Here is a 144,179-nt window from a genome sequence, read left to right as displayed (position 1 = left end):
CCCAGGGGAGCTGGCTGGGAAATCACATGGTGTCTGCGCCTGATTTCCCTGGGGGTTGTCCCATGACATCCCCCTGGACATGGAATTGAAAACGGAGCCTCCTCACTGCCGCACAAGGAGGGACATTCAGTCTCGGAGACAATAAGGAATTCACAAGGCAGACACATGCCTCTCCCGTGTGCTGCAATGACTGTTTCTGTGTATGTGGCTGACAGCAGGAGCATTCCTGTTGATTCAGGACTTACCTCGCCGAGTTCACATACACCCGGAAGTTTGGATTGGCTGGAACTCCCCGGGCATCTGGGAGGCTGAAAGGAGCTGGTTTGTAAGACACGCTCGGGACTGAATCACAGCCATATCGTGGCACTACAGCTGAATGTTCATTTTACCATGTTATGGATCAAAATCACTGCCAGCTAACACAGTAGGCCAAATCACTCTGAAATCGATGTCTCTGATGCAAGAATGGGCGTTAAAAAGCCAGGAGTTGTTTAACAAGTATGTCAAGGGTTAGCAGGCTTGTTTTCCATTCTCATTCTTTTCTAACTTTCTTCTGCTTGAAAACAAGAGGCAAGTGGAATTGGCCACAGCAAAAGTGGTCTGGAGAACCGTAAAGAATGTCCCCCCGGCTCTCCTGTAGCCCCTCATGTCAGTAGCTCTCAAGGCACTTTACAAAGGAGGGCAGCATCCTTCTCCCCATTTTACACATGAAGAAAACAGAGTCAGGGAGACTTGCCCCTAAGCAGCCAGTGGCACACCCAGGTCTGCAGAGACTAATGAGTCCTGTATCAGTCTGCAGTGAAATGGGGACTGTGAGGGGGAGGGAAAGTGCCCTCCGTTCCAACTGAAGCAGCTTTTGGTGCTTTTCCCCAGTACACTCTTGGTTTTCCAGCTGGCCTGGAGAGGATGGGCCTAGTTCGCTCTTGTGCCACTTGCTGGAGGCTGGTGTCACTTGTGAACTTGACGTAAGCGTGACGAATGTCCTATTGGACCTTCCCGCGGACACGACTTCCTCCCTGAGGTCTGGCTCCCTTGGCCCAAGCTGTGTCAGACCAGCATAGTAGCTGGGAGTATGAGTTGCTTTGCTGGGCTCCTCGATATGCAAGGCACGTGGTCCCAGGATTGTGGGCCTTGCCCACTCTTGTTGCCCAGGGCTGCCTCATGGGGGCACAGCGTGGCCTCACCCACTTCCCCATTCGCAAGAGGCTGACTTTCTCACCAATGTGCACTACGTGACCAATGTTCCCTCTAGTCTTTTCCATCCGTGTGTGGATTTTTTTCCGATCTGCGTGCAGAATAAATTGTGTTCTGTGCACTGAGGCGTATGTGAATGTGCACCACCAACAGAAACACAAACCTAGGTATGGGTGCTCTGCTAATCAGCTGGCCAGTATTTGACTCTCTCCTGAGCAGCTGTACAAGCCCCAAGCTTACAGGGAACTCTGCACGTGACTCCCAAATCCACAGGTGAAGCAGGAAAAAAAACCAGACCTGAATATGCGAGCGGAGCCCATTCAAGAATGGAAGTCAAGGAAAATCAAATCCATGGATGTGCCAGAGAGAGCCCTTCCCACAAAGGACCTACAGGATAGAACAGAGGGAATGACTGGCTGGTTAACACTTACTGAACAAGTACCATTCAAAAATACCTACTGGAAAACTGAGAGCCCCATAAGGTGAAGAACCCTGTTGTGGATCAACTCCATGAAAAGAGGCACTGCCCGGGCCCGGGCACATGCTGTCCATGGGCGGGCGGTGAAGGTAGGGCTAGGGGAGGCAAGCCCCCAGCCCCTCCCCTTCTGCTGAGGCCCAGCCCCCCATGGAAGCCAAGCTGCCTCACCATCACCCCCACCACGGGGAGGCAGAGCAGCGTGCTGTGCACCCAACCACCACCACTGGGAGCGGGGAGAAGGGTGAGTGGGCACACGCCCCAGCCTTCCCGGCACCGGAGCACTAGGCGAGGGGGTGGCCTGTGGCCCCAGCCTCCTCGGCCCCGGAGCATGGGGAGGGCGGGTACTGGGGGCAGCAACACTCCTCCCCGGAACACCCACAGTAGGTGTTGGGGGCGGGGGGTGGAGGAGTGTAGGTGGGGCCAGGCTGGCAGTTTGGGAAGGCTGTGCCTTCCCGCCTTCCCCCACCTAACATGCCAGACGCCCAGGATGCTGCCTAGGGAGTGCTCCGAGCCAAAGAGAAACGACGAGCAAGGGTGGAGCTGGGTTTACCACTGAGGAAAGGAAACGTTGACGCTTCCCAGTATACTGTAGCGTGATCCTGTGGATAACAATGCGTTTGGTATTCGCCGCGCACAGTAAGGAAGAGTAGCATGTGCAAGCTGACAAAGGATAACGTGCTGCTAAGCTGTCGTTTAGTGTAAGTAGTTGGTTAGGTTCTGGGTTTACACTCCTGCTGCAACTTTTGCATTCTCCCTTGTACAGTTCCAAAAACGGTAAAATTATCCCGCTTGTCTTGGTTTGCCTCTACTTCTCCTCCCAGCCATGCTAGCCTCGTTGGGCTGCTGCACTACTGAATGTATACACAGTGTTGTTGCAGCTGGACTGGCACCAGATTAACAGGACCAGGTGGGTGAAGGAATAGCTTTATATTGGACCAACTTCTGGGAAACTAGTTCAACCTTGAAAGCTTGTCTCTCACCAACGGAAGCTGGTCTAATAAAAGGTATTACCTCATACCTTTGGTCTCTCTCACCAGAATCCAATCGCCTCAGCTTTCTTAAGACTCGGGGGGGGGGGGGCATGAAAACCAGCTCTTGTTTTATGTAGGGGCTGTTATACAAGAGAAAGAAGGCAGTGTTAGGTAGATAAACAGCAAGAACAGCATTTTGAGCGACTCCACTCACTGACGTTATGGTGGATGATGTTAATTTCCTAAATCATTTGTCATCAAGCAGAGCGTATACTGCACAAATTTGAAACCATAAAATACATGGTACCAAACGGCCCTGACGGGCAGCCATTGCTTCAGACAAAGGAAAGCAGCCCTGGAGAGAACCCCAGATACAGTTGGTGAGCAGGTGTAGAGCTGAGTGAGTAATTAGTCATTTGTTTTCAGGGGTCGAGACAAAAATGATTGTTTGGATTTGACCGTCACTGCACCTATTTTTTTTTCTCACCCACCATGAGGGGAACAATACCTGTGATGGAACAAACTGTTTCGTTTGACCCAAAATGACTTCTTAAAAAGATAGTTTTCTTGCATTTTTTGGTGTGTTCCTTTTTCTTCTATTTCAACAACCCTACCGAAATTTCAGCCCAATTCGCTGTTTAAAACTCAGAGTCAGAACATTTCATTTAAAAAGTGTCCAGAGTGGTGCAGAAAGCTTCCCTCTCAGGCAGAGCGAGAGAATCGATCCGTTTTCTGCCCACGTACGTGCTTTCTCAAAATCACACCTCAACCTTCGTTAGACAAAGGTACAGCCCGTGTCCTGCCCTGGAGTCATCTGCTTTGCTACTTCATGCTTCGTTGTCCGTGTGCGCGGGGCAGGTCTCTGGAGAACCAGCGCTGTGGGGGTATGCCCTTGTTTTGTGTGCCTTTGCAGACCTGCTCTTAGAAATTGGAGGCACGTTCCCCTGGGAAATTCCTTTAAAATTCCTGATGCATTCCCTAGGCCAAAAATAGCTCCTCTGAGGCATGTGTGTTAGCTCAGGGAATGTCACCTCTGGCTGCATCCACAGGATGGGTGAATTCCACTAGAAGCAGGGAAGAATTCAGGTGAGGCGCTCCCAGGAGTCCATATTACTGGGTATGGCAGATGTGTGAAGCCTGCCTGTGGTTAATGATGGCCTGCTGCTGGCTGGGCGGTGGTGTCTGGTGGACAGAACTGCTCCTCGGGGAACGAGCTGGCTCCTGCGAAGGTGGTAATGGGTCTCTAGCTCTTTTCTCTCCGGTACAGACTCCACTGAGGGCATTTAGACAGGTGTCCTTCCTAGCCACGATGGGGTCATTTGACCCTCCGTTCTTGCAGCTGACCAGAAGTTGCAACCGCTGGCTACTGTGGCTACCTCTCTGTGCCATGATAGACAGGTAAGGACCCAAATAGCTCCCTTCTGCAATATGCGCCAAGTGCTGGTAAGCAGTACGTTCCCTTCCAGGGCTGGATGAACATAAGAATGGCCGTACTGGGTCAGACCAAAGGTCCATTCAGCCCAGTATCCTGTCTGCCCACAGTGGCCAGCACCAGGTGCCCCAGAGAGGGTGGACCGAAGACAATGATCAAGCAATTTGTCTCCTGCCATCCCTCTCCAGCCTCTGACAAACAGAGGCCAGGGGCACCATTCCTTACCCCCTGGCTAATAGCCTATAATGGACCTAACCTCCATGAATTTATCTAGCTCTTTTTAAAGCTCTGTTATAGTCCTAGCCTTCACAGACTCCTCTGGCAAGGAGTTCCACAGGTTGACTGTGCACTGTGTGAAGAAGAACTTTGTTTTATTAGTTTTAAACCTGCTACCTATTAATTTCATTTGGTGTCCTCTAGTTCTTATATTATGGGAACAAGTAAATAACTTTTCTTTATTCACTATCTCCACACCACTGATGTTTTTATAGACCTCTATCATCTCTTCCCCCCCCCCCCCCAGTCTCCTTTTTTCTAAACTGAAAAGTCCCAGTCTCTTTAGCCTCTCCTCATATGGGACCTATTCCAAACCCCTAATCGTTTTATTTGCTCTTTTCTGAACCTTTTCTAATGCCAAAGTGTTATTTTGAGATGAGGCGACTACATCTGTATGCAATATTCAAGATGTGGGCATAGTATAGTTTTATACAGGCGCAGTAAGATATTCTTTGTCTTATTTTCTATCCCTTTTTTAATAATTCCTTTTTAATATTTGCTTTTTTGACCACCGCTGCACAGTGTGTGGAAGTTTCTAGAGAACTATCCACGATAACTCCAAGATCTCTTTCCTGATTAGTTGTAGCTAAATTAGTCCCCAGTACAATATGAGTATGTATACTTGGGGTTATTTTTTCTAATGTGCACTACTTTACATTTATCCACATTACATTTCATTTGCCAGTTTGTTGCCCAATCACTCAGTTTGGTGAGATCTTTTTGAAGTTCTTCACATGATGCTTTGCTCATTCCTGAGCAGTCTGGGTGAGAGATACAGGAGTGCAGCGGCGGATTTAGGGCAGGGCGAGCGGGGCGCTTGCCACAGGCCCCGCACTTCCCGAGGCCCCACGCATGCGCCTTGGCACCACGGCGCATGCGCTGTGTCAAAGGGGGGGCCCCGCGAAATTTTGCTGCCCGGGGCCCTGCGGCGCTGCCCTGGGCCCCGCAGCACTCTCATCCGCCCCTGCAGGAGTGACTGGAGGTCTCTCCCCTACCACCCACACCGTCCTGTTAGGGGATGGAGCTGGGGGAAGGCTCTGTCAGGGCACGGTGATGTGGCAAGGGAATTGATCATAATTCTTTGTGGAGACGTTGCTACAGAGCAGCGATGGTCCCAGGGTTCCCCTGCTCCAAAGCTCTGATTACAGAGCTCTACGACTTTGTACTTACCCACAACTACTTCCGATTCAGAGACAATTTGTATCTTCAAGTCAGAGAAGTGCACAACCATGGCACCCGCATGGCCCCACAATATGCCAACATCTTTATGGCTGACCTTGAACACTATTTCCACAGCTCTCACCCCCTTACTCTGCTTACACTACGTCCAGGACATCTTCATCATATGGACCCACGGGAAAGAGATTCTTGAAGAATTTCACAAGGATTTCAACAACTTCCTCCCCACCATCAGCCACACAGGAAATCCATTTCCTCGATACTACAGTACAATTAAATAATGGACACGTTTCCACCACCCTATATCAGAAACCTACCGACTGCTTCATGCCTCCAGCTTCCATCCCAGACGCATTTCTCAATTTATTGTATACAGCCAAGCCCTAAGAAACAACTGGATTTGTTCCGATCCCACAGACCGAGACAAACACCTACAGGATCTATATAGAGCATTCCTGAAACTGAAATACCCACCTGGAGAAGTGCAAAAACAGATCGTCAGAGCCAAAAAAGTACCCAGACATGAATTACTTCAAGACAGACCCAAAAAAGAAAACAACGGAATTCCACTTGTCATTACCTACAGTCCACAGCTTAAACTCCTCCAACGCATTATCCACAATCTACAACCTATCTTGGAAAATGATCCTTCACTCTCAGGGTGTGTCTAGACTACACCGTTTTTTCAAAAACTTAGCTTTTTTTTAAAAAACTTCACCCGCGTCTACACTACCGCTGCTTTCTTTCAACAGTACATTGAAAGAACACGGCAGTTTTACGAGGAATAACACCTTTTTCGACAGTGTTCTGTCGAAAAAAGGCATGTGTGAATGCGGGATTGTTGGGTTTTTTTCGACAAAACACACCTCCAGGGAAAAGCCCTGGTGGACAGTTCATCTGCAGGGAAAACCTCTAGGCTGTGTCTAGACTGGCAAGTTTTTCCGGAAAAGCTTGCCAACTATCTACACTGGCCGCTTGAATTTCCGCAAGAACACTGACAATCTCATGTAAGAAATCAGTGATTCTTGAGGAAATACTATGCTGCTCCCGTTCGGGCAAAAGTCCTGAGTGTAGACAGCTCAGATTTGTTTTGCGCAAAAAAGCCCCGATCGCGAAAATGGCAATCGGGGCTTTTTTGCGCAAAAGCGCGTCTAGATTGGCACGGACGCTTTTCCGCAAAAAGTGGTTTTGTGAAGAAGCGTCTGTGCCAATCGAGATGCTCTGTTCTGCAAATGCTTTTAACGGAAAACTTTTCCGTTAAAAGCATTTGCGGAAAATCATGCCAGTCTAGACGTAGCCCTATTGTTCCTGTCGGTAGCCATGTTTTAAAGCACAGACACCCTGGGCAGCCATTCTGTCAGGAAGCCAGCCACAGAGCAAGCCTCTGAGCACACGGCTCTCCCTGCTACCCTGCCACGTGGTCATGGCACAACCACAAGACCCCCAAGGACCTGCCAGGGAGCCACCCAGCTGCCTTCCAGGGGCAAGAAGAGATGTCCAGCCCTGTTAGAGCTGTGGGGAGAGGAGGAAGCGCTCCGGGCTCTGCATACCTGTCGCAGGAATGCAGAGATCTACAGCCGCAAGGCTGAGGGGCTGGCTAAGGAGGACACCACCCCAGAACCTTAGACCAAGCAAGGGCTAAGGTCACGGAGCTCAGGCAGGGCTATGCCGAGGCCCATGAGCACAGCTCCACCTCAGGGGCAGCGCCTATTACCAGGAGCTGGATTGAATCCTGGGTGGTGAGGAACCCCTGTCGGCCCCGGTTCTGGTCCAGACGGGGTTGCAGATGCCTGTGCGGCGGTGCCAGGAGGGGGCAGAGGACATCGAAGAGCAGCTGCCAGATGAAGAGGAGGAGAAGGACCCCAACCGAAGTATGGTGACCCTGACCTTCGAGCCGGTCCCCGAGACCCAGGAGGCCTCACAGGGAGGAGAAGGAACATCAGGTGAGTGCAGTCAGGGTCGCACACACAGAAGGGGGAGGTGGGAGCACAGGGGATGTGGGCCAATCTGTACGTCATGCTCTTCCTGGGCAGCTTGCACCTCTCTGTGCATGTGCAAGCATGTCCATTCCCAAGGCGCACATGGGCAGCTTCTCACAGCTCGGGGAGGGCCCCACACATGTCGGACCCCAGGGAGGGCTGTCCTCCCCCTGCCAGGAACTGCTGGGAGCCTGCTGGTCGCAAGGGCGCATGCACGACACCACACAGACCACTGCAATTGTCAGACCTAGCACTTAGGCATGTATGCAAAGTGGCACAACAGTCAGTCCCACAGACAGTGCTGCCACAGGCAGGCGATGGGTATGTGGGTGGGGGCCTGAGAGACCCAAGCTGCTCCAGGCCCCTGTCCTACGTCTTGTGACCCACTGTGGCTGCACACTTCTCTGGGCTGTATGGCCATGGTGGAGGGGGAAGCATTGGGGGGGGACACATTGCCTTAGCCACATCAGGGCCCCTGGCAGGGCCAGACGTGGGCTTGTAGTGACAACGTTCCCATCCCTTGTTGTAAGGACTTATTCACTGAGCACAAGCCGGGACAGTTTGTGAATTCCTAACACTGATCACGTCTCCCTCTTCTCCTCCACAGCCGAACCTGCCGGATCAGAGCGCCGTGCAACGCCCGTGCCACCACCCACCCGGTCCCACGGAAGCCGCAGGCATTGGCGGGTGTATAATGAGCTCCTGCGGAGACATGTGGAGAAGTGCCCTTTCCTGTTGATAAACCGGGCTGCTCGAGGGGGCGGTGCACGGATGGGAATGAGAGCTCCATCGAGCGCTCCTCCACTGTTTGGGAATCCCAGCCCAGCAAAACCAGCCATGACGGTGTCTAGGTCTCTGGAGCGGACAGTCCTGTTCAGCAGCTCCCAGCCCTCACCACCTGCAGAAATAGACACAGACAAACACACAGAACAGGAAGTTAGAGGGGTTGCCCAAGTCCTTGGGAGGTTCTCCCCTCCTCCCCCCGAAGACTCCAGGACTCCCTCCCCCCCCCCCCCCCCGGCGCTCCCAGCAGTAGGGCAGAGAGGGAGGCCAGGAGCCCTCCACTGCCTCCATTCCATTCCGCCCCCCCGCCCTTTCTGTTAGTCCCCCTACCCCTCATGGACTGCCCCCCCCCCCACGCAGAGGGACTTACCTCCATTCACATGGAGCCAGCAGTAGCTCTCCCCATGCCAAACTGGTGTCCCACCGACCAGTAGCTGTCGGGGTGGCCAGCTTCAGAGGGCAATCGCCACCCTCTTCTCCAGTGGGATGGCAGGGCGCAGGTGGGTGTCCTGTCGTTGCAGGGCGGGGGCGAGCCAGGCACACAGCTCCTGGAAGTTTCGGAGCCAAGCCTGGTCATCCCACTGCTCCATGACAAGCCGGTCCCTCCAGTCTTGTTTCCAGCCTCCAAAATGGCCTCTCGTGGAAAACGTTGGGTGGCAAGAACAGTGTTGCTGCAGCCCCGACGAGGGGCTCAAGGCTGGGTTGAGCATCCAGACCTGGCATGAACGCCATGAAGGTCTCATGGAGGTGCAGCAGCACGTGAAGCACGGCAGTGTGGGGCCATCGCCTGCCCGGGGCAGCTCCAGCTCCATGACAAAAAACAATTCAAACCACAAAACAGAAGCAGAAAAACAAAGGTGTGGTGTCCCAGAAAGCAGGGCACTCCAAGCAAGCCCTGCAGCAGCTTTGCCGTCCAGGCAAGCCAGCTGCAGGAGCAGAGCGACGGCTGTTCGGGAGGATCCCTTTAAGCACGCGTCTCTGCAAAGAGCATGCAGCAGGACCCGGAAGTAAAGGCTGCCCCCATGCCCTGGCACAAGTGCTTCCAGGTGGCCTTTTTTGACAGCGCGTCCAGGCAGTCCTCTTTCGAAAAATCGATCTGCTTAGTGCCATGTAGATGTGCTTTTTCTAAAGAGACTTTTTCGAAAGATACTTTTGAAAAAGCCTCTGTTGAAAAAGGCGTGCAGTCTAGAAATACCTCAGGGAAAGGCCTATTCTCGCTCACAGACAACACCCCAACCTGAAACACATTTTTTCCAGTAACCATGCCACACGGCTACATCATAAGCATCCAGGAACCCAGCCCTGCAATCAGCCCCAGTGCCAACTCTGCCCACAAATCTATACAAGCAGATTCATCACTGGTGCCAACCACATAAGCCACCAAATCAGAGGCTCATTTAACTTCACATCCAGTAATGTGATCTGTACCAGGAGTGCCTCACATATTGGACAAACCGGACAGTCCCTCCGGGAAAGAATCAATGGACACAAATCAGATATCTGAACGGGAATTTACAGAAACCTGTTTAGAAACACTTTAATCTGCCTGGTCATTCATGAAGAGATCTTCAAGTTGCTGTTTGGTTACAGCCCAAATCCACGAGCCAAATACACAGGGAAGGGTTGGAACTATAATTCATTCACAAGTTTAATTCGCATGCCAATGGTTTGAATCGAGATACCGGATGGCTGGAACATTATCAACCACCAAACAATGGAGGTGCCAATGGTTCTTTGTCTGCATAGACTCTGGTATTGGTACTCTTCCTCTCTAATGGCTAACTAATGGTCCTTATCTGCTTCTTTTAACTATCCAGTTTTTAGATGCTTATAGACTATCAGTTTTGCCTGTTACATACCAGCTCAGTTTTCCCTTTGATTTGATATACCCACTGCCTCCTGTTGTCCCCCCCCATTCCCCCCTCCCTTCTCCCTTATTTATTTTGGTTCTGGACATCCAGCACTCCGGTCATCTGAAGAAGTAGGCTGTGCCCATGAAAGCTCATGATACCATCGACATGTTTTGTTAGTCTCTACAGTGCTACCAGACGATCTGTTGTTTAAGTTTATCCTGTACAGACTAACGCGGCTACCCCCCTGAAGCTTCTGAGGAGTGAGACAGCTGAGGACTCCATCTGTGACCTAGGGTGGTAAAAGAGGAACTGGGGGGAGGAGGGCTGTGCATGAGGCGGCTGTCAAACAGCCAATGGTGCAAGCCACCTCCTGCACATGCGCGGCCCCACAGTAAACTGCTTGGGAAAACGCTCCGAACTGCGGCTCCAGGGATGACCTGTCACCAACAGTGGAGCACCCACGGGGACATCACTCGAAGAAGAAGGGACAGTGCCTCAGGAGCACTGCCCAACATATTAGAAGAACCACACCTGTGGCCTTGAACGTGGGGATCCCCCACCCAGGTGAGTGGCCCAACAGGCAGGCTACAGACAGTGCCCCACCGACCCTCTCAGGGTTCACCAGGGCGTGACTTGTGCTTGTTGAAGGCGTGAGGCTGGCAATGCTGAAAACATCTCGGCAGCCTTTGTCTGAGCAGCAGCGGCTCAGCAGCCTGCTACGCAAGCGTTGCTCTTGCTCGGAGGAGCCGTCTCTCCGGGTCTTTCCCCGGGGTGCTCCGCCTCGCAGGGCTGTGAGTTCGACTTCTGTGCTGCTCCAGATGCACGGGGCTCAGAAGCTCTTCCCACATGACTGTCAACACGGCTAGTGGACCTTGGGCGACGCGACCACAAGGGCCCCTTCAGCTACAGAATTGCCATCTGCATAAAGTGCGAAGGATGCCAGCTGCCCGTGACAGGGAGGGCTTGGCCAAAGCTCGTCAGGCTATGCCCTGCTCTGGGCCTGTGTCATGGGCTCCAAAGACAATGGACTGTTGGCCACGATGCGTCCCACCTCTGAGAGCACACTGCAGACCCGCTGCCAGATTGGAGGTGTGACAAAGAAAAGCCCTGGGGCTGGGTTTTCAGATCATGTGACATTTCCTACTAGTGAGTCAGGTTTTTTAGATGGCTGCACCTGGATTAATTAAAACCATCAGGGGCCTGTTGTATTCCTACCAGCTTTGAAGGCCCAGTCCGACTCCTGTTAAACACAATCAATGGCTCCATGTTTGTTTCAGTGGCAATGAGCTCTGAAGTGACTGAGAGAATCTAATCCCTCACACGCACCTAACCATCCCTCGGCATTGAGAAAGTGCGGTGCCGGGTCCAAACTTTGCTGCTCCAGCCCGTTTCTAACAACACCGCCTGCATCTGCGTTTAATTAATTAGCCTGGAACCAGAGCTGTGCTGGAACACTCCTATTAAAGAGCTTTTTTGGAGGCTGGTTACACTTCTGTCTTTGCCCCTTGGAAAATGTTTTCTTTGTTAAATAAGAGTTAAGCCTCTTGTTTGGGGAATGCAAAGGGGTGAATTGTGGCTGTGGTCTCCAGGGTTTCATTGCGCTGTTTATAAAAGCAGAGTTGGGAATGCCAGTGTTCTGGCCAGTTTCCAATGGAGGTAATTACTTTTGCCGGGAGACGGCATTAAAGAAGAGTCAAAGTGGCGTCTGGGGCTGCCGCATGAGCTCTGACCAACAGGGCAATATTTAGGTCCCTGTGCAACCTGGCTGCATGCCCCTGGTGCTTGGAACTGCCAAAGAAAAGCACCCAACTCACCATCGAACCCTGCCCTTCTCGAGAGCAACGAGTGCGTAAGCGTTGGGTTACTGTGGTGTCTCTCAATGACAGGTTCAAAAAGCTCTTTTGAAATGTGTATGCCGGTGCCGGAATTTCATGGCTCACACCAGACAACACAGAGCTCCCCTGCTGTTCTCTAAACTGGCAGTAGACTGAGAATTCCAGCCGAGCACCTTGGTTCAACAGTCTGTAACCCTGTAACAGTCTGTGCGTGGAGCCCCCGTTGTCTTTTATGGCTGCAGTCCCTCGACCTATAACTCAACAATTAACCACACAACTAGTTACCTCACGACCCCCCTGTGCAGTCAAGACAGGTTAATGAACAACTAGGGGACTGGTTTTAATGCAAACAATTTGCCCTTGGGGAAAGAATTTGACAAAACTGAGCAAAGACTGAAACAACATGACAAAAAATACCAGGGTCACCTTCTGCTTGCCTTGTACAATTAGCAACCCTGTTAATTTCATCAGGGCTTCTAGCATGAAGAAGGCATTGGATCCTTTAATTTCAGTAGCAGTACAGATCTCACTTACATGAATCAAAACATTGAGGGTTAAGCTTAAGGATCATTCTAGAGCCTCAACCACACGCCCATTCTTCCTTCAGGAAAAGATGGCACGACGCTTTGAGATGTTTCAGGTTTGAAGACACCCCTGTCAAGTTTTCTGTAAAAATTATTTTGGCTTCCGGAAGCCAAGGTCTGTGTTGTTCTTGGAGCGACTGCTCCCTCGGATGTGTTAGCAAAAGGAAAAACCAGGCTTTAGCAGCTGTGATCACATCCGCAGCGAGGCGGAGCCAAGACCGTGGGGCACGGCAGAGGCTTCGGCGGCTCGCGTCTCATGTCTCTCCAACCCCCGAGCCATAAATCGGCTGCTGCACATACTTGCACGGTAAAGCAGGTTAGAGCATGAACATGAAAGCTGTGAAAGCTCCTGCCTGGGACCCAGGCCGCAGCTGTGGGCAGCAAGAGCAACTCGCCAGCTTCATTGGATGGGACACGGAGACTGGTGGAGATCTCACTGGACTCATTTCTTGGCATTTGCTGTGACTCGCGTTCAGATCCTACTGCTGCACACGAGCTTCTTGTAAATGGAGTAAAATAGGTAACCCGGGGGGCACCTCCCATGCAGGACTCTCCCGGCTGCGGGGAATGGGACGCTTTACCCGCCAGCGCCAGTATAAATAGCAGTGCGCGTGGTGAGGGGTGGATTAAGCCGGTGGAGCATGTGAGTGAGTGCCCTCCACATTCTCGACTGGCAGGGCTGAGCCTCCTGTCTGCACTGCCAGAGACGTGTCGTGTCCTGCTACCCCACTACTGCAGCCTTCCCCCACTGCAGAGAAAGACTCCAGCAGTCAGGGAAGGGAGCAGTGGGGGAACCTAGCAGCTCCCCACTGCTGGAGCCCTTAACTGCCTCAGGGGAAGGCTCTGCTAATGGGGGGACCCCAGAGGAAAGGTGGCTCTGTGCTGCCGCATGGGCGTGGTGTGCTTTCTGCTGCAGACAACCCATCCCATCACCAGAGTGTCTACTGCAGACCGAGCCTCAATGAAGTCACAAGTGGGCTTCTGTTATGTTCACCTCAGAGACGTTAGACCTACACTCTGGCTGGAAGGCTGCAATGTAAGCTGATTTTATTTCTTAGTCTTTAGAAAGATGAGACACAAAATCTCAAAAACAGAGAGAAAACAACCTGCTCTCTAAGGCAGAGAGAAAGGCACAACTCACCCCATCTTGCTCTAAGAACAACCTTAACTGGAAAGAGCCAAACTAAAAATAAACACTTTGGCTACGTCTAGACTGGCATGATTTTCCGCAAATGCTTTTAACGGAAAAGTTTTTCCATTAAAAGCATTTGCGGAAAAGAGCGTCTAGATTGGCACGGACGCTTTTCCGTAAAAGCACTTTTTGCAGAAAAGCATCCGTGCCAATCTAGATGTGGTTTTGCGCAAGAAAGCCCCGATTGTGAAAATGGCAATCGGGGCTTTCTTGTGCAAAACAATTCAGTCAGGTACCAGGGAGACAGCGCTAGGAGAATGTTTGGGAAGTGGCCCAAGGAAGAGGCTGCTGTCCTGGAGCTAAAGGAAAACCGAGCAGTTCCTTAGCTGGAACCCAGAGTAGTGGGCAGGCCCCGGTTCCCCCAGTCTCCCCACACCACAGGAAGAACTAGTTCTGGGAAAAGGAGGTCCAGGCTTATGGAGGGATCTGCTCCTCCCTAGTCATTGACTTTGCCAGTGATGAAAATGGCTCAGCAAGCTGTAACCCTGACCTCTAGAAAAACGCAAGAGGCAGCCTAGAGGGTCACAGCGAGCCTCTGAGGTACATAACAACCACCTAAGGAGTGCAGGACCCACGGGGCACAGCCAGAACTCTGCCACACGCCCTCTCCTGACCCCGCTCTGCAGAGATGGAGTTCAGGGGAACACCCTGCCTTCAGCACTCCCCTCTCCCCTCCGTGCTATCCCCTCATCTGCACAGCTAGCAGGAGAATCCTCTCTGCTGCAGGGCAGAGCAAGGCGCAGGGAGACCAGCTGTCATTCTGCACGCTCTGCTAATCAGCTGGGCGGGCCGGAGAGAAATGCTTGGGGAGCCGCATCCGGCCCCCGGGCCTGATTTTGCCCATTCCTTGGCCTAGCACCTCTGTGTCCAAATCACTCCAGGTGCTCCCCAACAGGCCTCCTTCTTGGCAGTCACAGCACAGAGGCCACAGATTAAACAACCCTGAAGCCAGAACTATTGCTCGATGCAGCTGCTGCCGGGCAGGACTGAGACACGTTGGCCTGGCAGCTTGTGATGTTTGCATGGTCAGTGTCCAGGATGCACTGGCCCCATGGATTAGCCTGGTGACTCACCGCGGCCCCAGCTATTAATCTGAATTTTCCTGAGTGCTGCATTCAGCGTGGGACACACAGCCCTGGGCCATGTTCATAAAGTAGCTGCTTTCAGAAGCTTCCAAATGGAGCATTAAAGGAAGAACTTTCCCTTCCCTCCATATATTCCCAATCCCGCACTGCTGCTCATAGTAATGACTTGCACGGTGTGTACTGAAAACACAGTAATGCAGGGAGCTTTCCTCCACTCAGAGGCTCCCCGTTGCCAGATAGAACGGACAGTGTGATCAGCTGCTTCGTCTGCAGCCAAAGAAAGGTCTTAAAAGTTGAGAAACTTGGCAGCAAAGTTGGAAACGGAGATCTGACAACACCACAGTCTGGAAACATTAATGGGGCCTGGGTTGCTGGTTTTTTCCCCCCTGTTCTTCCATATAGTTGCACGGACACCAGTGGCCTCCACAGACGCTAAAAATAATCATGGAAAAATTCTCAGCAGGAACAGGGTCATAGCTGGCACATTTTTTATCAAAAATGCTTTGCGCTTGAAGGTTGACTGGGCAGAAACACCCCCCACACTCCCGAGTGGTGCTGACCCGCACATTCACAGCTGGGATGCTCTCCAGGGTGTTTCTACAGGACCTACCCCCTTAGCAGCAGAGCTTCATGCAAGAATCATCGAAAGCAGGGCTGGAAGGGACCTTGCATGCTGAGGCCAGGCCAAGAGAACCCATCCCATCCCTGGCAGGCGTTTGTCCAACCTGTACTTAGAAATGTCCAGTGATGGGAACTCCAAGCCTCCGTCCTCTTGTAGTGCGAAAGTTTCACCCCGATCTACCCTAAATCTCCTGATGGCTGTGGAGATCCGGTGGGCCTGGAGAACACCCGCTCGCTGTGCTCTTTATAGCAGCCCTTCTCGTAATAGTCTTCGGCTCTCAAGGCCTCCCTCAGTCGTCTTTCCTCCAGAGCAGACATGCCCCATTTTATTTAACCTTTCAACACAGGGCATTTGTCGTTTCTGTTGCTCTCCTCTGGACGCACTCCAGTTTATGTTCCAGTGTGGGGCGGCACCCCGGACCGGACACAGTGCTACAGCTGGGGCCTCCCCAGGGCCGAGTACCGAGGGACAGCTACTGCCCGTGTCCAGCCTGCAGCACTCCTCTTCACACGCCCCAGAACGATATTAGCCTCTGGGCTGCTGCGGCACATTGTCGACTTATTCAGTCTGTGAGCCACTGGGACACCCTGAGCCCACTCTTCCCAGTTTTGGAGCTGTGTATTTGATTTCTCTTGCCTGAGTTAATCAATGTCTGCAGGGGATTATGGGGCTACAGACGGGTACCACTGCTCCCCAGCGAGCAGACCTGAACTTCAAGCCCTCATTGGGACCTTTCCCGGCCAGATCTTCCTGAGCAATTAGCACTCAGCATCTTCCCCTGAGAGCAGCGGGAACTGCCGGGCACTGAGCTCTTGAGAAAATCTTGCCCTGAGCGCGACGGGAACATGCTGCTCATGGTGGCAACCTGACCACAGCTAAGTTCTCTGCTCACTCCCTTCTTTGCCACCAGGTGTCTCCCTCCTCAGGCCCCTACAAGTCGCTCCTCTATTGCCGTATCCTGCCGGGAGTGGAGTGGAGTGGGGCCTATTTGAAACCCAGGAGTGGGTGGGTGTCAGCCCGCCCACTTCTAAAAGCCCCTCCCCCAGCCTTGCAGGAGGGACGACTAGGCCTGAGGATCAACTAATTCCGGGGCACAAATAATGAAAAACACGGTCAGGGGGTGAGGGTCACAGGCTCAAAACAAGGGAACCTGACGGGGACACCGAGCAGAGAACCCCGGACAGCGCCCACTACTGCTTGAAGCTGTCAATGGAGCCCGTGGACACTGCCCAGAGGAACTTTTCCCGGATACGTGAAACCAGGGAGGAACGGCAATAGGCCCCACAATCGCAGAGAACCCCCTCGTCCAACATCCTCCTCCTCGTGTTGGATATGGCGGCTTTCGCCAGGGCCAGGAGGAGGTTGATGAGGAGGTCTCGTGACTTTGTGGGGCCACGGATGGGGTGTGCATAAATGAAAAGGTGTGGGGAGAAGTGCAGCCAGAACCTCAATAAGAGGTTCTGGAGGAGCTGGATATGCACATGCCAGGTTTTCCTTCATGCCGCAGAAGGGGCAGGTGTCCAGGATAGGGGTGAATCATGCCAAGTACACGCCCGTGCTCACGGCTCTGTGCAGGAGCCGCCAACTGATGTCCCCGATGGGCCGCGGAATTAGGGTGGAATACACGCTGGCCCATCGGGGCTCCCCACAGTCTATAGGTCTCAGGTAGTCCCGCCACTTGGTGTCTGGGTGGGACACGAGCATGAGGAAGTGCAGAGTGTGGAGCACGAGCGTTCTCTTGGCGCAGTTTGGAAGCAGACTGACTATAGATCTTGCAGCTGGCTGGAGGTCCAGGGATGGGAAGGCTGGGGGGGGACCCGCGGAACAGCAGCAGTGATGTTGTGATCGGTGTCTGCTAAAGGCCACCAAACCAGATGGATGAGGTAGATGAGGCTTTCTTCGGACAACTGAGAGAAGGTTCCAGATTGCAGGCCCTGGTTCTTGTGGGGGACTTTAATCCCCCTGACATCTGTTGGGAAACCAATACGGCAGTACACAGGCAATCCAGGAAGTTTCTGGAGAATGTTGGGGATAACTTCGTGGTACAAGTGCTGCAGGATCCGACCAGGGGCCGTGCGCAGCTTGACCTGCTGCTCACAAACAGGGAGGCGCTAATAGGGGAAGTAGAGGTGGGTGACAACCTGGGAAGCAGTGATCACGAGATGGTAGATTTCAGGATCCTGACCAAAGGAAGAAAAGAGAGTAGTAAAATACACACCTTGGACTTCAGAAGAGCAGACTTCGACTCCCTCAGAGACCTTCTGCCTCCCAGAGCACCAACCCTGTCAACCTCCTATGGAGGAGACAGAGGAAGGGCTCGATCGCCAGAGCGTACAGCTGGCCCGACAGCAGACACCCCGACGTACTCCCCACCTGAAGCTGACCAGCTCGGTCAGGGTCCAGTTGAGCCTGACCAAACACTCCATGAGGGCGTACAGCACCCAGAGAAAATGCACAAAACGGGGCCCGAAGCCGAAGGCCTGCAGAGTGCCCAGGAGATACCCCTGATCCATCCTGTCGAACGCCTTCTCCTGGTCCAGGGACAGGAGGGCGAATGACAAACCGTCCCTACACCCAAGCTGCAAGAGATCCCGGACCAAATACAAATTATCAAAGATGCTACGGCCCTGGATGGTGTAGGTCTGGTCAGGATAGATCACACCCACCAACACGGACTGCAGTCGCAGCAAGATGGCTTTTGCTACGACCTTGTAGTCTGTGCTGAGGAGCGAGACAGGACGCCAGTTGCCGAGGTCCCCCTTCTTCGGAAGCAAGGTGAGCACGGCTCGCCTGCACGACAGAGGGAGGACCCTGCTCTCCAAGGACTCGGCCCAGACAGTGACGAGGTCTGGGCCGAGGATGTCCCAGAACACGCGGTAGAACTCCACAATCAGCCCGTCCGTGCCCGGGGTTTTATTGTTGGGCATGAGACGGAGGGCTTCCGAGAACTTGGCCAGAGTGAGAGGCATCTCTAGTCGGTCCTGGTCGCCTGTGCGGACCATCAGGAGCTCGGTCCAGAGCGCCTTGCAGGCGTCAGCTTCATTCGGATCTGGGGAGAACAAACTGGCATAGAAGACCCTGACCCTTCCACGCATCTCCTCTGGATCCGTGAGGGGGGTGCCATCCTCTGCCAAAAGGCAGGTGATGTACTTTTTGGCTCCCCTCTTTTTCTCCAGGGCGTAGAAGAAGCAGGAGCCATGATCCATCTCCCGAAGGAGCTGGATGCGGGATCAAACAAAGTCGCCCCGGGCCCGGCGATCCTCCAGGGCTGGAGCTCCTCCCGCTTCTCCCGGTACACCTCGCGGAGGGGCGGATTCTTGGGGTCGGATGCGAGGCACCTCTCAAGCTTCAAGACCTCCCTCTCCAACTGCTCTATCGCCGCATCCCTCCGCCGGCTGGCGCCCCGGGAGTAGTTGTGGCAGAAGAACCGGGCGTGTACCTTCCCCACGTTCCACCATTGTCGCGCTGAGGGAAAGGCGGGCCGCTGCCCCCACCAGGCCAATCAGAACTCCCAGAAGGATGCCATGAAGCCCATGTCCTCCAGCAGGCTATTATTGAAATGCCAATAGGCCGGCCCCAGTCTCTCCGAACTCAGAGGCTTTCATGGCCACCAAATGGTGTTCTGTGAACGGAGCCAGCCGGACGCTGGAGGAGTGGGCTCATGCCGGATAGAAATGGGATAAGTAGAGGCGATCCAACCGGGAGTGGCTCGACCGATTGTCCCCCAACCGGATATAAGTAAAGGTGGTGTTGTCGTCTGGGTGGTGGTCTCGCCAGACGTCCACCAGGGATCGATGGTCCACAATCTCCCTGAAGACACCTGCTGCGGCCTGGCAGTTCACGAGTCCTGCACGGTCCCGGTCATCAAGGGTTGTGTTGAAATCCCCGCCCAGGACCAGACACTCGTGAGGATCCAGGGTGCCGAGGAAGGTGGCCACCTGCTGATAGAAGGTGACCTGGTCCAGGCCTGCGTTTGGGGTGTAGACGTTGACCAAGTTCAACGTCAGCCCCACCACGTGGGCCCGGACATACAACAGGCGGCCTGGGACAACCTCGGCGGTCCCCATCACCTTGGGCCGTAGGGCAGGGGAGAACAGGGTGACCACCCCAGCTGAGCGAGCGCTGAGGTGGCTAAAATGCACCCCGCTCCCCCCACTCCAGCTGCCAGCCAGCCTCAACGGCTGGAGCCGTGTGGGTCTCCTGCAGGAAAATCACCGAGTATCCCCGCTCCCGAAGGAAGAAGAGCACCTGGCTCCTGCGGAGACCCGCCCTACAGCCCCGGGCATTCAATGTTGCAAATGTGGTGTACTTCATAATGAGGGCTGGGGTGGATCCTTGCAGGCCCCGCAGCAGACCGCACTCCGCCCCCAAGGTCAGGAGCACGTCTTGGAATCCGCGGGTCTGGAGGTAGGCCGGGTTGTCCTGCCTATTGGTCCCTCTCCCCTCCTGCAACAGGCTCTAGTGGCTTGGAGGATGGAGTGTAAGTCCCCCCAGCACTGGAGGGCGAGCTGCACCTTCCCCTTAGCCCTGCAGTTATCTGCGAGGAATTGGCGCAGCTCGGTCCTCAGCACTGAGGGGACACCGGGGTTCTCCTCCGTCCGGGCCCCCAGATGGAGCTCACGGGCCATGGAGACGGGCAAGCAGGGATCCGATCCTCGGCGCGGCACCGACAGTGATGGTGCCGCACTGCCTGTCACCAACCCCAGCGAGGGAGGGGGCAGCAGAGGGAACAGGGCAGCCCCTAATGGACTGGGGACCAGGGATACGAATACCACCCCCTGAGGGCCGCCCACAGCTAGCAGGAATGAGATATGTAGTGGGCCGCAGGAGTGGCCACCCACTGACCCAGAGGCGGAGGAACCCCTCTGGGAGCCATTTTGGGCCCAGCCCAGCCCTTCCGTGTCACCTGACCAGAAGCCAGGGCGTGAGGCTAGAGATATAAAAGGGCAGCCTGAGAGCTCACTCTGGGCCCAGCCTCTGGAGGAGCCGGAGGTCTACCCAGAGCTCCCTGACTGGGAGGCAGAGGCCTGGCTGGGACCTCCAACAGGCCTATCCTCTGACCCAGAGGAACCTGCCCAGTGCTCCCTGTTGGCGCAGCTAACCCAGACGACCTGCCTGACCCCCAACACCAGCCTGTACCCTGGGACCCCAAGGACCAGCCTGCTGTGGACGGCCGACCAGCTGAAGCAGCTGGACCTGAAAGCAGCTGAGGACTGGGTAGAACTGCTGGGACCCCCATTGGAGGAAATCACCCTCGGGTCCCTGAGTGACCTTGCTGGAGATCCAGGTACCCACTGAGGGAGAAGGGAAGTGGTCCAGGGCATAGCATGGACTGCTAAAAGGCCCTAGACCGGCGTGTTTCGGGCTGGAGCCCCCGCCAAGCCAGCCGCAGCTGCTGGGCTGCATTTAGGGCCCTGGGGCGGGGCACAAAGGAGTGGGTGGGCCTGCCCCCCCCGCCACCCACCTACCGGGTGGCAGTCTCCCCCTCACCGCTACTGCAGGCAAACTGCCTGCCACCCTCCTGAACAAGGAGACCCCAAACCTGTGTGTCTTTGCAGCCATACCCTGAATCAGAGGCTGACTTTCCCCTCAACCGAACTAAGGGTATGTCTACACTACCCTCCTAATTCGAACTAGGAGGGTAATGTAGACATACCGCACTTGCAAATGAAGCCCGGGATTTGAATTTCCCGGGCTTCATTTGCAGTTCGAACCCCATTCCACGAGGTGTACAGCTAGTTCAGATTAGGAAGCCTAATCCGAACTAGCTACTCCGTGCCACATGTAGCTGCGCGGCACGGGGTTCGAACTGCCGGCATTTAAAAATGGCGGAGCCGGCTTCATGCAAATGAAGCCCGGGAAATTCAAATCCCGGGCTTCATTTGCAAGTGCGGTATGCCTACATTACCCTCCTAGTTCGAATTAGGAGGGTAGTGTAGACAGACCCTAACTGGGTTTGTTTGTTGCCCCGCCCTGCCCTAGGGCCAGGGCTCTCTGCACTGCTAGACTGTCCAGGTGGCTTTGTTGCCCTGCCTGAACCAAGCCCTCTGAACTACTGTTTAAACTGTGACTGCTAAACTGTTACTTGTTGGCCCACCCTGAACCATGGTCAGGGCCCTCTCCATTAAGGGCTTATTGCCCCTGCCTGAGACAGACCCAGGTGGACTGAACTTGGGGTTGTTTGTTTGTTGCCCCGCCCTGACCTAGGGCCCGGGCTCCCTAAACTGTTAAATTGTTTATTTGTTGCCCCGCCTGGAGCAAGGCCTGGGCTGCCCAACGTGGAACTGTGTGTATGTGACCCGCCCTGACTGAGGGCCAGGGCCTCATGACCTGCCTCTGTTTGCTGCCTGCCCCACCCCAGGGCTTGTAATTGGTAAAACTGTATTGAACTCATGACCTCTGGCCCAGACCTGCAGCAGGGCCGGGCACCTGAACATTTGTCTCACCCCGACCTGCAGCAAGGCCGGGAGTTGAACTATTTGCCTCTTGCCCCGTCCTGAGCAAGGCCGGGTCGTGGGACGATTGCCCTGGGGACTCTTTTAAGTGGCTGTGCAATGGGGCTGACTGGCCGCCCACTGACTCGGAGGCGGAGGAACCCCTGCGGGAGGCCTGCCCGGCTTACATAGTGATTCATAGTTTTCAAGGCCAGAAGGGACCATTGTGCTCATCCAGTTGGAACCTCTTGCACAGCACGGGGCAGAGAACTCCACGCAGGGATTTCTGCTTCCTCCGTGTCCGCAGAACAGGCATCTAATCTCAAAACACGTTCTCCACGCTTGCTCGGGCGCCAGCTCTCACCTTCAGCTAAGCACATGCCAAGGGCTTTGCAGAAAGGAAGTGAAAGCCCAGCAAGAGACTTTGCCACCCAGCAGCACCAGAGGTGATCAGGTGGAGTGTGAAGGGCAGGGCTGAGTTGATACAGACAGGAAGCTCTTCCTGTCTTAATCTCAGCTGTCCGGCTAATCGATCATAGGGGAGTGCATTGGTGCAATTGGACTTGACTCATCCTATGGGAATGACTGAGTCAACGAAAGATAAACTAAATATCCAGCCTGTTCTTTGAGCCTGGTAACCAAGAGGCGCTTTATTTAATGCACCAAGACAACAACTGCAGTTTAAACTTCCCTGTTTAGTCCAGGAACAAAAGATACATTACACTTCAGAGTTAAACCCCGGTAGTTGTCCACTTACTATGTTGCAGATTAAGGTAATACAACAATGCCATCAGCTGGAGTCTTGGGAGCTGCGGTTGTGTGGTTGTGCGTATGAGCACTTGGAAACTAAGATCAGAAATAACTCATGGAAAATCCTGGAGCCATAAAGACTCTGGATTTATTTACCGAGCCTGGTGTGCATCAGCTAGTTGCTCTAGCACACAGTCTTAGTGCGAGCTCATCTCTAGCTTCCCAAGATAAGTCTTACGTGTGAATGGTTTCCATATGTGCAGCCAGAAACAAGCAGCTGGCAACTGGAACAGGACTTTCTCTGGGATCCAGCTTTTATAAATGCAAAACCGAAATAATAAACAAACGTCGTCTTGGGGGATGATGGAAGAGTCCGATAAATCAGGGCTCTCAAGAAAAAGACTTGGCCCTTTTTGGAAGGGGGTTTAATGCCATTTATTTATTTATTTATTTATTTACTTGGATGTTCTGGCAGCCAATGTTGTTTCTGTTCAGAAGAGAGATTGATGGAGGAGTCAGGTACCTCCTGCGTAGTTACAAAGAGCACACACGTTCCTGTTTCCTGGAACGCAGTGGGCATCAAACAGGAGAGAGTTTCTTTCCTTGTCTTTCCGAAGCCTCTTTCCAGCCGAAAGCTCTCTGCCTGTAGCTTTGGCTCAAGGTTATGCTATCAGTGCTACTCAGTTTGTCTGTAGGGCTTCCTTGCTGCTTTCTCAGTCCGCTTCAGGGTGTTTTGCTCTTTGCTATTACACCCCCTTCCATCAAACTAGCCTCCTGTTTGTGTTCAGACCCTGGGAAAACCCCAGCTCCTACTCTAGCCTTGCACGTGGCCTGTGTCTTGGATGGCAGCTCTTATTGTTTCAGCTCTTTATTCCAGAAAGGAGCGAAATTCCTTCTGACGTTTGTCCAGAATGTCAGGCAGCTGTCGTGGTCTATGAGGTTCCCTCCAGCCCCGAGGAGAATCTGCATCTCCCACGATCTCATCTAAACTTCCTAATTTGGCCTTCGAGAACTTGACCTTGGTATCTGTGGTACTTCTGTTGTCTGAGTCCTGCAAATATTGAAATCACTATCTCTAGCTCCTCCACACTTTCCCCGCCAGCCAGCACCCACACTGTCCTAGCCAGATGGCATGAAAGCCAGCAGGCTGTCTTCCAAACCCCAATCTGAACCAGACCCCTGCAAGGCCACATGACAGGAGCATCTGGGTCCAATCAAATGGAGCTGAAGAACCGAGTGCAGCATAAGATGGTGGCATTGGATCCCAGCCTGCTTCTCAAGCCTCCCCGACAGTCACCAAGCACACAGCGTTCGAGCTGGCTGGCCAGAACCGGGCAGTTTGCTGCACTAAAGAATCTAAGACAGGACTATATAGCACTTTAAAGACTAACAAGATGGTTTATTAGGCGATGAGCTTTCCTGGGCCAGACCCACTTCCTCAGATCAAATTGTGGAAGAAAATTGGCACAACCACATATACCAAAGGGATACAATCAAAAAAAGTGAACACGTATAAAATTGACAAATCAGATTTTAGAACAGAGGGGGGGATGAGGGAGGTAGGTTAGTGTCTATGAGATAATGATATTAAGGGTGATAATTGGGGAAGCTATCTATGTAATGGGTAAGGTAGTTGGCATCTATGTTAAGGCCCATTCAGAAAGTGTCAAATTTAAGTATGAATGACAGTTCTGAGGTTTCCCTTTGTAGTCTGGTGTTAATAGAGATGCTAACTACCTTACCCATTACAAAGATAGCTTCCCCAATTATCACCCCTAATATCATTATCAGTATCTCATAGGCACTAACCTCCCTCCCTCATCCCCCCCCCCCGTTCTAAACTCTGATTTGTCAATTTTATATGTGTTCACTTTTCTTTGATTGTATCCCTTTGGTATATATGGTCATGCCAATATTCTTCCACAATTTGATCTGAGGAAGTAGGTCTGGCCCAGGAAAGCACATCGCCTAATAAACCATCTTGTTAGTCTTTAAAGTGCTGCATAGTCCTGTCTTTTGTTTCAGCTACACCAGATTAACACGGCTACATCTCTATTACTAAAGAATCTAAGGGCAGATGAGAGACCACCCCAAAGCTACTGCTTGGATCCTCTCTGCGGGAAAAGAACACCCCCACTTCTCTGCAACACAGCAACACCAGGTCAAAGGTCAACGTGGACACCTGTAGCCCAAATCTCTTCTCTGTTACTCTGACTGTAGGGTGGTGTGACTCCACTGTGCAGTCACCCCTGGGAAATCATAGAATCCTAGAATACTAGGACTGGAAGGGACCTCGAGAAGTCATCGAGTCCCGTCCCCTGCCCTCATGGCAGGACCAAATATTGTCTAGACCATCCCTGATAGATATTTATCTAACCTGCTCTTAAATATCTCCAGAGATGGGGGTTCCACAACCTCCCTGGGCAATTTATTCCAGTGTCTGACTACCCTGACAGTTAGGAACTTTTTCCTAATGTCCTACTTAAACCTTCCTTGCTGCAGTTTAAGCCCATTGCTTCTTGTTCTATCTCCAGAGGCCAAGATGAACAAGTTTTCTCCCTCCTCCTTATGACACCCTTTTAGATACCTGAAAACGGCTATCATGTCCCCCCTCAGTCTTCTCTTTTCTAAACTAAACAAACCCAATTTCTTCAGCCTTCCCTCATAGGTCATGTTCCTTAGACCTTTCATCATTCTCGTTGCTCTTCTCTGGACCCTCTCCAATTTCTCCACATCCTTCTTGAGATGCGGTGCCCAGAACTGGACACAATACTCCATTTGAGGCCTAACTAGCGCAGAGTAGAGCAGAAGAATGACTTCTCGTGTCTTGCTCACAACACTCCTGTTAATGCATCCCAGAATCATGTTTGCTTTCTTTGCAACAGCATCATGCTGCTGATTCATATTCAACTTGTGGTCCACTATGACCCCTAGATCCCTTTCTGCCATGCTCCTTCCCAGACAGTTGCTTCCCATCTTGTATGTATGGAACTGATTGTTCCTTTCTAAGTGGAGCACTTTGCATTTGTCTTTATTAAACTTCATCCTATTTACCTCAGACCATTTCTCCAATTTGTCCAGATCATTTTGAATTATGACTCTATCCTCTAGATTAGTCGCAACCCTCCCAGCTTGCTACCATCTGCAAACTTAATAAGCGTACTTTCTACACAAATATCTAAATCATTGATGAAGATATTGAAGAGAGCCAGTCCCAAAACAGACCCCTGTGGTAACCCACTTGTTATGCCTTTCCAGCAGGATTGTGAACCATTAATAACTACTCTCTGAGTATGGTTATCCAGCCAGTTATGTACCCATCTTATAGTAGCCCCATCTAAGTTGTATTTACCTAGTTTATTGATAAGAATATCACGCAGGACCATATCAAACGCCTTACGAAAGTCTAGGTACAGGCAGTCCCCGGGTTACATGGATCCGACTTACATCAGATCCCTACTTACAAACGGGGTAAGGCAACCCCGCACTAGCTGCTTCCCCCCAGCAGACCAGGGAGACGCAAAGCTAGCGGGCCCCCCCAGCAGACTAGGGAGACGCGGAGCGGCTTTTCTCAGAAGACACCTCAGCTTGAGAATAAAGGACTGAGAGAAGTGAGGTGTGGGAGAATAAAACTGAGCTCTGGAAAAATGTTTGGCTAGAGTTTCCCCTACAATATGTACCAGTTCCGACTTACATACAAATTCAACTTAAGAACAAACCTACAGTCCCTATCTTGTACGTAACCCGGGGACTGCATGTATACCACATCTACCGCTTCTCCCTTATCCACAAGACTCGTTATCCTATTAAAGAAAGCTATCAGATTGGTTTGACATGATTTGTTCTTTACAAATCCATGCTGGCTGTTTCCTATCACCTTGCCACTTTCCAAGTGTTTACAGATGATTGCCTTAATTACTTGCTCCATTATCTTCCCTGACACAGAAGTTAAACTGACTGGTCTGTAGTTTCCTGGGTTGTTCTTATTTCCCTTTTTATAGATGGGCACTATATTTGCCCTTTTCCAGTCCTCTGAAATCTCTCCTGTCTCCCATGATTTTCCAAAGATGATATCTAGAGGCTCAGATACTTCCTCTATCAGCTCCTTGAGTATTCTAGGATGCATTTCGTCATGCCCTGGTGACTTGCAGGCATCTAAGTTTTCTAGGTGATTTTTAACTTGTTCTTTTTTTATTTTACCTTTTAAAACTACCCCCTTCCCACTAGCATTCCCTATGTTAGGCATTCCTTCAGACTTCTCGGTGAAGACTGAAACAAAGAAGTCATTAAGCATTTCTGCCATTTCCAAGTTTCCTGTTACTGCTTCTCCCTCCTCACTGACCAGTGGGCCTACCCTGTCCTTGGTCTTCCTCTTGCTTCTAATGTATTTATAAAAAGTCTTCGTTTCTCTTTATTCCCATAGCTAGTTTGAGCTCATTCTGTGCCTTTGCCTTTCTAATCTTGCCCCTGCATTCCTGTTTTTGCCTATATTAATCCTTTGTAATTTGTCCTACTTTCCATTTTTTATATGACTCCTTTTTTATTTTTAGATCAGGCAAGAACCGTACCTATCAGCTCTCTGAGCTTACCAAAATCCGCCTTCCCAAAATCCATTGTCTCTATTTTGCTGTTCTCCCTTCTACCCTTCCTTAGAATTGTGAACTCTATGATTTCATGATCACTTTCATGCAAGCTGCCTTCAACTTTCAAATTCTCAACCAGTTCCTCCCTATTTGTTAGGATCAAATCTAGAACAGCTTCCCCCCGGTAGCTTTTTCAACCTACTGAAATAAAAAGTTGTCTCCAATGCAGTCCAAGAACTTATGGAGGAGACAACTCCATCTTTGGCACATGTGTATCCCCAGGAACACTGGTCAGTGTGATACAGTCTGTGCAGTGGCTTTGGCTTACCATAGACAGAAAAGGGTCCATGGAAGCTCCTCCACACAGCTCTCGCGGGAAGGACTAGTTAAAGAGAGGCCAACAATGGGTCGTGAGTGTCAGGAGATGGGAGGCCACAGTCTCAGCTAGTGAGACAGAGCACAGCTCCCTCAATGTCAGTGGAGTTGCTCCCCTTCACATCTGCTGCCAGCCTGGCCTTGGCTTCTTGAGCAAGGGCAATCAGTTGCTTGACAGGGCTATTTACCCTTGTCCATCCTCTCTTCACAGCCCCTTCCCTCTCCCCTAGTCATCATTTCCTTCTTTCTCTTGTCCTCCAGCTCCGTTCTCCAGCATAGCCTCAGTGAGGCCTCTCTCCTCCTTTCCCTGCTGCCTGCTACAACACTTCCACATCAAGCTCTGCCCTTGACTCTCTGTTACCAGCTCCATTCCTCTTGTTCCCGTTTTAGGTAGTTACCACCCCTCTCTCCCTCCATAGCCAGGACATTAACTCATCTGCTCTCCTCTGCAATCCTGATGCCTTCATCCCTCCTTCTGCAATAGATAGCAGAAAGAAAGGAAATGCACAAACATCTGTGTGTCCCTTCCACATGGCTAGAATGCCGCAGGGCTAGCAGTGAGAGTGTACATGATGGGGCAGCACAAGACTCTGTTGAGTAGCCCTGTTGAGTAGCCCTTTGGGTCCCCATATGAAGAATGTGACTGAAGCAGGCATGTTCTTCCAGCAGGGAGAGCTCCATCTCTGTCTTGCTTACTTGTGTAAAAAAACTGGGTTAAAATGGCAGCTTGAATAGAGCACCAGCCACGTGAAGCCTTCCCAGCTCTCCTAAAGAGATGACATGCTGCTAATGAAAACCTCATTACCACTTCCTCTCCCACCAGTGCAGTGGCCCCAGATCTCCGGCACCACTTTGTGTTATCAGAGCGAGTTTAGCCGTTGCAATCCAGGAGGCTGAAGACGTCAGGAGTCTAAAAACTCAGACGAAAGGGGAGTATCCAACTTGTGTCAAACTCCTGTGTCCACCTGAGAGAGAAGGCCATAGCCTTGTGCAGCCCTTGGGACAGCCCCCAGCTGCTGCAGCTATGTGGTTTGGCAACAAGAAAGTGCAAGACAGCGCTCTTTGGGGGCATATTGTGTGCATGGAGGCCGTGCTTTGATGTCAGCCTGTCTGGAATCCCTGCAGCCACAGGAAGTTGTTCCCACTTTTTCAGGGGAGTCAGCGTCACAGCTGTGCAGAGGCAGTCTGCTGTTTCTTTGGAGCACTGAACATGTGAACTACTCTATAAATATTCGGCATGATGTTGATTTTTCCTGGAGGGAATAAAGAGAAAAGCTGCCCGAAGACAGAAGGAAGCAACTCAGACTAGAGCTGTTCTGAGTCCAGGTGTTTGCTGAGAAAGTAGGACAGCCCTTCGTGGGACAGACGAGACAGACCATGGTGAAAGAAACCAAGGACAGCAGGCATGAGAGGGTTAAATGGCTGAGACTCCGGAGAAAGGGACAGGGGATGCACTTGGGGTTCAGATTAATGCAAGGAAAAGACAAACGCTTTAGGCCAGGACCTCTCAGCAATGCAGCACCATTGCCAGATCCCTACACAAGCCAGCAGATCCAATGGATGATTCGTGGGCCTTAGGGGATGCTCCGGAGGAATGTAAAGCTCCTGTAGTGACTCCATTCCTGCCCTACACTTTCCCAGCCTGGTGCATCTTCCCCCCTCTTTGCTCTGGAGACCCAAAACGCACAGAGTAGCTATGGCTCATTCAAGGCCCCTTTGTGCCCCTAGGGCATTGCAAAGGGCCCTTCACCAGAGCCCAGGATCTGGTTCTTTTTATTGACTCTGGGCCAGTGAGTTTTCTTTCATTCATCTTAGAAATGTGAAAGGGCAGAGAGGCCGCCCCAGGCCCCTCCCTTCCACACTGCCTGTTAAGTAAACCCAACACATTTCAGAGGGCAACCATGAGCCAAGCAAAACAGATTTTAAAAATTCCACAGGACACCAGGCAGGAAGAGAGTTTATAGAGCAGCACATTTCCCCGAAGGACTCATAATGAGACTAGTAAATGACATGATTTTATTGACCTGGGTCTTTCTAGGTGGTGCATTAACATGTCAGCAGTAGCCACTCTGGAATGTGTCCATTTTAACCTCATTTTTACACAAGTAAGCAAGTGCAGAGTAAAAGGCAGGATTCCTATAACAGAATCAGAGACTCTTGAGATAGGAAGGGACCTTGAAAGGTCTTCTAGGCCAGTCGCCTGCACCCGAGGGATAGAAATAGTCTGGCTAGCAGTTTGAAATGCTCCTGCAAAATACTGATTATGGTATTTTAAACAGAATAAAGAGCCATGATTGATGGAGGAAGTTCCTTTGCCTGGAAATCTGGACACCTCTTCCCCCCCTGCCCACCGCAAGCCTCATATATGCAAAACTTCCTGAACTCAATGGAAATTCCACATGCTGAAGTCATGCAAAACTGGGCCACCAGTGATTATTAATGATGGATCTGCTAACTGTCCACAGACCACGGAGCTTGCCGTGCTTCCAAACATTTGTCTTATAGAAGTGGAGAACAGCAAATCGAAATCAACACAACAGACAGAGACCAGAATCTGCCCCTTAAAATCATAGAATACTAGGACTGGAAGGGACCTCGAGAGGTCATCGAGTCCAGCCCCCTGCCCTCACGGCAGGACCAAATACTGTCTAGACCATCCCTGATAGACATTTATCTAACCTACTCTTAAATATCTCCACAGATGGGGATTCCACAACCTCCCTGGGCAATTTATTCCAGTGTTTGACTACCTGACAGGTAGGAACTTTTTCCTAATGTCCAACCTAAACCTCCCTTGCTGCAGTTTAAGCCCATTGCTTCTTGTTCTGTCCTCAAAGGCCAAGATGAACAAGTTTTCTCCCTCCTCCTTATGACACCCTTTTAGATACCTGAAAACTGCTCTCATGTCCCCCCTCAATTTTTTCTTTTCTGAACTATACAAACCCAGTTCTTTCAGCCTTCCTTCATAGGTCATGTTCCTTAGACATTTAATCATTCTCATTGCTCTTCTCTGGACCCTCTCCAATTTCTCCACATCCTTCTTGAGATGCGGTGCCCAGAACTGGACACAATACTCCATTTGAGGCCTAACTAGCGCAGAGTAGAGCAGAAGAATGACTTCTCGTGTCTTGCTCATAACACACCTGTTAATGCAGCCCAGAATCATGTTTGCTTTTTTTGCAACAGCATCACACTGCTGACTCATATTCAGCTTGTGGTCCACTATAACCCCTAGATCCCTTTCTGCCGTACTCCTTCCCAGACAGTTGTTTCCCATCTTGTATGTATGAAACTGATTGTTCCTTCTTAAGTGGAGCACTTTGCATTTGTCTTTATTAAACTTCATCCTGTTTACCTCTGACCATTTCTCCAATTTGTCCAGATCATTTTGAATTATGACCCTCTCCTCCAGATTAGTCGCAACCCCTCCCAGATTGGTATCATCTGCAAACTTACTAAGCGTAGTTTCTATGCCAATATCTAAATCGTTGATGAAGATATTGAAGAGAGCTGGTCTCAAAACAGACCCATGCGGAACCCCACTTGTTATACCTTTCCAGCAGGATTATGAACCATTAATAACTACTCTCTGAGTATGGTTATCCAGCCAGTTATGCATCCACCTTATAGTAGCCCCATCTAAGTTGTATTTGCCTAGTTTATTGATAAGAATATCATGCGAGACCATATCAAAAGCCTTACTAAAGTCTAGGTATACCACATCCACCGCTTTTCTCTTATCCACAAGACTAGTTATCCTATCAAAGAAAGCTATCAGATTTACATGATTTATTCTTTACAAATCCATGCTGGCTGTTTCCTATCCCCTTGCCACCTTTCCTTAATTACCTGCTCCATTATCTTCGCTGGCACAGAAGTTAAACTAACTGGTCTATAGTTTCCTGGGTTGTTCTTATTTCCCTTTTTATAAATGGGCACTATATTAGCCTCTTTCCAGTCTTCTGGAATCTCTCCTGTCTCCCATGATTTTCCATAGATGATATCTAGAGGCTCAGATACTTCCTCTATCAGCTCCTTGAGTATTCTAGGCTGCATTTCATCAGGCCCTGGTGACTTGCAGGCATCTAACTTTTCTAGGTGATTTTTAACTTGTTCTTTTTTTATTTTATCTTCCAAACCTACCCCCTTTCCACTAGCATTCCCTATGTTAGGCATTCCTTCAGACTTCTCAGTGAAGACCGAAACAAAAGAAGTCATTAAGCATCTCTGCCATTTCCAGGTTTCCTGTTACTGTTTCTGCCTCCTCACTGACCAGTGGGCCTACCCTGTCCTTGGTCTTCCTCTTGCTTCTAATGTATTCATAAAAAGTCTTCTTGTTTCCCTTTATTCCTGTAGCTAGTTTGAGCTCATTTTGTGCCTTTGCCTTTCTAATCTAGCCCCTGCATTCCTGTGTTTGCCTATATTCTTCTTTCGTAATTTGTTCTAGTTTCCATTTTTTATAGGACTCCTTTTTTATTTTTAGATCAGGCAAGATCTCGTGGTTAAGCCAAGGCGGTCTTTTGCCTTATTTTCTATCTTTCCGACACAGAGGAATAGCTTGCTTTGGGGCCCTTAACAATATCCCTTTGAAAAACTGCCATCTCTCCTCAGCTGTTTTTCCCGTAAGTCTTGATTCCCATGGATCCTTACCTATCAGCTCTCTGAGCTTACCAAAATCCACCTTCTCGAAATCCATTGTCTCTATTTTGCTGTTCTCCCTTCTACCCTTCCTTAGAATTGTGAACTCTATGATTTCATGATCACTTTTACCCAAGCTGCCTTCCACTTTCAAATTCTCAACCAGTTCCTCCCTATTTGTTAGGATCAAATCTAGAACAGCTTCCCCCCGGTAGCTTTTTCAACCTTCTGAAATAAAAAGTTGTCTCCAATGCAGTCCAATAACTTATTTGATAGTCTGTGCCCCACTGTGTTATTTTCCCAACATATAGCTGGATAGCTGAAGTCCCCCATCACCACCAAATCTTGGGCTTTGGACGATGTTGTTAGTTGCTTAAAAAAAGCTTCATCCACTTCTTCCACCTGGGTAGGTGGCCTGTAGTAGCCTCCTAGCATGACATCACCCTTGTTTCTAATCCCTTTTAGCCTAACCCAGAGACTCTCAACACTTCTGTCTCCTATGTCCATCTCCACCTCACTCCAAGTGTTCATTTTTTATATATAAGGCAACACCTCCTCCCTTTTCCCCCTGTCTATCCTTCCTGAGCAAGCTGTACCCTTCCATACAAACATTCCAATCACATGTATTATCCCACCAAGTTTCTGTGATGCCAACAGTGTCATAATTGTACTTATTTATTAGCACTTCCAGTTCTTCCTGCTTATTACCCATGCTTCCCGCATTTGTATATAGGCATCTAAGATACTGATTTGACCTTGCCTCCCTGTTTTGCCCTGATCCTCCTTTCTCTCTGCCATTATAGCCCACGCTCCCTCCCGTTTCTGACCTATCTCTCTGGTCTCCATGTTTTCCACTTACCTGTGGGCTTTGCTCACCTGTCTCCTTAATCTTTTCAGTCTTCTGCATTCTGTTTCTAGTTTGCAATGCCTACTGATGCTGGGATAAATGAAAAGAAACCCAAGAAACAAACAACGGTGTTTCCTTGGATGAACATTTTTGCACTGAACATCTAAGACCAAGGAGAGGAAGAGAAGTCCATGAGAATATAATTGCAATTGATCAAGGAAATTCTGTTTATTTGTCAGATGCAATGACACACTCTGGCAGATACGTCCCCAGCGCAATAGCACTGAAGTCAATGGAACGACACCAGAGAAGAATCTGTCCACCTATTTTTATGGTCTGTCCTTGACAGCTCCGATTGAGATGGGAACTTACATGGATGCAGGACCTGATCACAGAGGAATCTGAAACCTTCTTCCTCTAGAAAGAGCATATTTCCTGTTAACAGATGATTTTTAACCAGACACACAAATGTCTCAGAGGGGCAGCCGTGTGAGTCTGTAACTTTAAAAACAATGAGCAGTCCTGTGGCACCTTAAAGACTAACAAAAATACATGTAGTATCACAAGATTTCGTGGGCACATAAATGAAAGCAAGACTTATGCACCTGTGAAAATATCACATTCAAATAGCCCACAGATGCGGAATCATGTTTAAAAATAACCAACTGGTTTGACACAAACCTCGGGCTCATGGGGTTTGAGTATTTTAGGAGACAGAGATTTAAGAAACATGCATGTTTAATGTATCTCATTTCCTGCTCAACTTCGCCTTTACACAGCCCCATAATTGCTCCTGTGGCCTTAGAACCTTTGTGTCATGATAACAGGGTACTCCTATTTCCCACAAGTCCTTACTGCTCTGGGCTCAGTAAGGACTTTCCCTGTGAACAGTTCCCAGCTTCTCCCTTTCCACCAAACATAGCAGTCTAGGAACCGCTCTGCTTTTCCTCTGTGCAGGCCAATGTGATACCATTTTCCTATGTACTGCTACTGCAGCTAGATAAAAGGTCTCTGTCGAAGCAGGGTTTTGCCCACAAAAGCTTATGCTGAAATAAATCTGTTAGTCTTTAAGGTGCCACTGGACTTCTCATTGCTTCAGTCTAATGTGGAGGTCCCTCTGATATGTGGATGTAGATAGTGTCACATGGCCTTTGGTTTGCTTTCTTACACCATCACCTTGAAATGTAGATTCTGCCTGTTCTGACCTTCTGGCAGACCTGGTGCTGAAAAGGCAAGAGCTGAAGAGAAAGACGTCTTGCCCCTACAAGCTGTCTTCCTCTGCTGGACAAGGTGAATGTTTTCTTTGCCTCGGGGAAGGGCATTGGGCCAAACACCACCAGGTCTCACTTGATCAGAGAGCTAAGAGTGCCAGGGAGAACTGCTGAGATAGGGCATTTTTGTTCTTCCATGAGAGCTGAAAGCTGCAGTGTGAAAGGGGTTGGTCTCTCTCCTATCCTTGCAATGTGTTTTCCAACCGCTTCCCAGCCCGAGCTGAGTAGCACCGGGCAGAGAGACAGGCCAGCCATTAGCTCCTTTCGGATGTTGGTAGAAGAGGTTTTTCCGCAAATGTTAGACGCTAGCCAAACTTTAATGGCCCTGGATGAGTCACATTTGGCTTCAGAGGTTTGGCTGAGCAGGACTCTGTGGCTAGCAAGCTAAGCCCTTTGGATTGTGGTTCCTTCGGGGGAACACACAGCCAAAGCAGAGGCATCATTTCTACAATGGCAGAATCGTTTCCATCTGATGCCTTCATTGGCCAAGAAAAGTTAAAAGGTTGGGATTTGAAGGGACGTTTCCTTCCCAGCACAGTCCTAGTTCCTGGGATGCACGGAGCAGTTTGGGCAACATTCCTGCTCTGCCAAGTTCCCAACTTCTCCGGTCAGAATGAAGTGACTCTCTCAGTCTGGTGGGGACAAGACACCCAGCACTTAGGCTTCCCCCTAGCTGCTGCTGAGTGCCCTGAGAGAGCCAGAACCCATTTACAGCTTTCCAGTACCCTTACACTACTCCTAAGGAACCTCGTAAGCAAAGGATGCCCCTCAGTCCAGTTTAGTGGCAGCAAATCCAGAATCAGGGTTCAGCTTCAGAAGCACAGAGAGGCCAGGTAATTGATGGAACCGGCCCAAAGAAGAATCCAATCTCCTCTCCTAGCTTGGGGTTGTTATGGATTTCCTGTCGGCTCAGACAGTGTTTACAGTTACCTCTCCAGCAGGAGAACCTCTGGTCTAGGAGAGAAGGTTAAAATAGCCCAGGTAAAAGCAGCTCCACAGTCTAACATCCCTCCCTCAGCCTAGCATGTGGAGCTAGGGACATCTCTGGAGGCTGGAAATATCCCAGACAACCACATTTGAAAACCAAGGCACTAGTTAGAGGTGGGACTGTATCTGCCACGCTTGCTCACCTTGATTGCAAGCAGCCCCGCTGATTTTATTTGGACTGTTGGAGGTGTCACCGAAAGGGCCAAATCCTCTGCCGGTGTGATTCAGCACAGCTCCCTTGACCTCGATGGAGTCACTTTGAACATCCAACTTCTGAGAATCTGGCCCACTGTGGGCAGGAGTGGCAGAATCAGGGCAATGAGCATGGGCGAACACCACAGCTTTCAAGTGGTGTTGCCCTGAAGATAGGACAGGTGTAGGAGATGCTGCTCTGATCCCTTAGCTAAGTGTGAGTGGCGGATGGCCATGTCTTCCAGTGGGGAGGCCCTAGGTAGGGAGGGGAATAGGACCGGTCTCTCCCTAGGAGGTGGAGATAGCATTCTCAGAGTTGGCTCGGGTCTTAGTCTGTCACATGTTAGGAGCAGGAAACTCCTGGGGCACCTGCCATTAAAAACCCTTGCTTCTCTTTTCTGGACGCTAGTTTGTGCCTGCTCCCCACTTTCTAATGAATGCTGAGAAAATACATGGCAATTGGACTGGCAGGAGCTAATTAACGCTTGTGTTCCCTGATGCCCCCATCAGTCCCAACCACTATGCAAAACGTTTATTAACAGGGTCAGTCCCACAGACCCCTCCTCTCCTTCTTCCCTCCAAACCTACACATGCAATTCGCGTGACCTGAGCTGCTTGGAGATTTCAGACCAGAGACTTCCAAGCTGGAGGTGAGTATGGGTTGCCGATGGACCACTTACAGCGTTGGCTAGTCTGTGAGGCTTCAGAGCTGGAGTTAAGAAAGCATCACACCATACTATGTATTCTGCAAAGGGCAGAAGTTTCACAGGTCCCCCCAAACTAAGACATACAGTATCCCTAAGGGGCCATATGTTGTGTGTTCACGGGACATCAGACCTCTTGTATAGCCAGTATTTTTCAAGGGCTCCTTTCCAGTGCTCTGACTTGAGTAACAACTTCTCTGCCAGGATGGGGGCCCAGTGCCCCACAGAACCTGAGGAGAAGCAGCTTAAGAAAAGAAACAGTCCTTGCAAATCTTACCAGGAGCAATAGAATTCGATGCAGTTGGAACCAGCTGCAAATGCTCCCAGGATCTTGCTCTGCTGAGCTAGGCTGGGTTGGTAACAACCGGGGTGTGAATCTGCTACTGACACATAGCCTGTTATCACACATACAGGGTGACCATTCCACTAACAGTGGTGATTTCTGTTCCATTTGGCACTGCAGCTGTCACCAGGGTAGTTGAACACTTGCAGAAGAGCACTTAGCGGTGGGGTTAACATCCGCAAGGCATGGCTCACACCTTTGCCCTTCCTCTTACCAGGGAAAGAATTATTTATAGGGCCCTGCCAAATTCACAGCTATGACAAATGGATCATGGATGTGAAATCTAGTCTAGTGTGTGTTTTACCCTATATTGTACGGATTTCACAGGGGAGACTAGTGTTTCTCAGACTGTGGCAGGACTGATACCGCAGTGATATGTGTCTTTTTAGCTACATTTGTCTGTCCTTAAGTTTCGTTTGGGGAAACTGGCCACCTCTATTCACTCTTGACATGGCACCCAGAGCCCGGTGCTTGTTTAGCAGTTCTTGCTCACCTAAAACTCCTCAGCTCACTGCCCAGGGTGGATTGTTCACTAAACTCCCACAAAGGGGGACTATACAGAGGCAGCTCAAAGATTAAATAGATTTACCTGTTCCCAGAGTTCTCTGACATAAGCATCTGCCCCATTTCTTCTAGAGGCTCAGGCTGGGAATTCTTAAATTAATGGAAGGAACGGCCAGGTGGTAGAGGCCTTGCCCCCTTTAATGCCCTTGAAACCCTTCAGGATGAGAGGAGGCAGGAGAAACAAGGGGCCCAAATGGATACTGCTCTCTAGAAAGCTCCAGAAACTCGCAGTGCAAGTGCGCGGCTCCCACGAGTATGACTATGCTGAGGCCACCCAAAGAACTCCAGTTGCTGATAAGTTGCCTTCATTTCTAAGCAAATCACAGGTTAATGCGATATTCATCAGCTAATTACTTAGCCAGAATGAAACATATTTCTATGAAGCCAGCTAAAAGCATTTATCTTACCCCAAGACTATTCCCCTAAGAAATTTCAAAGTCATGATGCAAGCTGTGCAGGTCTCAGGCTGCTTCCAAAAAAAGGGGGGGGCATCGCAAAAACCATTTGTACTAGATTGTTGGGCATTCTTAATGAGGGATCACTGCCTCCTTCCACCTGCCCCCAATAATATAAAACTCCAACATCATTTGTTGCATAATACATAAATAAAAGCTTAGACTAAGCATGGCTGGATTGCATAAGCAAGAGAACAGTAGTGCCTTTGTATAGTAACAAATACAGTTACCTGATTGAAGGAGAAACAATTAACTATGTAAGTAAAATTTAGCAAATAAATTAATCTTCAAATGCTCACTAATTACATGTTGTTAATTTAATAAAGAAGCTGGCATCCTTTTTAAAATTAATTGTTCTCTAAACATAGTACATGGATTAATTTTATGTTGTCTTCTCACTTTAAATACATTTATATCATGATTAAAGATGTTTACTAGATCCAGTAAGCAAGAACACATTCCAAAACACTTATTAATTCTGTTTGAGGTTTTAATGAAACATGGAATCATAATATTTTTATTTGTTGTGGTTGCTAGGTATGTTGCTAAGTTATATGCATCATACAAGTATATTTGTGATATTTGAGAACATATACTGAGGGATTTGTTTAGCTGATTTTTTCCAAATTTAGTTATACTTTGAAAACTATGAAAGAAGAACCATTTATAAACTTCCCATGAATATATCCTTTTTTCCTTGACAACACAAACACATGCAAGTGTGTTTAAACAAACAATTTAACAGCACATGTTCTTAACACATTTTTCTGCTACTTTAGAATTAGTTTTGTAATTGAAGGAAAAAAATTATTATGCACGTGGATTTGCACAATAAACTAACATGGTACTAAAGTCATCCTTCTGATGCAGTAACTGTGCTTAGTGCTTTGATAATATAAACAAAGACATCTTGGAAGCAGAACTCATAAGGACCATGAACCCCCAGGTATCAGTACTCAATCCCATGCTTTGAAGAGCAGAATAAATGGTCCACACACATACAATTAAGCTCTATAGTGGAAAAGATGTGATTGAACATGTAAAGAAAGTCGGAACATAGCCCCTTCCAGGTTGATATGTACTTCACTGTGTTTACCTTCTGAGTCATTTGGTCTGTTGTTATAATGTTACTTCTATTTTAATGTCTTGTTTTACACAGGAGGGATTAAAATAAGATTGACTGATGCTTTCCATATAGGAGCAATATAATTTAATGGAGCTACTATGGATTTATCCCAGTGCAGCTCATCTGAACATGGCCTGTTGTGTCTACTGTAATGTCATCAACTTATGATTAGTGTCCTTAGTTATCCCCCTTTCTGCCCTCATATTCTACCAACACAAGACGAGGCGATCTGCAGGATAGCGTTAGCCCCGAAACTGGTATACCCGGTACTACTGGGCCGGGACTGGCCGGGTTTCAGACGCATCCTTCGTAACTGGGATGAGCAGGGGCAACCGCCACCAGCAGGGACGGAGGCCTCGAAAAGGGGAACATCCCGAGGTCCAGGGGAGGAGCCTGACCCTGAGAAAACCCTCGCTTCGGAGGAAGTAGGAGGGGAACAGGACTTCCAAGAGACCAGCGAGAAGATCCCTCCTTAACCCATGCCTGGGAACAGGCGGCAGGAGAGACCGGGGACCCCAATGTGGGAGTGACTGCCCGACCAACCCTGCGGTTCGAGGTAAGAGCCGACCGATTATATCGGATCACGTGGTCGGCCGAAGGGCAGGCGGAGGTTAGCCAGTTGTTGGTCCCTGCAAGATACTGGAGGTATTAGACCTTGCACATGCTGATCCCTGGACAGGACATTTGGGGTGGGAAAAGACCCTGCAGCGCATAACGCAAAGATTCTTTTGGCCAGGGATTTATAAAGAGGTCCGAGACTTTTGTGAGTCCTGCCCTGAGTGCCAGAGGACAGGTCAGGGAAGGGTGCCAAAAGCCCCCTTAGTCCCTCTCTGTGGTGGAGGTGCCATTTGACCGGGTGGCTTTAGATCTAGTGGGACCCCTGGAGAGGTCCTGAAGAGGACATCAATATATACTTGTTATAATTGACTCTGCCACCCGATACCCTGAGGCCGTCCCCCTCAAGAATACGATGGCGTCAACACTGGCACATGAGTTGGTGCAGGTATTCTCCCGGGTGGGAATCCCGAGGGAGATACTAACGGACCAAGAGACCAATGTGACTTCTAAACTGATGGCAGAACTTTGCCGCCTCTTAAACATTAAGACATTGCGTACCTCAGTTTACCATCCCCAAACAGATGGACTTGTCGAACGCTTTAATAGGACATTAAAGGGGATGTTGCGGAGGTTTGTCGAGCTAGACCCAAAGGACTGGGACCGATTACTACTGGCACTGTTATTTGCGGTGCAAGAGGTGCCCCAGGCCTCAACGGGATTTTCCCCATTTGAATTACTTTATGGCCAACAACCCCGGGGGATACTGGATTTATTGCGGGAGACATGAGAGGAACAGGACTCAAGGGTAAAGGGCACAGTACCGTATATTTTGGACTTACAACAGCAACTCCAGACAGTAGGGGAGCTGGCTAGAGAGAACCTCCTCCAGGCCCAAAACAAGCAGGCCCAATATTATAACCGAGGGGCCAAATCCAGAACTTTCCAACCGGGTGATAGGGTACTCCTGCTGTTACCAGCACCAGACTAAAAATTATTGGCCAAATGGCAAGGGCCCTTCGAGGTCATCTGACAGGTAGGACCCGTTGATTATGAAATCAAATTATCAGGAAAACGGAAAGACAAGCAGATCTATCATGTCAATTTGCTAAAAAAGTGGAATGCACGGGAGGGTATGCTTATCACTTTACAGCCACCGGAACCGGAGCTGGGACCCTGGGGAGGCGATTTGAAGGCAGAAGGGGCAACGCATATAGGGGCAGAGTTGACGGAGGAACAACACAGAGAGATGAGCTCCCTCCTTCGGGAATTTGAACAGGTCCTAACTACACAACCGGGTAAGACCTCCCTGATGAGTCACCATATCACAACAACCCCAGGTAAACGGATCCGGGACCACATACGACCCCTCCCACGGAAAATGTGGGGACCTGTTCAGGAAGAGCTGCAACAGATGTTGCAAATGGGGGTGATCAGGGAATCAAGAAGCGAGTTGCGCAGTCCCATCGTTTTGGTGCTGAAGCCCGATTGCACAATACGGTTTTGCATAGACTTCAGGAAAGTCAATGCAATTTTGCGAAATGACGCATATCCTATGCCCAGAGTAAATGAACTGCTGGAGCGGTTGGGTAAGGCCCACTACATCTCTATGCTCGACCTCACTAAAGGGTATTGGCAGATTCCCCTGACACCAGCCTCGGAGGACAAGACCGCGTTCGCCACACCATTTGGCCTGTTCCAGTTCATCACAATGCCTTTTGGATTGAATGGGGCGGCAGCGACGTTCCAGAGGCTGACGGACAAGGTATTACATGAACATCGTGAGTATGCTGCTGCATATATTGATGACATTGTCATTTATAGTGAAACCTGGCCGGAACATCTGCAACATCTGAAGGCGGTCCTCGGAGCCCTGGCCGATGCCAAGCTCACGGCTAACCCAAGTAAGTGCCACTTTGGACAAAGGGAAGTGTCCTATTTAGGCTACGTGGTGGGACGGGGAAGGATAAAACCACAGGTGAACAAGGTAGAAGCCCTGAGAAAATATAAAGCTCCCACCACAAAAAGGCAAGTCTGCCAGTTCCTGGGCCTAGCTGGTTACTATCGGTGATTCATACCCGATTTCGCCACGATTGCAGCACCCTTGACGGACTTGACCCAAAATACACGACCCCAAAGGGTCCAGTGGACAGCGCAGTGCGAAAAAGCATTCCAAGCATTCAAGCACCAATTGACGCAAACACCGGTTCTTCACCAACCTGACTTTACAAAACCATTTATAGTACAGACGGATGCGTCAGCAGAGGGCTAGGAGCCGTCCTCTTGCAGGAGCAGGAAGGGGAGGAACACCCAATCCTGTATTTAAGCAGGAAATTACTACCACAACTACAACTACTATCAACAGTATGCCACAATTGAGAAAGAGGCCCTGGCCATTAAGTGGGCAATAGAGGTGCTACGCTATTATCTGCTAGGGGGAGCTTTCACACTGATAACAGACCATGCACCATTACGATGGATTCAGACAATGAAGGAGACCAGCCTTCGGATCATGAGGTGGTATTTGGCCTTACAGCCTTATAAATTTGAGGTCTGACACAGGCCGGGGAGAGCCCATAACAACCTGGATTTTTTTCTAGGTCCATAGCTAACAACGAGATGGTGGAGGGGGATGGAGTCCTAGAAAGGGGGGTGAGTGATGGGGCATTGTCAACCACACTGACATCGGTGGGGTGACCCTCTGGGGAGCACGCCTGCCAAACCGCCGACGTTGCGGTGCATGCTCAGAGGCAGCCAGGGCAGACCTGGTGGTAGCTAAGGCCAGGAGGGGAAACCAGATCTCGAGGGAAGGCATAGGAGAGGCCCAGCTGGGGGCCGGCCGAGGAAGGGAAGCTCGATCCGAAGGGGAAGGTGTGTGACAGGGCTCTTGCCCTGCACTGGCCCTTTAAGACCAGGACTCAGGCCCAGAGCCGGGGCTGGAAACAGAGAGGCCAGCTGAAGTTGTCGGGGCTAGGGAGAGCCCAGCTGGCAACTATCTAGGGCAGCACAGTTGGCTTGGAGAGGCCAGCTGAAGCCATTAGGGCGAGTGAGAGCCCAGCTGCCAGCTATATAGAGAAGCACAGTTTGCTTAGGAGAGGGGCCAGTGAAGGGCTGACTGCGGAGGAAGTAGGAGCTCCCAGGAGGGAGACAAGCTGGGGATAGCCAGCTAGGGCTGGGAGAGGGACAGCCAAGGCTCCCCCTGGCTAGGGGCTGGAGACAAGACCCCGGGTTTGGAGGCGGATCATGATGCAGCCTAGGTAAGCAGGGCAGTTGAGATAACCCCTATGCCAATGATGAGCAACCCATACAGACTGTAACTTGCCCTGAGAGGGGCTAGATGAGGACAGTCAGGGGGCACTGAGGCACGGTGGAGCTTGCACCCTGACACTCAGAAATGTAAGATCATTGGCAGTTCAGTTATACAGAAAATATTTGGAAACAAAAAACTTCCAAAAGTCCTTGTATAATGTGCTGTGGTTTCCAGGAGAGCAGAGTTTCCATACTGACTGTCATCAGCCCCGATTCAACAATGCACTCAAGTACATGCTTTACATTAAGGCTGTGTCTAGACTGGCATGATTTTCCGAAAATGCTTTTAACGGAAAAGTTTTCCGTTAAAAGCATTTTCGGAACAGAGCGCCGAGATTGGCATGGACACTTTTCCACAAAAGCACTTTTTGCAGAAAAGCACGGGCTAGACGCGCTTTTCCTCAAAAAAGCCCCAATTGCCATTTTCATGATCGGGGCTTTTTTGCGGAAAACAAATCTGAGCCGTCTACACTGGCCCTTTTGCGCAAAAGCTTTGCGCAAAAGGGACTTTTGCCTGAACAGGAGCTGAATAGTATTTCTGCAAGAAGCACTGATTTCTTGCAGTAGGAAGTCAGTGCTTTTGCAGAAATTCAAGCGTCCAGTGTAGACAGCTGGCAAGTTTTTCCAGAAAAGCGGCTGATTTTCCGGAAAAACTGGCCAGTCTAGACACAGCATAAGTATATAAGAGTAATTCCATCTGTAATCTTTTCGCATTTAAATATGTGCCTAATTTTAAGCTTGAGTGGGGAGTGATGGTCTCAGTAGGACTGTGCTGTGTGTATATCTTGCTGAATCAGGACACGAGTAAGGAGGGTGCGTAACCCAAAAGATACGTTAACTGACTCAGAGCAGATCTCCACTATTGGAGGTGGCCCGATGAATTGTTTCATGGGGAGCAAACGAGTCATGATTTCACGTGCCAGGCTAGTCCCAGTGGCCAATGAGAGGCGCACAAGACAGCCTGGGAATGCAGAATGCTGTGCATTGCTGTCGGACCCACCACACTAAAGGCCATGTCTGGGATTGCCAAACAGAGAATATAGGTGCCCAAACACCAAACTCCCTTAGCTCCAGCTCCAGGCACTGATGGAGCACAGTGTCCATAGGACTCTGGGGCTCCTGAGGCAAATCAACTCCTCCTGAGGTCTGGCCTCCCCTGCTGTCAGGATGCCCAACCCTGACCCCTGTGATATATGGCAGCCAGGGCACGGAGGAGGGAAGGTGATGTCAGGAAAATGGATGAGAATGAATGGGCTAAGAACCTCAAGTAGACAGCACCACTGCAGAAGTGTCACCTAGGAGATACCATGGCTCATCTGGCTTCAAATCAACCACAAGTGTGATATTGAGAGAGACACAGAGGGGCATTTTCCCAACCTGGCTAACGAGGATGAACCCTGATAACTAAGAAAAGGTATATTTTCAACATTTCTCCAGGCCCTTTTTTTCCTGGCAAAGTAAATCCACTTTGGTACTGCTTGGCTTTGTAACTATTCACAGCACTACTGTTTGTATGTCATGGAGAAGTGTGAGAGTTACAAGGATATTTACAGATGCTGTTTCAGAAGCCATCAACACCATCAGGGTATTCCCAACTACTGAAAGACTGCTCAGCATGGATAAAAACGCGTGGTCCACTGGTGCTTACAAAAATATATATGGTATCATGAGCTTTCGTGGGCAAAATCCACTTCTTCAGATGAGCTGGAGTGAGTTTATGGATAGTTCTCAGATGCCACCTGATGGGCACAGAATGAATATCAAGCCTTGAACAAATTATGCCTTGCAGCTGTAGAATGAAAAGAGAGATTTGCAGATACTCTTTTTTATTGGAGTCCCTTAATGGACCACAGTCACAGCCATGTTGTAATGTTGCTTTCCAGGCTGTTGGAAAAGATTTCCAAAATGTTTGCTGTGGATCACAGAAGTTGGGGGGGCAGGTTTTCCCCCCCAAGTTGAACCAAAATTTATCTATTTTCTGCTGGTGTTTGCCAATACCAGAAAACACCTACTTATAGACCCACAATAGCTTTGGAACCACTGTGGACTGCTATACAACAATAGGTTGACCAAATTAATTTGGATTTTCAAATAGCCTTTGATGAAGTCCCTGCACAATGGGTTATTTCAGAAATACAAGTAATGTAGTTACAGGCTCACAGATAAAGTTGTGTCATGGACACAGACTCAAACACAGAAAACCCAGTCAGTTTTTAACATGTAATAGCGTAACAAGTGAGGTATCCCTGGGCTCTGTACTAAGAGCAGTGTGATGGTTAGGAAGATGGATATACATTTTAAAGAAAAGGAGGTGAACGAGACAGCAGCACTGGCAGATGATGCTGAATTATTTTGTTCCATTGTCATGGCTCAATTACCCAACCTGATACATAGAGTGTAGATCAAGGGGTATGTCTACACTAGCTCATTAGTTCGAGCTAGGTAGGCAAATGAGGGCAACTGGAGTTGCAAATGAAGCCCGGGATTTAAATATCCCGGGCTTCATTTGCATGTTCCCAGGTGCCGCCATTTTTAAATCCCCCTTAGTCCAAACTCAGTGCCTGTGGCTATACGTGGCATGGAGTAGGTAGTTCGAATTAGAGATCATAATTCGAACTACCTACTCTATGCCACGTGTAGCATGGTGGCCATTTTCATTTGAATGAAGCGAGGGATATTTAAATCCTCGCTTCATTGACTATATCGGGTAGTCTAAATTACATGCCTCTGTTGGCAGAGGCATGTAGTCTACATACCCTTAGAGACTAATAAATATATCATGAACTTTTGTGGGTAAAACCCACTTATCATTTGTTTGTTTTTAAGGTGCCACAGGACTGCTACTTGTTTTAAAATTACAGACTAACATGGCTATTCCTCTGAGTCTGAAAAGTCTTGTTATCCATATACATGTTCAATCTTGTTACGGTTTTGGACTCAGCAATTTCCTGTAGCAGTAAGGTCCTTTATCAGATTTGAATTTCCCATCTTTTAATTTAATTGACTGACCATCCCCTTGTTCTAGTGTTATGAGACAGAGAACAGATGTTTCTGATCTGCCTTCACTACACCGTTCATTATATTCTAAACTTTTATCATGTCCTCTCTAACTTCTCTTCCTTCTCAGATAACAATATTTTCACTCTCTTCACAAGAGATTTCTCTAGGATGCTCTTTTCTGACAATTTAGTTCTGCAATATCCTGTTTGGGATGGGATGCCCTGTACTGCCCAGAGTATCTGGATGATGCATAACTGTGGACAGCTCTTTCCTTTAATAAAAAAAAAAAAGGTATATAAAGAATGTGTTATAACACAGCATTGTAACGTGTACACACTAGTCTATAAATTGATGCTACATCCTCACCAGAAAGAGGGTCACATCTGGAAAGAGATGTGACAGAAACAGAAGGGGTCCAGAAATATACATAATACTTAGCTTTATATAGATATAGATGTCACACTTTATAGATCTGGCTAAGTTTGCACTCCATTCTTTTATATAAATTACCTTTTTTACAGCTATTTTAGAAGTGGTATGAAATTAGAGCAAACTGATTTATTAAGAAAATAGCAAAACCAAATAATTAGTTTGGTATCGAAATTATCCATTTGAAACATATTTCATATGGAATTTATTTACAGTTGCAAGCTAAGTTCAAAGGATAGGCCTCTTATTGTTAAAGAATTCTCTTTTTCCTTAAAAACTGAACGTGGAAGATTGACTGGCCTATTGTGTCTATAAATGGGAGGCAACGCTTCTAAGAATTGACGTGAGTTGCAAATCTTTTCTTGACCTCTACTTCCATAGATCTGGTTCCATGAGTGATCATTTCCTGGAGATAATATGACAACATGTCCTAAGTGAGGAAGTTAAGGAAACAAATATCATCCTCATCATCAACAACTACTATGGGCTCAATACCCGTTGATGTCCGATGCCTCCCTCGCTATTTCCTTCCATCTTTCCCTGTCCAGTGCGGAGTGGCTTAGTTACTGTAAACTAGCTTTACACCAATCTACTATATCATCTACCCATTCTCTGTGGGGCCTGCCTCTCCTACTCGGACCATCCATTATGCCAAATACCAGGATTTTAATTTTTCGCTTGTCGTTCATTCTGCAGATATGCCCGAATAGCTATAACTTCCCTTGTATAACCTTCTGCAGTAGGTTCTCTTTTGGCTGTATGTTCCTATATAATTCCTGGTTGGTGACCTTCTGTATCTGTCCTATTCTCAGGATCTTTCTATAACAACTCCTCTCGAACGCCAATATCCTGCTCTTCGAATCTTTCGTTATCACCCGTGTCTCACATCCATACAACATGCTGCTAAATACACACATTTTCAAGATGTTCAGCTTCATACCTAAGCTAATTGCTTTACTTTTCCAGATCTTATCCATCGCCTTCAAACTCACTCTTGCTTTTGCTATTCTAGTTGCTATTTCTTTCTTACAGTCTAGATCATACGTCATGTTGCACCCCAAATATGTGAACCACTATAAATTAAAGCTCTATGAGTAAACCAATGGCAGATTTATATTAATATCACAGCTTCTCACTTTTCTCTTGTAATTAGCTTAAGATGCTCAAAGATGGGAAGATCAACAAGATTTTGCTTTCAAATATTTAAATTTGTGTCTATGAAATGTAACATTTAAATCAGATTCCTTCTGTTATAGCAGAACAAGCCTGAGAATTTCATTTTGGCAACTATTTTACCAGAATTCCAAGTATTGTCTAGGGGAAAAAATTAAGAGTAAAATCTATATTGTTATTTTGTAACATCGTGTTCAGGGCACCCACAACTGTGAGCCACTTTGTTATCCTCTGGCTTAGCAATAGTGAGAGTTTTGCTGCTGCTAAACTGTGTCAGTTCCCTATCTGTCTTGCTAACAAACTCCTGGAGAGACTGCCGTCTAAACCTTGCCTTGCAGGGAACAATCAGTGAACCCCATTTCCCGAGTTCTCCAGAGGCAGGTCCCTGCAGTGTGCAGAGATATGGCCTCCAAAGACCCAGAACCCACATCAGCCTGGTTTGGCTGAAGACTCACACTTCCTGTGAATACTGGGATGGTTTTCTAATAAAACAAGAAAAGGTGTGTTTAACTACTAAGACTTCACTAGTGCTAAGCAAGGATAAGAGAGACAGGTGTGGTTACAAATAAAACATGCTTTTTAGTAATTAAAATTAATCGTAGCCAGTTAAAATCTTTGTCTAAGCAGATTTCTTACTTAAAGTAGCAGCATCCCTAACTCTCTAGATGAGGTGAGCCAACTTTCACAGGCTCAGGCTATGTCTCTACTGGGAAGGTCTGGCCACAAAAGTGCTGTCGAGCGAGACCGGTCAAACTGGTTTTTGTGCCTCCCATTGTTGACATTTCATGGCCACATTGTGGACAAATAAGGCAAAGAATTGTGGATAAGCATCCCACAGTGCTGTGTGTTGGAAGGGAGAGCTGATTCCTGTACTTCTTGGGATTCTCTCTGAGTTCTCCCTCAGCATTATTAGCTGTTGGGGGCAGCATCTTGAGTAGCTCTGGGAGTTGTCCATGCTTAGGAATGTAAAAGCAGCACAGCAATCTCTCCCGCCTTCCCCCTGTAGCAGCAGTCTGTCTGCTACTGTGCTTCTAGCAGAACAGGAATATTCCAGTGATTTGCTCTTTTTGTTTGTTCCCCAAATGGAACAGCTCACTCAGCTGTCAGATACTTCCTGGAGCTTTGAAAGGGGAGGTGGGCATGCCTGCAGGGCAGCAGAGATCACAAAATACTGAGTCACCAGGACAGGCACTGGGCGATACTGGCAGAAGCCAGTTCTGGTGACAAAACAACCAACAGAGTCCACACTGGCTCTTTGCTGGCAATAAAAGGAGAGGAAAAGACAAAAGTCTTTGGCAGAGATGGACATTTTTTGTTGCCGAAACTGGGTATGTTTTCTGACAAAAGTTGCATTGTAGAGTGTATGCTCTCAGGGCACATCTACACTGGAAGGCAAAAGCCAAATTAAGATACGTAACTTCAGCTACATCGACTGCGTAGCTGAAGTTGAAATAGCTTAATTTGGCTTTTGGGGCTATCTAAACAACAGGATTCGAAGAAAGAACACTCTTCCTTCAACTTCCCTTACTCCTCTTGAAATGAGGGTCACAAAAGTCAGAGTAAGAAGTCCGCCATCTTGAAATTATTTTGAAATAATGGCTTGCTGTGTAGACATGCACTTTATTTCGAAATAACACCAGTTATTTTGAAATAATGCTGCTGTGTAGACATGCCCTCACTGTTTTGTCAACAAAAGGCAGGTTTGGGCAACAAAACATGCCAGTGTAGACAAGGCCTCAGAGGGAGCTATATAATATATGTCCCCATAAATGAGTAATATAAGGGGAGCAAAAACTCCTCTTAAAGACCATTTTAATCTGCCTCAAGAGCCAGATAGGCTTCCTTAGGATGCAGACTTCATTCCCCAGCATGACAGTTAAATGGTCTTCTCTCTCTTGTTTAGCTTGATGGTTTTGTTTGTTGTATATGTAAATATACTTTCATTGTCCACTTCCTGTAATAAAGCTGGTCAGAGAAATACATTCACATTTCTCTGTTGAGGGGAGGCAGGGTTTATATGCTGCCTTCCAAACACATTTTAAGATTATATATCCAGCACACATCCACAATCCTTTGTACAGAAGCTAGATGTACATCACACAATGATTCTGAGAGCAGTGTCTCACCACTTCTCATATGATACCTTACCTGACACCTTTGGGGTATGACAACACGGTGTTGGCACAGTGAGTATGCCCGACCCCATGTGAATTACAGTATGGGGTGCCCTTAATTGACAATGAGAAGCTCATGGTGTCTCAGTTTTATAGTATGGTCTATCTAGCAGCACTAATTAAATTTAGGACCATTAAGCCCATACACAATCTAGTTCAGTCCAGCTCTTACAGTTCATGAATTTTATCTATTAGAAGAAGTAAAAAAAACAACACATACATACATACATACACAGGAAGGAATTAGCAAGGGAGGAAGAAAGAGGAAAGTCATTACAGTTGGAAGCAAGATCAAAGGAAAACTACTTACAATCCCAAAAGCAAATAAAAAAGGAGGCTACATGGGAAAATATTCATAGAAACCTCCAAATCAGAAGAAGCCAAAACAACAGATAGAAGTTCAAAGAAATAAGGAAACGCTGCAGGACATATTATTCCTTTTTGCTAGGAAAAATTGCAGAACTTGGAAATACTGCCACATTTCTGAATGTTATCAAGGTGACTTGACTACTGTGAGATTCTGCCCGTTCATAAGTATAGATTTCACTCTGACTGGCAGCACCAGCAATATGCATTATACTCAAAACAGCATTATTAGCTGTCAGCTGACAGCAAGGTCTATATCTGTGGCTTAGGTTCTTTCTTATTAATTAAAGGTGCTGTGTTGTGCCTCCATGCATTAGAGGCCTTCCTAGTATTGTTACTTGGAAAGTGCACTAATCCGCCCAAATACTATCTAAAATAAATGTAAGTTATTGCTAAAAGACCAGAGATATGAACCATCATAGATTATTTCAGAATGAATTATCCTGGGAATGCTTTGCAAAAATGTCACATGTCAGAGTTGTGGGCAGCTGGATCTTTTGCTCTGATACCATTTGGATTATACTGCATTTATTTTCAGGAACCAATGTTTTCACAGCCACTCTCCATATTTAGGTCCTCATTAATTCACTATTACAATCAAACTTGCTTCATTTTCCATGCTGAAGCCCCCTCTACATGACAGGGTCATACTCCTCATTGCAGCATTATTCTGTAGAAATCCACTTTTAACTTACTCTGACTTAGTTTTCAAGTTACAGGGAAAAGTAATTTAAAACCCTTCTTTCACTGTCAGCAAATGCCCATTAATCGATTAGGACAAGAAGCAATGGTCTTAAATTGCAGCGAGGGAGGTTTAGGTTGGACATTAGGAAAAACTTCCCAACTGTCAGGGTGGTTAAACACTGGAATAAATTGCCCAGGGGGTTGTGGAGTCTCCATCACTGGAGATATTTAAGATCAGGTTAGACAGACATCTATTAGGGATGATCTATTCCAGTGTTTCTCAACCAGTGGTATGAGTACCCTTAGAGGTACTCAAGAAAAGACTGTGGGGTACATCAACACAACTGAAATTTGAGGAAAATTGTATTTTTGTTTTCAGTCTTACAGCATTTTATTATTTTTGTACTCACCTGGCTACGATTAAGTTGTTTAAACAAATATGTTACAATGGTAGAAAAATTTTTTGCGTATCTGAAAACTGTAGGTACTGGGAGTACTTATAATTTTGTTAAAGGGGTACTTTATAAAAAAAGGTTGAGAAACACTGATCTAGAAGGTGCTTGGTCCTGTCATGAGGGCAAGGGACAAGACTTGATGATCTCTCAAGGTTCCTTCCAGTTCTAGTGTTCTATGATTCTTTACTGTCATATTCTCTCTCTTGTCTGGAAACTCACTTTATATAAAATGTCCCAATACTGTTAGGATAAAAATAGAATTTTTGGTGCAGGATTTGCATCATCAAAGGGCTGGTATCGTCTTTCCGTCTGAGATCTTGTTAGTTCTTTGGGTGTCAGCAAAGGTAGGGTGCCCTCTGGGGTTCACGGCTATTCAACACATGGCCCATGGGCTTCATACAGCCCCGCGGCCCGTTTGTTTGCAGCCTGCGGTGAGGTTTGGATTTATGCAGGTCACAACACGCGGCCCTTGGGTGGGATCCTTTGAACATGGCCTCCACTAAGAACATGTTCCACAATAGCGAGGTGTCTCCCAGACAGGGTGAGCATTGAAAGATGCAAGCGGACGGGCTGGCTGGAGCAGACAGGTACAGCATGTCGGTGTTTCTAGCCCCCAGAGAGCAGGTGCCAGGGCATTGTGGGAAGTGCTGGCTGCTTAACCTTGTGGGCAGAGCCTGAGAGGTGCTGACTGGCTCACACTGGCCAGGTTTGGGTCTGGTGCTGCGGCTTAAGGCTTAATCTTTGTATGCATGCACATCAGTGTGAAAGAAGCTATTTGCATATATTTGCATATATATGCAACTACACTTAAGCTGCGGCCCTTAGCATGTGCCGTGAGTATCATTGTGGCCCCTGGGGCTCCCAATGTTGAATAGTCCTGCTCTAGATGATTAAAAGGGTTGCCTGGAAGTGCCTACCACAAGAAGTCTGGCTGCAGAGGATGTTACGGTAGGAAGAAGCACTCTCTACTGTGGTTCGCATTCACACATAAATCGCTTCCCTTTGTGCAAAGGCTTTTCAAACGAATGATCGTACTTCAGCGCCCAGAGAGAGAAACTCTAGTTCAGACAGTTTGGCATACCATGGACAAGAGCCACTTACATGTTATCTCACTGAAAAACAAAGTTTGCAGAAAAGAAGCAGCTGCTGCTAGTGCATGGTTCATTACTGGGTGACTCAATATTCTCAGGGTGTAGTATCCGTTGCTCCTTGGCCTTCAAGGGAGCTTCCTCAGTTGATAATCTGGGGCAATATCTGTACCTTTCTGAACAAATGACCAGTACCCGACTCTAGTTACCAAACAGTCCCAAATAATTGCATGCCACTGCCAATGACGGCACCTTCTGTTAGTTCGTAAGATGATGCTTCAATTAGTTGTGTTTTAGAAAAGTGAAAGAATCAATGAAGTCAACAAAAATCAACACATGACAATGATCCCATTGAAGTTTTTTTCCTCCTCCTTCTCTGGATCAGGTGTTCTGCAGGTGTGGAGGGAGAGACCTGAAGGCCACAATGGCAGCAGTGGCAGATAAAACATACATCATCACTATGGAAAACAAAAGTAGAGATGCAAAATTTACTCCCCTTGCTCCCGAAAGTTTTAAACCCTACATTCTTACTTCTGCTTGGGGTTCCTTGTGCACACAGTACCCGTCAAGGTGAGTATGGCATGCCAGAGGTGAAGGAAAGGAGGGAATTGATCAGTTGTGTGAGTCTAGTGGTATAGAATATTTGCACTGATACTGGGACTTTTTTTACACAGGCGGTGATTTTAGTTCAGGGGTGGGGAACCTGTGCTCCTGCACCCTCCCTCCCACTCACACCCCTTTATCCCAGATCCCACACCCCTACCTTGCTCCTGTAGAAGTGATTGTTGACTGACATGGGAAAGTGTCCTACCACCAAGGAAGAAATAAGGCTGCCATCTCTAGAGGCTTTTGGCAGAAGACCGAGGAGTACCTCCATTAAAGTTTCTGTAATGGGTGGGGAGGGCGCTCACCTCTCACAAGCACCCCCTCTGGGTGCATATGTCTGCACTCTCTGCTATTTCAAATTACTTTGGTGACTCATCCCTCCGCCCGAGTCACACACCCCTGTGTGCAAATCACAAAAACCCCCTTCTGCGGTGTACATTTAACAGGGGCCCATCTTGGTGCCTTCTGTAGTGCCTGGAGTCTATTCCCCACTTGGTGTCCCCAGGGCTTCCCTTCCTGGAGGCAGGGACCTCGCCTTTATCTCAGAGTCTCCGCATAGTCCAACAGTTTTCAAAAGCTCTCCACACAGAGTTGTCCAGTGCTGCTGCTGCTTTCTCAGCCACCCAGTCTCCTGGGCTACACACCTTGAGGTCTCCAGAGGTACTGGCTACTGTCTGGTCCTGCAGCTTGTTTTATAGGGCCTTCCTGGCTCCTGATTGGCTGGTTTCTCCACTGACACTCAAGCCTGCATGGAGGACTTCTCTATTCCTCTAGGGCAGTGTTTCCCAAATGGTGTTCCGCGGAACCTCGGGGTTCTGCAAAGTGGAACTCAGGGTTCTACAAAAAAATTCTTCTCTCTTGCCCCCTGCAGAACCCATAGGCAGCTTCCATTGGGGCTTTGCCTGCGGGGACGGACTTCTGGGGGTGCACGGCTTTGGCCGCTCCACCACCTACTGTGGCTGCCCCACCCCCATGCATGGCACAGCCCCTTCTCACCATGCAGGACTGCCCTATCCCCGTGCCTTGCAGCTGCCTCCTCCTCGTGTGCAGGCGGCAGCTTTTACAGTGGCAGCGCTGGCTACTGCTGGGAGGTGGAAGGGGAGGAGTGGCCAGAGCTGAGGAGCCACTCTCGGAGCTCAGCATTTTTAAACTGTCGCCTGCGTGGAAACCGGCTCGGGCTCTGCTGCCCCCCTCCGCCACACACACACCTGGGATGCGCTCATGCTCTGCTGCCCCCCCCCCTCGAAGCACTCTCAGGCTCTGCTGCTTCCCTCGGGGTGCACTCGAGGTCTGCTGCCCCCCTTGGGGCATGCTTGGGCTCTGCTGACCCCCCTCAGGGCACACTCAGGCTTGCTGCCCCCCCCCCATATGCTGCTGCTCTCTCTTCCCTGCACATCTCCCCAGCCTGCTGGGGAAGTGGCAGAGTTTGATCTGGCAGGGAAGGGTCAGGGTTTCTATAACCTTCCCCCCAAGCATGACCTGATGCTGCAGCTGCGCTGGGTTCCCCGCTGCATGGGCGGAGGGGATGACTGAGCTCTTCCTCCCCACCCCCCAGGAACAAGAGCAGGCTGCCTGGAGGCTTTCCCTGCTGCAGCAGGGTGCCAGGCCAGGTAAGCGTCCCCCTCATGACCAGACCCCGCACCTATATTCCCGGCACTACCCTCCCCCCCAAAAGCCCACATTCTCAGCTTACTCTGACACCCTGCCCCAAGTCCCCTCTTGTACCCTACCTTCTGGCCAGGCACCCTGCCCCAAGACCCCTCTTGTACCCTCGCTCCTAGCCAGACAACCTGCCCCAAGACTCTCCTGTATCCTCCCTCCTGGCCTGACACCTTGCCCCAAGACTCTCCTGTACCCCCCTCCCCCCCAGCCTGGGGCAGAGTTGTTTGGCCTTCTCCTGTACTCTTCTTCCTGGCCAGGACACTGCAGATCATCTTTCTGATTTATACACAAACATCATGAAGTATTTTCCAACCATAAATGACAACAATAACTGGATTTGAAATCCATTAAGTATAACAGGAAAGCCAGTCAGTTTTTCTATGCAAGATAATTAAAACCTAATTGAAATCACTTCAGATGGCCAATTAATACAAACATTTAAAGAAATTTCTCAGGTTACGTTTTGGGGCGGCTTATTGTCAAGAATATTCAGCTTGATCAAGACGTGCAATTTGTCAGTTGTTAACATTCACCAGCACATACTTGTGTGAAACTGGGTTCTCGAATTATGCAGCAACAAAAACAAAATACAGAAATCAACTGAATGCAGCACCAGATATGCAAATCCAACTTTTTAGTATTAAACAAAATATAAAAAGAATTTGCCAAGAAAAGAAGAAAAACCACTCTTCACATTGAAAACTGCCAATATAATTCATATTAGTTTTTTAGCTTTATTTTTTTGTACACATAAAATGTGATTTTTGTTTTTAAATGTTGATCTCATGACCTTATTTAGCATTTGTTCATTATTATTATCCTTACTTATTTGTGGTCTACCTTTTCAGCTCCATATACCAGACAGTCTTCCTGGGGGCAGTGGTGGGATGGAGAGGGGTGTTGTGGCGTGGTGCTCAGGTCCGATGGTCTTTTTTTTTCTCTTATTGCTTGACAAATTTTCCCTAGGGGTTCTTCGAAATTATTCTGAGTTTAAAGGGTTCTGTGGCCAAATAAAATTGGGAAACACTGCTCTAGGGCATTGCAAAGAATGCAAACTCTTTGGGGCCTATCTTTTCGTTCTGCATTTGTATAGCACCTGTACAATGAGACCCTGGCCCATGCCAGGGGCTCTGAGGCACCACCACAATACATACAGCAATTGCTTTCTCTTGACTAGAGTTTTAGATACTGTCCATTAGATCGTGCTCTCTAGCACAATACCTTTCAGTTTTATTCTAGACAAGGTGCAAGGCCATGGTGCAAACTCCAGCAGGAATTAAGGATTACCTCAAGAGTCACCACTTTCCTTTAAAGTGCAAGACCCATTTATACATCTTACTTTAATTTAAGAAAAGCACAAAAGACATACAAATATTCTCTTAAATCACACACACACTTTCCCCACAAAGGTGAGGAAGAGAAAGGAGAGTCACGTGTGACATGTGCTAATCACATCACTTAATGGCTTCCTGGAAATGCTCAGCACAGTGGTGAGTATAGCATAACTACCTAAACAAAATAAAATAATGGGAGACTGACTGGGCAGTGGGTGCATTTGTGAAGTGTTGTGTGCTCGAATGAGACCCTGGGGACAGAGCATCTGGAGAGTAAGAAGAGATGGATAGCAAAGGAAGACTACTATGAGGGGTAGGAGTTTTTGAAGAAAAAAGAAGTTCAGCATGGGGGCAAATGAATGTAGGGGATGGATAGAGGACTGGAGACTCATGGGCTACATCTAGACTGGCATGATTTTCCACAAATGCTTTTAACGGAAAAGTTTTTCCGTTAAAAGCATTTGCGGAAAAGAGCGTCTAAATTGGCACGGACGCTTTTCTGCAAAAGCACTTTTTGCGGAAAAGCGTCCGTGCCAATCTAGATGAGGTTTTGCGCAAGAAAGCCCCGATCGCCATTTTCGCAATGGGGGCTTTTTTGCACAAAACAATACCGCGTTGTCTACACTGGCCCTCTTGCGCAAAAGCATTTGCGTAAGAGGGCTTTTGCCCGAATGGGAGCAGCATAGTATTTCCGCAAAAACACTGACAATCTTACATGAGATCGTCAGGGTTCTTGCGGAAATTCAAGTGGCCAGCGTAGACAGCTGGCAAGTTTTTCCGCAAAAGCATCTGCTTTTGTGGAAAAACTTGCCAATCTAGACGCAGCCATGAAGAACAAAGAGGAAGAATCAGAGAATGGGAAAAGAATTGAGGCTGTACCCATAAAAAATGTAGGCCTCTAACTTCCACTTTAGGTGCCTGGGTTGTCCCTGTCTCAGAAGTGCAAGCCTCCCCGCCAATACCGGATCTATCTCCGGTAAGGATCTTACTCCCTTTTCTCTAAATGTAGTGTGAAAGGAAAACAAACACATAAGTAAGTCAGTGCATGTACTGAAGAATAATTAACAGTGATTAGGAAATGAGAGGAAAATCATTAAAACACATACCTAAATAGCAATAATAAACAGCCAGCGTCCATAAAGTATACTGTATACTTCAAAATACAGTACAGGAACTATTAATTAGGCATAAAGCCCAGACCCACAATATCCCAGGTGCCAAACAAAGAAAAGAGTGACAGTAGAGACCCCGGACAATAAGGAAATTTACATTACAGTGTCGATGCAAGTGAAGTACAGCGTGAAGCCTGAGACCTCAACCATTGAGCTATTTGAAAGCTCATCCATCAGGAGGAACACCAGGCAGATGCAAGCGGAGAAGCAGGTGACAGCAGTGGATCCTGTAGTGGTAAGTATCTTTTCCTGTTCTTCACTATAGTGCAGATGGAGTTCCTCCGTGCTAAGGGCCTGGGCCGCCTGAGGAGTCGTACTGTATTCACTTGGTCTCAGGTGGAAAGAGAGTGTCCCTGACTGACAGATTCAGGGCCTTTTATTAACGCAGTGGTGTGAAAGTTCATATGATTGACAGCCCTGTGCCATGCAACTCCTGAGGTAAAAGAATGTTTGAGGCGCTAATGGCGGGAAAAACCAGTTATAGCTGGATTGACCCAGCTCTGCCTAATGTTTCCATGCTGATGTGATCAGGCATTTTTCAAAATGGAGTTTATCTCTCAAGATGGAGTCTTAAAATTTAAAGTCCGTTCACTTCCAAATTACCAACACCTAGCTTACAGAAATCATCACATAACATTACAACTACATGTAACCCCCTTTTTCCTCCCCGGGTTACTCGGGAGCGGGTCACACTCACAGGTGTGTCTGGGCACCTGATGGTTTTAACGTAGAAGGAGATCCTAAGTACCCCAGTGGTGGTGATGTTTAGTTGGGGAAACTCTATCCATCCTCTTACCGCTGTCCCTTCCTCATAAAGAGCATACAGTGTCTCCACCTGACTGGCCCTGTACACACTTGCCTTGAGAGCCTCCAGGAATAAAATTATTCCAGCAATAATCTGGATCTAGCTCCAGAACAACAATTACAAATCATAAATAGTCTACATCTGATAGATTACAGTAGAAAGAACAACCTTTACTTAACAACTTAAAGAAACAAAGTTTAACAGATTAACAATGAATATCATTAAAGCACACAGAAATAATAGGAACGTATCTATCTGGCATTTGCACTGCCACCGTTTATCACACCCCAGAGTATGCACTCCTCAGGACTCAGTACCATACTCTTGCTTGCTTGGGCGTACTTGAAGATTTTGCAGCAGGAGTGGATGATTCTAGTCTCCTTCTGTGTGCTGGGTGCAGAGTAGTACTTCTAGCCACAGGTACAGCCAAAGGGCAATCAGAAGCAGCCTGCTAGATCCCAGTTCCAAAGGCTCATTGTCCCAGTCTGTAACTGCAACATAACAGCTCCTCAACTGGCTAAAAACTCCTTCACAGCAGCCCGGCTCCCTTTTGTTCCAAAAAACAAAGGGAAGAGTCCATAGGCTGCTGAGTCTTCCTCCACACACATGGAGAAACTCAGCTCTCCCGAAACAAAAGTCACTTCCTTCCTCTTTTCCTCCAAGGCTCATGGGAATTGTAGTCTGTGGGGCTAGATTGCAGCACACAGGGTCTTCCCAGAAAATAAGCAGAGGCACCTTTAGTAAGGGGACTACATACATAACTTACAAAATCACTCACAACAAACTCCTCTGCTCAGCTGCTGCCCAGGTGGCATTGTAGCCATGTCAGTCCTGGGATATTAGAAATATAAGGTGGGTGAGGTCATATATTTTATTGGACCAAGTTGGTGCCTAAATTTCTGCCACTGGGCATGCCCATAGCTGCCAAAGTCGTGACACCCAGCCCTGAACTTACACTGGTGCTGTGGTGAGAGCCTCGTACTAAGGCATGCATTTCCCCCTGTCTCCCACATCCTGTGTGGGCCCTCTTAACCACTAAGCTATAGTGTGTTGGGGCACAAAAACCTCCACCTTGGCTTTGTTGCACGAAAGAGCTGACGTGATTAGGGTGCCTAATTCCATGGGATGAGGGTTGTGACTGAACGTTCCCCTCTGCATCTCTCCCCTGCTTGGGAGCTTCTTGCACTCCCAGTCTTGGGAAGAGGCAGCATGGGTAAATAAACCCTTGATCTGAACTTACACCTGGAAGAAGGAGAGGGGACCCCATTGCAGCCCACCCTAGGCCTGGGAAAGGGGCTAAAGAGGGCCAGGAAGAGCAGAGCTGGAGAGGCAAAACTGGTATGAGAGGACAGGGGACATAACTAAGCTACTGGTAAGGGGCTGAATTGGTGAAAACCGGGGGCAGGCAGAATCGATATGGAGTAGAACGGATGTAGAGCCTGCATAGTAGCTGGTGTGGGAGGGGGGTGAGATCTGGTATAGGGACTAGAAATACAGGGTCAATTTGAGAATAGAAATGGGTGGGCAGAGGGTGGGCAGACATCAGGTGAGAGCCCCTGCTGCAAGGTCCAAAATCATCTTACCCAGTATCTGTTTGGGTGTGTGGGCCATACTGTCACCCACGGAGATGGCTGTGGGCCAGAGGTATGGTTTAGGAAGCTTCAGGGTTGGCAGCACAGGGCTAAGGGGGGCCAGAGAAGCAGACAGCCTTGAGGGGGGAGGAGACTAGGTGCAGTCCCCTTCTAGCAGCCAGCCCAGGGCTGATATGGCCATGTGCTCTGCCACAGCAAATGGGCAATGGACCTGTGGGAGACACCCATGGGCAGGGGCAGGCAGCTCCCCACGAGGTGAAGTGCCAGCAGGGTTGTTATTTCTCTGTTGGGATTCAGGCTCCACCTAGGACATTAATTATCTTACCCCTTACAAAGATAGCTTCCCCAATTATCACCTCTAATATCATTAGCTCACATTTACCTCCCCCCCCCCCCTTCATCCCCCTTCTGTTCTGAAATTTGATTTGTCCTTTGCATGTGTTCATTTTTTTAATTGTATCCCTGTGGTATATATGGTTGTGACAATTTCCTTCCACAATTTGATGGAGGAAGTGGGTCCAGCCCAGGAAAGCTCATCCCCTAATAAACCATCTTGCTAGTCTTTAAAGTGCTACATAGTCCTGCCTTTTGTTCCAGGCACTGTCAATAGGCGTGTGCACCACCCCTCCAGTCTAGTCCAGGCCCCACTGGCCTGACCCTGGCTCAAACCCCTGTCTCCTCCTGCCTCCCATCTTGACTGAGCCACCCCCTCCCTCTTCCCTTTAGCGCCTGGAGAGACACGTGACTCATGTGACGCACTTTTTTTTCTCCCTCTCCTGTTCTCAGATATCCCTGCGCCGCGGAGGAGGACACTAGCTTTAGTCCTACCTGTCAATCTGACCGGTAAGGCCCGCCTCCCTGCGTCTTGGCGATTGGCAGCGATCTCTCCCAATGGCCGCCCGCCCGCTCCGTGACGCTAGCGGCGCGGCCCAATGGGGAGCGCCAGGGCGGGGCCCGGCGGCGGCAGTGCGACGCCATCGCCCTCCGACTCCTCCTGGCGCGGAAGAAGCTGCCGGGGTTGTTGGCCGAGGCGCTGAGCGCGTTCGGGCCGCGCCGCCGCCGCCATTTTGTGAGAGTGTCTCGGGCGGGCGGGCGCCATGTTTGTAAGGAAGAAATAACCGGGCCACCAGCACTTCCCTACCCCCCGTGTGTCCTTCTCCTCCTGTGCCCCGGGCCTGCCGCCGCGCCGCCGCCCCCCCCGCGGGACTGCCAGAGCGGGCAGCGGGGCGGCCGGGCTCACCCTGTGCAGCCTCCTGCACAGAGTGACCGTTAGTGTCTCACTAAGTAACCGTGAGTGAAACCGTCATCATCTCTCCTCGCTGAGGGACCGACCCTCCTGCTGCCGCGCCGCGCCGCCTCCTCCTCAGCACGGGCGGCCAGCAGTGCCCTGCCCCCCCTCCCTCCCTCGCCATGGCCTTCGAAAGCCTGTTCGCCACCCCCCCAAACCCAGTCCTTGACCCACACATGCCCGACTCTGACAGGCACCATGCGGGGGACGAAAGGTCGAGTAACATTCTTCTCTCTCCGCGTCTCATAACGGTGATGCTGTGGGTTAACTGTGCCGAGCGGGGTAAGGGGTGCGGGGCGGGCGGGGGGCCAGCCCCCCTCCAGGCTGCGAAGTGGGGGGGAGGGGGAGTGGGGGGGGGCGCGGCGGGACTCAAGTGCAGGGGCATTTTCTTGCATGCCTTGGACATCTCATTGTGGGGGGGGGGGTCCATCTCTCTCCGTGCAATGCTCTTGGCAGCGGGTGTCTGTGGACCGTCACCGTGGCTTTTATTCCCCCACCCCGGTGGAGGAGAATGTTTGTATCTATGCAGGGAGCCTCGCACTAGGGCCATATTTAACCTCATTTTCTCGCCAGATGACACCCGCCACGTTTAACTGGATCTTTTTTTATATGCAGATTAAGGTCTGACTGACGTTTTCTTTGCCACCTCTCAATCCCCCATGCGCAGCAAACCAGAGTCCTTTTCCTGGTGGAAGGAGCTCTGTTCCTCCCTCTCTGCAACTGTTGGAAACCCAGATCGTTTCCTCAGTCAGTTCTGGCCTTCCTAGTCAATGCCCAAAAATTCTTTCCTAGCCTCACCACTCCCCGTCATGCAGGGCACGTGGACAGAGAGCGCATGAGTGCTGTTGTAGTGGTGATTTTCAACAGCAGCCCAACCTTCCCGCAGACTTCCGCAACCATTTACAGTGCTCTTTATCAGATCATTGAAAAACATGACACAACCTCTAATGAAACCTCAAAACGCCCCTGTGGGGGAAAGAATTATTAATCCTGTTTTTTTTTAATCGATGGGGAAACTGAGGCCCACATAGGTTAAAAGTCTTGCCTAAAACACACAGTGAATTCCTGATCTGGAATAGCCTTTGGATCTTCTAACGTCTAGTCTCATGATTATCGCTTCTATTTTTAATTTTCAAGTAATGTAAATGCTACTGCATACAAAAGTTAAACAATAATGCAGAAGTCTACCTTTGAATACATTTGAAGGGTTAAAGAGAAGATGATAATCTTTTAATACTAGTCTTTAACTGTGACACTATCATAAATTTCCAAAAAAATTGCTTAAAATACATACTTGCCTACTACTTAAATAGTAATGGAATGTGTACTTTTTACCCTAGAACATTTCAGGTTTTGTAAATATTTGGTTCACCTTTTCATTAAGCAGCAGGGGTGTGGTCGGGGGCCCAAAATTATTCCCCACTGTTTCACTCAAAGCTAGTATTTCTTAATTATTAGTATTATAGTTTAAATTGTTACATGTCAAGTGCCTTTTGAAAATTAGGCTCAATAGTATACTTATTCCTACTCTTGGAAAATCAGTACATTTGTATTTTATAGCTTTGTTTAATATATATGCACCATTTAATAGGTTAATTGCACTGTTACCTTATTAAATTTCTTAACATCTATTTATATTAGTTTTTTTAGTTCTAGAAGAACATAATGCCCTAACAATAAACAAATATGCCTTATAAATAATACATTTGTAGACAGTCCTGACACTGTCTGGGTTATCCTTATTAATAGTTTATAGCAAGGTGAGTTCACTATATACATGCCATAATGAAATGAAAAATAATAGATATTAAAAATATGCCTCATTTTACAATATATATGCAAATTCAACCCAGTCAAAATACAACATTATACTATATGTTTAAAGAAGTTTACAGATTTTCCTTATGCATTGATTACTCTGAAACAGGCACAAACTCATCTAATCAAAAAAAATCTCAGAAAACATGATTAACACTTAAGGGACATGGATTTCAGTTTGAATATCACTAGGTGAAATATTTGTGTTGAACTGTCCCTTGTATTATCTTGTCAAAGAGAAAAATGAAGTGTTTTTAGCTTGCTACTTGGATGAAACCTGAGTAACTGGTAAATGTGGATTCCAAATTTAAAAAGTTAATAGAAGCCATTACTGTAATATCTTAGTAGGATGAAATTAAAGTGTGTGTAGTCTGAGTCAATTCTGCCTTTCATTGAAAGTTGTGCTATATCAGTAGTATGACTTTACCAGTAGTCTCATGGATGTAAGCGTGGCAATGTAATAGGTAACAAGTGCACAAAAGACTGCAGATTTTATACACATCAGTGAGAATTATATTTATCATTTAGCACTCTTACTATTGAGCTAATCTTCAGAATTACGGAAACAAAAGATAAACTTTACAGCTATATATAGTTGCAAATTACCTTTCACAAATACCCATTTGACCTTATTTAAGAGGAAAGTATTCCTGGGGCTGAAACTTTTCATGGCCTTGCTTTAAAGATCAATTTTTTAAAAATGAAGGAAAGTAATTTAACTCTTGACTGAGTGTGGGGAAATACTTTTCTCTTCAAAAAGCTGTGCACAGGTAACTAAATAAAAAAACTCAGCTTTCGCGTGAAGCTGGTTCTCATAAAGGATTACTCGTGTGCATTTTTTAAAAATGAAAACAACTTCTTAGACGAGAAACGAATTGAGACTACATCAAATAAACACCAAACACAGTCTATTTACCTATACAAAGAACAACCACAACATTTGAGGTAAAATAGGTCTCGTAAGAGGATAAGTTAAGAACCGTCTTAGATCTCAAATAAATAAAAATGAGCCCTAATCCTGCAGCACATGGTGTGGACAGATTGTTGCACTTCTCCCAAGAGACCCACTGAAGTCAGTGTGGCTTGGCATGGGTGTGGCAGTCTGCTTGTGCTCCTGTTGATTGCAGGATCAGGCCTTCCTTTCAAAATGTGATCTTCAGGCATGCATATTGTTAAATCACACAGTAGATGACTGTACTAGATATATGCCTGTACATATGGCATAGGAGTTGAATACTTAGCCTTGATAGACACAACAGAATTCGGCACCAGTATAACCTTCTGACTGCTTTGGTCTCCTGAATCTTATTAACTACAGGCATATAGGGGCTTGTTTGCAGTAAGTAGGGCCATATTTGAAGTAGTGCCATGTTTACTGCAGCTGGAGAGTTTAAAAATATACATAATGACATGGGATGAATATTTTTATTTGAAAGTTCAGATCAGGGACTGGTTCAATTTTTGCAGGTGTTTAGGGCCCTGTTTTGTTAAAGAACAAAAGTGACCTAATATGAGTCAGAATGGTTAGAAACTAATTATAGAGGCTTTACTAGTGATTCTTTAGTTAATTTTGGATTGTGATATCAATTTTAAAACAGGACTGAAATATGGTACTTCTGTTTTATATGCTGAAGATTTAATTTAGTCTCCAAATCTGACAACTCTCCAAGGGACAATAGAACTTCCTATATAACTTTTGCAGTAGAATTACACTAATTTTTCCAGAAGAAATATTTGAAAATGTGTCTTTTTGAAAAACTGGCTTTTCTTGTTTTTTATTCCTTTTACTAGCAACCACAAACCCATCATCACATAAGTACATATTCTCATATCCTATACACACTCTAATAGTACTTTTGGGGTAGAACATTTCTGTTTTAAAATTAAACACACAATCTATTTGAGTTTCATTGAGGTGAGCTGATACAGTTTTTCAGCTCATTCTGCTACTACCATTTTCTGATGCTGCTCCACCTGTTTCAACTCACCAGCTGTCATCTGCACATATCCAGGTGAGCCTGGTAGGCTCACTGCTGCTCAGGCTGTCTATTTCACAGGCTTTCTGCATTTCCTGTTCCCTGTAGCTCCCCAAGCTATCCCAGGAATTTCCTGGTTCCTCCTGGCACCCTAGTTTCTTGGCACTTCCTCATCCACAACCTGGCAAGGATAACTTCATGGTCTGCTACTGAAACTGTAATTGTCTGGCAAATTTCCTGTGGTTCACCAGAGTGGTGCTTTGCTCTGGCAAGTCATAAGGCCAGTGGGTTCCAGTTAAAAGGGATTGTGGTGGGAGAAATGGGGCTGGGGTTAGGTAGGCTGAGAAACAGTCGGTTTAAATCAGCATACAGTTATTCTCTGCTCCACTGTAGTTTGCAAGTTCCTCTGCCTCTAACCTATCTGGGTCTCTCTGGCTCCTTAGTTGCATGGAGCACTGTGGGGATTGTAGTTCAGGGGAGTCAGGGAACAAGAACTTGAAAGACCTTGAGCTAGAGAGCCAAAGTGCAGAAAAGCTGAGGAGGTTTAGACCTGCAGCACAAGGTATCCCTGCTATCCAGCATGCTTGTTCTCCTAGTCTCCTTTCTCAGCTTTCCTGCTCCTCTATTAATTCATCCTGGCTCAGTGCTGTGCTGTGCTAACTGTTTCCTTTTCCATGCCTTCTCACCCGTACCTCCTGCAGGCCACTGCCCTGTCTCCATGCCCCTTCTTTTTACTCATAAGTGTCCCAGGTCTGCGCTCTCTCATGAATTTGCAAATATTTGCCACGAACAGTTACTATGACATTTTTACATAAATATTTTTTCACCAGAGGGGAAAAAATTAAGACTTGAGTTAAGTTTGTGGCCATGTAACATTGCCTGTTGGTGATCATATCTTTCCTGGACATGAGTTTAAATGTCCAAGTTCAAACATTAGAAAATCAGAAAATGCAGAGTTAAGTTCCCTCCACGTGTCTCTTACCCTAAGGACATGGCGAATCCTAGAAAACTGGGAAGTGGAGAAGTAAGGTGATGGCATGCAAAATAACTACCCAAAGCAGTGTCATGCAACATTGAAATCTTAACTCCATCTTTGCAAAGTCTTTTTTGCCTGCTGAATTTACATAGTTATTTTAAATAATGATAACATGGAACTTGACAGCAGTGGATCCTGGGATTAGGAGAAGTCCCTAACTTCCTTTCTCCCTGGCAGCTTGCCATTGGTCCTCCTGGCAGAAATCCACTCCTCTCATGACCCCATAGCCTGTTTGGAGCTGGGCTTCCCAGGGACCTACCTAGAAAAGGTAGACTAGAACCAGCCAACTCCATGTGGCAGGACAGCAGCAACCCTTCTGCATATGACTTCTCTGCCAGACCCTTTGATTTGAAAAGCAGTGACCAAAACTAGAGGATATTTGATAATGCTGATAAATTAGTTGCCCTACATCACATAGGAAGTCTTAAACAAAGCTATTTCTCCTGTGTCCTGTCACCTGAACTACAACCATCTATTCTCTTCCTGTAGCTCTCTTCAGTGTTCAGTCAGAAGTTCTATCATGGGCAGCTATTTGCTAGGCAAGTTTGTATGTTGGTTGCAGGACTGGCTGTTTTGTGTGGACAGCTTGGCTAAGCATATAGATTTGATGTGATCTTTCTGAGGTGCAGTCTGGCTTAGTGAATGAAACTTGGCTCCACAATAGGCTTGGCAGAAATTGATTTTTATTTTTTTAATAATCTGTGGATAGCAGTATTTATTTTTAAGTATTTTTCCCCATTTTGATTGATTTTAAACTTTTACAATTGCAAAATTATCAGTGTTAAGAATTTTTTAATTGATTTACATTCTCACATTTTTGAGAAACTGTGAGGAGTTCAGGCACAGAATGATCAAACAATAAGTATTGAATGAGAGTAGACATTGAGATTCCAAAAGCTAAAACTTTATAATCATTAAAACACATCAACATTGCATGTCAAAATATAAAAAGTATATGTCCTTAAACTCTTAAATTCTCAGGAAGCATTCTTCTTATTTTGCCTTTCTGTGCTCTTGATTATTATCAATGGCAACATTTTTCATCAGTTTGTATATGTTATCATTGTTTATCAACATTTATTTATAAACATCTGTTCCTCTAAGCTATGTATGATACTAGAGTGTTCTATTTTTGCCTATTCAAGAAGTGACCTTGTGAAATCTCTGATCCTCAGTCTTCCCATCTGTAAAAGGGAATGAATACTTGTCATCTTTAAATATATATATATATATATATATGTGTGTGTGTGAAGCTTTTCTCAATGTAAATTGTGAAGGGATTTATTAATGCTCATTATTGGAAGAAGGAAGTGTGGAATTACTGGCTTCCAATGCAATGCTCGTGTAGCCTAAAATGATATGTTGATGGGGCCAAATAAGAAACTTGCTGGTTCAGAGTATATGTCATGTCTCTCTCTTTAACCTAGGTAAGAATAATGAACTGAGTAAGAAGTATTCTGTTACATTGTGTAATAGTCAGCTTTGTGATGTTAGAGGTCTTGGGTTCAAGTCCCTGCAGAGAAGTGGTTTTTGTATGTATTCCGTTTTAAGTTCAAATGGGATATGGTGTTCAAGTTGTGACAGTAGTTCCAACAAGGAGTGTATGTTCTGTGCTAATAATCCATAAAAAAAATCGCTAGTTCTGCCTCCTCTCACTCTGGATAACTTCATGTTTACAATTATGGGCCTTCTTATTTGGTACCATGCACAAGATCTCAGCTAGGAAAATTGAGTGATACATATTTTACACAGTTCTTGTTTGTTTGTTCTTGAGGTTTATATAAAAAAGCATTTGGACTTGTCTACACAGGGCAATTTGCCAGCACAGCTGTACTGGTATAATTAAACTACTACAGCTATGCTTCTCCAGAAGGTATGCTCTTTTGGGATTTAGAGTACCTTTTACGGTTTAGCGTGTATGTCTCTTTGGAAGTGATTTACACTACAGTGAGGGGAAAAAGGCACTCTGCAAAAGAGTATGCGCATAGGGAGTGTTGTAGCATAGCTACAGTGGTATAATTACATTGATGTAGTTATGTACATCCCCAGGAGGGCAGGAGACTGGACTCCATGACCTCTCGAGGTCCCTTCCAGTCCTGGTATTCTGTGATTCTATGTCCCTGTTTAGATATGCCCTTAAAGTGTTTTTTTTCAACTGTCAAAACAGCTCATTTTAGCTTGCCCTATCTTGGGAACTCCCTCTTTTAACTTTGGAATTTACCCTTTAGCTCTATCTTGACACTTGACCCAACTGACCAGTTTTCGGATTGATCGGGAATTTCTTGTGATTGGAGCAGGAATCCTCACTGCATATCAACATGCTGGAGCATTGGATTATATACAGGTTTTTCTGTATCACCACCACAATGTATTATATGAACTAGCAAGGGGGAACACATTTCAGGATGCTCTTCCAGGAGGGAATTAGGTTGTTGCTGCATCAAGGAGAGCATCGCTCTAATAGCTAACTGCTTTCTAGTGTCTAGAGCCATCTTACTGGCTATCTCAGCAGGAATTTTTTCCCGAGTCGTAAGTGATCCCTGAATACAACTGTCTTCCTGATCATCTTCACAGTTTGGGACATTCTGACAATAAACCTGTTGCTATGAGCAACAACAGGAAATGCCATCCGTTTTCTCAAGTGCACCTCAGTACAGGCTCCCTGTCCAACTCTTTTCATCTCAGCTGGCAGATAGCTCCCTGCTCCTGATCATCTTACATATTATGTTTAATCTGACGGTGAATCAGGCCAAGCTCATTTGTTAAATTAGCAAGGCCAGTGCAGTGCTGATTCTCTATTCTTGTGTTGCCAGTTCCTCCTATGGTACTGCTTCCTCTCCATCCCAACCTAGTCATTCAGAATCATCTTGCATCCCATGCTCAGTCCTGTGCATTTCCCAGTATAGCTGCTTCATGGCTAAATGATGGGAGACAGTGGTGTTCTGCAGATATTCAACAGGTTCTATTCAACAGTACAATTGGCTCGATCAGAATGGCCTGTTCAATAAAATGAAAGCAATTTTGGTGTAGTCATTGGCCCATGGAGTTCAGCCAACACTGGCTTGTATCCAGGATGTCTTGGGAATACTTGCTGCACCTTAAATTATCAGGACTTGTGTTTATATAATTCAGAGTGCAGTTGACAGTGCTACCAGCATTTCATCTCCTCGTTTGGAAAAGATCAGTCTTTTCCAGTACCATGGTAGCAAGAGATTTTTGAAAGGGCTGCTTTGTTTCCATCTTTAGGTCCAGAGCATGTTCCTTTGTGGGATCTTAACGCAGTCCCAGTGGCTTTAATGGGACTTCCATTAATAAGCCACTGGTGGTGCAGTCATGAAAAAAGCTTTGGGGGTAGCCGAGTTAGTCTGTACAGGATAAACTTTAAAAACAACAAATGGTTTGATAGTACTTTACAAAGCATGTAGATGGTATCATGAGCTTCCGTGGGCAAAACTCCGGTCATCTGAAGTAGTGGGCTGTGCCCACGAAAGCTCATGATACCATCTACATGTTTTGTTAGTCTATAAAGTGCCACCAGGCCATTTGTTGTTTTTCAAGTTTATCATGAAAAAAGTAAATGTAGTCTTGTGATATCAGGAAAAGTATTTCTAGGATTACAGTATTTTCAGAAAGAGAGAAGTATGAATGACTGACTCTATGCAAGGCACTGATAAAATATCATCTGCAACAATGTGTGTGATTATTGTCATCCATGTTCAAGAAAGATTAATTTAAATTGTAACAGGTGTAGAAAAGGCCTGTTAGGATGATCAGAGAATGCAGAGCCTTGTCTTATGAGAGGAGACAATAATGGCTTGTTTTTACACAGGCAAAACAAGATGATAGATCTGATTATTGTCTATAAACACCTTGTAGGGTAGGTATCAGGGAGAGAGAAGAGCTATTTAAGCTAAAGGACAAAGTTGGTTTGAAAACAAATGGGTATAAGCCAGTTATGAGTAAATTTAGGCTGGAAATTAAAAGCTTTTTGATCATCAGAGAAATGCGATTCTGGAACAGCCTTCCAGTATCAGGAGTGTGTGTGCATGGAGGATAAACTTATCTATAGTAAAAGCTCTCAGCGTGTTGGAGCAAATGGGGGTGCCAATTAATAGAATATTCTGGTTAACTGAGTTATACTTTACCAATGGAATACTAGTTTTCAAGGAATTAGAATACAACAAAACAAATAGAGTTTAAAATAGTATATATGTATACACCAATCTAGTAGTAGTACTAAAGTGCATAGTGATTGTTTTTTTGAAGCACTTTGGTGTATACAGCTGTAGTTTTCCATACAGTAGGTTACCTTATGATACTAAGCTGTGTGCAGCACATGGTGTACACCCAGATCCCTAAAAATATACTGAACGGAATTCAGTCTTTCTTTGATTTAGTAGGTGCTTCAGGATGTTTCTGTGCCTCAGGTTCATCAATATCAATATCAATTATCCTTGTATATATAGGTAGTATAAGAAATTGGGTTGAATCTATAATAGTCCTATGGTACACTATAGAGGCTGCTTTTTTTGAATAAATCCTTGATGTTAGTTTGCTTACTTGTCTTCTGCCTCTTGCATAAAAGTGGAGTGCAGAATATGCAATTTCATAATATGCTGATCAGTATGTTAGTTCTGTTACTAGACTGAAAATTTGTATTGGGAGAAATCAGAAATACTGATTGATTGAATGCCAGATAACAGCTTTTCTGTACTTCTAAGGTGGAGCTTGATCAGTTAATGAATGGGTTTATATGATGATGTTGCCTGCAGTGGACTGGACTGGATCCACAATGTCCATTCCAGATCTAAGTCGTATGTTCCTGTTTTCTTGGAATGTTCTTCTAAAGACTCTGGTGTCCTCAGATAGGAAGGGGCAACCTCTTTTTTTGTCATTTCAAGGACTTTATGCACAAGTCTAGTAAAGTACCTTTTAAAATCTCCTCTTTGTTCTGAAACCACTTTTGTAGTTTCCTATTCTTGGCTAGAGGCATAGATATTATTTTGGTTTGCTACTGTTCCATTTGATCAAAACCTTGTCTCTACAGCTCCCATCATTTTTTGACTTGCAGTGAAACAAGGCATTCAGAAGCAGTTAAGATTTTTTTCTTCAGAAAGCCTGACAATTTAATTGTCTCTTTCTATAAAATATATTTTAACATTATAACCAAGAATAGTGTTAATTCATTTATTCTCTTTGCATTTGAAATGTAACTAGATAACTAAACCAGATTTCCTTGTCATGCGTTAAGGGCTATGTTTTTCTTGTTTTTAAAAGCTATCAAGTCCTATTATAGCTAACTGCTTACATCTGTGGTTTCTGGCACAGTGAGCAAGAACAGATCTTAAATTTTGTGTAATCTTGCATTTGAAAAATTATGAAGTATTGTCATACTATTGAACAATTTAAATGTAGTGATAATTTTGTCTCCCCAAATTAGCACAGTTTGAAATCCAGGGATGGTAAGAAGCAGATTTAAAAGTTTTATTTAGCTTATAGTAAGGACTTAGCTTATGAGGATTTCAGAAAGTCTAAAAATGTTCATCAGTTTTCACAAGGGAGAAACATTTAAAAACCATCCTTTGCCTGATGGTTTGAAGACTACACCCTATTATCATACAGACAGGTTAAGCAGTTTTATCTTGTTTAAATTATTTCTGTTATGGAAATCCACTCTTTTAAACTGATTGAAATAGGTGAGTTAAAAAAAGATGAATGTTCATCTTAATTTTATAGAAATAATTTTTGAACTAACATCTTTGTTTTACATGTTCTGTCAAGTACAGTGATGAGTGGAATACAGAAAATTCATTTATTGTTTCCAAATCTTGAGGGGCCAGGGGAGGTAGAGGCACAGCAAAAGTGGCACAAGTGGGGACTGAAGCAGTCTCTGCTTGTGCTGCGATTCTGCTTTTAATATATGGCGATATACCTATCTCATAGAGCTGGAAGTGACCTCAAGAGGTCATTGAGTCCAGTCCTCTGTCCTCACAGCAGGACCAAGTACCATCCTTGACAGATTTGCCCCAGGTCCCTAAATGGGCCCCTCAAGGATTGAACTCACACCCCTGGGTTTAGCAGGCCAATTCTCAAACCACTGAGCTCTCCCTCCCCCCATTTTTTGAAATGTACAAGAGCCAGTGGGCCCCAAGCTCCCTGCAGGGCTTTCTTTTGAAATGTACAAGAGCCCCGCATTTCAAAGGCTTGAGGTGCTGCAGGGAGTGGCAGATAAAGGAAATGCAGTGGATCTAATCTACCTCTATTTCAGTAAGGCATTTGATATAGTATCTCATGGGGAATTATTGGTTAAATTGGAAAAGATGGGGATCAGTATGAAAATTGAGAGGTGGATAAGCAACTGGTTAAAGGGGAGACTTCAGTAGGTCATACTGAAAGGTGAACTGTCAGGTTGGAGGGAGGTTACTAGCGGAGTTCCTCAGGAATCAGTTTTGGGACCAATCTTATTTAATCTTTTTATTACTGACCTCGGCACCAAAAGTGGGAGTGTGCTAATAAAGTTTGCGGATGACACAAAGTTGGGAGGTATTGCCAATTCAGTAAAGGATCGGGATATTATAAAGGTAGATCTGGATGATCTTGTAAATTGGAGTAATAGTAATAAGATGAAATTTAATAGTGAGAAGTTGAAGGGTATGCACTTTGGAATTAATAACAATAATTTTAGTTATGAGCTGGGGACACATCAGTTGAAAGTGATGGAAGAGGGAGAAGGACCTCAGAGTCCTGGTTGGTCACAGGATGACTATGAGCTGCCAATGTGACATGGCCGTGAAAAAGGCTAATATGGTCTTGGGATGCATTATGCGAGGTATTTCCAGTGGAGATAAGGAGGTGTTAGTGCAGTTATACAAGGCATTGGTGAGACCTCATTTGGAATACTGTGTGCAGTTCTGGTCTCCCGTGTTTAAGAAGGATGAATTCAAACTGGAACAGGTACAAAGAAGGGTCACTAGGGTGATTTGAGGAATGGAAAACCTGTCTTATGAAAGACTCAAGGAGCTTGGCTTGTTTACCTTAACCAAAAGAAGGCTGAGGGGAGACATGATTGCTTTCTTCAAATATATTAGAGGGATAAATACCAGGGAGGGAGAGGAATTATTTAAGCTCAGTATCAATGTGGACACAAGAACAAATGGATATAAACTGGCTATCAGGAAGTTTAGACTCGAAATTAGACAAAGGTTTCTAACCATTAGTAGTGGGGGCAAAAGACCTATCTTCAAGATTAAGCTAGATGGGTTTATGAAGGGGCTGGTTTGATGGGATAACATAATCTTGGCAACTAATTGACCTTTCCCTATCAGTGGTAAATAGGCCAATGGTGGGATGATAGGAGTTACTATAGAGAACTTTTTCCTGGGTGTCTGGCTGGTGAGTCTTGCCCACATGCTCAGGGTTCAGCTGATTGCCATATTTGAGGTCAGGAAGGAATTTTCCTCCAAGGTAGATTGGCTGAGGCCCTGGAGGTTTTTCGCCTTCCTCTGTAGTATGGGGCACGGATCACTTGCTGGAGGATTCTCTGCATCTTAGGGTCTTCAAACCATCATTTGAGGATTTCAGTATCTGAGATATAGGTGAGAGGATTATTCCAGGAGTGGGTGGGTGAGATTCTGTGGCCTGCATTGTGCCGGGGGTCAGATTAGATGATCATAATGGTCCCTTCTGACCGTAAAGTCTATGAGTCTATGAGTGTGGGTCCAGCAGGTGAGTCCCGCTGGCCCTGTGCTGCCTGCAGGGCTTCTGCTTTTGAAATGTACAAGAGCTCAGCTCTTGTACATTTCAGAAAGAAGCTCTGTGCTCCCTGCAGGGTTTCCGCTTTTGAACTTTAGCAAGAGCCCAGCATCGACTATTCAATTAGTTAATTAATCTAAATTTAACATCTCTAGTCTAAAACTCCTGCTCTGTTCCCACTGCATTCAGTTCAGCTGCAAGAGTTGGTTTTGGTTTTATAGAACCATCAATCAATTTGTGCCCCTTTCCAAGTAGCATATGGTCCTGCTTATTGGGCAATGGAAAGGGGATGCCAGAAAACAAGAGAACATAAAATAACAAAAACTAGAAAATAAATGGAGATGAAGAGAAAACGAAGCAGCAGCATCAGCCCAGACCCTAACCCTAACTCCCCCATCCCCCACTGTGGCGTGGCCCTGAATCCCCGTTTGTATCCCTGCAGCCCAACCCTAGCCCTGAACCTGCACCCCCAGCCAAAGCTCTTGCACCTTAGCTCTGTCTCAGCCCTTCATCACTGGCTTAATGACAGAGCCCTCATCCCTAGACAGAGCTTTTGCATCTTAATCCTTTGTTCCAGCCTTGAACCCCTCATCTCCAGCCTCACCCCAGAGCCAACTCCCCCAGACAGAATCCTCACACTCCTACACCTCAACCCTCTGCCCCAAACCTGAGCCCCTGCCCACACTTAGAACCCGTTGGCCGCATCTCTGCCACATGAGTTTTGTTTTGTGCACATATTGGTGCACATAACATTCATTCCGCTTGGGTGGAAAAAATTAGAGGGACTACTGATCCCATCTCAAAGTAATTTCACCTGCAAAGATTGGGGAACCAACGTCACTCGTTAGTTACAGAAGATTTCTTAATCAGTCACTAATCTTGTACCTGAGGTAGCTCCAATATTGAGAAGAGAACTGAAGTTTTCTCAATTTATTCCACCAAACAGCTCTAGGATTTCCACTGGATCTAATGCTGTGGATGCAATAGACCAATTATTGTATCTTGAAATGAGGTGATTTGACAGTTAGGAGGAGTAGATTGTAGTTACTTTAATGCCAAGTGTAATGTTTTGAAATCATAGATACATTTTGAAATTGATACTGATAAGAATTGCCTTAAAATGGGTTTATTTGCTGTATTTCCAAATTCTAACACTTTGGAATTAGGGCTTGTGTCTGGAGTGGAAACTATTCTTAGAACTATAGATGAATCTGGTATCTGTATATTTCAGAACCTCACTAGATGGGTGTTGCCTTTCTTTATCTATTTTATGAAAAATAATCCTTCTTTTACTTTTTCTCTTCCACAGTTCCACATTTTATTATAATGTTTTGTTTTCTTATCTGGACTTTTTTCCTATTTTTATGATGTCCTTTGAGAAATTACATCATTAATACTAAATCCAGTATTCAAAGTGAGGATTTAACCTTAATTTAAATAGCAAATTTTCCATATTGTTTGCTATCCCCTTCTTACTGCATTGTAATGCCTTATTTGATTTTGACCTTTGCTGCCTATTAAAACAATGTCTTACTGAGCAGTCCATAATAATACCTTGATCTTTTCATTAGACTGTGGAACAATACACTTGAATTTCTTTAATCCAGCATACCCTGCAAAACAAGGTATGCTGGATTAAAGAATTTTCTGGGCCATGAAGGGTTCTGCGGTATCTGGGTGTGAGGCAGATGGGGGTGGAGTGCTTACTTGGCACCCCACTCAGGGATCACATGATTTTGCGCTTCACTGTGTTGCCAGGCACTGCACCCCTGCTGCTATGGGAGCAGCTGGGAAAGCCTCAAGAGAAGCATGTTGTGTTGCTGCCATTCTCCCGGCCAGGGAGGAGGGGCAATGTCACTGTGCAGAGCTGCTTCCTCCTCACCCTCCCAGAGTCCATACCCTGGATGTTCCCGGATCAGGGACACCCGGAGTATGGAAGTTCAAGTGTGTTTTAAAAGGATTCTAAACTTCCAGTGACTTTAAGTGTCTGATTCCCTTAAGCAGAGCCTATCACTGACAGCAGCTATATTGAAATGGCTCCTTTTAATATTGTTTTAATTTGTCTAAATTAAATGTGATCTCTTTGCTAGAAAAACAAGGTCTTGCTTATTTTTCTATCAAGATTTTGGTTTCATAGTCTCTTCAGTAGTGGCGTACGCGATCTCACTACTGTTAGGCTAGCAGGCCTGCTGCCTGACGTAGAATTGCTCTGAGGTCCTAAAAAGCAAGTAGTCTGGTAGCACTTTAAAGACTAACAAAACATATAGATGTTTTGTTAAAGTGCTACCAGACTGTTAGTTGTCTTTTAAGTTTTTCCTGTTACAGGCTAACTCGGTTACCCCTCTGAAGCTTCTGGGCTCCTAAACAATTTGTACCCTATCTTGGTTTTCCAGGCAGTGCTGCTACCATCTGGCTCATAACTCAAGAGAAGTTGGGAATGGATGGCACCAGGCAGAGCTTCTCAGAAATAAAGGCCATGAGGAGGGTGGAGTTTGGATGTGTGCTTGCAATAAGAGCATAGAGGATAGGCAAGGAAGGTTGTGACTTCTCTCCTAGATTCCCATTCACAAATGTAGTCAGCATCTGGCATCAGACTGGGTTGATAATACTGCGTGAGCAGAGGCTTAGGGTCAGGGGTGTGCAATAATTTTTGCGGGGGGGCGGGGGAGGAAGTATTACTTACTGAACTTTTCTCTTTGCTATGTGGTCTGTGTCCAGAAGGGGCAAAGCCTGGGGAGGAAGGGTTGGGCCCGGAGACTAATCTCCACCCAGAGCTGTCTGCAGCCGGAGCCTTTGAAGTAAAAACACAGCAAAGGGCTTGTGGCTCCTGGCCCCGCTGCTACCCTGTTACATAGCAGCCTCCCAGGGTTGCTGCAGCTATTTATTCAAAAGGCTTGCAGCTCCTGGCTCTGTTGCTACTATGTTGTCTGGCAGCCACTTGCAGCTCTTGCCTCTGCCAGGGTAGTGCCACAACCAAGAGTCATACCAGGATCCTCCTTGCCTGAGCCACTGCCTGGAAATTTGGTGGCACGAGCAGCAGAGTATAAATAGAAAGTGGCCAAATGCAGTCTGCAGGCCACATCAAAGTGCTAGGCAGGCTGGATCCAGCCCCCAGACTGCATCTTGCCCAGCCCTGCTCAAAGTGAATGTTTCTAGCTGGAACGACAGAGCCAGTTGCTTTACTTGTCAGTGGCCAAAACTGGCTTTTTTTGCTATAATGTACCCAAGTCAGCCCTTAGACTGATCTGAAGTGCTTAATACCTTGAGATTAGAAGGTGTCCAAAGAATTAATCCTCTTGTTTCAAAATCCAAATAAATTCTCTTCCTTTTCTATTTTTGTTTTTTCTATTTTACTGAGACCCTTTTTTCATTTCCAGATATTTTTGCAAGTTTGTATTAGTTTAATGTCATGATAATTGAGTCCCATCCAAAATTCACTTGCAAACTGAAAAATCTTAAGCACACAAATTATACATTATGTGAAAATGGTGAATTTTATTGTACATTCAGACTAATTAATACATTGCACATGATTTGTTTTATGGCATAGTATACATTTTTACAATTTAACAGTATAGTTATATAGTTAATTAGAAAAATTGAATTGTGAATACTTTTTATGTACAGTATGATCAAATTAAAATGTTGGTATTGAATCTTAATATTGGCATTTCCTGACAGTTTGATTTTTTTATTGCAGTTTTAAAATTGTAGTAAAATCTACTTCTGCTTTATATTTAATTCTAGTTAAACTTTGAAACTCACACTTCACTCAAGTGAATGAGTTACCAGCTTAACTTTGGCTGTTTGGCTAGAAACAGTTCTCTGTAAAATTGACTTAAGAGTGCAGCTTTACTTCTGTTTAAGTTCGAATGCATCTTTGTAATGAAAATGTGTTAGTGAATTTTTTTTTCAAATTTGCAGAACAGTGGAGAATTCAAAAATATTGTGGAGATCCTAAAGTTGTTGAATCTCCATCTTTTATGCTGTTTTCTTCTGAAAAAGCTGACAAGTGCAGAGGAGCACACAGTTTGGACAGAGACATTCCTTAGGGGAGGATTTATTAATGAGGATCCTCTGTAGCCTAGTAAGGAGGAAAGGATGGAAGATGATAAAGTACAGGTAGGATCTGACAAGAAACAGATGAAAAATGGTTCCCTTCAGTTACATAGTGGCAGACAGCTAAAAATGACAAATTTAAATGCTAGAAATCTAAATACCAAGATGTGTAAACTTGAGTGCCTGGTATTAAATGAAGATATTAATAAGAATCACAGAAACTTTGTGAAATGATGATAATCAGTGGGATACAGTAATGCCAGGGTACAAAATATATAGAAATGACAAAATGGATTGGGAGTAGTAGCATTATATGTGAAAGAAAACAGAATAAAATACAATACAAATCTTAAAAGAGCCAAACTGTACTATAGACTCTCTATGGCTAGAAATTCTGTTTGAATAATAATAATAATAATTAATAATCATATAGCCTTTGAGATATACTACTGACTACATGACCAGGATGGTTGATGGTGACTGAAATGCTCAGAGAGATTAGAAAGGTTACAAAAATAGAAAACTTAATAATAATAATAATAGGGGATTTCAGCTGTCTTCATAGTGACTGGGTGCATGTCACCTGAGGATAGGATGCAGAGAGTTTCTTGACACGATAATGAGTGCTTCATGGAGCAACTAGTCCTGGAACCCAGAAGGGGAGAGTCAATTCTTGATTTAGTCCTAAGTGGAACACAGGATCTTGTCCAAGAGGTGAATATGCCTGAACTAGGTAATAGCAACCATCATATAACTAAATTTAATATCTTGGCTCAAGGAAAGTGGGAGAGGCACCAAAAAGCCCATCACAGTAGCATTTAACTTCAGAAACAGCAGCTACACAAAAATGGGACTACTAGTTAAATGGAAATTAAAAGATACAGACTCAAAAGTTAAATACTGCAAACTGCATGGAAACTTTTTATAAACTTTGTAATAGAGGCTCAAATTAAATGTATATCCCAAAATTAAAAACATATTAAGATGACCAAAAAAGTGCACCATGGCTAAACAACAAAGTTAAAGAAGCTATTGAAGATAAAAAGGCATGCTTTACAAATTTGAAGGTAAATCGTACTGTGGAAAGTAGAAAGAAGTATGCACTTTGGCAATCAAGTGTAAAGTTATAATTAGGTGGGCAAAAAGGAATTTGAAGAGCAACTAGCTAAAGGTTCAAACTAACAGCAACAAAATGTTTAAGTGCATCGAAGCAGGAAGCCTGCCAAATAATCAATGGGGCCACTGGACAATCAAGATGGGGTAAAGGAGTATTCAAGGAAGATACGGCTAGTATGGAGAAACTAAATGAATTCTTTACATCAGTCTTCGCTGCAAAGGATATGAGGGAGGTTGATAAATCTGAGCCATTTTTAGGTGACAAATCTGAGGACCTATCCCAAATTGAGGTGGTGTTAGAGGAAGTTTTAGAATAAATTGATAAATTAAGCTATAATAAGTCTTCAGGATCGGAAGGGATTCACCCAAGTGTTCTGCAGGAACTCAAATGTGAAATTGTAGAACTACTAAATGTGGTTTGTAACTTGTCATTTAAATCTGCTTCCGTAGCTGATCATTGGAGGATAGCTCGTACAACACTAATTTTTAAAAAAGGCTCCAGAGGCAAGCCCTACAATTACAGGCCGGTAAGCATAGCTTCAGTAACAGGCAGGTTGGTTTAGATACACATATATGAACATGCTTTGTTGGGGAAGAGTCAATGTGGCTTTTGTAAAGACAAATCATGCCTCACCAATTAATCAGAATTCTTTGAGGGGATCAGACAACATGTAAACAGGGTAATTCAGTGCACATGGACTTTTGGAAAGCTTTTTGCTAGATCCCTCACCAAAGTAAAATAAGCAATCAGGATAAGAGGAAAGGTCCTCTCATGGTTAAAAGAACATAAACAAGGGGAAGGAATAAATGGTCAGGTTTCAGAATAGAGAGAAATAAATTGTGGTGTGCCCCAGGAGCTGTGTTGCGACCAGTGTCATTCAACATACAAGAAAACCCCGCTTTACAATAGCCCCAATTGCGACCCCCGCACTTATGTTCATTTTTGTAAGTGCAGAAGGAGCCGAAAACCCCCGATTTATGTCCTTGGCCTGCATTTATGATGGCGCATGGCATGTATCGTAAATGCGGATTCGAGTTACAACGCCCCGACTTGCGATGCTTCCCCAAGCACCAATTGTGTTGAAAGTTGGGGGCCACCTGTACTTACAAATTATCTAGAAAAAAGGTAAACAGTGACGTGGCAAAATTTGCAGACTACAGAATTACTCAAAAGAGTTAAATAGTAGACTGCAAAGACTTGTAAAAAGATCTCACTAATCTGGGTGAATGGCAACAAAATGGCAGATGAAATTCAGTGTTAGTAAATGCAAAGTGATGCATATTGCAAACCATAATCCCAGCTATATATACAAAAGTATGAGGGGGTGGGTAGAGTTCTCACTAGAGCAGAGGTGGGGAACCTCAGGCTCAGAGACTGGATGCAGCCCCCAGCTTGCCTGGATCCGGTCCCCGAGGCTCGCCACTGAGGAGCCCACGCTGGCACTCCAACCACCCACCCACACGGCTGGAGTGCACAAAATCTACTAGCCTGAACCTCCCCAAGCCTCTGGTGTTCAAGGGGAATGTGGGGAGTGTCTTTCTGCTTCTGTTAGGGGCTTTTCACTTTGCTTTTCAGTTGTGTGTGGACCCCGACTGATTTTTCTGTGGGTCAGCGACCCCTAAACCCAGAAAGTTTCCCTACCTCTGTACTAGAGCATGCCCTGTGGCTATCCATTGGATTTTTTTAATCACTTATAATTTACTTTTCTCCTCCAAAACATTTTATTTACTCCTCAGCAGGGACCACGATATAGCCATGCAAAGTTTCATGTTTTAAACTTTGTTGATGTAATCACTTTATATTTAAAAAATGCGTTTAGATATTTTAATAAATTGGGAAAATGTATCTATCACTCATAACTCAAAAGCAACTAAAAGTATTTTTCTTAATCTTTCAAAAAAAAAATCACCTCTGGAAAGAAACCAACCACATGAAAATTTCAGCTTCATTGGTAAAGGGCTCAGAACATTGTCTGCATGTTACAAAATATTATAATATATTCCATTCTTGGATCATTAATGTTGCCTTAACATTAATTTGTATTTTTCCTCTATTCGCTTTTTAAAATATGTATGTAAAAATGAATTCAGGACAAAGTGCTTCAGTAATTTCTAAATTGTTCTCTTTATTATACTCCATGGAAGGATTATTCTGAGCATAAAAGAGGATTGCATATTTCTTATCAAATTCATTTTTGAATTTTCAGATATTTTATAGCCTATCTGCTGATCTTTTTAGCAGTCTATTTTTATTGATTTTAATATACAGAACAGTCTTGTACAATGCCAATAACAAGAGTCAGAAGATCAAAAACACACTTAGAAAAGATGGTGTATGCTTCTTATAAGTAATTACACGCTACTTTTTTTAACTTAAACTAAAATCAGGTATTAAGGAACAAATGTTTTCAATATAAAGTGCTTTAATTTAAAGATCTAAATTGTATGGTCATATCCCCTTCTGAGATACTAAGTAAGATACTATATACATTAGTCAGACAGATTTTCTCCAGTTGGAATGTTAGCTGAATTTCCTCAAAAATATAAAACATTTCTTCATTGAGGACTTAGGGAAAAATATAATAGCCTCAACATCATCTCTCCCATCTTCTGTTTGAGGGAAGAAATTCTTTGTAGCTGTCTAGGCTATGTAATAAGATTTATGTAAGGGCATATAAAGTTTTGTCATAATGGACATCTGCTGGTCTGGGAACTACTCATGGTCTAGTAGTTCGTCCTCATTTCAGTACAGTGAAAGCAGTTTAGGCTTGTTTTATTCCTTTCATCCTTTGAGTGCAGACTCTCTCTGCTGGACTATTGAAGCATGGCATTCCAGTCTTTTATTCTGTCTCCTTCTGAGCAGATTTAAGCTCTTTGCTGTTAACAATGAACTGCTTTTGAATGTGGGAATTTTTTTCTCACAAACTGCTGAACTTCAGAGAATATGTATTTCTTTTTTTAGTAATCATAACCTGTTGAATTTTCTTTTAGAGCAGACTAAGAAGCCTTCGTTCCTTCTGGTTCCCTTCCCTCAGAATGTGTGTTACAGGGTCTAAAGCTGCCTGCCATTTTTCTGTGGAAAAATCTATATTTACAATATTATTCAGTTCCTTAAAAATAGTTTGAGTTCTTACTAAAATATGTGGATTCAAAAAATTAGGATGCCCTGCAACATCTTTACAAAGTTACTTTGTTCCAAAGTTCACCAGTAAAAAGAGAAATGTAAGATCTTTCACTGAATCCCATCTGTGTTACCCTGTCATTTTCAGTGGAACTGAGTTATTTGAACAATCCCTTAGAAAGCACTCTTGGGGTTTAATCCAGTGTGAACACCCTGCTTTCTCAGAATAGCTTTTTAATCACAGATGAAAAACCACTGTGACAAAAATATAGATGAGCTCCTTATGGAACTTACAGTCATTACCACCATCTTATGTTTTTCCAGCTTTACAGGATGGAAGTTAACATAGATTGATCTTCCTTGTTTCATTCCTTTCTTTCAAACAATAATCTACCCAGGAATTTTTAAAACATAAGTATTTGGCTTTCTCTTCTGGACCATTTTCCCCTCAAATGCTTTCTGTGTCAAACAGTAATTGGGTATTAGTTTTAGGTGACTTGAAAAAGTGACCGTAGAAATAGAAAATTATGAGCTGCCACTGAGTCCACATGAGTGGTCACTGTTTTGTCGTTGTCTATGTGAAAGTCCAGGATTGATTATTTTCTCTGACAGTCATAATTTCTTGTTTAACTGAGGACTTAAACTTACAGGGAATATGTAAAGCTGAAGTTTACCTTTGTTGTGAGAAAAGGTAGTGTGAGTAGGCTCCACTGTATAACAGTGTCTTGGTATGTAAAAGTCAGTCCCATCTAGTTTTGCTGTGTTCTTTCTTACTTGTTTCCATTGTAACTGACCACATGGTTTCCAAACAGGCTGACTCCACTTCATGAGAACAAAGAAGAATGTTTCATTAATCAGAGTGTAGGAATTTGCAACTTTTCTCAACCAGAACTACTGTGACCACCATCCCTCATAAATTTTTCTCAGTTTTGGTATGACATGGGAATAGAAAATGCTCTTGAATAAAGAGAATGTTGAGGAAACTGGTATTTGAATTATACTATCTTGGATAAATCAGTGGCTTTGATAGCATTAAAAATGTCTTGCCTATGGAGTGCTCACTCATTAATACATGCATGTCAGTAAACAGTATCTCATTCAATCTCTCATTTGATCATGAAATGTCTGATTTTTCTGCAACATTTGAGATAAACATAAAACCTTTCCATCTTGCTACTGTACATGTTTACATTTTACTTTAGGAGAGTTATTTATGTTAATTGTCTATTAAATCGTTTGTTTCCTACTGCTTCAACTTTGGCCAGGTTGAGTCAAAAATTTATAAAGTGAAGTTTGATATTTCATTTGCAGTGTTGATTAGCAGCTTTCACCTTTACTACAGGTTGATTATCTCTAGTCTGGTACCCTTGGGACCTGACCATTGCTGAATCAGAGAATTTGTCTTGAGTATAGCTCTTTTTAGGTCCAGGTCCCAGTAGTTATTCTCTCAGAGCACATGTGTGCCAATTTCAGTTGGTCCACATCTGAACCTCCTTATGCTCTCAAGGAGGGGCTTAAGCCATATAGATGGACTGCCTCTCCATCTTTCTCTACCTTTTGTAGCCTGGAATGGAACTTTCTGTCCTTTAATGCTCTTCAGCACTGTGCAGCTTCAAGTCTGTAAACAGTTTAAATTTTGATAGCTTGGTTTTTCAGTGCTAATTAGTTGGGTATTTGCAGAGGAGGGGGTGTCTTTTAGGCACCTATTATGCCCAGTGTTCCAGACTTCAAGACTTGCCTGGCCTGCCCTGGTTCTTCAGAGAGCAGCCCATACAAATCCTGCGTGTATTTCCTCAGGAATCTCATATCCTTTTGAATTACAGCATCTGCCTGTGTGTGGGAGAAAAGCATGGCAATCTTGTGAATTCAGACACACCTTATGGAGCTCTTCAGGCCCCATTGGGTCCTGAACTTTCCTACTACTCACTCACCTGTCCAGAGCCTACAGACAGTACCCCCGCAGAGTCCAGTCTCAACAGATCAAAGTCCTCAAGGAAACATAGATACTCCATGAGACAGAAATATAAGGAAGACAAAGGCAAATACCCTCTTGAGAAGAGAGACCAATTTCTTCTGGAAAGTGGATTTCCTTGCCACCTGAGATTCCATGCCCCAGAATGGGTGCACCTGTGAATCATAGGAAGGTGGAGGAGCAGATGGTACTGGGAGAGCTCAGCGTTCCAAAACAGGATGTTGGTAATATCTGCATGGCATAGGGGATGGTTCTCCCTCTGACCTTATTGTCCAGGAGTCTGCTCTCCTGAGGAAGGCCTATAGATATGGCCTGAAATTTTCAGTTTTCAAAGAACTGATCCTTTTGCAGGAAGTCCCAATGCCATCTACTTGCCATTTGTTGGTCCTGGAGCCCAGACATGTACTAGGGGCTCAGGCTTAGTCACCATGCTAACCATCTGCCCCCATTACTGGTCTCTAGGGATTGATCCCACAGCACCATATTGGAGCTTGACGCTTTTTAATCAGACAAGAATAAGCAAACACCAACAGTCCTCCTCCCCCCAGGCTGCTTAATTGAGAATTATTACTTCAGACAGGGCTTCCAGCTCCACTCTCTTGCCCTCATGTTACAACAGCATTTCTTGCCAAATGACCAGTGGTACGCACTGCAAGGTCCACCTCTGAGCTCTGTGATTCTACTCATTAATCTTACTGGGGCCCGGGGAACCATACATTTGAGGTTCTGAGTACAAGTTGTGTAATACACCCAGCTGTGACCACCAAGGGGTGAAGGGCCAGTCTTCACAGGAACAGCTGGATGCATATATTTACAAGCTGCATCCTCCTCAACAAGCACTCCTTGGAAGTCACCCACAGTCAAAACCCCTAAAAACCAGTACCCAAAAAGAAAAGGTTATTTACCTTCTAGTAACTGAACTTCTTTTAAATGTGTGGTCTGTATGGGTGTTCACAACCCATCCTTCTTCCCCTGTGCTTAGATCCTCATGTGATTCACAGTAAAGTCAGAATTGGAGAAGCAATTGGTCCACACCACCATCCTCTCCATCCACACTTGGAAACACAAGGAAGCACAGACACACAGAGCACATGCACACCCATTGTAAAACCCATGAGGACCATGCATCTTTTTAAAAATTCAGTTACTAGAAGGTAAATAACTGTGTGTTCTCATTCACAGATTGAAAGTACAGTTCGAAGTTTCTGATGTCAAAAAGCTTTCAAATACAGATTGTGAAAGTATTGAAGACTGACGCAAATTTAAAAAAAACCAACAACCCCACAATCCTTGATAAATCCTGAAAAGAACAACTAATTTAGGGAGCTTTGGGGGAGGAAAAGCAAGTTTTTACGCAACCACAAAATGATATTCATGACCTAGTTTATACAGTAGCAATCAATACGTTCTGTGTTTAAAAAACAGATTTTAAACTTCATGTTAGTTCGGTGCTTGAACAAAGAAGCCCTTTATTTTTTCTTCCTACAGTAATTTGGCTATGTATAATGTTTATCATTAGCATATTTATTAATTTTTTTTGTATATGATCATGGAAGTATACATACAAAATACATTTCTAATTGGAATTATCAAGTTAGTAGCATAGATGGCCTATAAAGTTTGAACTTGTTTAGATCTTGTGTCTCCAGCAAGTTGCTAGCAGGAAGGTTTTGTTTTAAGTATGCCAAAAGCAGGAAGCCTGCCAAACAGGCCAGGAGGTCACTAGACAACCAAGGTGGCCCTTATCAGGGAAGATAAGGCCGTTGAAGAGAAGCTAAATGAATTCTTTGCATCAGTCTTCACTGAGGACTGGTGGGAAAGATCTAAGAGCTATTTTGGGGTAGAGGACTTGAATTATTGTTCCATGTTGGTGTGTCAGTAAAAGAGGTTTTAGAACAGATTGATAAACTAAACACTAATAAGGCACTAGAACAAAATGGTATCAATCCAAGAGTTCCAAAGAAACTCAGCTGTGAAGTTGCAGAACTACTAACTAGTATGTAACCTTTCAGTGAAATAAGCCTCAGATGATGAGCAGGCAGCTAATGTTGTTTTAAACACAGTTGTTTTAAAAGCGCTCCAAAGTAGGGATGTGAATGGGTAACCACTTACCAGGGGAAATGGCAGCTCTAGCACTGGAGCTGGGATCCTGCTTAGTTGGTTAACGTGTTTAACCAGTTAACTGATTAATCAGGATTTTACATCCCTATTCCAAAGGTGATCCTGGCAATTACAGGCTGCTGTACTGAGTACATTGATAGGAACTGTGGTAAAGAACAGATTCTCAGACACATAAATGAACATAATTTGTCAGGGAAGTGTCAATACGGGTTTTGTAAAGGGAAATCCTTATTTAGCAATCTATAAGACTATGCTGAGCTGGTCAACAAACACATAACAAAGGTGATCCCAGTGTACTTGGACTTTCAGAAAGCCTTTGAGAAGGTGCCTCAGCAAAGGCTCTTAAGAAAAACTAGAGTCATGCAATAAAAGTTAAGAGCCTTTTTTATGGCTCAGAGATTGGTTAAAGAGATGAGAAAGAAAGGGTAGGTATAAATGGTCAGTGTTTACAGTGGAGAGAAGTAAATAGTGAGGGTATCCCTGGGGTCTGTACTGAAACTTGTGCTGTTCAACATATTCATTAATTGTCTGGAAAAGGGAATGAACAGTGAAGTGGCAAAATTTACAGATGATGTAAAATTACTAAAGTTAGTTAGGACCAAAGCTGCTTACAAAGCATTACAAAGGGGTTGCACTGAACTGGGTAACTAGGCAAAAAAAATGGGTACCTGGGCAACAAAATGACATATGAAATTCCGCATTGATAAGTGCAAAGTAATTAGGGTGACTAGACAGCAAGTGTGAAAAATCAAGATCGGGGGGGGGGGGAGGCGGAGGGGGATAATTGGTGCCTATACAAGATAGGGATGTAAGTGACAAGTCGACTATCCAATAAACAAAAGCTTATTGGATAGTTGACTAGTTCCTCGACTAGTTTGTCCCGTCTTTCTCTAGCGAAGGTAGCAAGTGGGGGGGCGGGGAGCCAGGAGCCGGCTTAAAAGCCTGTTCCTCCCAGCACCATCTCCACAGGGGGCAAGGGAGTAGCAGAGACAGTGGGATCCGGGAATCAGCTGATTCCCGACTCATGCCCAGATGCTGCAACTCTGCTTTTTAAATATATTAAGAGCTGGGGCATAAAATTGGGACATTTGGTCACCCTAAAAGTAATGCATGTTGAAAAAAAATAACCCCAACTGCATATATCGAATGACAGGTTTTAAATGAGCTATTACATCTCAAGAAAGAGATTTTGAGTCAGTTGTCATGGATAGTTTTCAGACAACTTCTGCTCAATGCATAGTAGCAGTCAAAAAGTTGAGTAGAATGTTTGGAACTATTTGGAAAATATAATGCCACTATATAAACTCATTATGTGCCCTCAAATAGTGTGCCCAGTTCTGGTCACCCCATCTCAAAAACATGATTGTGGAACTGGAAAAGGTTCAGAGAAGGGGAACAAAGATGGTCAGCAGTATGAAATGGCTTCCATATGAAAAGAGATTCAAGATTAGGGATGTTCATCTTAGAAAAGAGATGAAAGGAGAAATAGAGGTCTATAAATTAATGAATGGCGTGGAAAAAATGAATAGTTATTTACCCTTTCCCACAAAATCAGGGATCAACCAATGAAATTAATTGGCAGCAAGCTTAATACAAACAAGAAAAAATACTTTTTCATACAGTATGTGCTTAACCTGCAGAACACATTGCCATGGAAAGTTGTGATGGGCAAAAGTATAAATGGGTTCAAAAACAAACTAGATAAGTTCATGGAGGATATCAATGGCTATTAGCTGAGATGGTCAGGGATGCAATTCCATCCCAAAACATCTGACTGCCAGATGTCAAGAAGGGAAAATAGGCTGGATCGCTCCAAAATTATTCTGTTCTGTTCATTCCCTCTGAAGCTTTGGTAACTGGCCATTGATGAAGAAAGGCTGCTATATAAGAACGGCCATACTGGGTCAGACCAATGGTCCATCTAGCCCACTATCCTGTGTTTTTACAGTGGCCAATGCCGAATACTTCAAAGAGAATGAACAGAACAGGTAATCATCATGTTAACCAAATCCTGTTGCCCATTCCCAGCTTCTGGCAAAAAGTGACTTGGTACACTTCACAGCATGGTTTTGCATCCTTGCCTATCCTTGCTAACATTGTTCTGACGCACTCTGGCAGTTCTTAACTGTTTGTCATGGTAGTGTTCTTTTTCTAAAATAGAGTTGTAGTGAAATGTGTGAAATTAATCCACTAGTAGTTGCATTGTTTAGGACTATTAAAACCAGCTTGCTTTTCAGAGTAGCTTCTTTTAACATCAGAAATGTAGGGCAACTTATTATAATCATTACTTATGAAACAGTTCCTTTGTTTTCAGTGGGATGTTCCACATGGGGTAAGTATTGCAGATTTGCCATTGTTACAGGCCCAGTCTCAGTTTTATGATTAATTTTGTTCCTGAAATAAAATTCATTCATATAAAGTGTGTAGTGTTTTCCAAGGGTGGCAGCACTGCCACATTTATTGTACAGTCCAGTCCCACTTACTATAAGGCTTTCTAAGAGCCTTGCTCATCTGTATATATGCCCTGTCTACACTATGTATGCAACAAAATTAGGACTCCTCATGGCAACACTTCATTAAGTGGAAAACTTTATTACAGTTTGTAATGTAAACTGGACCTTAACTCTCTTTGATCCTGTTAAAGCTCTGGTCTGATCAAGGCTGTAGCCTAATTATGAAACATAATTAAAGATTCATTATACACTACAATTTGAAACTGTAATCAAGCTGGGACACATTTTGTAGGTTACACTACCCCAGTTTGGCTGTATTCCTAGTGTGGAAAGTGCTTTAGTTAGGAGTGGTTTACATTTATTTTAATTTTTATTGTATACAAACTACTACCTGTTTTGAGGCCAAGACAAATTTATGATTTACATACACTATTTAAACTATAGAAGAAACCCATAGTAACTTTTGGGTAAAAGTTGTTCATTGTTTAATAAATTTAGTTGAAGGAAAGGAAGAGACTTGGTAGTTTAAAAAAAAATTCTTTGCTTTTATTATTGAAAATGGGCAGCTAAACAGTTTTGTAGTATATCTATTTTAATACTGTAAATTCATATTTAATCTAAATCATACCTTTTCCATACAGGGAAGATGGTGAGCTAGAAGATGGTGAAATAGATGATGCAGGATTTGAAGAAGTTCAGGAAGAACAAGATGCAAAAGGTGAAGAAAAACAGAAAAATGAAAAAGCACATAGAAAATCACGAAAGAAACGCAAAAAAGAAAAGGAAAAGAAAAAATCAAAAAGGAGAAGACGGGATAAACATAAGGTTAGATAATGCATACCAAAATTTTGGATCTGATTATTCTAGCTACATAGTTTAGATTTTCTCATCCAGGAAATTGAACAATATATCTGAAAGATGTTTTATCCCTAACCACCTAGCACATCTTTGGACACTATGGGTACGTCTAGACTACAGGCTGTTGTCGACAGAAGTTTTGTCGACAAAGTTTCTGTCGACAAAGAGCGTTCAGACTACATCCAGTTCTGTCGACAAAGCAAGCCTCTTTGTCAACATGACATATATATTTGTATTTTTTTTTTGTTCTTGTAAGCCGCCTTGAATATTTTAAATAGAAAGGCGGGGTAAAAATATTTGAATAAATAAATAAAATGACAGTGTACAAGAACCCCTAACTTCTGCTAACCCCTAACTTATTCTATTGCCAGGAAATAAAATGACAGTGTACAAGAACCCCTAACTTCTGCTAACCCCTAACTTATTCTATTGCCAGGAAATTTTCTTCCACTCCATCATACAAATAACTGTGCCTCAGAGATAAAACTTATATGAATACATACTTGGATTTTTTTTAAGAGTGATTATTTTTTGGACAATTTTTCTTTGTGCTTTCTAGGTGTCCTGTTATTTTTATCCCTAGTTCTCTGCTCCTGGGAAGTTTTGTGTAGGTGGTCCAGCTCAAAACCTTATTGTAGCCCTTTTATCCCACCTTGCCATGATGTCCCATGGAAGGGGGTGGATTTTGTGGCTCACATCTCCAGCTACACAGGCCTTTGTGGCTGTGGTGTTTGCAGTATAGCTTCACTGGCTCAGCCTACTCTTTTAGTTCCCATTCCCTTCCTACAGGTGGACTCCAGCAATGTCTCCCTGACCTTGTTGCCTGACTTTATGGAACAGTGCAGTTAGCATGCACTGCAATCCCGTTTAGCTGTTTTTGTGTGGGGAAACAGGAATGAAGGGCATTTGCAGACAGGTCCCAGCTGGGCAGAGAGATAAAACAAAATGTCAGGCTCTTGGCTATTGCAAGATGATTAATTTGATGGCAAAAATTCTGAATTACATGGCCTCTTGAAAAATGCTAGATGCCACTGTTGTGCAATTGCAGGTTCCACGGTACCCTGATTGAAATTAATAGGGTAGGTTTCACAAGTTGGAGCTATTGTTTCAGGCTCTCTGCAGACTCAGGTATCAATCAGTGCATCTGTTTAGTCAATTGTTTTCAGTGCTCTGTCATTAGCTGAATCTCTAGCTGAGATTCTGGAGATCCTTACTGAAAATTTTAGATTGGACTGCTCAAATGAAATAAATTATCTCTTCAACATAAATTAGTCTAAACACATGTAGATCAGCCCATGAAGACAGAGCTCTCTAATATTGTTTTATTTCTCAGATATAAGGTTCTGTCTGTAACTCAGATTTCTGCTAGTCTTCAGCAGATGGAAGACATGCTCTTTTTCTTTAATAATAACCTTGCTAAGGGACAAAGACGCAGGCTTCAGACACTTATCAGAGGGTGAAGAGATCTGTTGCCACAGCAGTACATGTGTGTCACTGACAGCTTGGGATTCTCAATCCCATAAGCAGCAGAAAACCCCATGCTTCCACCTTCTCTCATGCTCCCAGCCTCCTTACTAGGTTTCCAAAATGGCTGAGAAGGAGCATGGGTCAGGATCATCCTTGTCATTTTTGTGTGAAGTGCAGAGACAGCTTAGATTCAAAAGGGAAAATCAGGGAAGATGTCTCCTCAGCTCCCAGAATAAAAAGGAGATTAGAGTACAAATGCAGTCTCAGCCCTGCCCCAGCCTTGGACAAAGTCTTGGCTCCTGCCCTTAGGAAAGGCATTGGTTCAAGGAAAGAACAGGGAGAGCAGGAAGACCCTCCTTCATCAATCTAAACAGCTTGGCCTGATCTGCAGTTCATCTCACACCCAAATCCACCCTCCTTCAGGACACAGGAGCAGCTTTGACAACAGAGGGTTCTCAGTGGAATGGATTCATCCTTAATGAGAGATCAGGTATCATGAACTAGTATTTTTCTCTTTCAGCATAACTCCCCCTCCAGTGATGACAGTTCAGACTACAGCCTGGATTCTGATATTGAACGTACAGAAAGATCACATAAGAAAGGAGGTGGTTCGTACAGAGATTATGATAGCTCATTTCTTCAGGTATAACTTTTAAAACTGATTTTTCATTTCTTCCATTTATCCAGTTTTAAAATAATTAGTACTATGGTATATTTAAATCAATATGCCCCTAATCCATGCTCAGAAAGGCTTCATTTTGGCAATACATTTAGGTCTCATTCTTGTTGGGTAAGTTTCCAAATGTACTAAGGTATTACTTTTTAAATGAACCTATACAATTATAGACTATCTTTGATTTTACAATTTAACATTTTCAGAGCATGAGTTCCAATGGTTGGCACAGGCAAGTGGAGTATCTTTTTTCTCTTTCAGAAAAGGAGGAGCCAGTAGGAATTTAAAAACTTTCATTTCTGGTTCTTTTAGGCATTTTTTTTAGGGGACAGTTCTAAGAGGGCTCCCTCTATCCCTCCATCATAGTTAGTAGGAATGTAAAATCCTGTTTAATTGGTTAAATCAATTAAAGAGGGTGCGGGGGAGAGGGGGCAGCTCTAGCCCAGCTGGGATACAACAAACCCCCCATCCGCTGAAGCCAGACTGGAGCTGCCCCCCACCCTGCAGGCAGGGGATGCTTTGGTTGGTTGGAACAGCCCCTGGCTGTGATTTGCCCAGGCCTTCTCCGGGCAGAGGCTCTTCTTGACAATCTGAGCAGCCCCTGTCTGCAGCAGGCCCCCTGCGGGGCTGGAGCTGCTGTTGTCCACCAGTTAACGGTTAACCAGTTAACCTTTCACATCCTTAATCGTAAAGTGGAAATAGGTTGCGCTTCAATGGATATGGCAGTGCCTTCTCTAGAAACCTCTATTAAAAAGATACAGCTTGCATGCTGGTTGGGGTGTTTTAGTGTAATTTGTCCTGGCTTTTTCAGTTCAGACCATCAGATAGCCCTCTAGAAGCCAATGGAAGAAATGGACTCTGTCTTTTCCCAGAAGAGGGATAGAGCAGCTGAGGCATTGGATCTCTGCCTGGTGAAACTGGAGAAGGATAGAAGACTTTCATCAAGATTTGAGTGCAAAACCTCTTCAAAAGCCTTTTAGATAGCCTAATTTATTTATAACTCTAGTAATCTAGTCATCAAATTCAGGAGAGTGCTTCAAGAAAGTGGAAAAAAGGTGGAATTGTCACTATTGATTCTAATTGGCATCACTTTGTCTGATTCACTGACAGACATACTCGTGATTGTATCAATGTCATCATTCTATGGGAAAACATTAAAGTTAAAAACTGTAAAGTTAGAATTTTCTACATTTTACTTTAGACATAATTAACCATTTTTATATTGGAATATCACATTTTTTTCCTTTTCCATCCGATTTTAAAATACATCTGTAATTATGATCATATTTATATATTTGTTTCAGACATAGTAACTTTAAATAGTATGTATTTTACTTTCTGTGTATCTAATCTGAGGTACCCTATCACTTCTCCAATGCTTCTGCTGCTTTGGTAACTACAACTAAAATTCAAAGAGGTATTTACATACCTGTGTCTTTTTAATTCAGTGTCACACAAAAATTTGAGAAGTCCCGTGGCTCCTTAAAGACTAACAGATTGGGCATACACCTTCATAGTTAAACCACTTAGTCAGATGCATTGGGGTGGAAATTACAACAGCAGGGACATATATGTAATGTACTAGTATATCAAAAGAAGGTTTTAACCTCTCTACACTCAGTAATGGATGCAAAAGTAGTCATCCTACAGGTTGGACATCCCTTGTCCGGCAACCTCAGGACCTGAACAGCCCAGAACAAGGAAGTTTGTCGGACCAGGGGATGTCAGGCCTATGGGGCTCCCCTCTTGGCTCATAAGCTCCAGCAGTGCTGCTGCCTCCAGCCTGCCTGTCAGGCTCTGCTGTTCCCAGCGTGCCAGTGACTCCATCCACCAGCTCTATGAGCTGTCTACCGCCTGTGAGGGCTCAGCTCCAGCTGCCAGCCCCCTGGCTAGGCTCCAGTCAACGGCTGGCCCTGTGGGCTGGCCATCAGCCAGGGCTCCCTGCCCTCAACAATGCTCTTTTCTGGGCCACTGGCCCCACAGCTGCTGGGTTGCTGGTCGGGCTCCCTGCAGGCTGCCAGACAAAATGTGCTCAGCCTCTGACAACCTCTCCGGCTGGGGCTCTCTGGTCCAATAACACAAGTGGTCCTGCTGAACCATGGATGTTGCCAGACCAGAGAGTCCTGGATGAGAGAGATTCAGCCTGTACAAAAAAACCCTTTAAAACCAGACAACAAAGAGAAACAGCAGAGCTGTTTGCAATTCATTTGCAAATTTAATACAATCAATTTAGGATTGAATAGGGACTTAGAATGGTTCTCACATTATAAAGGCTGTTTTCCTTCTTGGTATTCACCCCTCATCCACTCAGAGGGCATGTCTAGACTACATCCCTCTTTCGAAAGAGGGATGTAAATTAGACACATCAAAATTGCAAATGAAGCTGGGATTTGAATTTCCGGCGCTTCATTTGCATAATCGCATCATGGCATTCTTTCGAAAAACACTATTTCCAATGTGAAACCGTGGTCTAATTTTTTGAGGAGTACAGGATCTTTCAAAAAGGCTTTTCTTTTCGAAAGAACTGCATCTAGACTGCGGTTTCACTTTTGAAATAGCATTTTTCAAAAGAACGCTGTGATGCAATTATGTAAATGAAGCATGGAAAATTCAAATCCTGGCTTCATTTGCAATTTTGATATGTCTAATTTACATCCCTCTTTCGAAAGAGGGATGGAGTCTAAACATAGCCTGATTGTATTGGCCCTTTTAACACTGGCCCTTCACTTGATAAGTAAACTCCCTTCTTTTGATATACTAGTACACGTGTGTGTGTGGGGGGGTATGTCTAGACTGCATCCCTCTGTCGGCAGAGGGTTGCAGGTAAGGCAGGTCGACATTGTGAATGAGGCAGGAATTTTAATATCCTCTGCCTAATTTTCATAAAAATGGCCGCCGCGTTTTGCTGACATCACTTTGTCGGCAAAAAGTGGCAGTCTAGAGGAGGGTTTGTCGAGAAAGAAAGCCTTTTTCGACAAATCCTGTAAACCTCCGTAAGGGATCTGTCAAAAAAGGCTTTTTTTCTCGACAGATCCTCCTCTAGACTGCCGCTTTTTGCCGACAAAGTGCTGAGTCGGCAAAACGCGGCAGCCATTTTTATGCAAATTAGGCACGGGATATTTAAATCCCTGCCTCATTCGCAATGTCGACCTGCCTAATCTGCATCCCTCTGCCGACAGAGGGATGCAGTCTAGACATACCCTCTGTGTGTATGAGATATATAGATATATGTATAGCTAACCCTGCCTCTGTAATTTCTACTCCAATGCATCTGACACAGTGGTTTTTAAGTACAAAAGGTTATGCCTAAATAAATCTGTTAATACAGTAAAAGCTTTGTTATCCAGCACTCTGTTAATTCGCATTGCCCCCAGCCATTTAATTTGAGATTAATAGAGCACCAGATGGGCTGCCGCCTCCACTTCTGGGAAGGAGGCTTCCTCTTCCCCCTGGAGCAGAGCTGACAAGGGTTGCTTTGTTAACCAGCAACCACCATTCCCCCCTGAATGCCGGATAATAAAGCTTTCGCTGTACTTAAGGTGCCACAAGACTTCTCATTGTTTTTGCAGATACAGACTAAAAATTAATTTGTCAAAAATAATTCATAACCTTCTTTTTTTATGATCATCTATATGTAACTTATTTTTTAAGTAAATTGATCATAGTTACAAACATTTGGTCACATTTTATTTATAAAAATAAATCTAAAATATATTTGAGTTAATTGAAAGGTACATCACTAAATCAGTTTAGGTACTAAATTTTTGGTTTATTTTTGGTTTTGTAAAAAGCTTTTTTCCAAAACTGAATATCAGTACACATATTTTCATGACTTTGAACTTACTTTTAAAGAAATATCACTGCAAAATAACGAAGGACTTGTGGTAGCAGGTCAGAATAATGTCCATTTAGTCCATTATTTATTTTCAGACTAAGATTTGTATCAGAAGTACTGAGGAAAATGTAAAAGCTACATAATGGAAAATTACAGGATAATGGTAATTTTGTTCCTGAATGATTAAATTAGACTTTACAACAATAAGGTTTCTTGTGCAAATCGTGGACATAGTGAAACACTTGACAGTAAATTGTGTAGAAATAACCATCTTCATAAAGTGAAAGCAAGAGAGAATTGGGAGGGTGAAATATTCATAGACTCATAGACTTTAAGGTCAGAAGGGACCATTATGATCATCTATTGCTTTTAATTGCCACTATTTCTTTCATGCAGCATGGGCATTTATCAGGAAACTACATGACTTCACAGAAGGCACAACATAATAAGAAATCAAAAAACAAGGAATATGATGAATACACTAATTACAGTGATGACAACTTTGGTAACTATAATGAGGAAGAAAAGGAGGAGGATTTTGCTGATCAGTTAAAACAATACAGAAAAGCTAAAGAAACTTCAAATACTGATTTAGGAGCTCCATTTCCCAAAGAACCGGTGAAGAAACAGGCGATGAAAGGGATCCAGAAAGGTAGGATTTGGTTTAATAGCTAATTTTGTTCATTTCATAATTTTTCAGAATGGGAGGGTGTCCTATTCATGGCGAAAAAAATTAGAGAGATAATGTAGGTTAGGACATTTTTTACAAGCTTGTTTCTTTCATCAACGGAAATTGGTCCAGTAAAAGATACTTACCTCATTTACCTTGTATCTCTCATATCCTAGGATCAATACAGCTACAACAGCACTTCAACATTATAGGTCATACCAATTTTTGAAGTATTTTCTCTGAGTTTAAGTCCAGTATTTCAGTAATCCCCTATAATTCCTGCTGATTTCTGACACCTGAAGTGTTTTTCTGGGGACTCCTTATCTATGGCTGATAGGATCCACTGTTTTGTTCTATCTTTTGTTGCTTTTTTGTCTTTCTCTTTTCTCTGGATTGCTTTTTCTTGTCTTGCTTCTCCTCTCAGTGCATCTTGCCTCTACTATCCAACTGTAGGAGCTGTACAAAGAGTAGATGGGTGCTGGTCTAAGTTCCCTAGGGTGTGTGCTTGTACTTGTGAGCAGGCTAAAGAATTTTTAGCCTGCTCACCTCCTCAGCAGAGACGTGCAGCAGCACTCGCTTTCCTGGAAGGTAAGTTGCTGGTGGAAGGCTCTGTGGGAAAGTGGGGGGGCCCAGCTGTTCCCGCGGTGGACTGTCGTGGGCAGCTGCCCTGTGTGGTGGGGCAGGTGCTGGAGTTGGCTCCAGCCCCAGTGCACGGGGCAGCTGCCTGCCACATTGCCCCACCCCGGGAGCAGCTTGGCAGCACCCACACCAGGGCTGTGGCCTGGCTGTAGCTCCAGCCCTTTAGGGTTGGAACTATGGCTAGGGCTGTGTGGTGGCTGCTCCAGTGGCCCCGGGCTGTGTAGGGATGGAGCTGTGGCCAGGGCTGATTAGTGACTGCCCAGTTGCTCTCTGGGCGGGCCACATTGTGGTTGCCCAAAGCTGGAGCCAGGCTGTAGTGCAGCTGCTCCTTGGGTTGGGGCCCCTTGCATTTCTCTTCCCCTTCCTGCACCTCTTTTGTCCCTCAGAGCTCCCTGCCTCTCCAGCACTCTGTCAGCCCCCTCTCCCTCCTTCCCCATGTCACTGCCTGCAACTCTCAGCACTGGCGGTAGTTTCCCTGTGCCCAAGGTGTGGTGTCTCAGCCAGCAGTGGAGCAGTCTCTGCTCTGCACACAGCCTGCCCTGGGAGTAGCACTCCCTGGGTGGGCACCTCTCACCTTCACTTTGGGTGCTACCTGGGAGTAGGGCTTGGGGTCTCTGCGCTGGGAGAATCTCTGTGCTGGGAGTATCTACAATGAATTGCGTAATTTAAAAAAAAAAGTGAAATCATGTTAGTTGTCTAAGAATTGAGTATATTGTTTCAGAATTATTTCTATGGGATGTGCTGTATGAAAATGGCATACAAAGAGCTGGATGGGATAAATTGCAAATATATTACTTATAAAGTGTATTTTGATTTAGGGACAGGTTTGTAAAGGTATTTTATCACCTAAACATGTAGATTGGTACCTAATAGGATTTTTAGAAGTGCTTAAGAAAATTCCATAAGCATCTAAATACATTTTAAAATATGGTCCTTAGCCATGTTCATGAATACTAAATGTATTCAAAATGCAGGACAATGTAGCACTTTAAAGACTAACAAGATGGTTTATTAGATGATGAGCTTTCGTGGGCCACACCCACTTCCTCAGATCTGAGGAAGTGGGTCTGGCCCACGAAAGCTCATCATCTAATAAACCATCTTGTTAGTCTTTAAAGTGCTACATTGTCCTGCATTTTGCTTCAGCTACCCCAGACTAACACGGCTACATTTCTATCACTATTCTAAATGTATTCAGTTTCACATAACATTATATGTTTGCCTTTTTCAAGCTAAATTTTAAAAATATAATGAAAGGCTTGATTCTCTGGACTGAAGAGTGCCTTTTGTAAGTGCTGAATACTTAAAACTGTTGAATTCAATTCACAGATGTTTTAGTACAGAAGAAGAAACCTTAATGATTTTATCTGATTTCTTGCATACCATAACCCATATGATTTCATCCAATAATTTTGGTCTCTGCTTTCAGTGGATGCTGAGGGTGTATGAGCAGTTTACAGGAGTACTCAATATCCCAAAGAAATAGGCACTTAGCCTTTATAAATTACCTTTCTGTGTTTGTGTTCTGGGAACACTTCTATAATCAGGATTGACAGAATTCCGTTTATATTTTTTATAATTTTGCAAGTAATATTAATTATTTTAAGCTTTTTTTAAACCAATTTTAAATGTTAATAGTGTCTGGAAATTGGGAGGGTATCGGACAGTAATTACAAATTGAAAAATTTAAGGCTTTGTAACCACTAAACACAAATTTTCAACATATGTCAAAATATATAAAGTAAATAGCCTTAAATCACTCTTAAATTCTCAAACAGCATTTTCCTTACTTTCCTTATTTGTAAATTTTGATTATTACCAATTAATATGTTTTCCATTGGTTTTTGTGTGTACAGTAAAATTGCTCCTTATTGACATTTACCAATAAAAATATAATCCTTCTAAATATATTTGATAGAGATTGCACGAGAGAGAAAGATCTGTGGGTGCAGAAAATAATATTTTGTCATGTGTATATTAAGGTGAAAGACATACCCTTCATATTTAATGTTTTCTGAAGGTTTTATATGTACTTTTTAAATATTACGGGTATTTCGTGAAAGTTGATTTTATAATATGATGTATTAAGGAATTTAGAGCTGAAATGTAGCATTATTTGTAGATCACTAAGTCTAAAATAATTTAAACATTTGCATTCCTCACAAATATAGTATGACTGCATTAAAAGTAATAAAAGCCTACTTTTCATGGAAGGAATAAATGATATACTCATTTTACCAATCTATTCTAATTGGCTTTTGAAGCCATTTATGTCCGCATGTCACTCAAGGTATTTAGGGATTCATTCACCCATGAGTATGCAGAGAGGTAAACGTAATTTCCATTTGCTTCAGGGGGGTAGCCGAGTTAGTCTGTTACAGAAAAAAACAACAAATGATCTGGTAGCACTTTGTAGACTAACAAAACATATAGATGGTATCATTAGCTTTCGTGGGCACAGCCTGAAGAAGTAGGCTGTGCCCACGAAATCTCATGATACCATCTACATGTTTTGTTAGTCTATAAAGTGCTACCAGACCATTCATTGATAATTTTCATTAGCGTTCTCTTCATTTTCTGCTTGCTGACTATATCTACCCTTCCTTCTAAATCCTCATATCAGTTAAAGAGGACACCACATTAAAGAGCTTTTTGCTTCTGGAGGATAGTCATTTTTCTTTGAGGTATCTTTGAAATATATTTTAATATTTTTCAGGTATTGCACAAAGGGGTTTTGGTGTTGGTCGAGGGCGTGGAATTCAGAAGAAGTTGAAACGTAAAGATCGTGGAAGGGGAAGAGGGGCCAATAAAGGAGCTGATGGCTTTCAAGAGGTACATAGAACTGAAATTAAAAACACAAACGTATTTGCAAACACCTGGACACTCTTTGTTAACAGAAATGTAGACAGAATTGCCTGAGTTTGTTTTCCACCTATTGTGTTATATTAACTTATGGACAAGCTCTTTTCTTAGAAAGGAAGTTCTTAGCCCATCCAGTTGAGTAAATAGTCTTCTTTAGTCTGCACCTAGAAAGACTGAAATAATACTAGCAAAATAATTGTTCTATTTTTAATGAGATGTTAACTTTGAAGCTTTATTATCAGTTGAATTGAGGATTAATTCAGTTCTGAGGAATTGGCTTACCTGCTGGCACCAAATCACTGTTGTTTTTTTAACCAGCTTAATTCAATTGGGAGACTTGATTCAGTTCCTAGCTGCCTACTCCTGTTGATGTTCTTCACAATTTTTGCTCACCCTTCATTTAAATTTTGATTGATTTCGTCTCCATTTTCCTCAGCTATGGCTTGTGGACATGAGTATGACTTGGATTTCTACTGTTCTAATGGCCCTGTAAATATTATGGACAGACTGTGTTTGTGTGAAATTGGCTCTCACATTACTTTTGTATGCTGATGTAGTGAACTGAGTGCTAGCATGTGGACTCAGAACAGAATGGCAACAGTATAGATAAGTTATACGGAGTATTGTGGCGCCCAAACACTGGACACATTTCAGGAATGATGTGGACCCGTGGTGTCTTAACTACTAGCCACATGTGGCTATTTAGCTGGTTGAGTGTGGCTAGTTCGTGATAGTAATAGTCACTTTAGTGGCTATACTTCAGAACTGGTTGGACGCCACGGATGTGGACAAATTAGAAAAAGTCCAGAAAAGAGCAATAATTAAAGGTCATGACCTATGATGCAAGATTGGAAAAAATTGGGTTTGTTTAGACTGGAGAAGAGAAAACTGAGAGGGGGACATAACAGCTTTCAAGTACCTAAAAGGTTGTTCAGAGGAGAAAGAAAAATTGTTCTCCTTAAACTCTGATGATAGGACAAGAAGCAATGGGCTTAAATTGCAGCAAGGAAAATTTAGGTTGGACATTAGGAAAAGCTTCTAACTGTCTGGATGGATAAATGCTAGACTAAATTGCCCAGGGAGGTTGTGGGATCTCCATGATTGGAGACTTTTAAGAGCAGGTTAGACAAACACCTGTCAGGTATGGTCTTCAAGATAAGACTTGGTTCTGTCATGAGTACAGGGGACCAGACTAGATGACTTCTTGAGGTCCCTTCCAGTCCTATAATTCTAAATTAACGGGAACTACACAGATCCTGTAGTGAAGAATATAAGAATAACTCTCTCTAGAAATCACTATACTATATTAATAGAGGCATTTTTATAAAAACTTCTGTGCATTGTATGTCTTTCACCATAGTTATGCATAAATGGTAACTATGTAAATAAAAAGAACAGTAACATAATCAGCTACTAGAACAAATATACTGCCACTCCCCAACTTACGAACACACCAACTTACGACCAACCTCCCATTAACCCCATTATAATATTTTTTAGCTGAGAACCATGTACGTCAAGTTTTTTGAACAGCGCGGGCAGCATGTTTAAGGGTATTTCCGACTTAATGACCAAATCGAGTTACGACCAGGTGTTTGGAATGTAACCCGTTTGTAAGTCGGGGACTGCCTGTATAATATTAGCAAGGCTTCATGTATGCTGCAGCCAAGATTCTGTGTCAGGCACACCTAAATTCTGAGAGGAGAATGCTAAGACTGAAATAAGATTCTAAATTTGTTACATGTATAACAGCTTGCTATTTTTACGCAAGAATTTTACTTTACTTAGTTTTACAGAACAATACTAGAAAATCCAAGAACATTTATAATGCCTATTTAGTTTTTCTTTGTATTATGACATAGAATCCCTCTTTTTCTCTGAGCTGCATACAGTAATCTGAGAACATTCTAGTCATGATTTAATGTCATTTTGACATTTTATCCCACTTTGGTAAAACTGTCACTTTGAAAGCCGCATCAACAATTTGTATCGACGATACGATTAATTGACAAACCTCTGCAGAGCTGCAGCGAGGGTAGCTCTAGAGGAGCTGACTCAAGCTGGAACTGGACAGTCCTGGCTTGTGCCAGTTCCAGAGTCACCCATGCTGCAGCTCTGCATTTTCAATGTAGTAAGAGCTGCTGGGCTCTTACTACATCTAAAATGCAGAGGCGCAGCGATCAGCATGAGCCAGGACTGCTCAATCCCGGCTCGTGCTGAGTCCAGCAGCCCCTGTTCGCGGTAGACAGCCCTGTCTGGGGCAAACAGGGGCTGGTGTCAGAACAGCCCCTGTTTGTGGGGGGGCCCAGCTCCCCACTGTGAACCCTGTGGACAGGGGTGCTTCACAACAGCATCCCTTATCCTCTCCCTGCTGCCACTGATAGAGACGATGAGGGGGGGAGGGGTAGGCGGAACCCCAGAGACAGTGCTGGGGGAACCGGCTCCTGTCTTTGAGAGGCAGCAAGGGGGATGCCACAGAGCACAGGGCGCCAGGGACTGCATGAATCCCCGCTCGCCCCATGCTCCCTATGGCACTTCTGCTTTTGAAATGTGTATTGCAAAAGCAGAAGCACCCGCAGTGGGAATCAGCATGAGCGGGGACTGCTTCAGTCCCTACTTGAGCCATTTCCCACTGTGTGTCTGCCTCCCCTGCACCCTGCAGAGACGGTGCTGGGGGACCCGGCTTTACTGGTTCCCCCCAGCTCCTGCTCCCCCCCACTTGCTGCCTCTCTCTGATAGGGGCAGGGGAGGAGCAACTAATCGAGTTGACTGTCCAATAAGCATTTGCTTATCAAATAGTCAACTAGTCGCTTACTTCCCTAGTTCAGCCACGCCCCTGGTTTGGCATCATCGGTGACACTGTAGATGCTGTAGGGCTGGAACACTCACAGGAAAAAACCAGCGGGCTGAGGCCAGGAGTATTGCTGGACTAGGGATGAATGAAGTCCCTGTGCACCCATGAGCCTGAGCAGCAAAGGCGTGGTGCCCTATGCTGGAGCAGCACAGCTTGGGGGGCCTAGCACCAGAATGTCTGGAGTAGTCGAACCCCAAACCCCAGGGACAAGAGCAGGGGAGCAAGCATTGTCCTCCCCTGGTCTGACAGATTCTACTGGTCCCAAAGGTGCTGGACCAGGGAGGTTCAACTTGTACACTTAAAATAGTAACTATAACTCATAAATGTAAATGTATTTATTTCCTTTTATAGGAAGGCAAGCCAGTGAAGAAATGGGTGAATATGAGTCAAGAATTCATAAATCAACATACAGTAGAACACAAAGGAAAACAAATTTGTAAATATTTTCTTGAGGGAAGATGTATAAAGGTAAATATATACTATATCTGCATTTATGTGTGTCTAGCTGGAGACCAGGAAAGACGGGCATTCTATTTCAATTTAAGTAATATCAGAATTTGTTGTATGTAACTTTGGGTTTTTGCCTTAGTATTTTTGGCGAGTGTAAATCAAATAAATGCTAGTGAAAATTTTGAGGAAAAAGTGATCAAACTATATATCTTTTCACTATGCAATGTAAATTATATACAAATGATGTACCACTGATCACTTATTTTATTAGCAAATACAGTATGGTAAATATATCTAGCCTGCTGTTCAGGTGGAGATTTTGCATTCTGGTATTTCATCATTCTGAAACAAATAATACAATGCAGCTTAATTCTTTGGTGCCACAGTCAATCTTTTAATCAATTATAAGAAATAACATAGAAAATTGAAACAAATGATGAAAAATGTACATATTTGCTTTCAAGCTGATGTTCATGGAGGTTATGTCCATCAATGGCTATTAGCCAGGATGGGTAGGAATGGTGTCCCTAGCCTCTGTTTGTCTGGAAATGGATGACAGGCGAGGGATCACATGAGGATTCCCTGTTGTATTCCCTCCCATCATGGATAGTTCTTTAAAAACTTCCACACAGTGTGCAGCGGCGGTCAAAAAGGCAAATAGGATGCTAGGAATTATTAGGAAAGGGATAGAAAATAAAACACAGAATATCTTACTGCCCCTGTATACAACTACGGTACGCCCACATCTTGAATACTGTGTACAGTTGTGGTCTCCTCACCTCAAAAAAGATATTTTGGCCTTGGAAAGGGTTCAGAAAAGGGCAACTAAAATGATTTGGGTAGCAGGTTTAAAACTAATAAAAGGAAGTTCTTCTTCACACAGCGTGTTGTCAACCTGTGGAACTCCTTGCCAGAGGAGGCGGTGAAGGCTAGGACTAGAATAGAGTTTAAAGAGAAGCTGGATAAATTCATGGAGGTTAGGTCCATAAAAGGCTATTAGCCAGGGGATAAAATGGTGTCCTTGGCCTCTGTTTGTCAGAGGCTGGAGGGGGATGGCAGGAGACAAATCGCTTGATCATTGTCTTCGGTCAACCCTCTCTGGGGTACCTGGTGCTGGCCACTGTCGGTAGACAGGATACTGGGCTAAATGGACCTTTGGTCTGACCCAGTACGGCCGTTCTTATGTTCTTATGATTAGGGGTTTGGAACGGGTCCCATATGAGGAGAGGTTAAAGTGACTGGGACTTTTCAGTTTAGAAAAGAGGAGACTGAGGGGGATATGATGGAGGAATATAAAATCATGAGTGGTGTGGAGAGGGCAGATAAAGAAAAGTTATTTATTAGTTCTCATAATAGAAGAACTAGAGGACACCAAATGAAATGAATGGGTAGCAGGTTTAAAACTAATGAAAGAAAGTTCTTCTTCACACAGCGTGTGGTCAACCTGTGGAACTCCTTGCCAGAGGAGGCTGTGAAGGCTAGGACTATTACAGAGTTTAAAGAGAAGCTAGATAATTTCCTGGAGGTTAGGTCCCATAAAAGGCTATTAGCCAGGGGATAGAAATGGTGTCCCTGGCCTCTGTTTGTCAGAGGCTGGAGAAGGATGGCAGGAGACAAATCGCTTGATCATTGTCTTCGGTCCACCTTCTCTGGGGCACTTGGTGCTGGCCACTGTCGGCAGACAGACTACTGGGCTAGATGGACCTTTGGTCTGACCCAGTACGGCCGTTCTTATGTTCTCCCTCTCGAACATCTGCTATTGGCCACTGTTGGCAGAAAGGATATTGGACTAGATGAACCTTTGGTCTGATCCAGTATGTCTGTTCCTCTGTTCTTATGTGTATGTCATAAGTGTATTTTTTTACTTATTTCTGGTTCCATTGTGAATTTGGGGGCACACAATTTTCTGTGTCTTTTCATGATTATGATTTTTTTTCTCCATCATTACTTTGAATATAAAAATCTAATGTAATTAGGCTCTTTCCAAATTCCTGGTGAAAACATAAAATAGTCTTGAGCATTTTCATGGTTTTGTGTCTGTTATGGTATTTAAATCCCCTGGTTCCTAATATCATGAGTATTTAATGCACCTACCTTTATACAACAAGTAGTAGTAAGGTAACTTAACTTTTCTAAGTACTTTTAAAAAATAAATTATCATTATGAAAACTTTCCAGGGAACTTATAATGTAGTCCTGTAATGTAATACAATTTATATGATTTTTTTGTTATGTCTAAATGGGCAGTCCCTATATAATAGTTTCTAATACTTTTCCATAGCATTAAGCACTTGCCCTGGCATTTGTGAACACACAGTTTTCTAGCAAAAACTACAGTGTTTGCTTAAATTGAAAGATAACAGGAAAGTATTTAATGATTCTTTAATGAGTAGTGTCCATATGGGTGCTCCACTTCAAGCGTACATGCACCTCAAAGTGAAGCACCCGTAAGAGGACACATCTCAAAGTACTCCAGTAACTGCAGGAGGTGAGTAATCAAGAACACATATTCCTGCGCATCCAGAAATATAATCTATGCTATCATGTGCGAAAGTGTCCGTCTGCTATGTACATTGGACAAACATCTCAGACACTTCGCCAAAGGATTAATGCCCACAAAACAGATATCAGACAAGATCACAAAGAGAAAACAGTTTCTTGCCACTTTAACCAGAAAGGACACTCTCTAAATGACTTAGCCACCTGCATTCTGCTACAAAGACCTTTTACATCTGCACTTGAAAGGGAATCCTCTGAACTGTCATTCATGTTAAAATTCGACACTTGCCAACAAGGACTTAACAAGTCTTTGAACTTTCTCACCCATTACCAAGACAGTTTCCCCAATTATCACCTGTAATACCATTAACTCACAAACATCCCACTCTCCCTACCTTTAATATCAGCAATTCACAGACACTTACCTTCCTTCCTCCCCCTTCCCACCCCCCTCCCCCCCGCATCCCCCTTCTGTTCTGCAATGTGATTTGTCCTTTTCATATTTGTTCATTTTTTTTAATTGTATCCTTTGGTATATATGGTTGTGACTACTTTCTTCCACTATTTGATCTGAGGAAGTGGGTCTGGCCCACGAAAGCTCATCATCTAATAAACCATCTTGTTAGTCTTTAAAGTGCTACATTGTCCTGCATTTTGCTTCAACTCTCCATATTTAGTTTCTTTTAATGTAATTTACCAGATGTAATCAAGTTAAAAAACTAGTGCATATACTCCTTGGACCCTAGTCTTGAGTATCATTCCCTTGTGCTAAAATGTTCTTTGTCTCCATTTGTATTGTCAGTGGAGAGAAAAGTTCAAAACTGGATAAACAGGATGAAAGCATTATTATTAAACTATGAAGTTGAATAAATTCAGCATTAGAATTGATAATCTGTTTCTCTTTCCCTTTCTGTCATATCTACAGGGAGACCAGTGTAAATTTGATCATGATGCAGAGATAGAGAAGAAAAAGGAAATCTGCAAGTTTTACATACAAGGTTATTGTACCAAAGGAGAGAACTGTATTTATTTGCATAATATCCTTTGGGAAAACTATATTTGAATGAAATCCTAGTTAACTTTTTTTATATTTTAGTACAATCTGATTTTAGACACTTTATAACACCTGACTAATTGTGTTTTATTGTAAAATATAAATTGCAAAGTTTGTGCAATTGGTGTATGATAACTGCATGAGAGCAGTGATCCCTCTAAGCTGCGGGGCACAGCTTCACAGGTGATTAATCAGACCTGCCCAGTCAGAGGTTTAGGCCTCCTTGCAGAGAGCTGACTGATGCGGCATGGCTGATAATCACCTGTGAAACTGCAGTTTAGAGGGAACACTGTGAGAGAGAGATTTTCAAAAAAGATACCTTCTAATTCAGTTATAGTTAGGTTGTTCCCATGGATTGTTTACAGTTTTTCTTTTGAGGTTTATATCACATGAAGCACCATTGACAAGATAAAATTTATAGAGTGTATAATTTTTAAAATCCTTTTTACTATTAGGCTATTATTGGAAGACTAAAACTGAAAACTCTTAGAAATGAGTTTACTTTTTAACATGTCTTTTATGTGTCTGTCATCCCATAAAACCCTATATTGGGGAGTTTGCAACATCATAGCCACCTCTTAGTTCCATCAGTAGAACTTGTAAACACAGCATCCAGCGCGCTCTGTGGTAAAAATGAAATATAACAACAAAGTGAGTATAAAACACTCCTCATTGAATAATAGCATCATACACCTGCTTTGCTCACATATGGGACAGATGCAAATGACTGTACAAATCAGGCCTGTAGCCTTGAATTGTTAAAAAATCACTTGTGGATTGTGCATGGTTGAACAAAGCCACAGAGTTGTTACAACTATTCCATGAAGAAAAATGAGGGCATTAATTTTCACATGCGATTGTGTGATGGATGGCTAACACTGATCCATGCTTGTCCAAATACTGCTGGAGACAACTGGATTATATGAGTGTCCCTCAGGGTATAATTTGTCTTACAGAGCCTTTGTACTGAAGATCCAAAAACTAAGCTGCTGTTTGAACTATTCTCGCCCTGCCCACACTTCAGTGATGATTTCCTTTGCTTAAACATAATCTGTCCCTACATTTCATGGACCAGTATATGTTGTTTGTATAAGAAACAGGTTTTGATTATTGATTGATACTAAAATTGTACAAGTTTTTAATTTAGACAGATTAATATTTGCAATTTTAAAGTCCAGGATACAATTCTATATTTAATCCCTGTCATAAGTAATTCATCATTTAAATGATTAAATTTCCTTTGCTTCAAGAAGAAATTATACCTAATCATATATAATCTCATTATGCACAGATGCTTACAGTAGGAAAAATTTAGTCTTAAGAGGGAACTTCATCTTTTTATGAAATTATTAGCTTTAATTTGAAAAATTATTAGGTTATTTCATATATTAAAAAATAATAAAGAGAAAGTTAGGCTTTAGAATGAGGCTTTTGGTTGTGGTCTTTTATTTTGGGGGGAGTAGGTTAAACATATATAATCAATCTAGCAGAAGCAAGGAGGAGTCCTGTGGCACCTTGTAGTCTAACAGATTTATTGGATCATAAGCTTTTGTAGGCAAAGACCCACTTCGTCAGATGCATGTTCATCAGACATGCATCTGACAAAGTGGGTCTTTGCCCATGAAAGCATATGCTCCAATACATCTGTTAGTCTATAAGGTGCCAGAGGACTCCTCGTCGCTTTTGCAGATTCAGACTAACATGGCTACCCCTCTGATATAATCTAGCAGAATGTCAAATGGGATTAAACGGGGAATTGCTTATTAGTTTTGTCATACTGCTTAAAAGTATGGCTCTGGAAATAGTAAGATTATTAAATTTGCAGATACCACCAAGCTGGGAGGAGTTACAAGTGTTTTGGAGGACAGGGTCAAAATTCAAAATGATCTGGACTAGAGAAATGGCCTGAGGTAAGCAGGATGAATTTTAATAAGGACAGTGCAAAGTACTCCACTTAGGGAGGAACAATCAGTTTCACGCTTACAGAATGGGAAGTGACTGTCTAGGAAAGAGTACTGCAGAAAGAGATTTAGTGGTCATAGTGAATGACAAGTTAAACATGGGTCAACAGTGTGACACTGTTGCAAAAAAAGCAAACCTTATTCTGGGATGCATTAACAGGAGTATTGTGAGCAACACACGAGAAGTCATTCTTCCGCTCTACTCTGCCCTGATTAGGCCTCACTTTGAGTATTGTGTCCAGTTCTGGGCACCACATGTTAAGAAAGATGTGGAGAAATTGGAGAAGGTCCAGAGAAGAGCAACAAAAATGATTAAAGGTCTAGAAAACATGACCTATGAGGAAAAGGAGAAGGGAGAAAAAATGTTCTCCTTGGCCTCTGAGGATAGGATAAGAAGCAATGGACTTAAACTGCGTCAAGGGAGGTTTAAGTTGGACACTAGGAAAACTTCCTGCCTGTCCAAATGGTTAAACACTGGAATAAATTGCCTGGTGAGGTTGTGGAATCCCCATCACTAGAGATATTTAAGAGCAGATTACACTGATACCTATCAGGGATGACCTAGATCAGTGTTTCTTAAACTTTTTAAGACCGAGGAACACCAAACAGTTTTTTTAAGGGGATCAGCAAGGATTTTTTTTTGTTTCTTGTTAAGGGCGGCCATTCCCAAGGGAAAAGTTAACAACAAAACAAACAAACAAAAACCGCCCAAGGAAAAATTGTTGAGCAAAACAAACAAACAAAAAAGGACAAGGAAAAGAAGTTAAGTGAAAAAAAAAACAGTTTGCCCTTTTATCAGGAGAGCAGGCATTGCCCTTTTGAGGGCAGCCATTTTGAACTCTGATCTCCGTGGCACACCTCCAACTGTCTGGTGTGCCGCAGAAAACACTTTAAGAAACATTGATCTAGATAGTGCTTGGTCCTGCCGTGAGGGCAAGGGACTGAACTCGATGACCTTTCGAGGTCCCTTCCAATTCTAGTGTTCTATGATTCTAAGTATTTAGGAGCAGCGGAAGTCTAACTGAAAGTTACTCTGTGATGCTGTTACAAACTATGCAAATTAAATGTTGCTATCTGTTAGAGTCCTTAATATTTTTGCTTACATGAATTTCCTTGCAAGTTCTATCATACAGGAGCAAAATGTTACCAAGGAGATAAGTGTAAGTTTTCTCATGCTCCGCTAACTAAAGAAACAAAAGAACTACTGGATAAGGTGAGTAATGCCTATTCTAGCACAGTAAGTGAAAATTATTTCTGAGGGATAAGGTAATTAAATGGAATGAATTTCGACTGGGATCTTCCCAAGGAGTCAAAGGGAGATAGGTGATTATTTCCCAGTAATGTTTAACTTCCCTAACTCCCTAAGGCCTTGTCTGCACTTTACCAGCACTGTCAATCTACTTCAGCTGTGCAAGTAGTGTAGCTGAAGTCAACATTCTGCGGTGTCTTGCGTGTTGTAAGGTTGGCGGAGGCTGTTCTCCTGCTGATACAGGCTACTCTTCTCGGTAGAGTACAAGTGGAGACAGGAGAGCGCTCAAAGATCAATGTATTGCATTTAAGCAGATGTGATGCATCATCAATCCACTGCGTAGTATAGACAAGGTCTAAGAAAATCTCAGCCATAAGTTTGGCTCTGTGACCACTTGCTACCCCATGAATTCTCTTTTCCTTCTCTTTTTTCCCTCCCTTCATTTTTTTTATCTCTCTCCTCTTCATCCGTTATATATTCATCTCACTTTTCTGCCCTCTTCTACCACTTCCCTCTACCACTTCTTCTTTGACAACTTCCTTATTCTCTCATTTTTAAATGTATACTCATATGGCACAAAATTTATTATATGTATTTTAGAACATGTCAGTGCTTTCAGTCATCTGAAGTTACTGATCAGAGGACATGGATCTTCTAAAGTTGTTTGTTCCATATTACGGAAATGGTTTAATTTCTGGCTGTCTTAGAAGAAGTTTTAAGGGAGGATTTAGAATTCTTTTGGGTTTGATGTTAATGGCAGGCACTATATAGTAGGTGTAAAATTATAGAGCAGTTTAATTATTTTTAAATATAAAATGAAGTGCTACGATGAAATGTTACTCTCAGTGCAAATTTAGTACAATAAGAACTTTCACTGCATTGCTTTGTTTTAGGTTTTGAATACTGAAGAGGAACCACAAAATGAAGATGAGAAAGAACTGGAGGAACTCAGAAAGCGTGGCATAGTTCCTCTTCCTAAACCCCCTCCAGGAGTTGGACTTCTGCCAACTCCACCAGAGCAGTTTTCATTTTCTGAGTCTGATACAGAAAATTTTCAAGATCCTTCTGGTGAATTCAAGAAAATTCCATCTCTCTTTGAGATAGTTGTGAAACCTACTGTGGATTTAGCACACAAGATTGGAAAAAAGTAGGTTTTAGAATGGTCTGTAGAATGCCACATAAGACTGAAAAATGAATTTATAAACATTAGAGAAATGGACCATACTATCTTTTAGGAGAAATTGATAGTCTTGAGGATATTCAGAATTTGCCGTCTAACTGGGGAGAGGGAGTGGAATTTCCACTATTTCCCATTGTAATTACAATAATGTCATTTATCTGCTATCCTGTACATACGATTACTACTCCTGGGTTTCCCAGAAGAAACAGGCAAGGAAGTCACTCTCTCCACTCTGTTTTTTCAGTCCTCTGAATAATTGTGAGCCTACTTTTCTTTATCAGCGGGGTAGCCGTGTTAGTCTGAATCTGCAAAAGCGACGAGGAGTCCTGTGGCACCTTATAGACTAACTGAAGTGTAGGAGCATAAGCTTTCGTGGGCAAAGACCCACTTCGTCAGATGCATGTAGTGGAAATTTCCAGAGGCAGGAATAAATATGCAGGCCAGAATCAGGCTGGAGATGACGAGGTGGATCCAATCAAGGAGGATGAGGCCCACTTCTAGCAGCTGATCTGGAGGTGTGAATTCCAAGAGAGCAGAAGCTGAATGAATGGCTTGCTAACTACAAAAGCAGCTTCTGCTCCCTTGGAATTCACACCTCCAGATCAGCTGCTAGAAGTGGGCCTCATCCTCCTTGATTGGATCCACCTCGTTATCTCCAGCCTGATCCTGGCCTGCATATTTATTCCTGCCTCTGGAAATTTCCACTACATGCATCTGACGAAGTGGATCTTTGCCCACGAAAGCTTATGCTCCTACACTTCAGTTAGTCTATAAGGTGCCACAGGATTCCTCGTCGCTTTTACTTTTCTTTACACGGTGAACAAACCTCCATTTCCCTCTAGACTCCCATATAGACTGCTCTGTCTTGACTTCAGCCAGTGAAGAAACTCACTCATGAAATCGTGCAGGGACTTCATGGCTGCTATTCCAGCTCTGCCAGATATCAGCCCGTTCCTCTTACCCAGCCACCTCCCATAAAACTTATGTAATTGTTAGATACAAAGATTTGTCTGGTGGTGGTGTGTTGGATTTTTTCAAAGCTCTTTGAATTTAGGTTTGTGTGTGTTGGTCTTGGGATGTTTTAAACTGGAAATGTGGGCAGGTACTGTGTAAATTTACACACACAGTTTTTCCAATACAGCTTACTGTTTATTGTAAAAACTATTCTGCAAATGTGATGTGTAAATAGTGTAGACAGAAATTTCCTATAAGAATTAGTTTGCTACTGCCAACCTCATACCTACTTGACACCAAAAGGATTGGAACAGATACCCCAACGGTAAAAAGATAATGCACTAATAAATTGTTGATATTTGGAATAGAACCAGCTTTTTCTAACTCCGCTGAGGATGATGATGATGGGCAATCTCTTGTTGCCAAGTATGATCATCTTCCATGGGAGTTATGGATCTTCAGGTGGCTGATAAGGCTGATCCTTGAACCACAAGTTCTATTACAGTGAGGACAGATGTTTCTAGGTACAGCTGGAGGCTGACGACAGTGACTAGAAGCCAGTCTCTCCTTCCTCCTGCACCTCTTCTCCTCTTCAGCATGTCAGCGGGTAAATTCAAAATACAGGGACTTGTCTCCGTTTTGAGTGATCTTGGGCGAGTGTCTCCCAATTGTCAACGTCAGTGTTGCACTTCTTAAGTTATCCTTTAGCAAGTCCTTATAGCTCTTCCGTTGTCCTCCCATGTTACAGTATCCTTTCAGCTGAGAAAACAGGACCCATTTTGGCAGGCGATGGTCTGGCAAGCCAACAACGTGACTAGTCCAGCGAAGTTGCCGATGGATGATCATTGTCTCAGTACGGGTGGTCTTTGCTTCTTCCAGAACACTGATGTTAGTGCGCCTATCTTCCCATTTGATCTTCAAGATCTTGCGGTGGCAGCATTGTTGATACTTTTCAGGGAATTTCAAGTGAAGCCTATAAGTTGTCTTGGTTTCAGACCCATACAATAGTGTTGGGAGAATGACTGCTTGATAGACAGGAAGTTTGGTGTCTGTTTGAATGTTGTGATCTTCAGAAACCCTGTGCTGTAAATGAAAAAAGACTGCACTAGCACAGCTCCGATGAAACTGGATATCTCATAAATATCTACCTTGGATGAAAGATAACTTCCAAAGTAGAGAAAATGATCGACCTTCTCCAGTGCCTCTCCATTGATTTTAATAGATGGGGCACATGGTACCTCATTTGGAAAGGGCTCATGGAGCACTTTGGTTTTCTTGATGTTGAGGGTGAGACCAAGACATGCATAAGCATCAGCAGACACATTCAAGATAGCCTGAAGATCTTTCTCATAGTGGGCAAAAACTGCATTGTCATCAGCATACTGAAGTTCCATGATAGATGTGGTGGAAATCTTACCCTTAGCTTTCAGCCTGCTAGCCTAAACAGCTTTCCATCCATTCTATAGATGATTTCAATGCCAGCTGAGAGCTTATTAGCAATTAGGTTGAAAATGTCTGTAATAAAGACTGCAAACATGGTTGGGGCAATGATACAGCCTTGCTTGACTCCTGTTTGTACTTTGAAAGGTTCACTCTGGGAGCCAGTGCTGCTCAAAACAGTCACTTTCATGTTGTCATGAAGCAGCTTTAGGACATTGATGTATTATCAGGACATCCAATCTTTGAAAGTATAGTCCGAAGGGCACAGCGATTCACTGAGTCAGATGGTCTAGTTAGATCAATAAAAGCCACATACAGTGGTTGGTTTTGGTGCCGACTTTTCTCTTGTAGCTGCCATGCAATGAAGATCATATCCACAGTGCCGCGACATGGTCGGAAGCCACTCTATGACTGGTAAAATTTCTTCTGACGGGGCAGGAGACTTGTTACAAGGGCCCATGCTAGAACTTTGCTGTAACAGTAAGGAGAGAGATACAACAATAGTTTCTACAGTCCATTTTATCCCCTTTTTTTTTAAAAAAAAGGTAACAATCAAGGCATCCCTCATTTCATTGGATACCTCCTTCTTTATCCAGATTTTAAGGATAAGCAGGATAAGCTGCCAAATTAACTCTGGTCCACCGTCTTTAAAGATTTCAGCAGGGATCCCATCTGGACCTGCTGCCTTGTTCTTCATCTGCTTGATGGCAGTGTATACCTCATACAAAGTAGGAGGGGTTCCGAGCTCATCCCTAGAAGGTTGTTGGGGGATTTGCTCAATAACTTCATCTGCAACCATGGAATTATGATTAAGAAAATCTTTAAAAAGTTCTTTCCAGCAAAAATTAATGGCTTCATTGCACTTCAAAAGTGTTGTTCCATCCTTTGAGCGAAGGTAGTTCATGCCATGACAAGTTGGCCCATAAACAGCCTTAATAGCACTAAATAAAACCACATGCATTTTGGGTATTCACAAAATATTTGAAGTTTTTGCATTTTCTCGTTTCACCATTTAAGAACATAAGAATGGCCATACTGGGTCAGACCAACAATCAGTCTAGCCCAGTATCTTGTCTGCTCACAGTGGCCAATACCAGATGCCCCAGAGGAAGGGAACACAAGAAGTATTCCTCATGTAATCCCTCTCCTGTCACCCAGTTCCAGAAACACAGAGGCTAGGGATGCCACTCCTACCCATCCTTGCTAATAGCCATTGATGGACCTAACCTCTATGAATCTATCTAGCTCTTTTTTGAACCCTGTTAAAGTCCTAGCCTTCACCACATCCTCTGGCAAGGAGTTCCACATGTTGACTGTGCGCTGAGTGAAGAAAAACTTCCTTTTGTTTGTTTTAAACCTGCTGCCTATTAATTTAATTTGGTTGCCCCCTAGTTCTTATATTGTGGGAATAAGTAAATAACTTTTCCTTATTCTCTTTTTCCATACCAGTCTTGATTTTACAGACTTCTATCATATCCCTCCTTAGTTTCCTCTTTTGTAAGATGAAAAGTCCAAGTCTTTTTAATCTCTCTTCATATGGGACCCACTCCAAACCCCTCATCATTTTTGTTGCCCTTTTCTGAACATTTTCCAATGCTAATGTATCTTTTTTGAGATGAGGCGACCATATTTGTACTCGGTATTCAAGATGTGAGAATAGCATGGTTTTATATTGAAGCAATAAGATATTTTCTGTCATATTCTCTATCCCTTTTTTAATGACTCCTAACATTCTTTTTGCTTTTTGACTGCCACTGCACGTTAAGTAGATGTTTCAGAGAACTATCCACAGTGATTCCAAGATCTCTCTCTCTCAAGTAGGTATAGCCAAATTAGTCCCCATCATATTGTATGTACAGTTGGGATTATTTTTCCAATGTGCATTACTTTACATTTATCAACGTTAAATTTCATTTGCCATTTTGTTTGCCCGATCACTTAGTTTGGTGAGATCTTTTTGAAGCTCTTCACAGTCTATTTTGGTCTTAACTATCTTGAGCAGTTTAGTATCATCTGCAAATTTTGCCACCTTACTGTTTATAGATGTTCAACCAATTCATTTAATGAGCAATGATAGCTGCATGTTGCTCTGATCAATCACTGTCTGAGTTGTCCATCAGGGTATGTGTGTTCCAGGCTCCAAAGATGAAAAGTTTCTTACATTTTCGACGGCTGGGGTGGTGATCCTGGTGGATGCAGCTATCTAGCCACGAGGAAAAGAGGCAAGACTATTTCTAGGGCACTGTTTCTAGCCCCCTTTCCATGTGTGGTGAGCAGAGTGCATGCTGAAGAGTACTGCTCAGTCATGGGTGCAACAGCCGAGATGCTCGACCTGCCCCAGTCCTCGAGCAAGACAACTGAAACACATACCCACCACCTGTGTGTCGGTCTCTGACTAGGAACTTTCATGTCTCACTGTCCTGTTCCCATCGCTGATCGCTGTCAGACTTTGACTTATGCAGGTGTTCTTTTCCCAAAACTGGAAGATGCCTGTGCAGGACTTCTTTTAAAGTGGGGAGACTGGTGCACAACAATTACCACACTGTCCTTGACAGGTTGAAACCAATGGCATGGACACAATGAAAACTGGAAATCCTCTGTCTGCTGCAGCCTGTCTGCTGCAGCCTACACGCTTGTGTAACATTACACAACCGTTTCAATTCCATTTTGCATTTATTCTCCATCTTCTCTGCCATTGAAGCCTCCGTGAATCACACTGTGTCTGGAACCTCACCCTTGACCATTCTGCCATTGGTGACTCTAAGGGAGTACATGGCTCCAGGCAGCATTGTTCTCGGGAGTTGTTGGAACTCCCCTACTCCTTTTGGGGGGGGGGGGGGAAGTATTGTTTGCAGTGCTTTTATATCCATGTTGGTCCCATGATGTTAGAGACACATGGTGGGTGAGGTAATATATTGAACCAGCTTTTCTTGGTGAAAGTGACAAGCTTTCAAGCTACGCAGAGCTGCTCTTCAGGAAATAAAACAAATGGTAAGAAAAGCCATTATAACGGGTGGAGAACCTAAGGATGCGGCCCTCAGCTTGCCTGGTTCCAGCCCCCATGGGTTGGGGTTTCCCCCCGGCATTGGGAAACCTGTGCTCGTGCTTCAGTCTCCCCACTGTCCCCTCGTGGGGCTGGAGCATATAAAATCTACTGGCTTTGTCCCCGAAGGCTCTGGTATGTTTGGGGAATGTCTTTCTGCTCCTCAGTTGAGGGCCACCTTAGAGATGAGTTTTTTTCTTTTGCTTCTTATTTGTGTGCAGCAGCCCTCAACTGATTTTTCTGTGGATCAGCGCCCCCTTTCTTCCCCCCTCCCCCACTCAAAAAAGGTTCCCCACATGTGCATTATAGTTTGGAAAAACTGTAATCATTCCCTGATGGTCTGAAGAACTACTTGACTAAGAAAATACAGTTCCCAGATCTGTTCATATCCAAACATTGGTGATATTGATGCAGGTTAAAGTTAATAGAAGATATCTTGCAGTATTAAGTGCGGTGTTTACCTTAGATCTTAGTTTATCCTGTGTAGCTGACACATCAGGTAGTCCAGTTTCTCTCCTGATACGGTTGCCTGCTAGCATAGTAATTATCCTTTGTTTACCATCTTCTTCCTTGGATTTTCTCCTTTAGGTACCCAATTCAGTATTTGTTTAGCATGTCTCCCACTCTCCAGACAGTGTACATGTCTCATTCACAGGAGGTTTACTACTTTCAAGTGTAATCATGTTCCCCGGAGAGCACAACACTTCTACCATTTCAATTTCTTTTCCATCCATACGTTTGCATCTGCTGTCCAGTTTCCGATCTTTATCATTTTGGGTTTCTCTGTACTAGTTTTCACTGCTTCCTGTTTTTCCTCTGCTGTAAAGGCAGTCATTCCTTTCCACATTGTACTTAGTAAAGTGGTGACTTGTTTACTCTAGGGGCAGGATGAAACATTGTGGAAGACAGATGTCATTCCAAACTTCTAAAAGAGTGTGGTTAGGAGAGGAAAATGTCTTTTTTGTTTAATGTTGCATTTTAAAAAGGTATAAGTTATGTGTACCACAATCTGGTTTTGTGTAGGATGTATATGTACTTGTCCTTTACTTGTCGATTTTCTACTTACAGGCCACCAGCTTTCTATAACAGCACATCACCACCAAGACCACAGTTTCAAGGAAATGACCCACATCCTCAGCATATGTATAATCCAGGGTCAAGTCCAGGGCCTGGTCCCAGCATACCACAAGGACATAATGGACCAGTAATGCACCCAGGTTCTCCTGGGCATCACCCATGTACAGGGCCTCAAGGTCCAGCAATGCCACACAGCCCTCCTTTGCAACCTGTTCCACCAGGCTTTTTAGGACCACAGGGTCAAACCGGCATACCAATTCAAGCACAAGCTGGTCCACCTTTAACACCACCAGGCATTGGTGCACCATACAACACTCCAGGAGTTCAAGGACATATGATGAATATATCCAGAGAGAATCATTGCCCGCCAGGCCCACTGTATCAGCAGATTCCTGGTGAACGACAGCAGAATATCAATTATGAATCCATTCAGAACCCAGCTGATTTCTATGACAATTATTATTCACACCAAGCTGTACATAGCTTTCAGCCAGCTAATAACACAGGAGGTAAGTTTATGTTCAAGATTGTTTTTATTCCTTGGTGTTCCTGTTTCTGGAGTTATTACTGCACATCTAGAACAATCGAGAGAAATATTAGAAAAAATTAGCCTGTTTGAGATATGTCTTTAAAAATATTGTGAAGCAACCTTCTTTACAAAAGAAAAAAGATTCTAGAACTTGCAAAAAAGAAAAAAATCTAGCAGAGAACCATTCTGTGGAGCTGACTGAAATAAAGACACTAGGACTAGTACTTGAAAACTTAGCATTTTCAAGAGTTGTAATGCACCAGGCTAAACAAGCTAGTCAGTTTTCTTCCCTCTGACTCCTTTAGCTTTGTTCTGTACTCAACAGATAACATATGCAGTGTAGTTGTAGCTGTGTTTGTTCCAGGATATTAGGCTATGTCTTTGCTGCGAGTTCTTCTGGCAGAAAATATGCTAATGAGGGACTCATTAGCATAAGTCATAATCTCATTAGCAAATTTTTGCTGTTTCTTTTTGCACAAAAAGAAACAGCAGGAAATATGCTAATGATGATGTGACTTATGCTAATGAGTCCCTCATTAGCATATTTTCTGCTGGAAGAACTCACAGTGAAGACATAGCCTGAGAGAGACAATAAGGGTGAGATGATTTCACAGAGAACAAGAGCCTTGTGGATAAGGGAGAAGCGGTGGATGTCATATACCTAGACTTTAGTAAGGCATTTGATACAGTCTCGCATGATATTCTTATTGATAAACTAGGCAAATATAACTTAGATAGGGCCACGATAAGGTGGGTGCGTAATTGGCTGGATAACCGTAGTCAGAGAGTTGTTGTTAATGGTGCTAAATCCTGCTGGAAAGGGATAACAAGTGGAGTTCCTCAAGGGTCTGTTTTGGGACCCGTACTGTTCAATATCTTCATCAATGATGTAGATATTGGGATAGAGAGTACGCTTATTAAGTTTGCAGATGATACCAAACTGGGTGGGGTTGCAACTTCTTTGGAGGATAGGGACATAATTCAAAATGACTGTAGCAAGTTAGAGAAATGGTCAGAGGTAAACAGGATGAAGTTTAATAAAGAGAAATGCAAAGTGCTCCACTTAGGAAGGGACAATCAGTTCCATACATACAAGATGGGAAGCGACTGTCTAGGAAGGAGCATGGCGGAAAGGGATCTAGGGGTCATAGTGGACCACAAGTTGAATATGAGTCAACAGTGTGATGCTGTTACAAAAAAAGCAAATATGATTCTAGGTTGTATCAACAGGTGTGTTGTAAGCAAAACTCGTGAAGTCATTCTGCCGCTCTACTCTGCACTAGTTAGGCCTCAGCTGGAGTACTGTGTCCAGTTCTGGGCGCCACATTTCAAGAAAGATGTGGAGAAATTGGAAAGGGTACAGAGAAGAGCGACAAGAATGATTAAAGGTCTAGAGAACATGACCTATGAAGCCAGGCTTCATGAACTGGGCTTGTTTAGTTTGGAAAAAAGAAGATTAAGGGGGGACATGATAGCGGTTTTCAAATATCTAAAAGGGTGTCACAAGGAGGAAGGAGAAAATTTGTTCCTCTTGGTTACTGAGGACAGGACAAGGAGTAATGGGCTTAAAGTGCAGCAGGGGAGGCTTAGATTGGACATTAGGAAAAAATTCTTAACTGTCAGGGTGGTCAAATATTGGAATAAATTGCCAAGGGAGGTGGTGGAATCTCCCTCTCTGAAGATATTTAAGAACAGGTTAGATAGACATCTGTCAGGGATGGTGTAGACGGAGCTTGGTCCTGCCTTGAGGGCGGGGGGCTGGACTCGATGACCTCTCGAGGTCCCTTCCAGTCCTATTATTCTATGATTTGCAGAAACACCTAAACTATAGATTGCCTTTGCAGAACGATCAAAAAGAGAGAAACATTATCTGTTCAGAGGCCTTCTAGATTGATCTCCAGCTGCATCATCAGCCCACTCTTATTAGAGCACAAGTGACTTCTGTAGTATGTCTTGGAGGTTTTATCTATAGGGGGCATGTGTAAGGTGGGTATCTGGAGCTGTGACCATACATTTACAAACAATACACTATTAGTCCATAATTTCTGAAGATGCAGCTGTGGGGGACAACAGTAATACAGAGATCTGTTCCCGCTGCTTCTTCCTCCCACCTTACCCCTGTTAGACTACTACTGAACAATCACCCATGTGTAGAATGTGGTTAGGGACTAGCACTCAAAGAAGAAATAAAGATTACTTACCTTTAACAGGTTCTCCAAAATGTGTGGTCCCTATCTGCATTCTATTATTCATCTTCTTTCCCCACTGCTCTGGGTCATGATGTAGATTTATGGTAAAAAGGAGGAACTGGAGAGGCATCAGTCTGTACTTCCCCTTACTCCTTTGGTTCAGAACATGAGAACAACTGTGCATCCACAGGTACTACTTGCTAGGAATCGCCAATCTCAGGTGCTTGGTGTGCATGAGTACCCATAAATAGAATACAGATTTGTGGACCCTCCTGTTACAGATGAGTAAACTCACTTCAGAGTCTAACTTTTGGCCTAAATCTAGATGAATCATGGAGAGCTTGTCTGAACAGCTAGTGGTTATCTTTTTTTCCCTTCAGACCAAGCAGTCATTTTACATCAAAAAAGCTCTGTTGTATTTGGAAGATATCCAGAGTCTGGTTGTCTGATTTGTAAAACTTGCAAAAGATTCAAGAGCTTCATTTTCAGCTGACTATACACTGTGAACCTAAATATCACTGCCTTTCAATTTAACTCCTGTTATTCATTACTCATAACTTAATGCCAACACAGACTCAGTTAAGATCTGCTTTTTCTGTTTAATGTGTTTGAGTGACTGCTTCAGCACCTTGTGGGTTCATATGACTGTTTTGTGAACCCCTCAGGTACTTTTTGTGTGACAGTCAGAGCAGAAGGCTATAAAAAGTAGTGGAGGGGAGATATATAAGCCTCAGACTGAGAAGACCCCTGTTCCCAGAGTAACAGGGAAGGGCTGGTTTAGTACCAGCAGAGGCAATTGGGGGCAGTGGAAGACCTGGGGCTAATTAGGACACTTGGGGGGGGGGTATTAAGAAAACCAGTTCAGACTGGCTATAAAGGAAGCTTTGACTTCAGTTGGGGCACGCGTGTAGCTGAGAGGGTGGAGGAGGGTGCTGCTCAGGTTAGGAGGAAAGGAACCAACAACTGAACACTAGGAATATGCACTGGAGAGTAGGAAGGTGCTGGGGAAAGTGTGGGGAAGTAGCCCGGGGGTCTTGGAGCTGTCTGATAGCAGGTGTCAGGGACTCACGCAGGAAGCTACTATTACAGGGCCCTGAGCTGGAGCCTGAAGTAGAGGGTAGACCTGGGTTTCCCTCCCAACACCCACCTCCCCATTTCCACTCGGGGAAAAGGATTGTGGCATTTAGTCTCCGTTTTACCATATGCTGGCTCATGATGAAAAGAGCTCAGCAAAAAGCAAACTAAAGCCCTAGGCGTGGTGTCTAAAATTGTGGGCTGCTGTAAGCCTGTGAGTCAAGCAAATTCACCTGGAAGTGAAGAGAAGGACCCACCGAGTTTTCATAGGCACTTTGTCATACTGGTAAAATCTGTCTTCTCACCCTCACTCTTCCGAATTTATCAAGGCAATAGAGAAGCTCTATCCTCTTTTCATAACTTAACAGAATTTAGTGTTAGAAAAAATTGTATCATAATGCAAGTATACTAACAGAGACAAAATCAAAGTTCAAGAGGTAACCTTAATTCTGTTGTTTCCTAATTTTTGGAGCGCAGTCCTAAAATATTGTAATGTAGCATTTCAGTCTGCGCACATACAGATATTCATTTAAAAAACAGTTCTTTGAGTGCTTATTCATGTGTATTCCAGTCAGGTGTCAAGGTACACACACATGCATGGTAGCTAGAAGATTTTTTCCTCTAGCAGCTAGCCTTAGCCAAGGGAACAGTATGCCTTTGTATCTTATTTTAGCACACTATACATGTGCAAAGTCATCTGAAAGCTTGAGAATTGTATGATTTTTCTACATTTTTTTCTGCAAACAAGCAGTTTTTAAACAGTTAAGCAGCTTTTTCAATTGGGGAAAAATCAGAGCTGACTGCAGTTTGTATGTCATGTTTTAGCCTGTTTCAATTTGAAAGATTAACCAATATAAGATGAGATTTGTAAATATTCTCAATTTATTTCAGTTAATATTGCCTTGTAATGTTGTTGGCCATTTGTTACCAGTAAATTAGCTGATTGTTTTTTAATATTGTGCACACAGATGGAACATGGCATGGAGAATTTACTGACCACCAGGCTCATCTCATTGTTCAAGATTCACATAAGGGTGGAAGTGAGTCAGATCGCATCAATAAAACAGGTCATAAACCTGCTATTAATGTACCGGATTTTCTTCCAGCAATGCAGAAAGCCCTTTTCGTAAGACTTAGTCAAAAACAGCAAGAAGATGGTGAGCCAATGAGCAGTCAATGTCAGAGGGCAATGAGCAAGGATGAAGGTGACTGTTAAATTCTAAACAAAAAAAATATTGTTTGTATAATTATCCCAGTTTTTATTTTGTGCATATTTCATTGAATTACACTCTTCCTATATAAGCTTTTATTTTAATTCCAGCTGAGTTACTTAGGGTCCAGTTGAGTTACTTATTTTCCTAACCTGTTCTGTAGTTTTTCTGTGGGTGCTTCAGATTTACAAACACCTTGGGAGTTGAGATTGATCATAACTGTAAAATGTTCACAACTCTGAACAAATTGTGGTTATTTTTGCATAAGTTTATAACTGAATGTTGACTTAATAGAATTTTGAAACTTTACTATGCAGAAGAAAAATGCTCCTTTTGATCCTCTTAACTGTTTTTGTGCTTGTTCCATTTAAATTTTCTTACTGTCGCAAATCATTTTTTAATCTTTCTCTTTATTTTTAAGTAATTTATATTTAACACAGTACTGTACTGTATCTTCCTTTTGGAGGGAGCGGGGGGGGGGGGGCGTCTCTCCTGCTGCCTGATTGTGGACTTCTGGTTCCCAATTAGATGTGGGATTGACCAGTGAGTTCATGACAGGTGGTCTACTGAGTTGAGTAGTCTTCGTACCAGTCTTATTCATTATTTTTATTAATCACCTTGGGTCAAAAGTACAACTGCACTAATGAAGTGTGCTGTTGGTATAAGGTTGGTAGGTATCCTCAATACAGAATGAGGATCAGAATAGTATACAGGAAGATTTGGATGATATTGAAGACAGGAGCAACAGAAGTGGAATGAAACTGAGTAGTACAACATGGAAGATCAGGCACTTTTCTCTATATATTAAAATATTTCCTGCGGGACAACAGAATGATGTCATCACCTGCTTCAGGGGGTAGCAGAGTTAGTCTGTACAGGATAAACTTACAAAACAACCAATGGCCTGGTGGCACTTTATAGACTAACAAAACATGTAGATGGCATCATGAGCTTTCGTGGGCACAGCCCACTTCTTCAGATGACTCCGGTCATCTTAAGAAGTGGACTGTGCCCATGAAAGCGCATGATGCCATCTACATGTTTTGTTAGTCTATGAAGTGCTACCAGACCATTTGATGTCATCACATCACTCTGGGTACTGCAGCCCCTTCCCGTTCAGCCTCCCTGCTGCTAACTCCATTAGCTCAGAGCACAGCCTGCCCAGCCCCAGCCCTTCTCCAACCAGAGGGGGCTGAGAGGCCTGGGCTGGCTGTGGGGGAGGGTGTGGCAGGGACCAAGAGGCCTGGGCTGGCTGCAGAGGAAGGTGGGGGACAGGAGGGCAAGAGGCCTGGGCTGGCTGCAGGGGATTGGGGGGGTGTTCCCAGAGGCCTGGGCTGGCTGTGGGGGAGGAGGGTGAGAGGAGGGGGGGCAAGAGGCCAGGAGTGGTGCGGCCCTGGTCCTCTCCTCCCTGGCAGTTGGTGGGAGAGTCAGGCCTGCCTGCCCCCAGAGATGGGGGTTGGCGAGTGCAGCGAGCAGTGGGTACAGCCCGCTAGTAGGATCTAGTAATAAGAATGTCACCTACAACCTGGGATTCTCCCATCTTACTGGGTCCCAGAGCTTGGGCTGTAGCCTGAACTCAGAAGTTTACATAGCCTGAGTCCCATGAGCCAGTGTCAGCCATGAGTTTTCAACTGCAGGGTAGAAATACCCCGAAAGAGCTTGGCTTATTTAGCCTAGCAAAAAAAAAACTGAGCAGAGGATAAGTTGGCTATCTATAAATGTGTTAGGGGACAAACATCAGGAAGAGAGAAGAGCTAATTAAGCTAAAAGACAATGCCTGACAATACCCAAGAACAAGTGGGTATAAAGTGGCCGTGAACAGATTGAAGCTGGAAATTAGGTTTCTGTCCATCCAAGTGGTGAGGTTATGAAATAGCCTCCCAAAAGGAGTTGCGGATGCAAACAACTTAATTCTGAGAGAGATATGGACAGGTTTATGAGTACAGTTATATGAACGGGTTGCTTGCTGTGTCAGGGAGGAGGGTCAGAGTTTTAGCAGCCCTGAGGCTCATTCGTGGTTTGTGTCTTGTATTCTTGAAAGCCATCGGGGCTTCACCCAGCCATATGCAGGTGTCAGGAAACAGTTCCTCTCCCAGTATATTTGGGGTGAGAGGGTTGGTTCTTTGGAAGCATCAGAAATGACAGATGGGTTTCTTCTTCAGAGTGTTGGTGTTGGTCACTTGACAGAAATTATTTAGGCATAGCCATTTCTTTGCTATTGCAGGTGTCTTGGGAATTGATGCACCTTGGCCTCCCTGGTCTTTCTGTGGCACACTCTGGTCTCCTGTGGGCTATAGTATTTTGGTCTAATTTCAGTTGGGTTTACACTGTGGCCACTGAGTGGTGTTGGTGGCCTGTGAGCTACAGCAAGTCATACTAGATCTGGTGGTCCCTTCTGGCCTAAACTCTGTGACTGTTTGAAGGGAGGGCAGATGGCCTGCTTCAGTTAAGAAGGGTTAGTGCAGGCACTGCTCAGGAAATCATCAGCAGGTGCTGACAATCTGGCCAACTACCACTCCATGTCCTGTCTTCTGGTTTTGTTCAAGATTATCAAAAAGGCTGTGGCAAGACAATTCTAAGACCTCCATGATAATCTAGGTATGATCCTGGGTCTGGGATATAGACCACATTGGTAGGTTATCTCTTCCTGGCAATGGATGAAGATACATTTAATACAGGTTGGACCTCTGTTGTCCAGTACCTTCAGGACCTGACTAGACCCGAATGAGGGATTTTGCCAGAGCAAGAGAAGTCTTTTCTGGTCCCACTGCTGCTGGCCTGCTCCCCTCGCAGCCCAGCTGAGCCACACACCAGCTCCCACTTGCCCTCCTCCCTGCAGCCCAGCTGAGCCATGTGCCGGCTCCTGGGCCACACACCCTACAGCCTACCTGAGCCATGTGCTGGGTCTCCTCCTTCCATAGCCCAGCTGAGCAGGGTGCTGGCTTCCACCCCCACTGCCTCTCAAATCGGACCAGGCTCCCAGTCCCCCACCCCTCGCAGTGCACCAGGACACTCTGATCCTGGAATATCTGCGGTCCTTCCGGACTACTGATGTTGCTGGACCAGCAAGTTTCAGTTTATAGAAGTGCACCTGTATTGCCACCATAAACACTACCAGTAGTCTTCAGTACTGTTCATCATGAGGTGTTACTAATTCACCTGCAAAGCAGAGCTGTGGCAGATGGACTGCTTTAGCATGACTCCTTTCCTTGTAGAATTAAATTAAAAATTAGAAATCAATTAAACAGAATTGTTGACAGGAAAAAATATTTAACCACAAAAATATTGGAAGATGTATACAAAATAAGAGAGAGCAGCAATTGAGTGTGTATTATCAAATTATTATAAGTAGATTTTTTTTTGCTCACTTCTGCAAACTAAAATGATTTCTGTGATCCTGATTTATAGTTGCTGTTACCTTATTTTTTTAAGTCTTAACATCAGACAAAAGCCAGTTATTAAGAAATTATACTGTGGAGGCAGGAAAAGAGAATAAGGGAATTTGTGTGCAGCTATCTTGGTCTTGTTAACAAGAGAGCAAGAGTCAGGCTAAGTCTGTGGCCTGAGAACGCGAGATCTGTAATTAGACGCTGCCTTTGCCTCTCGCCTCCATACGGAGATAAGGATAGAATGCTGACTGTGGCAGGGACCTTGAGATAAGGAGCATCTGGGTGGAACTAAATAACTGTTAGCCATTGGTGTTTGTAATGGGAAGGAGACTAATTGTTGTTGTTATTATATCTAATAGACAGTATATAAACTGCATCATAATTGCTTGTATTTGAAGATCTGCCTCAGAAGGGGGGGGGGCTCCCCCCCATCCAAACCAGTTTTTCCCTTGCTGCAGCTCGTAATAAAACTGCCTCTGGCTACTTGTTGCTTAAACACAACGCAGAGTGAAGACAATGTTTTCTTCCACAATACTTAGTTCAAAGCATATTGAATCTCCTGTGATCATTTGTTTGACTAATCTTTGGGTTTTTTTTTTTAGATGATAACGTGAACTGGTACTCCAGTAGTGAAGAGGAAGAGGGGAGCAGTGTCAAATCAATATTAAAAACCTTAAAGAAACAAACTGAAAATATTAGGAATCGGCAACAACATTCCACGGAACAACATGTGGTGGTGGTTCCTACCGATCCACGACTTGCTAAAGAGAAATGTACCGGAAACCAGGCTGTTGATCCAAGGCTGAGGTCCACTCATAGATCCAGTACTAGGAAACCTACAGAGTCATCATCTTTTGACCCCAGGCTTGCACGGGATCCCAGAATGTTAAAAGTTAATGAAAGTGGTCTTGCAAGCTCTTCTGTTGGTGGAACAAAATTAGATGTCCATCATGCACATACTGGAGTGAAGGTCAAGCAGAAAGGAATAGATGATGATGAAGAGGATGGAGAACGAGAATTGAGAGAGAGAGCGTTTTTAATACCTTTGGAACCTTTACCTGGTGTAACATTAAGGGATCCACGATCTCAGCTTAGACAGTTTAGCCACATTAAAATGGACATTATCCTGACCAAACCAAATTTTGCTAAACACATTGTATGGGCTCCTGAAGACCTACTTCCAATACCCTTACCCAAACCTGATCCAGTGTCTTCAATTAATTTACCTCTTCCTCCTCTAATAGCTGACCAGAGGCTTAATAAGTTACGTAGTTTAAAAAGCGATCCTCATCCAAATGCAATTCCAGCTGACCCAAGACTGGCAGCAAAAGCAAAAAATAATATAACAAACAGAAGTGGCTATTTGGATCAGTCTACAGATTTGCATGCCAGTAGTTCAAGCAAATTAGGAGATCCTCGCTTACAAAAAAATGTTGATCCCAGACTCCACAGACTATCTAGTACAGAGGGTCATCATGGAATCACAAAGGATTCTCATCCTCCAAAATTTGACCCTCGTCTAACTAGATCTGGTATTGGTTCATCCCAGCCCTCAGAAGCTGTAATTTGTAAATCTGATCCGGACGTTCTGCCTCCTTATGCACCCAAGCTATCATCTACAGGTGTCAGATTGGGAACTCCAAGCTCAATACTTAGTGGTATTAGTTTGTATGATCCAAGAGACCAGAGTTCATCTTCATTAGACCCAACTCCAATTAATTCAGGAGAGAATGGAGATAACCAGAAAAAAAGTATTCTGAAAAACACTAGCAAAAATGAATCTGCTCTGTCAGAAGATATGCTGCCACAGAAGTCTGTTCCAAATACGGATAAAAGTACAGAAGGATCAGCAGAGGCCAATTCAGAAAAAGGAAATAGCATCAATAAATCTCAGGCTAAGCACTCCAGTACTGCACCAGCAGTGCATAATCTTCCTATCCAAGCTTTGTCAGGATTGATCAGACCACAGTACAGTGATCCAAGGCAAGTTAGACAGCCTGGACAGGTAAATCAAATGCAAGATAACGATCCAAGTGCAGAATCTGATGATAAATCACTAAAAGAGGTTTTCAAAACTTTTGATCCAACTGCTTCACCATTTTGTTAGCAATTGATTTATTCAAGTCTTTTTACGGTTGTGAATATTGCAGTTTTCTGCTGTTTTGTAACTGGTTTACCTATTTGCTTTATTTATTTTTAAATTATCAACACTTTTCAGCTGCTAATCTCAGAACCACATGCAGTTTCACAGTATGCTATAGTGTTTGCAGAGCTGTGGTATTTTCTATGATATTTTTCCAATTTCAGGGAGGTTAATAATTGACATGTAGAAAAGTCCCTCTATCATGTTAGATCTGATAAAAAGCACTTTCATTGTAAATAAGTCATTAAGAATTCAACTCGGAAGACCTGTATATGTGTAAGTTGTCTCTTTCATAATCAACATTTAGATATTATGATTGCCACTTTTGTATGATTGTATAGATTCAAGCAATATGATGTACATTACTGTGAGAGAGACTATTTAAGACAAGGATTGTCTTACCTATCAAGCCAAACTGACTAACTGAAATATACATAAATGAAGTAAAAGGAAAATGTTGTTCCTCCTTTTCAGAGCAGATGATGTGTAAGGCATTGTTTTTATTCATGCAGTCAATATTCTTAGTGTAAAAGATACCTATCACATATTGAGGAGTTAAAATGTCATATCTTTTTAAAGTATTTTATTCTATACTGTATATAGAAGAAATTGTGAAGTACATAACTAGAAAAACATTACTGTTAAAGTGGAGAATACCTAAGTTGTCTAATACAAAAAAGTTTATTTAATTTTTCATGCATACACAATTCTGAATTAGTGCGATAGCTTGCATTTTGGTGTTCATGTATTTCAATGTATTTTTGTATTCAGCTGCTTAATTTGTATTCCTTTTTTTTGTATTGATGTAACTGCAGTACTTGTATTCATTGTGTCTTTATGACATTTTTAACAAAAAATTAAAAGATACAATCAAAGTCTGGTAGTCACTGTTGAATTGATAAGCCTGCTAAAATATCAGCTAGTTAAACATACAGAAAACAGTAATGGAACAAGTCTGAAGCAGAGCTGATCAAATTTGCTGTACTGCATTCAACTGCCACAAGAACTTTAGTAGGCAAAGCTCTCAACTCCAAAGTGACTATTAGTTCATTCATGGTTTCAGGGTCAGACTCTTAGTAAGAGAGAGAGTTGGAGGGTGGATTTGGGGAGATGGAGTTGGTTTGTTTATATAAACTAAAAATATCTGGATGATTATTCATAGTAACTCATTCCATATGGAGCAATCAGCACTCCGATGGCGGACCTTTGAGCACTCGTGGAGTAGCAAGCTCAGATCATAGTTGCCTCGTCTCGTTTATCAGAGGGGTAGCCGTGTTAGTCTGGATCTGCAAAAACGACAAGGAGTCCTGTGGCACCTTATAGACTAACAGATGTATTGGAGCATAAGCTTTCATGGGCGCAAAAATCCACTTGGTCAGATGCATGACATGACACGAAAGCTTATGCTCCAATACATCTGTTAGTCTATAAGGTGCCACAGGACTCCTTGTCGTCTCCTTTGTTCCTCTCTATGGGCTGGTTTGGTATAGTGTGGTTGGTATATAGCTGGTTGGGTTGTTTTTTTGTTTTATTTAAACAACTAGATTTTTATGACTTCTCTGCTGCAGAAATCATGGTTCCAGCCCACTTGGGTTACTCCCTTTCATTGTATCTCATGGCCTTTTTTCCCTTTTCCATTTAGCGAGGTGTTTGGCCTAGGACATGCTGTGGTTGGGACAGCACCTTACTGTTGCTCATAGATGACTGTTGAAATGTCTGTTGTGCCTGTCCAGACTGGTGTTGCTACTCTCTTGCCTTAACTGAACCTAGATAAATCAGGAGGGCAATCTGATGATAAATATTAGATTTGTGCTGTGTGGCAGAGTTAACATTGCTTATAGGAACTTAGCCTTTCAATTTGACTTTATGATCAATTTCTGAATCTTAATGCTATATGAATAACACCTAATTATCTGGAAAAAATATAAATAATACAAACGAATAAAGATTGCAGGTGACACACAGATTGGTGGGGGTAGTTAAGAATTACTTGGAAAGGTGAGTGACCTGGAATACCTTGTAAGCTCAGTGCAGTCAAGCAATATGCATGTTAATACAGCCAAATACAAGGCTTTTACATCTAGATAGAACAAAGAATATAGGTCACACCACCTGATAGGGGCTGTATTCTGGAAAGTTATGATTCTGGGAAGGACTTACAGGTTATTGTGGATAACCAAATGAATATGAACTTGCAGTGTGATGTAGCAAAATGGACTAATGCTATATTTAGAAATATCTAGCAGGAAGAGGGAGGTGATATTACCTCTGTATAGCATTAATGAAACTATTACTGGAGTATTTGGTCCAGGACTAGTATCCACAATTTTAAAACTATGCTGAAAAACTAGAGAGTAGGGATGTTAAAATGTGTTTAAGTAACTGTGTAACGGCTGAAAATGTCAGCAGTGACATGGTTACATGTGGGCGGGGATAGGCAGATCCCCAGGAGCCGGTGTACTCAGGGAGCTGGTTACCACCTTTTAAGCTGGCTCCCCATGTGTACCGTGACCCTACGTGTAACTGTGAAGGTTGACCAATGAGCCGAGGCTCATCAGTTAACTGTGTGTACACGGTTCCACTTTCACATCCCTATTAGAGAGGGTTGAGTGAAAAGCTTCCATAATGATTTGAGGATTTTGTCCTAAAGTGAGAGACTATTAAGAACCTGAGCCTGTTTAATTGATTAAAAAAGATACCTACACAGGGAAAAGATGTCTGATTGTTATTTAATACCAAAGAGAGGCAAATCAAGAGCCAGTGGCTTGCATTTGAAGTTGTCAAAGTGGAACTGGAAATAAGATTAAAAAACATTTAATGGCAAATGTAACTAACCATCAGAACAGCTCATCTAGCAACGCGAATTCACCATCATGTCTTTAAATTAGCTGATCAAATTGGGCGGGGTGTTTAAATGGTATTGTGGGTTTTGTGATAAAAGCAGGACATTTGCCAGTCTTAGGGCATGATCTAATAAAGATTTTTAGATATAGAACTATTGTCAATGCTCAAAATGTCTGCCAGAGCCAGCATGACAACAGTATTGTAATAATCAGCAAAAAAAAAATTGTTTTACAGCTGGATGTACAAGGGGTGTATTCTTGGGTTTGCTTCACCATAAGTTTAAAATCGGTGGACACATTTTTTGCTGACTAAGTGAGTTCCAGCCCACAAAAGCTTATGCCCAAATAAATTTGTAAGATTTTAAGGTGCCACATAACTTCTCAACATTTTTTACTAATTTTTAGGGCTGTCAAGGAAATTAATCATGATTTATTGTTCTCCTAAAAATAATAGAATGCCACTTACCTAAATATTTTGGATGCTTTTCACTTGTTCAAATATTTTTATTGCAATTACAACACAATATAAAGTGTAGGGTGCTCAGTTTATATTTTATTATAAATATTTGCATGGTAAAATAAAATATATTTTTCAATTCACTGAATACAAGTACGTGTAGTGCAATCTCTTTATCATGAAAATTGATCTTATAAATGTAGAATTATGTGCAAAAATAACTGCATCCAAAAGCAAAACAGTGTAAAACTTTAAAGCCTACAAGTCCACTGAATCCTACTGCTTTTGCTCACCCAATTTCTCAAACAAGTTTGTTTATATTTGCAGGAGACAATGCTGCCTGCTTCATATTTACATCATCACCCAAAAGTGAAAACAGGTATTTGCATGGCATTGTTGTAGCTGGCATTGCAAGATGTTCACTTGCCACATGTGCTCAAGATTCATACGTGCTTCATGTTTCAACCACATTCCAAAGGACATGCTAATGATGAGTTCTATGTGATAATGATCCAAACAGTGCAGACCGATCCATGTTCATTATTGGAGTCAGATGCCACCAGAGGACGGTTGATTTCCTTTTTTAGTGGTTTGAGTTCTGTAGTTTCTACATCAGAGTGTTCATGCTTCAGACCCATCCCTGTCAGATTTTTTAAAGGGACTTCAAATTCTTAAATCTCGGGTTGAATACTGTAGCCACCTTTAGAAATCTTACATTGGTATCTTTGCATATGGTCTACTCGGCTGTTAAGGTGCTCTTAAAGTGGAACATGTGCTGGGTCATCATCCAGGACTATGATAACATGAAATATACAGCAGAATGTGGGTAAAGCACAGAGCATGAGACACATAATTCTCCTCCCAAGGGGGATCAGTCACAAATTTAATTAACATGTTTTTCAGAGTGTGTCATCTGCATAGAAGCATGTGGTTTGAAATGGTGGCAGAAGCAAAAAGACATATGAATGTTTAGCATATCTGGCATGTAAATACCTCACAATACCAGCTACAAAATTGCCATGCAAAAATCTGTTCTCACTTTCAAATAAGAGGCTGGCAGCATTATTTCCTAAAAATGTAAATAAACTTGTTTGTCTTATTTATTGGCTGAACAAGAAGTAGGACTGAGTGGATTTGTAGGCTGTTAGTTTTACATTGTTTTGTTTTTGAGTGCAGTTATCTATCAAACTACATTTGTAAGTTGAGCTTTGAAAATAAAGAGATTGCCAAGTACTTGTATTCAATGAATTGAAAAATACTATGTATTTTATTTTTACAATGCAAATATGTATAATAAAATATAAATTGAGCACCTTTCATTTTATATTGTGTTGTAATTGCAATCACAATATGTGAACAAGTGAAAACATCCACAAATATTTATATAAGTGGTATTCTATTTTAGGAGAATGATAAATGATTAATTTTTTAATCACTTGAAAGCCCTACAATTTAATTGAATTAAAAAATTCCATTTTCATTTTTATAGTGAAAATATTTATAATAAAAATACAAAGCGAGCACTGTACATTTTTGTTGCCTTGAAATCAATTTATTTGGAAAGGTAGAAAAATAAGCACAATATTTAATACATTTAAATTGATATTCTGTTGCTTAACAGTGCAATTAACTGTGATTAATTGTGATTCATTTAATTATGTAAGTAATTTATTAATTGGCAGCCCTATTAGTTTTGATTGTCCATGTAGTCTTGGCAGAATATAACTATGTCTCTTTTTTCTTTCAGACGTTGCTTTGGTCATGTGAAAGCTGTTTGATGATTGGATAATATTAACTTTGCGCAGTGGTTTAAAGATGTTAGATTATTGCTGGCTATTAATAATCCTTCAAACAAACAAGGCCTGCTTTGTGAAATGAACAGACTTTTTCAGAGTTCACCCCCAGGTACATGTTCTTTGCTCATTCTCCCTTTTCCAGATGATTCCAAGTTGCTGGCAATGATTTGTCACGCTATGGAAGTGATAAGGCATGAAATACACCACCTAAACCCATGCCAAGTTCCAGTGATTATTGTGGCTCAACCCTTTTTCACCACAATCATACAGATGCAGTGAGGTACGGAGAGAACAAACCACTTGTCATTATTCTGGCTGGTCTTGATCTGGAAATAGGAGTCTAAAGCTGATTGAAGAAAGGCTAACTCCTTGAAAGTGCCTCATGTCATATCTACTGGACATGGCCAACTAACAGCCAATCACCTGTACATCAGAGCTGGGCAAGAGGCCCAAGGGCCAGATCTGGCCTGCCTAACACTTAGAACCAGCCTGCAGACGGCATCTGGTGGCTTTCTGTTTATATCCTGCTGCCTGTGCCACTGAATTTCCAGGTGGTGGCTATGGCAGCAGGATCCTATTTAAATGGCTCTAAGCTCCTGGTCATGGTGCTATCCTGGCAGGGACCAGAGCTGTGAGCCCTTTAAATAGCAGCAATTTAAAGGGCTCGCAGCTCCTGGCCCTGCCACTGCCATGTTGATTGGGAGGTGCCCAATGATACTGCAGCTGTTTAAAGGGCTCCAGGTCACACAGTCGCAGCAACCCCAGGTAGCTGCCATGCAACACTGTAGCAGCAGGACTGGGAGCCACAAGCCCTTTGCTGTGTTTTTAATTCAAAGCCTCCGGCCCCAGATGAGACTGGGGGGAGGCTAGTCCCTAGCTCCACCTGTTGGGGGGTGAGGGAAGAGCTGTTCCATGACCAATACCAAAGTTCATTAAATAGCCCCCCCTGCAAAAATTATTGCCCACATCTGCTGTACATCTTGCTCCAAAATGCATTCACAACCACAGTAAACTTACAGGTTCAGGGAAGATGAGGCCCCTAAGAAGTGTGATAAATGATGTGACAAATGAAAGTTACAAAACCCTGTGCTCCACTTTTGGCGCATCACACTTCTGGAGCTTTTTGTATCAATTGACCTGTGTTCTGTCAATTCGCCAGTTGTTCAAGGTGGAGTCTGGCATGTACACAAGTACTGGTGGTGAGGTCTGTTATAATCCTCAAAATGGCCTGTGTAAATCCAGATGAGTCTGAGACTGGAGATGGTTTGACTTTATATATATATATATATAGCATTCAGCAAATATATGGAAAAAGACTACCCACATGTACTGTCATATTGTCCGTTGCTGAGAGGGAGACTAGTGGTTGTTAGTGTTTTGCTAACATGATGGTGTTCCAGTATATCTGGCTTCTGTTATAATGAATATGGCATTTAAAATGTGTGTCAGTAAATAATTTTGCATTTATCAATACAAAGCACAAGGCTAATGCTCTTTAAGTAATGAGCCAGGTTCTTCTTCGAGTGTTTGCTCATGTCTATTCCATGTAGGTGTTCACGTGCAGGGTACACATGTCGTCGGAAATTTTTCCCTTAGCAGTACCCATTGGGTTAGCAGGGGAGCCCCCTGAATTAGTGCTGCTATACTGGCCAATATATACCCCTGCTGGCCCTCCACCCCCTCAGTTTCTTCTTACCACCCCTCCCGGTAAGCAAGTATCCTTTAACAGTTACTCAGTGTTAAAAGTTCTTTGTTCTAGTTTCACAGTTATGGTTCTTACCATTTTTTAAGTAGTTAAGTGGTATTGCTTGTGCTAAGGACCCGCCGGGGTTCTTGCTTCACACGCCTGGTGCGTGTGGCGGGGCATGCCTGGACCTCAAGGCTTCAAACCCTGTGTGAAGTGCTAAAGGCCTATATCCCGCACTCTGCCTGCCTTAAGTACCTGCCTGGGTGAGGCCCATTTGTCTGAGGCCTGTATAATCTGCAAGTTGTTCAAGTTGTGCACAAAGCTGGAGAGAGAGTCGCGCCTGAAGATCATTCTGATGGAGGCAGCTTTACGACAGGCACTGGCATATGACCCTGCACCTGCAACTCAGAGGGCATCGGTACGGGAGGCGTCAGGCCGTTCACGTGCCTCCCTGGTACCGCACAGACCTCGGCACCGTTCCCAGTCCCCGGTGCCCTGACTTCTTCTGTCGTCGTAACAGGAATGGCAATGGGAGGAACAACAGACACCGTCCCCAACCGGCCCAGGATCAGAGTTGGGGCCCTGTCGAGGGTTTTGAATGGTACGCCCAAGGACCGCTTACTAGCCTCATCCCACCTTTTCCGGAACTGCCTATTCCTTTTCCACAGGGCCTGGGAGTCCATTACCTCGGACCGTTGGGTCTTAGAAAGGGTAGGAAGAGGGTATGTCATCCCCTTCCGTTCTGCCCCTCCCTCCCATTCCCCTGCCCCATCCTTCTTCAGGGACCCCTCTCACAAGCTTCTCCTTCAGGAGGAAGTGCTTCAGCTCCTCACCCTGGGGGCCAAAGAGGCAGTTTCCCTTGGGGTGTTGGGCAGGGGCTTCTATTCCCAGTATCTCCTGGTCCTCAAAGCCAAGGGTGGGTTTCGTCCCATCCTGGACCTCAGGGATCTCAATGCCTTCATCATCCGGACCAAATTCAAGATGGTGACTCTGGCATCCATCATTCCCTTCCTAGCTCCCAGAGACTGGTACGCTGCCCTCAATCTGAGATGCCTACTTTAATATTTCCAATGTGCCCCACCACCATTGGTTCCTCGGCTTTACAGTGGGCAGGGACCACTATCAGTTTACGGTCCTTCCCTTTGGGCTTTCCACAGCCCCTGAGTTTTCACAAAGTACATGACTCGCCGCCGCCGCCGCTCTGAGAAAATAGGCATTCAGGTGTTCCCATATCTGGACGACTGGCTTTTATGAGGGCGCTCTGCCAGCCAGGTATAGGCCCACATCACCTTGGTTCAAGACCTCTTTCGGGAGTTGGGTCTGCTCCTGAATGTGCCCAAATCGACCTTGGTGCCTACTTCAGTGATAGTTTGTGGGCACCAATCTGGACTCCACGATGGCCAGGGCCTCCCTACTCAGGTCCCGCTTCCTGGTGATCAGGTCAGTTGTCCAGGACATGCGGGCATTCCTGATAACCATGGCCAGGGCCTGTATGCGCCTTCTGGGCCTAATGGTCACATGCACCTATGTCATCCAGCACGCCAGGTTCTGCTTGCACCCACTGTAGATGTGGCTGGCACAGACTCTCAACCCGTCCTTTCATGTGTGGGACAGAGGTGACAGTCCCCTCTGACGTCCTTCGCTCCCTGGGCTGGTGGACCCGGGAGGAGGAGGTCTGCACTGGAGTTATGGTCTCCAGGCTTCTACCAAGCCTCTGGCTCGTGATGGATGCATCAGACACCAGTGGGGGGGTTCACCTTGGAGACATGCGGTATATGGTCCAGGGATGATCTTTCCCTGCACATCAATGTCCGGGAGCTACGGGTAGTCTGCCTTGCCTGTGTGGCCTTCCTCCCCCAGCTCAGGGGCAAGTCGGTCTTCATCCTGTTCGACAACACGTCAGTGGTCTCACCTGTGTCAGGAAGCCCTTCACCTGTGGGATCTCTGCATTGGGGCAGATATTCACCCCGTGGCCTCCTATCTCCCGGGCTCCCAGAACACTCTGGCAGACGGACTGAGCAGGTCCTTCTCTGGCCACAAGTGGCCCCTCAGAGGGGATGTGGCCCTCTGGATCTTCTGCAGGTGGGGGTTTCCCTGTCTGGACCTGTTCGCCACGTGCCAGAACAGGAAGTGCCCATGGTTCTGTTCCTTCATGGGGTTGGGAAGGGGCTCTCTGGGAGATGTGTTACTCATTCCCTGGTCCAGGGGGTCTATTTTATGTGTTCCTGCTGGTCCACTGAGTGCCCCTGCAGGTGTGGGAATTCAAGGCGTCCCTGATTCTCATTGTGCCCTCATGGCCCAGTCAGCACTGGTTCTCGACCCTCCTGAACCTGTTGTGCAAGAGGCCGGTCACGCTCCTGCTGGTCCCCTTGACCTGGTCATGCAGGACTTTGGCAGGCTTATCCACCTAGACCGGCGGTCCCTGCATCTCATGGCGTGGAAACTCTGTGGCTGACAGCAGCAGAGCTTCAGTGTTCAGCTCGTGTGCAAGAGCTACTGCTGGGAAGTAGGAAACCCTCCATTTGGGCTACATATCTGGCCAAGTGGACAGCTTCTGTGTCTGGACTACCCAGAGGGGGTTATCACCCATGGATGCACCAGTCCCTCTGGTCCTAGACTACCTTCTGGATCTTAGGCTACAGGGGTTATCCTCCTCCTCAATTAAGGTTCACCTGGCGGTTATCTCTGCTTTCCACTTGGGTGCGAGGGGTAAGACCCTCTTTGTGGACCTAATAGTGAACAGGTTTTTGAAGGGCCTGGATAGGCTTTACCCGCATGTTTGGCAGCCTGTCCCCCAGAGGGACCTGAGTGTAGTCCTGTCTAAGCTTATGGGACCTCCCTTTGAATCCCTGGCCACATGCTTGTTGCTGCACCTGTCCTATAAGGTATCCCTGCTGGTGGCTATCAGGTCAGCCCTTAACTTGGACCCTCCATATGTGGTTTTCTTTAAGGACAAGGAGGTCAGATTGTGCCCCCACCCCGCCTTCCTTCTGAAGGTAGTGTCTAACTTCCGTGTGTTGCAGGATATTTTCCTGACCATTTTTTACTCTAAGCCCCATGCATCAGGTAAGGAACAGGCGTTACACACTCTGGATGTCAGAAGGGCTTTGGCCTTTTATTTAGAGAGGACAGAGCCCTTCCGTAGGTCACCTCAGCTCTTTGTTGCCATTGCAGAGTGGTTGAAAGGCCAGCCAGGCTCCGCGCAAAGGATCTCTTCCTGGATCTCAGCCTGTATTAAGGAGTGCTACAGGCTGGCCGGGGTTCCAGCCCCTCAGCTCACAGCCCACTCTACTCGAGCTCAGTCCTGTTCTGCAGCCTTTGTGGCTCAGGTCCCAGTCCTGGACATCTGAGGGCCACCATGTGGTCCTCTGTCCACACCTTTGCCAACCACTGTGCTCTGACACATCAGGCAAGGGGGATGCTGCCCTCAATAAGACTGTCCTTCATTCAGTGGAAGAGTACAACTCCAACCCCGCCTTATGGGGTTTCTGCTTTGGAGTCACCTACATGAAATCTGATATTAGGAATGGCAACATACAAAAACCTGTAGGGGAACACTTCAATCTTCCTGGACACACAATTGCAGATCTAAAAGTAGCCATCCTGCAGCAAAAAAACTTCAGGACCAGACTTCAAAGAGAAACTGCTGAGCTACAGTTCATCTTTAAGTTTGACACAATCAACTCTGGATTAAACAAAGACTGTGAATGGCTTGCTAACTACAAAAGCAGCTTCTATTCTCTTGGAATTCACACCTCCAGATCAGCTGCTAGAAGTGGGCCTCATCCTCCTTGATTGGATCCACCTGGTCATCTCCAGCCTGATCCTGGCCTGCATATTTATTCCTGCCTCTGGAAATTTCCACTACATGCATCTGACGAAGTGGGTCTTTGCCCACGAAAGCTTATGCTCCTACACTTCGGTTAGTCTATAAGGTGCCACAGGACTCCTCGTCGCTTTTGCAGATTCAGACTAACACGGCTACCCCTCTGATACTTGACTACATGGAATGGACGTGAGCAAGCACTCAAAGAAAGAACGGTTACTTACCTCGTAACTGTTGTTCTTCAAGATGTGTTGCTCATGTCCATTCCAAATCCCATCTGCCTCCCCTTCCTCGGAATAGTCCGGTAAGAAGGAACTGAGGGGGTGGCGGGCCAGCAGGAGTGTATATATTGGCCAGTATAGCGGCGCCACTCCAGGGGGCTCCACTGCTGTCTCAACGGGTACTGCTGAAAAATTTCTGACGACACGTGCACGCTGCGTGCGCACACCTACATGAAATGGACACGAGCAATCACTCGAACAACAGTTACGAGCTAAGTAACCGTTCTTTAATTTGTGTCAGACCATTTGTATGAGTTGAATTTTTCTTCTAAAACAAACGTGAAAATTTGTGTCAAAAGCTTTCGCATTTACTAAAATTTGTCTTTTAAAATAAATCTCATTTTCTTCTTCGAGTGATGTCCCCGTGGGTGCTCCACTGTAGGTGCTGGGCTTGCCCCGGCGCCGCAGTACGGAGATTTTCGCAGCAGCAGTTGGCCGGACCGCACGTGCACGGAGGGCGTCTCGTGGCGTTCGCACTCTTTCACGCCACTCGGTCCAATTCTAGCCAGTTCCTCTTAACTGCCTCAGGCTGCAGACGGAGTGAACTGGTCTCTTCAGATCATCTTGTTTGTGAGAGTAATCAAAGTTATCTGTTTAATAGTTCTTGTTATATATAGTCTTCTTCCCATTATCGTTTACTTCGTTCTCCTGTTCATTAACAAAAAAAAATTATTACTTAGCTTCAAGTTCTATAGTTTTTCTGTTAACTCCCCAGCTGTATACAGTTCATGCCCTTTCCCTACTTAAAAAGAAAAAGAAACAAAACAAAACTTAAAACTATCAAAATGCCAGGATCACCAAGTTTCAAAAAACGTGAGTGAGGCCTGCCGTGAGGCTATGCCCGCCTCTGATGGCCATTCGGCCTGCATACGTTGCCTGGGTGAGGGCCACGTTCCACAAAAGTGCCTCACTATTCTAAGCTTACAGCTAGAGCTCAACGAGATAGGGAAATGAGGCTCCACATGATCCTCTTCGATAAAGCTCTTTAGCCTGAAGGATCTCCCCCATGACCGTCACAGCAGCCTCAGAAGCGAAGGGTCTCCTCTCCGACTGCCGCCCCTCCAAGAAAAAGCAAACCGTCCCCACCCGCTCTCTGCTAGCTACTTCGCACGGCAGATTGAGTGTAGGGATCAAGCCAGGCACATCTGGAGTATCTGCGACATGCACTACTGTAACGGCGCCGTCCAGAATTAGAAAACTGAGCGCTACGGTGCTGTCTGCATGTCATGCACCGACAACGGCCGTGGCACCATCAGCACCGACTGCACAGCCAGCACTGATGCGCACCGAGCCTTCCCTGGCCACCAACCCCAGTGCCGGAGCGACCTGAAAAACAGCTGGATCACGCAGCACCGACCCCAATGGCACCAACAAGCGCTCCGGTGGTGCCGGCACCGGTCACGGCACCGCAGTGGTTAGAACCTAGGAAAGCTAGCACCAAAACGTGCCAACACCAAAGCCTGACACCACACTTCCCATCTCCATCTTTTTCACCAGCGCCATCGTCTCCAACTCCACCTCAGTCACCCAGATGATCACCAGTCAGATGCTACTAGTCTCTGGAGTGCATGCCATCTCCTTTCCTTACCCCACTGAGGGAGCAACCTGGTCACTACATCATCTCCTTCCCCGCTGCCACGGAGATCTTACTCTCCATCACCATTGCCTCGCTCCCCAGGCTACTCTTACAGAGCAGGGTATAGCAGATCACACCATTATGATCGCTTCCCTTCCCGCTCTTCATATTACTACCATGACTGTTCTGATAGACGCACTCGCTACTGAGGATATTCACCATACCACCGTTCTTACCACTACACTTCCAGATCAGCCCCAAGGTCTGTTGCGGACTATTCATTCTCTAGATACTTGCTTGTACTTGATCCACCCCGCTCGGTTCAGGGACCAATGTCCCCAGCCCCTCCCCAATCCGAGACAGAGGAGGAACAGCCCATCGTAGCAAATGTACAACGGCCTGAGATATCACCTACAGACCAATCGTCATCCTCACCAGATGAGGTGGTCTTCCAGGGGATACTTCTCCCCCTGAGGATCTCAGGCAATTGCAAGATTTTTTTAAAGAGTGACAGTGTCCCAAGAGATTCAACTCAATGAGATAAAAGAGAAACAACATCGTCTTCTCAAGAATCTCCAAACACCTCATACTTCCAAACTGGCCACCCCCTGGATTAGACCATATTAGAGGTCGCCAATGAATTATGGCAAACTCCAGCATCTGCACTCCCAACCAATAAAAGAGCGGACAAGAAATATTTTGTGCCGCCTAAAGGATCAGAGTTTTTATTCACCCACTCACACCCTAATTCATTGGTCGTGGATGTGGAGCAACAAAGAGCAAGGGCGCCACAATACAGGAATCAAACAACGGACAAGGACTCAAAAAGACTTGATTTATTCGGGAGAAAAGTTTACACGTCATCAATGCTGCTTCTCCAAATAGCCAGTTATTTGGCACATTTATCGAATCACAACCTTTGATAATTATACTAAACTTACAACACTTATGGAGTCTTTACCCCAGTCCAAAAGGCCCATCTTAAAATCTGTCGTCCAAGAGGGTTATGCTTCCATCAGGGCCAGCTTACAAATACCAATGGACGTAGCAGACACTGCTGCTCAAGCCACAGCCACTGCTGTCATGATGAGAAGGGCTTCATATCTTCAGTCCGCCACAGTCGCCAAAGATCTGCAAGCAAAAGTAGAAGACTTCCCTTTTGAGAGAGAGAACCTGTTTGCAGAAAAGACTGACACGGTGCTGCATTCGAGTAAAGACTCCAGGTCAACTCTCCGTACGCTGGGGATGTACACCCTACCTTATAGGAAAAGGCACTACACTCCCTTCCACGGGCACTACGACTCCACCCACACCAGACACTAGTGGCAGCAACAGCACCGGTCCTTTGACCAGTCACGCCAATGTCACCGGCCTCCTAGACATCACAACCAAAATAATCGCCTTCAAAATCAACCCAACGCCAGGCAGTAGGTTTGACTGCTTGGTCGGGAGTAAGCAACCAGTCTCACTAACTCATCAACTACTTACTACCACCCATTTGTTTCATCATCGCTTGCGCCCGTTTTACAGCTGATGAGCAGATATCACCAGTGACAAATGGGTGCTGAAGATAATCCAATTCGGTTATGCCATACCCTTCCTATCCATTCCTCCTATAACCTCACCAAACCTGTCCCTCTTCAGGGACCCCTTTCACAAAGATTTACTCTGCACCGAGATCAACCATCTACTAGAGATCGGCGCGGTAGAAAGGGTACCAGACCACTTCAGAGGGAAAGGGTTTTATTCTCATTACTTCTGGTGCAGAAGAAAACTGGGGAGACCGATATTGGACCTCAGACAACTAAACAAATATATCAGAAAACAACATTTCAAGATGGTAACCTTTACATCAGTAATTCCATCCTTAGATCAGAATGACTGATTTGCTGCTCTCGACCTACAGGATGCATATTTTCACGTTACGATTCATCCTGCGCGCACAGATTTCACTTCACTGTTGGCGAAGACCATTTCCAATACCGTGTCCTACCATTCGGACTCTCTGCTGCCCCCAGGGTGTTTACGAAAACACACTCAGTAGTGGCCACTCACCTTCGGCGCAAGGGGGTTGTTATATTCCCTTATCTGGACAACTGCCTCATAAAGGGTCGATCTCAGTGGACGTATCCACAATGCTCGACATCAACAGACAAACTTTTCATTCACTAGGCCTACTCGTCAATGAGGACAAACTGATGTTACGGCCTACCCAAGAGTTGGAATTTATCAGGGTGCGACTCAAATCCATCACAGCAAGAGCATTCCTGCCCATCAACGGATTTCATTCAATCCAAGTATTGATAGATACCTTTCGCGCCAAATGCACGGTACAGGTGCTCACAGCTCTCAAGCTTATGGGTCATATGTCAGCTACAACATTTGTAGTCCCCCATGCCAGACTACGCTTCTGAACCCTACAACATTGGCTAGTCACAGTTCACACCTCCACAGCTCGAGACGTACACAGAGTAGAGGGGGTTCCAGCCAAGGTCCTCGCTTCCCTAGAATGGTGGACCATAGACAAACATCTGTTATCTGGGGTTCCCTTCCACCAACCACTTCCCCGATATCAGATTATGGATGCTTCCCTTATGGGGTGGGGTGCACACATGGGTGGAGTCTCCATACAAGGCCATTGGTTGCCCCACGAGACATTGCTTCACATAAACCTTCTAGAGCTCAGGGCAGTTGCCAATGCTTGCAAGCACTTCCACAACCAGATCTGCAACTGCACAGTAAAGATCCTTACAGACAGTGTAGCGATGATGTATTACATAAATCGTCAGGGAGGCGCACGCTCATGATCCCTATGTGCAGAGGCAGTCCGACTTTGGAACCGGTACATTGCCAACGGCACCACTCTTGTGGCATCATGCTTACCTGGCATCAACAATACAACAGCGGACTCTCTCAGCAGGAATTTCGTGCCAGATCACGAGTGGGAGCTTCACCACAAAGTCCTCCATTCTCTTTTCCACCGATGGAGGACACCACTCATTGATCTCTTTGCCAACTACAACAACAGGAAATGTCACTGTTATTGTTCCAGACTGGGGACTCGGTCGCCACTCTCTAGGAGACGCATTTATCATCAGCTGGAAGGATCCCCTGCTGTATACCTTCCTCTGACCCCTCCCCACCATACCACTCATCCTAAGGGTCCTTCAGAAGATCAAGCTGGACAAGGCCACAGTAATATTGCGGTAATATCGGTAGCTCTGGCAGGGGCAAGACAACACTGGTTCCCACTTCTCCTGCAACTGGCCCGGTATCCTCCATACCAGTTACCACGGCTCCCAGATCTAATTACTCAAGACCATTGTTGCCTTCTACACCCACAGCTTCACATGGTGCACCTGACAGCATGGTACCTAGCTGGCTAAATGCGTCCAAAACCTTATGTTCTGTTCACGTCAAAAATGTGTTGATTACACAGTAGAAGACAGACTACAAGGACTACCTATCTCGCAAAGTGGAGAAGATTCAACTCCCAACACCGCATCAACCCTCAGACTGCTCCTCTCCACACTATACTGGACTACATACTAGAGCTGAAACAAACAGGATTAGCCTTAGCATCTCGTGGCGATGGCAGCTTTTTGGCAACCAATTGAGGGATTTTCTATATTCGCTCATCCCCTCACAAAGAGGTTTCTCAGAGGACTATTTGAACCCCCACCCCTTCGGGTACTTCCCCCACTATGGAGTTTGGACTTAGTCCTACGAACTCTCACGGCCCCACCGTTTGAGCTGCTAGCCACAATACTTCTCCAGGTTTTAACAAGGGAAATTAGTATTTCTTCTCGTCATTGCTTCAGCCCGTAAAGCTAGCGAGATATCGGCGCTGATGGTGGTACCCCCATGCACCGTTTTCCAGAAGGACTGTGTCATCCTTAGACTCCACCCAGCCTTCATTCCCAAGGTCTGTTCCTTATTCCATGTTAATGAGCCTATTATATTGCCCTCCTACTACCCCAAGCCACACACTTCCCCCCCAGGAAGTGACTCTTCACACTCTAGATGTTCGCATTGCTCTAGCATTCTATATAGACTGCACTAAACCTTTTAGGAAGACCGACCGACTCCTCCTTTCCCTGGCAGAGTGGTCAAGGGGGGAGCCTCTTTCCTCCTGAAGAATAGCGAATATCATTGTCTCCTGCATAACTCAGTGCTATGCCATATGCAAAATACCACTTCCAGAACGCCCTAGAGCCTGCTCCACTAGGGCCATGTCAGCTTCTACTGCCTTTCTCAGAGGTGTTCCCCTTGCAGATATTTGTAGGGCAGCCACTTGGGCCTCCTATCATACCTTTGTTAGGCACTACGCCATCCGGTGTAGCTGGTTGCCCGATAATTCTGTAGCAGCTGCAGTTCTTTCATCTGCCAATAGATAAGGGGCTCCGAATCCCACCTTCCTACATACAGGGGGATGCTGCTTTGCAGACACCTACAGTGGAGCACCCACGGGGACATCGCTCGAAGAAGAAAGCGAAGTTACTCACTTTGGTGCAGTAACTGTCGTTCTTTGAGAGATGTGTCCCCCTATGAGTGCTCCACTACCCG

General features: G+C 44.6%; 1 protein-coding gene across 2 annotated transcripts; it reads left to right on the top strand.

Moving 5' to 3' along the window:
• Nucleotides 1-60,102: 60,102 nt before the first annotated feature.
• ZC3H6 (zinc finger CCCH-type containing 6) lies at nucleotides 60,103-128,022 on the top strand. 2 transcript variants are annotated; one of them, XM_089777583.1, is made up of 12 exons: nucleotides 60,103-60,638; nucleotides 88,490-88,673; nucleotides 90,694-90,816; nucleotides 95,078-95,333; nucleotides 98,707-98,822; nucleotides 102,058-102,174; nucleotides 105,580-105,693; nucleotides 108,775-108,882; nucleotides 109,812-110,065; nucleotides 116,604-117,121; nucleotides 121,373-121,609; nucleotides 125,607-128,022. In XM_089777583.1, the coding sequence occupies exons 1-12, from the start codon at nucleotides 60,547-60,549 to the stop codon at nucleotides 127,109-127,111; spliced, it is 3,624 nt and encodes a 1,207-aa protein (XP_089633709.1). In that variant the 5' UTR covers nucleotides 60,103-60,546; the 3' UTR covers nucleotides 127,112-128,022. The 2 variants fall into 2 exon arrangements, with proteins under 2 accessions (XP_089633709.1, XP_089633710.1); XM_089777584.1 differs by lacking the exon at nucleotides 60,103-60,638 and adding an exon at nucleotides 77,100-77,128.
• Nucleotides 128,023-144,179: the final 16,157 nt, after the last annotated feature.

This window comes from Pelodiscus sinensis, chromosome 3 (genome assembly GCF_052426305.1).
Source record: "Pelodiscus sinensis isolate ZL-2025 chromosome 3, ASM5242630v1, whole genome shotgun sequence".
Taxonomy (NCBI): Eukaryota; Metazoa; Chordata; order Testudines; family Trionychidae; genus Pelodiscus; species Pelodiscus sinensis.
Note: the sequence above shows the minus strand (reverse complement) of the source record. Positions and strands in the feature narration are given on the sequence as shown.

What these genes read in the sequence shown, in the direction of transcription:
- ZC3H6 (XM_089777583.1), top strand. Translation starts at nt 60,547, where the DNA reads ATGGCCTTCGAAAGCCTGTTCGCCACCCCCCCAAACCCAGTCCTTGAC. An exon ending in TTGAGGGAAGATGTATAAAG is followed by an intron (nt 102,175 to 105,579) that starts GTAAATATATAC and finishes TCATATCTACAG; the next exon opens with GGAGACCAGTGTAAATTTGA. An exon ending in CAAAAGAACTACTGGATAAG is followed by an intron (nt 108,883 to 109,811) that starts GTGAGTAATGCC and finishes GCTTTGTTTTAG; the next exon opens with GTTTTGAATACTGAAGAGGA.